Source organism: Oncorhynchus keta, chromosome 29, assembly GCF_023373465.1.
Source record: "Oncorhynchus keta strain PuntledgeMale-10-30-2019 chromosome 29, Oket_V2, whole genome shotgun sequence".
Classification (NCBI taxonomy): Eukaryota; Metazoa; Chordata; class Actinopteri; order Salmoniformes; family Salmonidae; genus Oncorhynchus; species Oncorhynchus keta.
Window position 1 is genome coordinate 50,156,099 of NC_068449.1, and position 144,179 is coordinate 50,300,277.

A 144,179-nucleotide genomic window follows, 5' to 3' on the forward strand; every position below is an offset into this window, starting at 1 on the left:
TTACAGAAACGCTGCCTTCCTGTCTGTCTCATCCCGACACGTTCATCACTATGGGAAGGCTGGAGATCGAATTTAAGTATTGAAACAATGTTGCAAATGTCGGAGAGAAAGACAGCAAGGTTTATAAAAAGCTCTGCTGTCGAAAACTAAATGTTAGTCTAGAAGAAATGTGCGATAATGTCTAGATGCTTTTTGTAGTGGAGATCAAGTTTATAACTTCCCTGCCTGGGCCGATGAGACAGTGGATTGTGCAGTCAGATGGAACAGAGTAAATAGGCATTTTAACGTCATAGATTTAGCCGGTGGTAACATGTGGAATAGACACCGGCTGGAATGCGGTTGTAACCAATCAGCATTCAGGATAAGACCCACCCGTTGTATAAATTACAACAAAATTTCTGCCCTTCCGGTTTTGTTGTTCCAGAACTACCAGTTCAAATGGTATTAGCATCTGTAACCACTTGACACTTTAAGGGCCAATCAGGGGTGAGAAACACAGTCTCAAGTAGAGAGGCAACGCCGAAATGAATGTGATGGTGTTATACTTCAGTTCTCTACTGAATTAATCTAAACCTACATCATACAGTACCACGTTCCACCAGCGAGATCTAGCTTACTCACCCGGCGTCTTCGTATCATCAAAGAGCTGCTATTTGATTTGTTTGTATGGCTGTAAGAGGGGAGATCACGGGTCAAATACTAACATATTGATAAACATTTTCGACAGGGAATAATGCAACTTGTTTTCCTGTTTACAAACACAATCATTTACTTCCTCTAAAGTATTGCACATAATATGTTAATTTGTATGAAGGAAATAAGTTTGATTAGTAAACCTTCTTGTATGTTAATAACCACATTGTGAAATCTTAATAGAAAATGTACATTGTGAAACCATTGTCTGTCTGTCTGTCTGTCTGTCTGTCTGTCTGTCTGTCTGTCTGTCTGTCTGTCTGTCTGTCTGTCTGTCTGTCTGTCTGTCTGTAAACTGCTCTCATACCTCTTCTTTCTTCATTAACCTGGAAGTTTTAATTATAGAGACTGCATGGCTGGTCTGCATGGCTGGTCTGCCTGGTCAAAGAGGCCACCAATGAAGAAGCAGCTATTTAAAGCCCTAATGGTCAGACCTGACAGGGATGTTAGTTAATAATCACCCCCATGATTAAACCTATTTGACCCCAGACGCACGCTCTGCCGCCATGCCTGCACACACACACACACACACACGCACGCACGCACGCACGCACGCACGCACACACACACACACACACACACACACACACACACACACACACACACACACACACACACACACACACACACACACACACACACACACACTTATCTTCTACTCAAGAGTGTGTGCGTCTCAATGATTTGTATTTCCAATTAATAATGGTAACATCCTGTTTCAGGCTTCTCTAGACTTGGAGACTCCAGCTTTGTTTCACTACAGGCTGGCGGAGTCCCTAGGTTGTTACTCAGGCAGCGTCCCAAATGGCACCCTATTCCCTACACAGTGCACTACTTTTGACCAGAGCCCTGGGGAATCGGGTGCCATTTGGGACAGAGCCCAGTGGCCAGGGCAGATGATAAGGTACTATTCCTACCTCCATACATCGTTAATGGATTGTCTAATGGATCCTACATTACTGCCTCTCCTTACTCCATTGGCCAATGCATTTGTTTTATTTATGATAGGTGGTGGTAACAATAGTTGGTTGTTGTTCCATTAAAATTGGACACAATTATACTAATGTAGTTGTGGACCAGGTATAAATTGTTTGTGTGTACCGCCTATTTCTAGACTACATTTGCTGTGCCACTTTGCTTCTGCTTCTCCTATAGCCATGCGTTCCCTGAGCAGCCAAGCCGGCCGAGCCAGTCGCTAGGTGTTAATGTTAACACTGAGCTTAATTTAACAGCGAGGGTGCTAACAATTACACTGTGTGTTTGTTCTGTAGTTAGCAGGAGTAAGTGGCGTATTTACTACTGCGTGATGTCAGAAGGTGCCAAAGCAGATACCTTGTTAGAGCACACTGGAGCTCCCCTCTTCTCAATTGAATTCAATTCAAGGGCTTTATTGGCATGGGAAACATGTGTTAACATTGCCAAAGCAAGTGAGGTAGACAACATACAAAGTGAATATATAAAGTGAAAAACAACAAAAATGAACAGTAAACATTACACATACAGAAGTTTCAAAACAGTAAAGACATTACAAATGTCATATTATATATATATATATATATATATACAATGTACAAATAGTTAAAGGACACAAGATAAAATAAATAAGCATAAATATGGGTGTATTTACAATGGTGTTTGTTCTTCACTGGTTGCCCTTTTCTCGTGGCAACGGGTCACAAATCTTGCTGCTGTGATGGCACACTGTGGAATTTCACCCAGTAGATATGGGAGTTTTTCAAAATTGGATTTGTTTTCGAATTCTTTGTGGATCTGTGTGATCTGGGGAAATATGTATCTCTAATATGGTCATACATTGGGCAGGAGGTTAGGAAGTGCAGCTCAGTTTCCACCTCATTTTGTGGGCAGTGAGCACATAGCCTGTCTTCTCTTGAGAGCCATGTCTGCCTACGGCGGCCTTTCTCAATAGCAAGGCTATGCTCACTGAGTCTGTACATAGTCAAAGCTTTCCTTAATTTTGGGTCAGTCACAGTGGTCAGGTATTCTGCCGCTGTGTACTCTCTGTGTAGGGCCAAATAGCATTCTAGTTTGCTCTGTTTTTTTGTTAATTCTTTCCAATGTGTTAAGTAATTATCTTTTTGTTTTCTCATGATTTGGTTGTGTCTAATTGTGCTGTTGTCCTGGGGCTCTGTAGGGTGTGTTTGTGTTTGTGAACAGAGCCCCAGGACCAGCTTGCTTAGGGGACTCTTCTCCAGGTTCATCTCTCTGTAGGTGATGGCTTTGTTATGGAAGGTTTGTGAATCGCTTCCTTTTAGGTGGTTGTAGAATATAATGGCTCTTTTCTGGATTTTGATCATTAGTGGGTATCGGCCTAATTCTGCTCTGCATGCATTATTTGGTGTTTTACGTTGTACACAGAGGATATTTTTGCAGAATTCTGCGTGCAGAGTCTCAATTTGGTGTTTGTCCCATTTTTTCTCTCTCCACTTATCCTGCCTGTCATCTCTGCTCTCTCTCTCTCTCTCTCTCTGTCTCTGTCTCTCTGTCTCTGTCTCTCTCCTCCTGTTCTGACTCTGTGTCCCCCCCATGCGACCTCCTCCTCTCTCTCCCCATCCCTCTCGCTCTCCTTCCATCTCTCCCTACCCTTCTCTCCCATCTTCTCCCTCCCTCCCTGTCCTGTCCCCCTGTCTCCCCCAGCCCAGGCGGTCTTTGACGGGGCCGTGGTGTGTTTACGGGTTGACCCAGGCATGCTCCGTAACCAGCAAGGGGACTCCCAACAGGCAAACCAGGGAGGATGGAACCGTGGTGAGGCCCTGATGCACAACCCTGAAGGAGATAGTGTTGTTTGTTGTTGTGGGTGGAGATCTAGAATTGTTTTGTGTGGAGACTATAATAGAGATGAGAGATCTGGTTCAACTTTGCTATAAACTTGAAGTGGTCCTACTGGATGTGACGTTAAAGGGAAGTACACAGTGTTCTAGCACAGGATTAGAATGGGTTTAACGAATCTGGATGTGCATGTGGGGAATCCATGATTTCCTAAAACCACCCCAAGAAAACAATTATTAACAGCCCTCCAATTTCCATACGCTACAGCCCTCCAATTCATTGAATCTACATGATTGGGGAAAATCTCACTGAGCAAGCACAGTTTAGTTTACCTCACTGAAACATTTCACTGTGTTGGTCTGTGTGAACGCAGTGGAGAGGAGAAGGATAGTTAAGTCTCCACAAGCTAAACCATCAAGACCAAAGCAGGGTATGAAACATGAGACCAAAAGTAAGAAAATGTGTCTTAAACCAGCAGAGAGAGGAATATAAAACACAAGTATCATAGTTTTCTTCTGCGACCTTGCCATCTGTAACATGATGTGAATCCCTTTCATGTTTTAGCCTCCCATCCCTCCCCGCCGTCCCCCACATGGGGCATAGGGTCTCCTCTCCAAGGCCAGAGAGGGGTGGTGGGATGGGGAGTCTCTGAAGAGGGGCTCTGTCGTTAGGATAGGTCACCCCCACAAAACCCCTCTCTCCCTCTTTTTCCCTCTCCCCCCTTCTCTCTCCTTGGATGGGCTGTGTCGTTAGGATAAGTCACCCTGCTTCCCCCCACCACCACTACCACCCAGGCCCCCGAGGCCTCCAGGCTGCCACTCTCTAAAACCAGATAGATAACCAGCCACAGACAGCCACAGACATATCAAGGCTAATTATCAGTTTGTCTTCCTGGGCAGCGGGGCATGAAGGAGCCAGCTCCATCCACACTGTCACCCAGGAGAGATGGCTGGCTGCCAGCAGAGAGAAGACACGGTCTGTGCCCCCTCAAACACTGTACAACACACTAGGGAAGACAGCAGATATACTGGCATAATGTATACTGGCAGACATTTTGAGTGTACCCATGAGTTTACCTTTCAAAATGACAGTGTTAGAGCTTCCAAGCCTGTTCTGTTCATTCTATTTCTGTAACGATCGTTGTTTGAAGGATGGACGGACCAAGATGCAGCGTGGGGTAGGTTAATCATTTTTATTTATGATAACCGGCAAAAAAAAAAAAAAAAGAGGAACAAAGGAAAGGCTGCCTAAATATGATCCCCAATCAGAGACAACGATAGACAGCTGCCTCTGATTGGGAACCATACCAGGCCAACATAGAAATACAAAAACTAGAGTACCCACCCTGGTCACACCCTGACCTAACCAAAATAGAGAATAAAAAGGATCTCTAAGGTCAGGGTGTGACAGTTTCTATGGTGCAAACTGCCAAGCTAAAGTAGGCAAGATGAACACAGTACTGGAGTGTAGACCAAATAGGATGGTTTTCCGGGAGACATTAAGACAAGTCCTGGACTAAACAGTATGCTCGATGGAGATTCTCAGTTTTATAATCGAGGAATAGGCTTGATCTGTGTTTGGGAAACCTCCCCGAAGTGTCCTATATGCTACAGTGCTTTCTAAATGTTTTTATGTAGTAAAATAAACAGCATGGGAAAATCTTCTCCATCATTTCTCCCAAGCAGGGGCCCGGCCAGAGAAAAATTCCTATTTAACCTTATATACATTTGAAGTCGGAAGATTACATACACTTAGGTTGGAGTCATTAAAACTTGTTTTTCAACCACTCCACACATTTCTTGTTAACAACTATAGTTTTGGCAAGTCGGTTAGGACATCTACTTTGTGCGTGACACCAGTAATTTTTCCAAAAATTGTTAATAGACAGATTATTTCACTTATATCATAATTCACTGTATCACAATTCCAGTGGGTCATAAGTTTACATAAACTAAGTTGACTGTGCCTTTAAACAGCTTGGAAATTCCAGAAAAGTATGTCATGTCTTTAGAAGGTTCTGATAGGCTAATTTACATAATTTGAGTCAATTGGAGGTGCACCTGTGGATGTATTTCAAGGTCTACCTTCAAACTCAGTGCCTCTTTGCTTAACATCATGGGAAAATCAAAAGAAATCAGCCAAGACCTCAGAAAACAATTGTGGACCTCCAAAAGTCTGGTTCATCATTGGGAGCAATTTTCAAATGCCTGAAGGTACCACGTTCATCTGTACAAACAATAGTACGCAAGTATAAACACCATGGGACCATACAGCCATCATACTGCTCAGGAAGGAGACGCGTTCTGTCTCCTAGAGATGAACGTACTTGGTTGCGAAAAGTGCAAAACAATCCCAGAACAACAGCAAAGGACCTTGTGAAGATGCTGGAGGAAACAGGTACACAAGTATCTATATGCACAGTAAAATGAGTCCTATATTGACATAACCTGAAAGGCCAGTCAGCAAGGAAGAAGCCACTGCTCCAAAACCGCCATAAAAAAAGCCAGACTACGGTTTGCAACTGCACATGGGGACAAAGATCTTACTTTTTGGAGAAATGTCCTCTGGTCTGATGAAACAAAATAGAACGGTTTAGCCATAATGACCATTGCTATGTTTGGAGGAAAAAGTGGGAGGCTTGCAAGCCGAAGAACATCATCCCAACCGTGAAGTATTGAGGTGGCAGCATCATGTTGTGGAGGTGCTTTGCTGCAGGAGGGACTGGTGCACTTCACAAAATAGATGACATCATGAGGATGGAAAATTATGTGGGTATATGGAAGCAACATCTCAAGACATCAGTCAGGAAGTTAAAGCTTGGTCGCAAATGGGTCTTTCAAATGGACAATGACCCCAAGCATACTTCCAAAGTTGTGGCAAAATGGCTTAAGGACAACAAAGTCAAGGTATTGAAGTGGCCATCACAAGCCCTGACCTCAATCCCATAGAAAATGTGTGGGCAGAACTGAAAAAGCATGTGCGAGCAAGGAGGCCTACAAACCTGACTCAGTTACACCAGCTCTGTCAGGAGGAATGGGACAAAATTCACCCACTGGGAAGATGATGAAAGAAATAAAAGCTGAAATAAATCATTCTCTCTACAGTTATTCTGACATTTCACATTCTTAAAATAAAGTGGTGATCCTAACTGACCTAAGACAGGGAATTTTTATTCTGATTAAATGTCAAGGAATTGTGAAAAACTGAGTTTAAATGTAGTTGGCTAAGGTGTATGTAAACTTCCGACTTCAACTGTATGTATGTTGTTTTCTAGGATCCACGAGGACATTTCGCTGTAAAGTTGATGTCCTGGAGGGGGTGTCTTTTTATTTGTTCTATTGAACATTATGTTGGAGGCCTCTGGGTAGAGAACATTTGTCATGCAGTCTCTCTGCCATTAAAAGCCATGTGTGCTGAGCTAATTCATTTCCTCTCTCTCTCTGTCTCTGCATCTCTCTCTCTCTCTCTCTTCCTCTGTCTCTCTCTCTCTTTGTCCCTCGCTCTGCATGTCTCTCTGTCTCTGCATCTCTCTCTCTCTCTCTCTGTCCTTTCTCTTTCTGCCTCTTCCTCTCTCTCTGCCTCTCTCTCTGCCTCTCTCTGCCTCTCTCTCTGCCTCTCTCTCTGCCTCTCTCTGCCTCTCTCTGCCTCGCTCTCTCTGTCTTTTCTCTTTCTGTCTCTTTCTCTCTCTCTCTGCCTTTCTCTCTCTCGCTCTTGAACTCTCCTCAATACCCCAGACTAAATAAGTCATCAGAAAAATCTTCACCGGTCCACAAGATGAACACTTATCGCGGCCTTTAATTATCTGTTCCCTAAGTTCAGCAGTGTGTACTAAAATATCATGAGTTTGGAAACCAAGAGGGGGTTTGCTGAGGGGCTGTGGCACAACAACATATGTCGAAAACCTAGGCTGCATCTGAAATGGCACCCTATTCCCTTTTGACCATCAAAAGTAGTGCACTATATAATACAGTGCCATTTTGGACGCCCCCGTTGTCAAAACAGGGCATGGGAAATAGGGAAATTAAGAACACAGTGCTTCCATATTAGAATTGACTCTCCAGCTTGGACTATTCCCATGCATGTGCAGTCCGTCTGCATCTTAATCTATTCCCTCTCTTCCTATCTCTATTAAATATTTCCCTCAATTTAGGAATCTTAGGTTGACCTCTCGATGACGGTTTGCGGTTTTAATGAACCAAGTCAGGCTGTGGTTTGAGTTTGGGTATCAATTTGGAACACTGTCACATTCTGTCTTTCTTCTTTCCAGGCTACAGATAAAACGTGTTCGGTATGTTCAGTGACTGAACGTTGCATTTCCTGGCAGCTGATTAAAGGGGTAGTCAGGAGGGGAAACAACTCATCTGTGAACGACAGGTCTGGTCTGGTCCTTTTTCTATTGGCCATGACCGAGGAGAGAGTTGTCGAGCGTAGAGACGGGGACGGGACATGGACACTGGGTCAAATGGAGCAGATGACGCTACGACGTCCGACACTCATCCATAACAGTTGAGATATTTCAATAAGCATATGTACATGTCCATAGACTTGTAATTGTTGACATGGGTTGTTATAACCCAACATGGCTGTGCGCTTGTATTGCCCTTTACAATATCCTCCTGAAATCCAGATGTTTGATTTTTAAATGTTTGATTTTGTATAACATACAGTAAGTGTTTAAAGTGGGGAAAAATCACAAATATATGGTTATTTTCTAAGTGCAAAATTGTCCTCTTCAGTGGTCATTAGGACGTAATATGGAGGGGAAAAAAAGGCATTACAGTCAATGGGTTCAGGGTGAAAAACAAGGCTGCGGCATCCTGGTTTCCACTGGAGGCGACATTTCTTCATAAGCTCTTGTTTCGCTCTCAATTAATGTGAAAAAATATATATTACACAGTCCTGACAACTCACTTAACTATTCCTGAGATATTCATTTCATAGAAACGATTTGAATATCAACCTCATAAAAAGGATCATTAATAATTACACACACTTCTTTTGAAATGTCCATAAAATTAGCTATTTTTTGACGGAAGACATTTTTTGAAGAGCCAGAAAGATAAAGGCGTTAAGGTCACCCCCATGTCATTGAAAAGCCCAGAATATCCTCTCAAAGGGACAACAGGACATAATACAGTGGCTTGTATGGCCTCAGTGATACGGACCAAGAACTGATGTCCACTAGAGAGGACAAAAATGAATTTCTGAGTCTCAGGAGGACATGACTGAAAAGGAAAACGACTTTCAGGAGCAACAGTAACAATTATCTCTGCATTATATCTTACGTTCCGTAATTTTCCAAAGAAATTCCTTATCTCACAAGTCGTACGCACGACACAATCATCTATCTTTGACTAGGCAGATTAAGGAAGAGGCTGAAGCACACTCTTCTCAGACCCGGGCCAGCGTTCTATCCTGCTTCCGCCGTCCCTTTAAAAATGATGTCCCTCCCGGTTTCAGAGGGAAGAGGAGAAAAGTTCACGACGAGACGAAGGAGAAGACGTCCCCCCTGTTCTGAGACGGACTGGCCTGTTTATCGTAAGAGGTTGACTAAAGGGCCATGCCAGAGTTCCGCACATTTGTTTATCTGTGGCACTTCTTTTCAAAATGGCTTCCTGGTCTTGAGATATGGCTGTAAACAGAGAGTGCCGGTAATTGGAAGAAGACATTTCTCTGTGTGCCTCGCAGTGATAAGAGAGCTGGGGTTGAAAAGAGAAAGAAGGAGAGAGAGAGAGAGCAAGAGAGAGAGCAAGAGCAAGAGAGAAAAAGCACGAGAGAGATTCCCAAGACAAAAAAAAAGAAAGAAAATGAAAGAAAATAAAAATCTCTGTCAAATAAATTAGCCTGGCTAACAATGGCAAACCCATGTTTGTTGTCTGAATTGTTTTCAAGGCAACGCTCAATAGGCGTATGAATAATCTATTGATTAATGACTCTGATTTAGCATACATCAGAAAGAAAATACATTGTAAATAGAAATGGAAAAGGTTTTATGTTCATCCCCTCTAACTGCTACAATTTTGTAATATTTTATTTTACATTCTATGTTTCTCCTATTACTCTGGGTGTCTAGCTACATTAATTAAATGAAGTCAACTTAAAGTATCGGATTTATTTAAATGTTATATAGCTTCAGCATGTCATGAGAGGCTTAGCCTCTTTACATGTAGCAACTTGTAAAGCTGTTGATTCTTTGTCAACATATTGTGGTGCCCTAATGTCTAAGTATTTGTTGTAACACTCGATTAAAAAAGAAAGGGTTAGCATTTGTAAAAACATTGGTATGGTCAACTTGAAAGTGGAGAGGTCCTTAATAAGACATGCTAAAACTTTAGTACATTGTTCCGAGGGCCAGTCACGTTCCCCTGAACTTCGAAAGAGAGTCTTAAATTCCAGCCGAAAAGAAAGAAGCGAATAAAAACAAAATTGTATTTGAGCACAACCACCTGAATATTTTCCAGCCACACGTGTCATCAATAAAAGCCTTGATGTGTGTGTGTGTGTGTGTGTGTGTGTGTGTGTGTGTGTGTGTGTGTGTGTGTGTGTGTGTGTGTGTGTGTGTGTGTGTGTGTGTGTGTGTGTGTGTGTGTGTGTGTGTGTGTGTGTGTGTGTGTGTGTGTGTGTGTGTCGGCTTTACTAAGAAGGCTAAATAAAGCATGTGTACGCTCATTGACTCACAGTGCACATGCCTGGATTTGTTCAGTACTGCAAAATAGTGGCCCTCTCTACCTACAACAACATGCTAGGAAAAGTAAATAGTGGACCTCTCTACCAACAACAAGATGGTAGGAAAAGTAAACAGTAGACCTCTCTACCAACAACAACATGGTAGGAAAAGTAAACAGTAGACCTCTCTACCAACAACAACATGCTAGAAAAAGTAAATAGTGGCCCTCTCTACCAACAACAACATGGTAGGAAAAGTAAACAGTAGACCTCTCTACCAACAACAACATGGTAGGAAAAGTAAACAGTAGACCTCTCTACCAACAACAACATGCTAGGAAAAGTAAACAGTAGACCTCTCTACCAACAACAACATGCTAGGAAAAGTAAACAGTCGACCTCTCTACCAACAACAACGTGCCAATTTGTAAGTCGCTCTGGATAAGAGCGTCTGCTAAATGACTTAAATGTAAATGTGCTTGGAAAAGTAAATAGTGGGAGTGAACATTTAATGGATGACAGACAAGAAACAAACACGGGGAACAAACTGAGGAGCAGACAGATATAGAGGGGCAATCAACAAAGTAATGGATTCCAGGTGAGTGCAATATTGCACATATGCGAGAAGACTTTGGGTCGAGCGATGTAAGAAGACGTGTTTTTTGCACGCCGCTGTTAGTTTTCATGTGGATGTATTAGTTGGCTATATTATTCTAATCAATTTCCATGGTACCATGAGCAAGATCAACCCAAAGAGAACTGCTACGACTAACACATCGTCGACGGCTGGACCAACTACGCAAACACCGAAAATGGCTGCTGCGGCCAGCCCTCCTGCAGAGTTAGAGGCCTTGTCTATGATCACGCTTGTAGCTGAGCTCGCTAAACAAAGAAGTAGCCTTTAAGAGGATACAGCTTCTCTCATCAGCACTTCACTGGCACCTCTCCAAACTTCCATTGACGCCTTTCAAGACACGGTCAACATGTTTGGGCGACGCCTCACGACACTAGAAGGTTTCTCCACTGACAACACCGAGAGGATTTCCGAGCTAGAGGCTGCTGTCTCTCATATGAAAACGGCCAAAACAGCTGTGTTGGAGAATTATACCAGAAGGGAAAACATCCGGATCGTTGGCGTCATGGAGGGAATTGAGACTGGAGTCAACCCTTTCAAATTTGTCTCCGACATGCTGGTGGAAGGGATGGGCAACAGGGCTGGAACTCGACCGAGAGCACAGATCCCTCACCCCCAAACCCAACTCAGGGGAGAGGCCTAGGGCGATCATAGCACAATTTCATCATTACCATGGCAAGGAACTTGCAATGCGCTGGGCGAGGGAGCATCAACCGGAACTCCGTGGCCAACATATACGATTCTACCTGGACCTGAGTGCCAATCTCGTGAAGACATCCAAACCTGAAGGGGAAGGGGATGAAGTTTCACCTCCTACACCCTGCCCATCTTCGTGTCTTTTATGAGGGAGAGACCCACATTTTTGACACATTGGCTGAGGCTAATGCATTCCATGACCGCCCCATAGAGTAAACTTGATAGAGGAAGCGGCCCGGCTGGCTGGCCATGGCAGGAAGAATATGTGACTGGCTACTTTGCCAGACAGGACTGATTTCATGACACCCACTTGGATATTCATTTTCACATAAAAGCAATGTTTTTTTGTTTTTTAAATTCTCATTCCGGAAGCACACAATGACATCTTTATTTTATTTAGTTGAATTGGACTGAGATGAGTGGCAACGTTAACTAATACATCACAATCAAATTGTCTGACTAGCTCACGCCGATGTATTTTTACATGACAACAAGAGGAATGAGATATCTGTATTACATCTATCCTTGGCTGAGAAGATTTCAGACAACAGGAACACTGGGCTGGCTTGCTAGCATAGCTATCTATGCAGAACAAAAACCGGAGTGCTCAAGCACTGACTGGGCTATTTGAATGTGGCGGTGGGATTTTTCTAGGCACTTCTCCAACAGTGTTACATATTCTACTAACTTTTCGGGTACATGCTTTTTCTTTTGTGGCAACATATGATCGGTGGTCTCATACAGGGTTTTCATGTCTATTCCAGTTTTAATTTAGTAATCTCAATGTATAATGACTGACAATTCAGATATTGGGGTGGGGGTTGGGGGGTCAGCTATTAGGTTTACAAGCTGGAATGTAAAGGAAATGAACGGCCTGGTTAAACAGGCTAGAGTATTTGCTCATCTTAAGAATTAAAAACTGATATAGCATTTTTACATGAAACACAGCACATCATGGTAGACTGCGTAAAGCTTGCGAAGGACAAATATTCCATTTGAAATTAAACTCTAAGGCGAACAGCAGTACTTATTCAAAAGAAAGTACAATTTACAGCTGCTGACATCATCTCGGGATCCACAGGGGCGTTTTGTTATGGTATCTGGTTCTCTCTTTCACACTCATTTTGCTTGTAAATGTTTATGCTCCCAATTGGGATGATGTTGATTTTATTAACAAACGTATTTCTTGGCTGCCCAATCTCAACTCACAATATTACATTTTTGGAGGGGACTTGTGTGATCAACCCCGTCATGGACCGCTCAAACCCTAGATCATTATCTCCTTCAAAAATGTCCAGTGCATTGTCTCATGAGCCAGGAAGGATGTGTAGATCCATGGAGATTCCTTTTTCTCAGTAACAAAGAATTATATTTCTTTTCACGTGTACACCACTCCTACTCTAGAATAGACTACCTTTTCGTAGATAAAGCCCTTCTCGCCTCTGTTAAGGAAGTAGAATACTCTGCCATTGTTATTAGTGACCATGCTCCTCTGTCACTCGACCTCTCATTCTCATTGAACTATACAGATCGCCCACCATGGAGACTTAACTCATCTTTACTTTCAAACAATTAGTTCTGCACCATTCTATCGAATGCAATTTATGTCTTTATTGAGACAAATAAAACAGAATCGATCTCCCCATTTACACTTTGGGAAACACTTAAAGTTGTTCTTAAAGGCAAAATCATTTCCTATTCCTCTCTACTCAATAAACAATGGAAAATCAAACAACAGCTGATTGACGCAATGTCACGACTTCCGCCGAAGTCGGTCCCTCTCCTTGTTCGGGTGGTGTTCGCCGGTCCCTCTCCTTGTTCGGGTGGTGTTCGCCGGTCCCTCTCCTTGTTCGGGTGGTGTTCGCCGGTCCCTCTCCTTGTTCGGGTGGTGTTCGCCGGTCCCTCTCCTTGTTCGGGTGGTGTTCGCCGGTCCCTCTCCTTGTTCGGGTGGTGTTCGCCGGTCCCTCTCCTTGTTCGGGTGGTGTTCGCCGGTCCCTCTCCTTGTTCGGGTGGTGTTCGCCGGTCCCTCTCCTTGTTCGGGTGGTGTTCGCCGGTCCCTCTCCTTGTTCGGGTGGTGTTCGCCGGTCGACGTCACCGACCTTCTAGCCATCATTGATCTATTTTTCATTTTCCATTGGTTTTGTCTTGTCTTCCTACACACCTGGTTCCAATCCCATTCATTACATGTTGTGTATTTGACCCTCTGTTGTCCCTCATGTCCTTGTCAGAGATTGTTTGTTGTATGTAGGTGTGTTATTTGTTCTGGTGTGTGACGGGTTTTGCATCCTATTATGTTATTTTTGTATACTTTGGTTTTCGGAGGTTTTTTGAACATTTATTAAACAGCTCCGTTTTTACCAAGTTCATTCTTCCCTGCCACCAGCACGCACCGCATTACACGCAATTCTGGAAATAGACCAAAAATACTTCGCCTCTCCATCACCAGAACTTTAAAAAGAAAGGCTGAGTCTTCAAACTCAGTACAATTTACTATCCATAGATAAGGCTGAGCAGCAGCTACTCCACACACGCGGTTTTGTTTATGAACACGGAGAAAAGGCTGGTCGACTTCTAGCTCATCAACTCAAGTGCAAATCTGCCTCACAGATGATCCCTCAAATTCACAACACCTCGGGTGACTTAACAGTTAGTCCGACTGAAATCAATAATACCTGCAAAAAATTATATTAAGATCTTTCCATGTCAGAATCACCTGAAGACAATTCAATTATGAATGGTTTTCTTGACAATTTGGAAGCTCCTACCATTAGTACAGAGAAGAGAGAGATTATGATAAGAGATTATTCATTAAATTACAGCAATGCAAAGTGGGAAATCCCCTGGCCCAGATGGTTACCCAATCAAATTCTACAATACGTTTTCTGACAAATTGGCTCCCCTCATGCTTGAAAATGCCCAGGACCAGGGTGTTTAACACCAAACCCTGACACAGGCGACGATCACACTTTTGCTAAAACCCGGCAAAGATGCATCTGAGTGTGGCTCATACAGACCGATCTCACTTTTAAATGCAGATGTAAAAATATTAGCAAAATTGCTTGCTTCTCGAATAGAATCCGCTATAACAGACATCATATCGACGGACCAGACAGGGTTTATTAAGGGCCGCCAATCCTTTTGTAACATTTGACGTCTGCTTAATGTCATACACTCTCCTGCGTCTTCGGATGTTCCTGAAGTGGTTCTCTCTTTAGATGTGGTGAAGGCATTTGACAGGGCAGAATGGGAATATTTATTCTCTGTACTAGGAAAATTTGGCTTTGGTGCAAACTTAATTTCCTGGGTCCGACTGTTGTACTCATCACCCAAGGCATCAGTACTTACAAACAAACTTTGTTCACTGTATTTCCCATTATCAAGGGCCACACGCAAGGGATGTCCAATGTCACCTCTGTTATTTGACCCGGTGATAGAACCCTTTTCTATTAAGCTAAAGGCCACACCCTCACTACATGGTATCTACAGATGGGGACTGGAACACAAAGTTTCCTTGTATGCAGATGACTTGCTTTTCTATATCCCAGACCGCGAAGCGTGTATCCCTGAGGTAGTGGATGTACTGCGTAGGTTTGGTGTGTTTTTGAGCTATAAATCGAATTTCTCAAAAAGTGAATGCTTTCCTATTAATTAATTAGCATTACAGATTCCACGGGATACTGTTCCATTTCGTATGTCCAAGACTGGCTTGAAATATTTAGGGATTAATGTCACCCGTACGTTGTCCTCCCTCCATGATGATAACTTTTCTCCCCTGACTAACAAACTTAAACTGGACTTTCAGAGATGGAGTATTCTCCATTTTACTGAAATTGTCTCAAGATTAATGTATTGCCCCGATTTCTGTACTTGTTCCAATGTCTCCCTCTTGTCTTTTTTTACTTCAGTGGATAAACGTATATCTTTTTTTCTATGGGCAGGTGGGAATTCAAGAATACGTAAAGCATTCCTCCAGAGAGATAGAACACACAGAGGACTATCCCTTCCTAACTTTCTTTATTATTACTGGGCAGCAAATATACAAAATATTGTTTACTGGCTTCACACACCAAAAACGGACTGGTGTCAAACAGAAGCCAACTCCTGTTTCTCCTCCTCTTTGTCAGCTTTAGCCACCTCCAATCTCCCTCTTTCTGCTTTGCGCTACATATCCAATCCAATTGTTGTCAATACTTATAAAATGTGGACTCAATTCCGTCAACATTTTAAATTCTGAGATGTCTCTATTCCAGGTCCTATATGTAATACTCACCTCTTCCTTCCATCCAAACTGGATTCAGCTTTCAGGTTGTGGCAGAGGAATGGCCTTACTAAATTCAATGACCTTTATATAGATGGCACCTCGCAATCAAACTTTATCTACCCCATTCAAGTTTATTTAGGTATTTCCAAATCCACCAGTTTATCCTCACTCGAAGCCCAACCTTTCCAATTCTATCACCCGGATCGGGTCTGGATGCCCTTTTGAAAACTCCTTGTCAACTAAAGGGACTCATATCCCGTAGATTTGAGATAATCATGTCCCTTGATAACCCGTCACTCAATAAAATCCAATCTGAGTGGGAAAGGGAACGTGTTGGAGAGATCACTGATGAAGTCTCGAATGGGGCCTTTACTTAGGGTAAATGGAACCTCCTCTTGTGCCCGGCTCAGCCGTATACAGTTTAAGGTACTTCACCGTATCCATTTCAGCAAGGCCAGATTATCCAAATTCTACCCAAATATTGATGGTACATGTGACAGGTGTAAAGGCCCCTTGACAGGTGTAAAGGCCCCTTGGCAGGTGTAAAGGCCCCTGACCCACATGTTCTGGTTCTGTCCCTATCTGGCAGATTATTGGTCCACTATATTTAAAACTCTTTCTGAAGCATTTGATATAACGTTACAGCCTAGTGCAGAAATTGCTGTTGCTCGGGCACCAGAAAGGGGGATCGGGGGCAGGCGTGACACTTATAGGCTTTTCCAATGGAAGAAAGATCCAGTTTACATTAGGGACCCCTGTACTTTGATTAGGCAGGGCTCTGGTTCTTGTAGTACTATATCCTGTTCATTGTTTTCTTATAGTACTATTATTAGTATTGTTATTAGTACTGTTATTTGAGTGAATTCAGAAAAAGTGGGACACTTTGCATTTCTGTCTCCTGTAATCTCTTAAGACATCTATCCAAGATATTAGGCACACAAAATGTAATTTAATTGTCATTGGGTACAATTAAGACACTAATAATGATGTCCCAGTTTATTTAATCTGCTATCCCAGTCTACCAAACGCAAACTGAAAATATGGTTTTGACTTAGAGTACACAAATGGTTGTCATGCCTCCTGTCAAAATAATATATATATATGTTTTTTTTGGGGTGATTAGGAAACATCTTGAGGATTTCAAAAAAATGTATTATGTGTTGGACTAACATGTTGGAGAGACGTCGAAAGAGGTTACAGAAGACGGAAATGCAAAAAGTGTCCCACTTATTCCCTATACTGGAAGGAAGAGTTACGCTCAACGATGGTGACATATTTTGGCATTTTGCCCCTTAGCTATATAGCTATCAATAATGTGTTCAAGATGACACAGCGTCAGGTATGCAAAAACAAGCTTGATGGGTTTTGTATGGTGCAACATACTTACAGATGTAGGATCTTAATTTGGTCATCCTGTTGCAGGAGAACTTTCCTGCAATGCATGCCATTTTAAACAGAACGTTTAAAAACCCTTCTAAAGTTTGTAATTTCAACTTTTAGATTACACATTTAATTTTCCCTTATGAAAAATGTATCAACCCCTACAATAACATCCAGTAATTATAATCCATATAATATTTCACATTTCCTGTTGCTGCAGGATTCCTTTCCTGCTGTAGCAAACTGTCTCAAATTAAGGTCCTACATCTGTAATGACCGTAGCTAGCCCACAATAGTCCTTCTCCATACATAGTAGTAGGACCTCTTATGGTAATAACATTGTGACATCACTCTATTGATTGTGTGTTTCTGGGTGTGGGAGAAAACGTGGCTAAATATTGCAAAATAATTGCAGTTGGAAGAACGTAAGCGCTTTTGAAATTACAAAGAAAAGGGGGCACTTTATCATTCCAATGTGTAATGATAAATAATGTGATTGTTTAACGAGAGGTTTAAGCTGACGTATCCCTTATAAATTCTTTGATTAGGTCGTTGTGGTTAACCACCATCAGGTTTGGAATATTGCAGGTCAGACCGTTTTGAGTGGTTTGACTGCCACTAGCTCAGCTTAAAATAACTCAGTCTGCTTTTGTTTAATGGAACAATAAAAAATAAAACGTTTTTGTTTGAATCAACAAATAATTCTAACCCATAAAGCAGCTTTTTAAGGTGCGTTGCGTCAACGTCCTTCTTCTGGGATGACAAACTCCAAAATAACTGTCCGTTTGTTATCTGTCGAGTTCCAACATCCTGAGAAATGTTAATACTTTTCAGATGAGTTTCAAAACAAAATATATCTTCACTTTCCCCTCACAAATGATGAAGGCAATGCTTTGGATCTATTGTGCTATTCTATTGGAATAACTCGTGGAAAAGGGAATGAAGACATTTAGACATAAACACCGCAAGTGTTGGGAATTTTGGACGCTTCTGAAGACGAGTGGGATGATAAAATAAACATCAAACGCTTGTAGTTTTTGTAAACTGTGTCATAATATTAAATAGCTTCTCATAAATCATTAAGGAATGATGGATGTCTGTTTCTTTGTCGATCCCTTGGCTTTTGTGGGCCCTCAAATGCTATAGCAGCTTTTAAACAGCTCTGATGTCTGATATCTGATGACTGCGTTGTCTTTGTAAGTAAAGGTATTGGTTGGACACTTTCAATGCAGGACTTGAGTATTTGGATCGATGGGTTGACTACAATAGCCTACGCTGCAGTTTGCTGTAGTTTATGGTGGGTGTTTCCACTATCTAAGCATAGTTTTATGTTGCACAGTTAAAATGGGACTGTCTGCATCCAATCCATACAGATGTATCTGTTTACATACCTTTCCTACATTCCTATCCGCATATGGAACCCACACACAGGCCAATGTATATTCTTAAAGATCAGCGGTCTAAGGCATTGCATGGCAGTGCTAGAGGCGTCACTACAGATCCGGGTTCGATCCCAGGCCATGTCGCAGCTGGCCGCAACAGGGAGACCCATGAGGTGTCGTCCGGTTTATAGGGGAGGGTTTGGCCGCCTGGGATGTCATTGTCTCATCGCGCTCTAGCGACTCCTTGTGGCGGGCCGGGCGCATGCCCACTGACTTTGGTCGCCAGCTGTACGGTGTTTCCTCCGACACATTGGTGTGGCTGGCTCCTGGGTTGGGCGAGCAGTGTGTCAAGACGCAGTGCAGCTTGGCGGGACGTGTTTCGTAGGACTCATGGATCTCGACCTTGTCTCTCCCGAGTCCATACGGGAGTTGCAGTGACGAGACAAGACTGTAACTACCAATTGGGGAGAATATACACTGTAATAAATAAAAGGTATTACAATGGTTCATATTTTACCACCAATCCTTGCACAGAGCTGTTTAGCGATGAGGATATTGGTGGACCTCTTGAATCGCTGGTGTCCTGGCAAGAGGAGGAGTTTAGAGGAGTGGATATGAAATTCTAAAATAGCACACACACACACACATGGACGTGCAAATGGGTGTGCATTCATTTCCCCAAACACACACACACACACACTCACACACTACATAAAATGTTGGAGTGGACAAGTCAGATTTGAAATAAAACACTTCTGATACTCCTCTGCCAGCACGTTACTAACACCTGAATCAAGTCAATGATGGTAGTTCCCACAGTAAGGTTCAACGGTTATCTACTGTATGCACAAGACATCTTATCCGTCTTCTCCTCTGACACGTTAGTTAGTTCTCGCATCACACACACGCGTGACCTCTCATAGTTCTTTCTGACAGCTTGAAAAGTGCTGCTTTTAGGCAAGACTCCAGGACTTTGCGGGTTCAAAGGCCTGAGGAAAGAATGTTTAGCATTCGCCCAAATAATGTACTAATGGGGCGTTGTGTTGCTCCACACTCTCAGATTCATCTGTTCAAGTTACTACTCCTTCAACTGGCTTCTTTGTGAGACTTGTTTCAATTCCAACATTCATCCTTCCAATTCTGCGTCCCCCATTAATAATTCTGAGGGAATGACGATATGATAAACCGGAATGGATTACTTTTTAATTCCCTCTGTTCTTTCTCAGATGTCAACATGAATACTCACACTTCCTCACTGCCACTTCCTCAGTGATGTTGTCGAGATGATGACTTGGACTGTACGTCGCCATTGTCCAGGGAGAGAGAGGGAGAGAACCGCTCTGTCGAATGCCCTGTGGAAACTTTTCATCTTTAATACCATCCATCCATTGTTGGCGAGGGAGGAATGCTTAGGGAAGCACTCTTATGAGCTATGTGTTATTGATGCTGTGCCAAAGTGTATCCTGAGTACATTTACAATATATTTTTCCCGACCCCATCCCCTTGCCAAATTGCCTCTAAACCTAGAATCATTCATTAGGGGGTATGGAGAAGGTGAGGGGGAGCTTAGGGTGTCGGAGGAGCAATGCCTTTTTGAGTGTGATTTCTGTGGCGCAGTCCGCAGTGTGCGCGAAGGAACATTGTTTCATCCCTCATGGGGGTGTCACTCTCAACCTCTCATATAGAACCTTAGAGCAACACAGACACACTGTGTCCACACACCTACACACCTACACATACACAGTGTCTTGGGAAGACCTGGAGCTTTGCCATGACTCACATTACCGTGAGGCGCTAGCCTAACTCCCTCCCCGGCAACACTCATCGTGTTTCTGACAGATTCGGACTATTAAAGCATAGAAATAAAGTCCGGTGTGTAATTTGTTTCTTCCCAACATCACATGAAATGCCAATGGAAGTATACGGCAAATTTATAGTGAGAACACTAAAACTGCCACAGGGTGCTTATACAAATGAAGGCCCAATCCATCATCTGAGGTGCACTAAAGGACTTCGTCCCAAATGGCACCCTATTCCCTATTTAGTGCACTACTTTTGACCAGGGCCCATGGGAGTCTGTTCAAAAGCAGTGCAATTTATATAGGGAATAGGGTGCCATTTTGGACACATACATAGAGAAGATTGCTGGGCATCAGACTGCTGCCTAATATAGAAAAGCTGTGTGTTATTCCCTTCAGGCTGACTTCCAATGGAAAGGGGACATCTCAGTTCAGTTCACATTAAATATTGCCGCTGAGAAATGATCTGGCGGCGGGCCAGCTTCTAAGAAGTGTTAACGTTGGCACTTCCACTGTGTACATTTCCAGTAAATTGTTTTAGTGTTTATTTGACGGGATATGTGCCGGAGGATTGATGGATGGGATATTCAGACATCTTCATCTTCCTCACTCTTTACCCCCCCGGCCCCTTCTTACCTTTTTCAGTCATATTATTGACTCAGGGGAAAGAGGGACCTGTGTGTGTGTGTATGTGTGTGTGTGTCTGCTTGGGTGTTTCTGCCTGGGTGTGTGTGGGTACGTGCCTGCCTGCGCATGTGTGTGCGAGTGTGTGTGAGTTAATGCCGCAGCACTTGAGGGGATGTGTGAGGCTTGGTTGTTCCCTGAATAGACCCCGTGTCATTAGGAACCAGACAGTGTGCCAAGAGCAGAGTGCCAAGAGCAGCAGAGGTGAGGGCAGCACTCTACCACTTTACTGACACACTCTCTCTCTCCATCTCTCTCTGTCTGTCTGTCTGTCTGTCTGTCTGTCTGTCTGTCTGTCTGTCTGTCTGTCTGTCTGTCTGTCTGTCTGTCTGTCTGTCTGTCTGTCTGTCTGTCTGTCTGTCTGTCTGTCTGTCTGTCTGTCTGTCTGTCTGTCTGTCTGTCTCTCTCTCTCTCTCTGTCTCTCTCTCTCTGTCTCTCCGTCTCTGTGTCTTTCTTTCTCTCTGTCTCGCTCTGTCTCTCTGTCTCTCTCTCTGTCCCTCTCTCTACACAGTGGCAGCTACTAGACCTGTGCACTAATCCTTGTATGATACCAGACCTCAGACTACTGGCTTTTTCCCTATATGATTAATGATTCATGCAGATTTATGGTGCTTTGGTAAAACTTGCTGGATTGTTTTCTCTTTTCCAAGATGGTAAACAAGCTACTGGCATGGCTTACGGTTTGCAGAAAGCATATACAATGAGCAGAGAGAGTAGTAGTCTCGTAGCCAGGTTGTCCTGAGGGATTGACCTTAAAAACAGGCACCATTGTTTCCAGGTGCACAAGGCTTTTCTCAAACCTGAGGTTCTCTCTCCTCTCTCCTCACACCCTGTCTTTTCATCACCAAGATTATGAGTCAAATGGGTTGACTAAACTGTGGTGACAAATCATGAGAGAACTAGGCTATACGGCATTTGTATAATCAGCTGGCATGTATGGCAGGGATTAGAACCTGGTACCAACGTGGTACCAGGTTGACTTTCCAAGACATTAGTTGGCCTACGCTGACTATGACCTGCGATGGCTTGGCTGATTCTGCTACAACCCTCTCTTTCCTCTCTTTCCTCTTTCTGTTGTCCACCTATTTACTGATGTTAACAGATGGAAAATACCGCTCTTTAAAACAGCCAATTACCAGGGAAATGCTTCACTGTCAGCCACGCACATAGAAGGCCATGGTACACTGAGTTTTCCCCTTTCAAAACATGAAGTAACAAATGGGCCATTGAAGTACAACAGCCGCAACACCACCTTTGTCTCAGGTTGGACGTTACCCGTATCTATTTTTGTTGTAAAGTTTTAAGTTTAATAAAGTTTTTCAATTAAATTACAATGTTTTACGCCGTGACACCTTGCCACCCCTTTATCATTGATAGTAACATTATACAGTATTTATTGTCAACATCCCAGCCGTTGAGATTCCTTCCTCAAACAACAAAATCATTGGTGTCACAGCGAAGGCTCCACTATTTATGACGAATTATACTGCTGTTTATCCATTTAGCACTTAAGGGAAGAACTTTACAACCTTTCAGCTCATCTTCCCTTTGACTTGTGCAGACAAACACAACCCGGAGTAGCTAGTGTGTAGGATTTTTTTTTTACACTAGTGTCTGTGATCTCTGCAGACATCCCAACTTGTCTAGAAGCTAGTTGTAGGACGGTCTGTTTGTCCCTCAACTTCACTGACACCAAAGGGAGGTGGGTCTCTTCTTCCGTTCTCTCCCCCCGTGCAGCCCTGAGGTTCTCACCGCTGAGGAAGTCGTTTTTATGTACTGTTATCCTTTCGCTCAATCTCTCTAACACCATGACATAACTTGGGCCGAGGTAATGTACACAATAATGGGGGAGACGGGTGTAAATCCATCAGGTGGTCGTAAATTCACGCCTGGCACTTTTGTGTGCACGGATTACACTGCTCTGGGCTGGGCGATAATGGCTGGATGGCTGGCCCGTGCACATATGCACACAGAACCACACACACACGTACATAAACACACACACACACATACACACACACATTTAAACAGTTTATTCCATGGCCCGCATACACACCAGCCATGTCAGCCATTGAGCATGTTTGGGATGCTCTGGATCGACGTGTACGACGGCGCGTTCCAGTTCCCGCCAATATCCAGCAACATCGCACAGCCACTGAGGGGTGGGACCACATTCCACAGGCCACAATCAACAGCCTGATCAACTCTATACGAAGAAGATGTCGCGCTGCATGAGGCAAATGGTGGTAACACCAGATACTGACTGGTTTTCTGATCCACGCCCCTACCTTTTTTTTAAGGTATCTGTGACAAACAGATGAATATCTGTATTCCCAGTCGTGTAAAATTCATAGATTAGGGCCTAATGAATTTATTTAAATTGACTGTAACTCAGTAAAATCTTTAAAATTGTTGTGTGTTGGATTTATGTTTTTGTTCAGTGTATATACATACACACACGCGCACTCACATGATATGCAGTGTTTTATCACTTTTAAAAAACTTCCTTGACCACAAATGTTTACACAATACACACATAATGGCCAAATAACAGTGTAGAAATGTCTGTGGGATACCTGTGGTTTGACTAGTGTCAAAGGTTTATCTCAGAGTAATTCCACTGCCTTGCTCTCAGCCCTCTGAGTAAAAGGCTGTGGTTGTGTGAACTCTGACTCACAGTGTTATTGGTCAAGGGGTACAGTCTTAGAAGAAAGGGTTCCAAAAGGGTTATTCGGCTATCCCCATAGGAGAACCCGCTTTTTGATTCCAGGTAGAGAAAGAGAGAGAGAGCGAGAAAGCAAGAAATTGATACTAGATTACTTTATCGCTGACCTCAACCCAGAGTCTCTCAGAGCGTTCACAGTTAGCCCACTAACACCCCTATCAGATCACAGCCAAATCACAGTCGACCTGAACAGAGCAATACTCAATCATGAGGCATCAAAGCCAAAGGAACTATAGTAAGAAATGCTATAGATGGAAGGAAAGTAGTGTAGAAACCAACTAAAAAACAATTAGGCAACAACCAATTCAATGCCTTTTAGACAATGTCCTGGACAATGCATTTCACTGTAATGGTGAAGGTGTGAACTTGGCAGTAGAAATCCTAAACAGTAAGAATGACCTTTCAGCTTTCCTATCAAATCAAATAAATTCAAGCAGACAACATAAGAAAATGAACAATGACAAATGGTTTGATGAAGAACGCAAAAACCTAAGAAAGAAATTGAAAAACCTATCCAACCAACAACATAGAGACCCAGAAAAGCTGAGTCTATGCCTTCACTATGGGGAATCACTAAAACAATACAGAAATACACTACGGAAAAAGAACGAACAGCATATCAGAAATCAGCTCAATGTAATTGAAGAATTCATAGAATCTAACCACTTCTGGAAAAATTGGAAAACACTAAACAAACAAGAACACGAAGAGTTATCAATCCAAACTGAGATCTTTTTGGTTCTATAACAAAGAACATACAGCAAAAACATATTCATGATCAATTACAAATCTGAGAATCAGCTATTAAAGTCTACCAGAACCCACTGGATTCTCAAATTACATTGAATGAACTAGAGGACAATGGTGTTGATGATATCCTAACTTCAATTATAAATATACAGACCACAAATTCCAATTGGCTATACTTAAACTCTTTAACATCATCCTCAGCTCTGGTATCTTCCCCAATATTTGGAACCAAGAACAAACCACAAAAGTGGAGACAAATTTGACCCCAATAACTACTGCGTGATATGCGTCAACAGCAACCTTGGGAAAATCCTCTGCATTATCATTAACACCAGACTCGTACATTTCCTCAGTGAAAACAATGTACTGAGCAAATGTCAAATTGGCTTTTTACCAAATTACCATATGACAAACCACATATTGCACACCCAAATTGACAAACAAACAAACCAAAACAAAGGCAAAGTCTTCTCATGCTTTGTTGACTTCAAAAAGGCTTTGGACTCAATTTGGCACGAGGGTCTGCTATACAAATTGATGGAAAGTGGTGTTGGGGGAAAAACATACAACATGATAAAATCCATGTACAAAAACAACATTTGTGTGGTTAAAATTGGCAAAAAACACACATTTCTTTACAAGGGCCGTGGGGTGAGACAGGGATGTAGCTTAAACCCCACCCTCTTCAACATATATATCAACAAATTGGCGAGAGCACTAGAACAGTCTGTAGCACCCGGCCTCACCCTAGTCAAAAGTCAAATGTCTATTGTTTGCTGATATTCTGGTGCTTCTGTCCCCAATCAAGGAGGGCCTACAGCAGCACCTAGATCTTCCGCACAGATTCTGCCAGACCAGGGTCTAAATCTCAGTAAGACAAAAAATAATGGTGTTCCAAAAAAGGTCCAGCTGCCAGGACAACAAATACAAATTCCATCTAGACACCGTTGCCCCTAGAGCACACAAAAAACTATAAATACTTCGGCCTAAACATCAGCCCTCTAAGAGACAAGGCAAGAAGGGCCATCTATGCCATCAACCCAATGGCCTTTATGGTTGTGAGGTCTGGGGTCCGCTCACCAACCAAGAATTCACAAAATGGGACAAACCTCAAATTGAGGCTCCGTATGCAGAATTATGCAAAAAGATCCTCTGTATACAATGGAAAACACCAAATAATACATGCAGAGCAGAATGAGGCCAATACCCACTAATTATCCAAATCCAGAAAAGAGCAGTTAAATTCTACAACCACCAAAAAGGAAGTGATTCCCAAACCTTCCATAACAAAGCCATCACCTACAAAGACATGAACCTGGAGAAGAGTCCCCTCAGCAAGCTGGTCCTGGGGCTCTGTTCACAAACATAAACAGACCCCACAGAGCCCCAGGACAGCAACACAATTAGACACAACCAAATCATGAGGAAACAAAAAGATACATTGGAAAGAATTAACAACAAAAAACACAGAGCAAACTAGAATGTGCACAGTGGCAGAATACTTGACCACTGTGACTGACTAACCCAAAATTAAGGAAGTCTTTGACTATGTACAGACCCAGTGAGCATAGCCTTGCTATTGAGAAAGGTCGCCATAGGTAGACCTGGCTCTCAAGAGAAGACAGGCTATGTGCACACTGCCCACAAAATGAGGTGGAAACTGAGCTGCATTGAATTGAAAGAGAGAGAGAGAGAGAGAGAGAGAGAGAGAGAGAGAGAGAGAGAGAGAGAGAGAGATGGCAAACTACCACAATTCACACAGACAGTAGTGTGTACTATGTAGGGATGATCAATGAGGTGATGGGGGAGAACAGGTGCTGAGTGACAGGGGCTAAGGAAGTGATGATTACTACAGATAACTATTATGGATGAGAGAGAAGGGAGGACAGAGGAGAGGAGAAGGGAGTTGTTGAAGGAAAATAGAGAGTTCCCAAAACAGGAGTTATTTAATTGTATATCTTCGCAGGAGAGCGGGAGGGAGGGAAAGAGGGAGGGAGAACCGTTTTGGTTCCAGGTAGAACCCTTTTGGGTTCCATGTAGAACCCTTTGTGGAAAGCAACCAAAATCGTTCTCCTATAGGGCTAGCCAAAGAACCCTTTTATGTTCTAGATAGCACCTTTTTTTCTAAGAGAGTAAGCTAGAAGAGGCCAGGGGAAGTAATATGTCTTATGGGAGACCTGAGAGAAGCAGTCTGAGAGTGACTGCCTGGAGAGAGAGAGAGAAAGAGAGAGAGAGAGAGAGAGAGAGAGAGAGAGAGAGAGAGAGAGAGAGAGAGAGAGAGAGAGAGAGAGAGAGACAGATGTTTAATTGTATATCTTAGCAGCAGAGAAGGGAGGAAGAGAAGAGAGGAGGAGGGTGTCTGCCTAGTCAGGTTAATGTGATGAAGCACACGCTGAGCATCTACCCTCCCTAAGATCTCTAGAGTCTAATGGGCCTTGGCTACACTCTGGAGCCAGGAAAACACCGGCCCAGTTCCATCCATCCATTCCTCCCTCCCTCCATCCTCCCTCCATCGGTGCGATCACGTTTAATATGAGGTGAAGGCTGCAGTAATTATGCATCAGATGCATTAAAAACACATCAATGAGCTGTGAAAGCTCATAATAACACACGAATGCCTGTTTGTTTTCATTCAGGGAAGAGAGAGAGAGGAGAGGAGGGGTTTGGAAAGATTAATTCCACACACACACAATGGTGGACTTTTCCGAACTCAAACCAGGACGACAAGCAGGCCCCAAGGATGAAAATCCCAACCAGACAGATGCTTCACACACACCAGAAGGGAAACAACCACTATTAGTGAGTGACCCTCAATCGTATCACACACACGCACACACACACACACACACACACACTAGTACCTACACAATGTGAATTCTCTGTGTAATATGTTCCATACATAGTGAAACAGGTTGGTATTTTAGTTGGAATAACATAAACAGTGCCAGATGAGGGTGCAGTGTAGTGAAACTGAAGGTAGTGGAAATCCTAAAAATCCCACTGTGCCGGGTCACACTCGTACCGGATGAGAGGAGAAGACAGTGGACAAGAACCAACAGGGATGGAGAGAGAGAGAGAGAGAGCGAGAGGGGAGAGAGGGAGAGGAGGGAGGGGAGAGAGGTAGAGGGGGAGAGGAGAGAGGGGAGAGAGGGAGGGGAAATTGAGTGTGTGTGTGTGTGGTGTGTGGTGTGTGCATGAGTGGGTGTGTGATTAACAGGGTCTCAGCCAGTGACTTCACACCATTCCAACATGCCAATTGAGTCTTACTGGTGGTTCTGTCTGTCAGCCTTACAGGTGTATACCAGTCAGTGCATAAAAAACTCAAAACTGAATGGAAAACACAGAGGTCCTTTAATGAGAGATGAATTGCAAACGAGGTCACCCTCCTAGTTGGTGCTTCCCATCAAGCATCTAGTGAAGCAGTGGCTGTTGAGTGTAGCTACACACTCTAATCCTGTAGCATTTCAATGAAAGTCAAATCTTGAGTGAAATATGGAAATCGGTTAAATGATCTCAATGAATCTCTATGAACTCAATGATTGACACAACGTTTTGACTTCCTTTAAATGTCATCATAAGTGCACGCTGGTATTCATGTATGTAGGTACTGTCCAGCATAAATTCATAAGTTCAATGTTTGTAAGGCAAAATAAGAAAAAGTCATTGTTTTAGGGAAAAAACTTGCAGTCTATGACATGGTCAGCTAAACTAGCCTGGTCCCAGACCTCTTTGTATTGTCTTGCTAACTCCTATGGTCATTTTTGATACAACATTGAACATGGGAGTTGGCTACACAACACAAACAGGTCTGGGACCAGACTAAAGCAAAACAACCTTTCTTGTGTGTGAAATAGCATGGTACGTGAGAGAGAGAGAGAGAGAGAGAGAGAGAGAGAGAGAGAGAGAGAGAGAGAGAGAGAGAGAGAGAGAGAGAGAGAGAGAGAGAGAGAGAGAGAGAGAGAGAGAGAGAGAGAGAGAGAGAGAGAGAGAGAGAGAGAGAGAGAGAGAGAGAGAGAGAGAGAGAGAGAGAGAGAGAGAGAGAGAGAGAGAGAGAGAGAGAGCTCACCCCGCTTCCCTGCATCATTAGTTATGGTGAAGAAGATTGATAAGAGAGGAGATGGGGGGGAACCACAACGTCAGATAGGAGCAGATTTAGGTCATTGTTGGCTGTACAACATGTACATGGTGCTGATGAGTACAACTTAGCACAACCTTTTTCCTCACATGAGTCAATTTTTCCCAAGCATAGACACACACACGGACGTGTGCACGCAAACATGCACGCGCACACACAATCACACACGCACACAGGAAGTGACTACTACAGCAAAGGAAACAGGGTTGTATTAATATAACCAAGGCTCAACAACAAATAAAATCTACAAATAAATAGCATTTTATTCACAGTTGAACACATCCACACCTTATGTATCGATTCAAAGAGAAACTAAAAGATATTGACGAAAAGTTTGAAGAGAAAGCCACCGTAAGGAAAACAGTGGTGCTGAAAGTAACTGGCCAGACCCCCCCCCCACTCCCTACCAGTACAGTTAGAGTAGATGTATAAGAGGCTTCATGTTGTTATGAGTCCAGACCAGTAATGGTGCACTACTACAACACTACAAACATACTGTATGGTTCTGATTAGGACAGAACAGATTGGATTTGGAATGTCTTGCATAAACTGGTTAGTAGTATTGTGTTAGCTGGGAATCCTGAGTTATGAATCTCATTTGTCTCTCAAATGACCCCTGTGCTCGTTCAAAATGGCTGCTGTTACAGCCAGCTACCAGAAACTACAGAAGGTGAGCCCGAAGTGTGTGTGTGTGTGCATGTGTGTGCGTGTGTGTGTGTGTGTGTGTGTGTGTGTGTGTGTGTGTGTGTGTGTGTGTGTGTGTGTGTGTGTGTGTGTGTGTGTGTGTGTGTGTGTGTGTGTGTGTGTGTGTGTGTGTGTGTGTGTGTGTGTGTGTCAGAGGGAGACAGTCAGAGGGAGACAGGAGGGGGTGAAATTGCTTTATTGAGCAGTAATAGCACATGAACACAATAAGACAAACAGTGATGAGAAACCAGACTCACAGACAGTCTTAGTAAATTAGTCTTCCACAACAGTATAATGATTTTTTCCCTCATTTCATTTTGCAGGAGATTGATTATGGATTTTGGTTAAACAAAAACGAGAAACAAGGGGGGTTCTGGGTAATGGCTGTTAACGTTTGAACGTGAGTCGATAGCTTATAACTCGATCAGTTTGTGGGGATTACCATGTATGGGCTTGTTTGTCCGAACTTTGAAAGCAAAGAAGGATAATATCACTCATGTTGGATTTCCCCAATTCCCACACGTTGAAGCTGTACTCTCATTTTACCCTCTGTAGGGATTCTGTAAGGTTTCTATCTCCGGTGCTTAGCGGTGGACAATGAGAAAATGCCTGGCCGCAAAGCACAGTAAGCACAGTGGATTAACTATGTGTTTGGTGTCACCATGTCTCCCACACCTCAGGATTACACAATGAGATAGACACCCAGAGGACGATAGGAGGGACAATGGGAGAGAGGAGGAGAGGGAGAGGGGGTAGATGGTGGAGGTTGGTGTGGGAGAGGTGAGGAGTATGGCTTTGAACCTGGCCCTTGGAGGGGGGGGGGGGTGAGAGAAGAAAGGGGGTGAGTGATCAGAAGTGAGTGGTTATGGAAAGAAGAAGAGGAGGAAGAGGAGGAGGGGAGAGAGAGGAAACAAGTAGTGGGAAAGTCTATCCAAACACTGGACAGGGAGTGTAGATAAGGGTTGATTGGAGTGAAAGAGGTGGAGAGGTACCGTAACACAACTGACTGAGGATCAGACAGTCCTGCCCTCTCCTCTCTCCTCCATGGTTCTCCAGCAAGATCTGGCCTGAGAGAGAGAGTAAATGCAACCCATATTTATGTTTATTTCACTTAGTTTATTATCTAATTGACTTGCTTTGGCAATGTTAACATACATTTCCCATGCCAATAAAGCCCATAAATTGATATTAAAATTGAATTGAGAGAGAGAGAAAGAAAGAGACAGATAATCAGAGAGAGAGAGAATCAGAGAGAGAGAGAATCAGAGAGAGAGAGAATCAGAGAGAAAGAGAGAATCAGAGAGAGATCATCAGAGACAGAGAAGATCAGAGAGAGACAGAGGGATACACAGAGACATACACACACACAGAGAGAGAGAGAGAGAGAGAGAGAGAGAGAGAGAGAGAGAGAGAGAGAGAGAGAGAGAGAGAGAGAGAGAGAGAGAGAGAGAGAGAGAGAGAGAGAGAGAGAGAGAGAGAGAGAGAGAATCAGAGAGGGAGACATATGAGAAAGATATATGGCGAACTTCAGCAATTCACACAGGCAGTAGTGTGCAGTATGTAGGGATGATCAATGGGGTGATGGGGGAGAACAGGTGCTGAGTGACGGGGGCTAAGGAAGTGATGATTACTACAGATAACTATTATGGATGAGAGAGAAGGGAGGACAGAGGAGAGGAGAAGGGAGTTGTTGAAGGAAAAGAGAAAGTTCCCAAAACAAGTCTGACCCAATACAGGTAGTTTGACAGATATGTTTGACTTCAGTCATTGTTTATGATATTTAATATTTTAAGGAAAAATGATGTATCATATTATGTGTAAAAATGTGTGAACGGGATAGATGGATTTTGCTAAGTGTTTCATGGTAGGATCCTTTTGCTTATGAATTGTGATCGAGTTGGGTTTTGAGTTTATTGATCCTTACTCACAGATAAAACTGAGGAAATGCAGAATGAACATCGTAAGAAAATAGCTAAACACTAACTTAAGTGGTTTCCAGTCACGCAATGCTACCCCTAGCCATGTTCACCTCCTTGTGCTACCCGGCCAGCACTGGCCTCACTACTGACTGACTATAGCAGAGATAATGTGTTGGAGTGTGGGAGAATAGCTGCCCCTGCAGCTCTGTCTCACTATATGGATTCTACACATTCACAATATGAGGAGAGAACTTATCGCATCCTATATACAATTTGCCATTATACATTACAAGGTGATTTTATAGATTTGTTTGAGTGTTTACAATCTTTAATCAATGTCTTTTGCAAATAAAATGTGGAACAAAAAAGAGGGATTCTATGAATCACTATGTTTGCCGTTTTGAAAGGGGGGTAATTTAATTAACTGTTAGTTGAGTGGTTTGAATAAATAAAAACGTTTTGATTTTTAGTCTTCTCAATATTATCATTGGTTCTCTGTTGAATGACGTGCTCGTTTTCCTTTGTTTTAAAATATGAATACATTAAAAGTGTATTCCTGCATTACATTTCATGTTGTCAAACGTTTGCCACGATGTGTGTGCTATTCAACATCTTTCTAACGTTAATATTTCGACAACCACTTAACTATTACTCATGTTCTTATGTATAATTTATAATTAATTGTTAATTGCACAGTGAACACGAGCCAGGCCCTGGGCTTTATGGGGAAAGGTAAACAATAGTTATATCACTTTGGCCTAATCAGAGATGTAAAAAAAGAAAAGACAAAACACGTATTTTAAATGGCCTACTTAAAATATAATGCATAGTTAATTAATTCATGTGCATTATGTATAAGAGGGCCTATATTAGGACCTATAGTAAAAATGCAATTCAATTTCATTTAGGCGGCTAGCTAGCCTGCATGCGCACAATGCCAGGGATCTCTGCATGGTCCCTCTGATGTTTCGCATCAAGCCTTTTGTTCCCAATAAATGAACTTTCTCACTTCGTCCTCCTGTATATTAGACATGACAAGCATTCGCAATAACAAGCGCCAAGCATTTCAAAGCGTATTTATGGGATTTAAAAGGTGGTTCTAAATGGCTGTAATTCATACGAGCAGGTGAGTTGTATTAAAATCTCGTAAAAGTCCCTTAAATCCAGCTTTTAGCCTGTTCTCTATCAGTCGACATATCGGATGAGCTTAATGCTGAAATAAATTAAGTTAAGGCGGTTGTTACGCTTAGCTTCTTAGGCCTGCCTGCATTAGGCTATAGCTCAGACCCTTGCTGCTGTTATGGGTCATGACGAAGAGAGAGAGGTGATGTGAGCTTGGTCAGCCCTGCTGTAAATCCAACCAACGGGACATGGCTGGATTGGGCAAATTTTTGGAAATAGCCAAATGGTTCGGTAATGAGACCTCATGAGAGCTTGTATGGAGGGGAAATGGAGAAGTGCCCGCTTTTCAGCCTATTTCACGTATTTTTGGGGCCTATAGTCCTATATGTAGCCTAGTGGTTAGAGTGTTGGACTAGTAACCGAAAGGTTGTAAGTTCAAATCCCCGAGCTGACAAAGTACAAATCTGTCGTTCTGCCCCTGAACAGGCAGTTAACCCACTGTTCCTTCCGTCATGGAAAATAAGAATTTGTTCTTAACTGACTTGCCTAGTTAAATGAAGGTAAAAAAAAAAATGTTGTAGGCCTATATGGAATTTTATACTAGTTGTAGGTATTGTGGCCATCCAGGGATGCATTTTAGTCTGTTTGTATTTTGAGGTTATTTTGGATGTCAAGAAATTCTCACAAACAAATAATATTTATTTTTCAAGGTTTATAGCCCACCCTACAAAAATAACTGACATACTGTATGAGTACAGGATATCCGAATAACGTCTCAATATTGTCCTATAAAGGTTATGGGTTATTACCAAAAACCTGTCAGATCTCTACATTTGTTTTGTTTGTTTTTACAGATTATTTTAGATGATCTTTGTAATGAAAATGGCTATATAAAATAAATATAGTATTATTACCATGACTAGGCAATACAGAACTATTATTCCTTTACGTCGTATTATTACCATGACGAGGCAATACAGAACTATTATTCCTTTACGTCGTATTATTACCATGACGAGGCAATACAGAACTATTATTCTTTTACGTCGTTTTATTTGGAGATGTCTACATTTATAGGCTATTCCGCTTAATTGCATGGAACAAAGTTCGAGTTTTTGTTCATTGGATTCAATTGTCACGAAAATAGCACTCGCAATGACAATGAGTTCCGCCGAATGTATATCAACTTAATCAAGCACTTCTCTCACGCTCAAATATTTGGCTCTGCATAACTTGTATTTATTTATACGAAATTCAGTTTCAGTTTCAAAGGTAATCGGAGAGGAGAGGAGGGGTTTGCAACAGGAGTCTGAACAAGTGACCTATAGGCTAATTATGTGTCATTAACTGGAGACTGGACGTATCTAAATGACTTAAAGAACTTCCATTCAGCCAGATGAATTACACTCCACCACCCCCACATACAACACTTAAACAAATATAAATCATGGCCCTTCTGCCTTCCTTTTTGAGTTTGGGATTTTTTTTTCTTTTACACATTCTCTCTCTTTTTCTCTAGTCTGACGCACATATCTAGGCTACACACACACACACACACACACACACACACACACACACACACACACACACACACACACACACACACACACACACACACACACACACACACACACACACACACTCAGACACACACGTTCAACATGCGGTGTGTGGGCTGAATAAGATATGCTGAGGAATGTCCAAATGAAACAGCTCTTGTATGACAACTCGTTTATTCTGACCCCCATATGATCTGCAGTATTGTTCTACAGAATAACATGGGTTTTTACCTCATAGCAAATGTAATGGTTTCTCTGTGCAATTTAGTCAGTTTAATTTACTAAGGCATCGTTAACGATGGAACACCCTTCTCCGAGTATCGGACTGTATCAAAATACGCATTGTTCATTTTTAGGCCAATAGCCTCGACTACGTGTCAATTTCTTATGAGTTACCATGCAATGATACACATGGTTTTATGCCAATTGAGATTTCCATAAATACATATGGGCGTGACCATCAACAACCTCGAGTCTAAATAAAGGTTCAAATGAGCCCTGAAACAAAATTAGTTGAGTATTTAAATTAATTGTTTACCTTATCAGCAATCTGTGCGAAACAGGCCTACTTTGCTTTAAATTGCGTCATCGGCTGGATTCTCCCTGGTCATTCAAGCCTATCGGTTTATGTGTTGGCCTATTCCAGTACTGGAGGAAGGTCCTACGAAGAGTAGAACCTAAGGTTAATCTCTCTATTATATTCACATTTGCCCCAAAATAATGCTACAATGAAATGGGCATTATTTATTTGCAATGTAATGAAGAATTACAATTTAATTTCATATAGATATATAGTGTTAAACGCAGCTAACATTCTAAAGCCAGTCAGTTGTTTCGACGGGTGAAATATATTATACAACAAAAACAAAATAAGTGTCAAAGCTGTGCATATCATATGTTGTATTAAAAAAATATATATATATATATATATATGTGATACATTGTGAGAATGGGCCAAAATGATTCGATTACGTGTTGCCTCTCATTTTACTCTCAAAATGACTTTACGCATAGTTTGCTATCGAATTGATGGACGTTTAGCCAAGTGTGTAATGATCGCAAATCGAGCAATAATGCATGTCAGTTAATGCCAATACATGTCGAAGAAGTGTATTATTTATTTCTACATAGATTAAATATGAAATGATTATGTTGTTTGCTATTCGCATCATTTTGTTGTTTATGTGACACAATGTAGGATCATGCAATGAAGTTAATGGAGTTGTTCTGCACGAGTAATATGGACTGTGACCAATAGGCCAATAAGGCGCTTGGTTTATTGATCAGGGACTTGGCCTACTTGAAACAGATAAAATATAGGCTTTTAATATGAATATGACAAAGTGTCAGACGTGGAAATCATAGGCTACTGTGAATAATATCCCTGTTTAACGATATCGAATCGCCTTTCCATGCCCGTACAATAAATGCCTTGCTGCATTGATGACCGAAATAATCGACCCTAGTGACATATCCCACAAAATTATGTAGGCCTATTTCCTTGAAAGCTAACTTTTACATCAACACAAGACGAGTTTCATGAATAAACTAATCAATCAAGTTTGACGTTTAGGCCTTCGTATGTTTTGTTGTCGTTGAGTACAATCAAACGTGAAAACCACAAATAGTAATAGCCTACCACTAATCATAGGCCTATCATTCTTAAAATTAGTCTACAACAGCCCCTAACGCTGACATTTAAAGGCAAAAAACGTCCATACCTCACATTTTGTTGATGATTTTATCATTTCAATAGTCTAATTAGGCGGTGTATGGATTTTTCACAATCTTAATGTCATTAATAAAATATGTCGAGGCTGCCAATGCTTAAGAGGGGCCATTGAAATTTAGGAGCGTAAACACCCAGCAATGTAGGTTATGTCCCTCCTCCTCTAAGACGTGATTGGCTCAGAGTGGTCTTGACGACATATATTAACCCAAGTCGTTCTAAAGATGAAGCTGTGACATGGAGATCAAACGGATGAATTCTGGTTGTGTGCTCAACTGAAAGGCTGTGTATTGCGTGCAGTGCATACTATAGCAGCTGGGATCTAGAACTTTTTTGTTATCTGACGCCCTATTCAATGAATTTGGTCTGGAATCCATAAAGAGTTTGGAGGGGAAAAGCTCGACCCGAAGTGCTTGAGGACGCAGTTCATCAGGAGAAACATGCACTGTCTGTCTCCTCAATGGAAAAGAAGGAACTTTCTCACGTTGGGAATGGACAAATAGAGAAATACGTGTAAGTAGCTGACAACATTCTTCTATATTCCACACCATAGACCAGCAAAACAGAAAAAATAACGTCTAAAAACTCATGCATTGCTGAAGTTTCGTTTAGGTGTCTATATTGGACAAATATAAATAGCAGTGCTTTTCAAATGACCAACTGAACCAAGTTACTTTTTATGAGAATAGCCTATTTCCCTAAAATATTTTGGAGAACCTGACATTAATCGGAGAGCGCGAACGCGTATTCGTTTCGTGGTTCATTAGTAGCACAGTTTTTGGTCTACTGCTGTGTCGCCATGAGTTTAGTTGGTGGATTCCCTCACCATCCGGTGATGCATCATGACGGCTACTCCTTTGCGGCAGCAGCAGCTGCAAGCCGCTGCCACGAAGAGAACCCCTACTTCCACGGTTGGCTGATAAGCCATCCGGAGATGTCTCCCCCAGACTACAGTATGGCACCCTCGTACAGCCCTGACTACTCCACCGGGGGCCCGGCGTTAGACCACGCACACTACGGAGGTGGTATCCCCGGGACTGGCGTCGCTGGGATCGGGATGGGACCTCGGCCGGTGAAACGGAGACCTACCGCAAACCGAAAGGAGAGGCGCAGGACTCAGAGCATCAACAGCGCCTTCTCGGAGCTCAGGGATTGCATTCCTAATGTTCCTGCGGATACTAAACTGTCCAAAATAAAGACCCTCCGGTTGGCTACCAGTTATATCGCCTACCTCATGGACATTCTGGACAAGGACGAGCAGAACGGCGACGCAGAGGCCTTCAAAGCGGACTTCAAAAAGACAGAAGCAAAGGAGGAGAGGAGAAAGAAAGAAGTGGTAAGACAAATTCATCATTTCAGTTATCCATACAAACATGGAGTAGCCTCCTGCAAGGCTTGACATTTTAGATCAGACATTTGCTTATTATCTAGGTTTGTAGTAGCCTATGCTATGAAAATCAATAGGCTACAACCTTAAGGCATATAATATCTTGACATAAGCGACCAAAATACTGGTTTTATGGAGACAAGGTTGCTAAATGATACCTGTTCTAAACCGGCGTTATAAAATACTGTAAATATATTATAATTTTCATAATAATATAGTAATACCAACTTCAGGCTCCCACACCACAGTAGGCCAAATAACAGCCTTGAATGCCGGAAAGAAGTGGTGATAAGTGGCAAGAAAGTAGTATTTCTCGACAACAATAACATACATCTGATTTTTCCTTGTTTCCAACAGAATGACGTTTTGAAAAACACAGCGAGCAGCAATGACAAGAAAACCAAAGGAAGGACTGGTTGGCCGCAGCATGTCTGGGCTTTGGAACTCAAACAGTGAATATCCTTCTCCTCTCAAAAAAAGACTTGAAATGATGAAAAAGTCTTCTTCTAGACTTGTATTTGTACTCTCACGTTATTTAATGGAATATTTATGTGCAATTGCCGCTACGGAGAGTGGATATTTGAAGAAAAAAAAAAACATTCCATTTTTAAGAGGAGGAGATACAACACCCTTTGGTAAGGGACTTTGTCATTGTCTGATGTTGTTGGTTGGATGTTTGTTGTTGTCCCAAGAGTAAACCAAACAGAAATATTGGACACTATGGTGTATGTGAAGTCATTCTCAATCTATCCCTATCTCTCTTTCTATCTCCATCTCTCTTTGGATATAAATACCAATGGTTTTTGGCTGATGTCGTGAATGCAGTTCAAGCAAATGTTTTATTTGAAAAAAAAAAAGTGTTATGTTGTCATTTTTGTGGTCGTATTCAGTATTTGATAGTGTTTTAAACAACTGTTTAGTCCACTCAATTGCACTTCCGTCCATTTAGATAATATTTGAGATGTAAACAATGTAATTAATTCAATAAACCACTGTTTTTTTTAAAACCAAGTCAACCACCTTGTTGCATAATTAAAGTGAAAATACGAGGCAGACTTTAAAGAGTTTATTCTATACCAAACTCATTCAATGTAAAATATCGCTTGCAAGGTATTACATATTCTTCAAAAAAGCATTTGCCTTAGTAGACAAGTAGCTTTTTCCCTCGAATAGAAAGAAAAGTATTATATAGCTATAGTAAAAATTAAATTATGCATGTTCTGTTTGATTAGAGGAAGCCTAGGCCTCGATAATATTTCAAACTAAGGCCTATAGGCTTGGGCTCTCCCTTCCCGAGTCCTGTCAAACAGCACTCACGCGATACATCCGCAACAGCTCCTCAAGTAGACACAGAAACATTCCCACGCGCAGGAGAAACTGTCTGTGTCGTGTTTGTAGCCTATTAGAACATGCGGGTTCTGACATAGGTGATCGTGTAGGAGATAAATATAGTCTTAAGAAACAACTGACAATGAAACTAAATATCTATTTGGGTGGACAGAAGATTCATGTGTAGTGCGCCAGACGAATAATTACTTTGTGGTCTTTTCGGTCAGCAATAAGCTGCCATGAGGGTAAATCATAGTATTGTTTACGTCAAACGTATGTTCATGGAGGCTATGACCTATTCAACAGAATCACCAGGAAATGTATCCATGCTTCAACAACATGCAACACAGCTCATTGTTGTCATGTTCCTCCTTGATAATAGGCATCTTATTATTATCACGAGTATTATGACGTATTGTATTATTAGTAGGCTGTTGTTACCGACTGTTATTATTAGCCCTGTCATTTAGATGATTGCTATTACATGCACATTTTTCAGTAACAGCCCTGCTAGTAGTGTAATATTGGCACCTATAGGCTAGTATCGTTGTTGTTGTTGTTATTCAATATTACCAGGATTAAATAAACAAATAGACTAGGCGCACACTACAAGGCTGCACTATCTTGACTATAAGAATTGTAGGCCTACTAATAGGATAGTATAGTGGAATAATTACTCAACATTGAGACCACCGAGTTGACCACAATTGTTATATACTCAACATTAACAATGTGTATTATTTATTGCTGCTAGTGACTCCATGTTCATGAATCATAAAGTGATTCTCTATTTTAAATATGTTTCTAGTAACTGCATAATAGCTATAGGCCACTCTAATTTGATGGTCTAAGTAAAAAAAAAAGTCTTTCTTTAGGCTCCATGACCAACCCTTCTAAAGATGTAAACATAGTGGCAGAAATAGCATATATAGGCTTGAAATTCCATTGGTTAATTATGGCATTCCACTCTTCTCGCCCAAAACACAAGAGGACGAGACAGAGCGGAGCCGGGAAAAATGTGGATTTTGACGTTAAAAGCTGGTTGGTCCGAGGATGGTAGATTGTCGAGGCTCGAGAGAGGGCCCAGCTATCGGATGTTCGTGTGATTGATAGCGTGCCTATCAAAATGCGGCGCTGAAGTGCCTTTTTAGGGATGGGGGTTGAGGGCGGACGATGAAACCTGTAGCCTTTGCATAAAATAATGTTGGATATGACTAATATCCTACTTCTGATAGAAAATAATAGCCTATTGTTCTATACATAGGTTAGATCATTTTCTTTTGAAATGAACGTCACTAATCAAACATTACAACTAAACCAAAAAAAAAACATTACGTCTACAGCCTACTTTTCACTTATCAATGTGTGTCAGCTGCGCAATTATAGACTAGGCCTGCAACATAAACAGTCTGTAACATAACATTTTGTATTTCACATGTCTATTTCACACTTTTGCCCACTGCATCACAGCTTGGTAAATATTTATTAGAGAGTGGACTAGATTTAAACTGCCCTAAGAATAATCGTTACTTGTCCTTTGAATGCATGGTTGGTGAGTAAACAGACCTCAGATAGGCTACAACAGACCAAAGGATTCTTCACGAGAAGCTATGCAATTAAAGTGACATCTACAGCAACGTAAATCAGAAGAGGATTGGACACGCCGAAGATTTACAGTCCATCAGATTGCATTAGATAATTGTAACATGAAATTGGCTTGTTTCACGACTCCGAAGTATGATAATTATGAATAATTTGTTGTCTGTCCGTGTCAAGATGGCGTCCGAAATAGTATCAACTGGCTGTCGTGATAAAGAGATTAAACTGACCTGCTGTTGTATTATTTATAGAAGGGTACAACTCATAGGCCAACTCATAGGCTGCCATTTTCAGCCGATTGAGCTCACCATCCTCTGTTTTCAGCCGATTGAGCTCACCATCCTCTGTTTTCAGCCGATTGAGCTCACCATCCTCAAATCAGTGTAAATACAGTAGGAAGCAATAACCTGGTCCAATGTGCCAATCAAATGTGCTACGTTTGGATTAATCCTCTGTGCTAAACCAAAATAATATAGTTTGCAGGATGGCTGGTATGCCTCGGCCTACAATATCAAAGCGTTTAATTTCCTTAATTGCACACCGCATACGATCAAAATGAGTGTGTATGGGTCAATACTGTTCTTTGTTCTCTTGTTTAATTCCCTCTAATAACGGCTGTGGACTGGACTTACAACATGATAGACTTCTCTAAGTGTGGAATAAGATTTTTCCCTGGTATTACAAACATCTGCGAACGATTACTTCATAAAAACCCTCCTACCCAGTTTTTTTCTCCCTGCAGTCTCAACGAGGGCGGGTAGACATGTTGACGTCGGATCAGATGGTTCGAAGCTATTCTGCTGCAACACTGAACGTAATGACGCGGTGCGTTCCACTCGCAATCTGGAAACAGGATCATTCTTAATGCATTTTTTCTATCAACCCCATATAGGAAAACTATGGCATCAATTAATTGACAAAGAAGTATGTCAGTATGCAGGGTTATGCATGTATTTGTATTTTAAGGAGAGACAGGCCTAGACTATTTCAATACTGAAATATATTTTGCAAAACTATAAAAGTGCGAAACGTGCACTCAAAACAGACAGCCAATGTACTATATAGTTGTATTTTATTTAACCTTTATTTAACTAGGCAAGTTTATTTACAATTACGGCCTACTATATGTAACCCACGTGAGTCAAAATCTTCCTATGATGAAGTTCTAGATCGCTTTCCTCTGTTCAGACGTTGCATGCATAAATCAGTGGTTGCGTGCCACATCACCGACTGACAGATTGCAGTAACATATGATGTGGTTAGCTGATAGCTAAAATACCTATCCAGGCTTTGTAAGATCAGGCAGGCATCAGCAGCGCCTGGGCAAAGGAACGAGCCCACTATCTACTGAGCTAGGCCTATGATTTGTCATGGCCCAGCACTAAAACAAAAGCCTATGAAACGTTGCATCATTGTAAAATATTTTTATTCCAACAGTGCAATTTTTAATAAAAAATAAGATATTGCGCTGCATAAGGGATATATTTAAATATAGCTGTGACTAATATGTGATTACTAAGAGGATAGGGCACAGTCAACGAATTGATCTACAGGGCACTGACCGAGTGGCATATTCATGCGTACATTTTTGTTTTATACATAATGAGAGTTATTACGCATACAGCTAGAATTTGGCCACAACTAAAAAAAAACATATGGCCACATCTTTATTGAGCATTTAAAAGACACATTAAGACCAACAGAATATACTGAACAAATAAGTTGAAGAATATGCCAGCACAACACATAAGAGCATTTTCCGACAGTTACAACCCACTGGGCACAGACATCAGTTCAACGTCTAGCTTTGATTTACATCTGTTTGAGTTGTTAATTAACGTGAATTCAACGTGAAATCAACAGAAAAATGTCACCAGGTCATTTAGGTTAAAAGTTGGGTGAAAAAAATACGAAAATCCCTGATGTTGATTACTTTTTTCATTTCCAATCAGTTTTCCACCGGATTCAACTTCATCAATGTTTTTTTTTTTTTGGTTGAAATGACAAATAACGTGGAATCAAACAGTTTTTGCCCAGTGTTAGATGTTAGATGAAATCATGTTCATGTTTCAAATTCAATTCCATAAGACTGAGTGGCATGGGTTGTCAGTGTTTTCAAAAGCATCAACTGGCACTACAAATTGACTTTCAACAATGCATCGCTGTTACATAAATATATCAAATTTAGGCAAGATGAAGGATGCATGCCGAGACTGCAAGTGGAAATATTACTAGGTCAAGAGAATTACTTTATTCACCATGATAATTCAATGGATGGGTAAAATCATGGCCGATATGCAACAACTAATGAACAAACAAACAAATATTTGCATCGTTCAGTGTGAAACAACATTGCAGAATGGTTGTTTTTGCTTCACGTTTGCCGCGCAAAAAGATGATGGTAACTTTTTTGAGATCGTGAAACAAGTTCGAGTCCAGAAGCATCTCTGGACTTGTGTGACCAGAATATTCCGCGACGCTTATCTATATGCCATCTCCAACCATTGCAAATAATACGTAAAATATATCCCCAAAAACAGATAACGGATCTGACAACAATCGACCTGAAATGCAAAACCTCTTATATGCCTACTTTTACGCGCAATGTTGTGCGGAAGATCAGGCCTGTGCCCTTGTGTTGCTGTCAGTTGTGACAGTTCCCAGATGGGGCCTGCTACTGTATGTGAGATTGAGTTTCTCACAAAAAAAACTCCCTCTCCATCCAAACCGTCCTCAAAAACCTTCTCCAGGCACAGGTCGGTGTGCCGGCTCCCAGGACAGAGGCTATGTTGTCTTGTCGAAAAGCCATGAGTGCTCGGCATGAAAGGAAACCGCTCGGGGTCTCTGTATAGCCGAGGACATTATCAGGGGATGAGGAATCGACACGGGCTGTTGGAACCCTGATGGTATTTCTTCCTATTAGAGGTCGTGGATATAACGAACCTTATCTGATCCATGGTAAGTAGCCTAAGCCTAAAAGTAGCCTAAACTACGCGAATTTGTTTTGAATACATTTCAAGGGACACTTGAATTAATTGTGATATTTACCTTTTATTTTTGTTATAGAGGCTATTTCCTGTCTTGCTTACATGTGATGCACAGTTTTCAGTAACGGTGTTGATGGAAGTCAGTCAAAGTTGACTACGAGGATGTAACTCCATAGTTATTGCATTGGCTACCATGTGGAGCGTTGTGCGCTTGTTTGCTCGTTGTAAAAGCCGCTCTGTTTCCTTGTTATTATAATGCTAAGTAGGCTAATCTGAAGTACCACTTTGACGCGTTATAACACTGTAATACTAATAGCCTAATAATAATCACCATCATAATAATAACCCGAATAATCAGAATAATCAGAATAACAATGCATTGTCATTATCATTATATGCGTGATGATTATAATACATATTCAAAAGACATGTCAGAATATGTATGGTTACTGAAATTCATGCAGTAACACAGGCCCATGTGTGTGTGCTGGCTATAGACTATATGTTGATGGTGCAGATTTTTCGATTTACACAAAATGAACAACGTTGGCATTCAATAGACTACTATAGCCATTTTTTAACGTATTCTTGAGGCGGGGTTGAAGTGGACATAGAACGTGTTATTGTTTTGACAGTTGAAAAAGTCTATAGGCAATGAAATAGAAAATATAATTGAAGAGGGGTGATCTAAATTATGTGCAACGTAGGGTAGAAATATTACAAATTTGTGTTTTCATGTGGGTTCTCTTATATACACGATATGCTACACCCATTGCTGTATACACAACGTGTATTAGGCTAATTACTATTCCACAATATTGTTCTGAACACCCTGACTCATACTGCATCCTCTATTCGCCTGTGGCGCACGGCACTATGAGATCAAGTGAGGCAAGAGGAGGAGAGGCAGACCTCCCAAGTGGCTGGGGGCATGCGTGTCATTGTAGGGGACTCGGCTAACACTCCATTTATCCCGGCGAGCAGGAGGCGACTGTTCTGTTCTGTTTTGTCGGTGATAAACATTTAAAACCGTTAATAGAGACCATAAATCCATTTGGGAATGCTGCACGCAAAAACATTAACCGGAAAATGACTGCGTTTACACACACACTGCAGACTATACTGCCATCTACGCCTCGCGTCAACATCGTTATTCTGGCCTTGTGGATTTAACAAAATACACCTTCAAACAATACGTAACCCTACCCGCAACCTTTTAAAAATGTAGGTAGCACTTATTATGTGTTTCACAATAGGATACAGTGCAATATATTAGCCTACATTTAAACAAATATATAGGCTAGGCATACTACTACGAATAAGATTCAGTGAGGAAACATATATATTTGCATGGATTGAGAGAGTTTGGAATTTAAATCTACCCAACCTCTCTGCTTGTAAAACTACTTATTCACGATTGACTGTTCACAGTGCTTTGAGTAATGCAGGACTATCATATCAAGTGTGTGTGTGTGTGTGTGTGTGTGTGTGTGTGTGTGTGTGTGTGTGTGTGTGTGTGTGTGTGTGTGTGTGTGTGTGTGTGTGTGTGTGTGTGTGTGTGTGTGTGTGTGTGTGTGTGTGTACTTGCGCTCAATTATACATGTTAGAAAGGTTGCTTTGCGTAAAGTTTATTAAGCTATGCTAAAGCTGATGTCATTTATGGGTAAAGTTGATGTAATTTTAAACAATGTGCTCGTGTTTGTCTTTCTTATAGGCTATGGCGATATGCGTTGCATTAGTGCTTCAAAATCATCTGGAGCACTGTGTCTTCGTTTTAAAATGACGACATTTCAGACTTAGGTCTAATTCAATGTTCCCAGTTGGGTTTGTAAATAATTGGTGTCCAAATAATTAAGACTGGATACCTTCTAATAGCCATAATAGTTATGTTTTGTTAGCTAAACGCTGTGGATTGACACTGACTGACCTTGGCCAGATTCGAGACATTTTATGCCATTTATTTAAGTGGAAGGCGCGTCACCGCGGCATGATGAACCGCCGCGGTAGTAGTGTAATAGTATTTCACTGGGAAATAAACAGACCAGGGACTTCACAGACACGAGTTACGCAGAGTATTAACATTTTAAACTAACCAATTAAAGGAATGTATAGACAGTACCCGAATGCTGTTCGATAGGCCTAACCAAGGCAGCCCTTACTGCGGTGAATGTCTGGTCAACTTGGCTGGAATATAAATTCAGGGCCATATGGAATGGGAGGCGTATACAGCCTTCATCAAATCGACATCATAGTTGCTAATTTGCAAAAAATTACCCTAACTATAGGCTAACGGTTAAATAATATTCGTTCAGGTTAATGCGTTAATGTAGGACAAAATGATTTAACAAATCGCTATATTCCAGGCTTTGTAGACTACTCTGCAAATCACTGGCTTTATTTGCTTTATCGCACCATTGAATGCATCATGCATTATGATCCAACATGTGCTGTTGAAGGATACTTTGGAAGTACTTTGAAATCACAAGAAAATATATATTGTCATTTCGATATGACAACACACATCAACAATTGAATACCTAAAATGCTCATAGACCGAAATGCTCATAGGCCCAAGTTATTGAACTCTATAGTTGACCATCCATAACAACCCTACAAATCAATGTCCATGCATTTCACACCACTGTACGTCAAGAAACAGATACAAATCCAGCCTACATTAGAATGATATACACCATTCACAATGTTAAACATCTTTTCAACACAAACCAATTAATAGCATAACGTCGTAATGACGGTGCTTTTGGGCACATCATTGATAAGAGAGACAGAAAGAGTTCAGGTTTTCGTTCGTAAGACTATAACCTACTAACTGTTAAGATTATTGCCACTTGATCCCCATATGAGTCTTTCAAGGAATTAAAATAAAACCACAAACATGTCAAAGATGTTCTTCGGTTAATGTTTTTACAGATATCTTTCTAAAATTAGGACTAAAATGGAAAATGGAAGCTAGATTTAAAATATAAACATTTTTGACGCGTTTCATGCTTATTTGCATGACATTTTAAAGCAGGCAGCATTTTATAAAATGTACCACTAGTATGACCCAGTTTTTAAATGAAGCAGACCAAATGTATACGTCTAAACCTATCTGTAGCCAAAGGACTATGGTCGCATTTGCAAAATCCTGTTAAATTACATTCAACATGCCTTGAGATAATACATCATATTGCAAATGCTTTTCAGGTCTATTGCTCTTCATTTTGGGTCCAGGGACTGAAGGGGATTTTCTCTTCCTTGCTGTATGAGTGATGGCGAAGCAGCGGTCAAAAGACACCTAGATTATTAGGCTACCCCAAGAGGATATGATGTCATCCCTATTCGGACGAGGTTCATTGACTTCTTAAAGATGGTTCGATTACTCTCAGCAGTCATATCTCCCGACGCAGCTGCAGCAACGCAGATGTCGCTGCAGGGTTTCGCCAACAACAGAGAACAAATCATTCAAGTCCGTATTTGGCTGACAACTAATGCGCCTGGGGGTTAAAAATGAAAATGTACAAAAACCGGAACTCTTTCTGAGTAGCCTCGACAATTGATGGCAATCAATACAACTTATCATTTTGTAAATATGAATCTTGCAGCAATCACTATCGAATGCAGACAAAGGCCTCATCGGTTTGACCAGTTGAAAATGTGATAGAGCATATTATCGTACATCATACACTGTCCCTCTGTGTCCAGTTCCCATGCATGGTGTGTCACTGCGTTTCTGACCGGGAGCGGGTTCAGCTATTTCCTTATCTGTCCGGTGGAAGTGGCCGGGATAACTAGGTCGAGATGACGGCATCACGCTGTGTGGGTCACAGAGTGTTTCCAGTCTGTGGCGTAATACAATAAATATTTACACCCTGTGCCACCTTCCTCTGAAGATTAGGAAATGGAATTTAGCAAAAAACGAAAGATGTCCTCTATCTTTCTCTATAAGTGTTATGATCAGGGGCATAAAGTCTAAACATTGAATTCAAAATGCAGAACAGTTTCCTGACTGATAATATTGATTTTCAGGACCAGAATTCTGCATATCAATGTAGGTTATATTTTTAGGGGCCCACATGACATTTTGCCATGCCAGACATTAAAATGTAAGGTCAATAAACTGATTTTGTTCACAAAGATCTTAAAGCTTATATCAACAGAGGCCATGCTGAGTCCTCTCAAAGACATGGAAAATGAGATCTCTGTAATCTAACACCATTGTTCTGTGCCATATCTGACCTGAATGGCTACACTTTGGTGTTGTTACGCACACCAGATTGTCTCCCAAAACATCAGCAATATTACATTGTTTTCATAAGACACAGTGCGGGACCATAGGCTGTGCCTCCCACAAATTCACGTGAGAAATCGGGTGCACACACACACACACACACACACACACACACACACACACACACACACACACACACACACACACACACACACACACACACACACACACACACACACACACACACACACACACACACACACACACACACACACACACACACACACACACGCACACACACATTTTCTCTCTTTCTCTCTCTTTCTCTCTCTCCTGGATCATTAATGAGCATCAGGTCAGAGTGGAGGGGTGTTGTGATGGTATAACCCCTGGATGGGTCCCTCCAGCCCCCCGTCAGTCAGTCAGTTAGTCAGTTAGGGCCCTGTGAGGAGAAAAGAGGACGGTGCATCCGGGGCCATGTTCCCCTGTCATCCATCATGGGCAGTAATGGAGAGTTTCTGGAGAAGTCTGTGTCTAGCCTGCGTTAAACCACAGCGATGACAACCATCCACATTCTACCCCCTCTCACGCCATCTCTCACTCTCTCTCTCACCCTCTCACCCTCCCTCCCTGTCCCCACATGTGTTACTAAGCTTTCCGAAAGGGTTCACCGCATTCCCCCTAACTGGTGCAGAGCCGGTGGACCCATATGCAATCTGCCATATTGAACGGGCACTAAGTTGGATCTATGAGTACCCTGTATTTTCTGTACACGTCAGTCCAGATTCAGTGAGACACCAAACAACTGCTTTCGAGGTGAGGGTATACAAACGCACACATCCGACACCCACTATGTGTCAACAGGCTCCGGCCCGGGTTGATTAATGAGCATGCGGCCCAATGAATGTTTCCTTGTTTTAATTGGGCTGATGACGATGTCACCGTGTTATTTTGACTCTCCCAAAGTCCCAGAGCACTCCCATCAGCCATCACAAGCACATAGGGGGGACCTGTCATACATCAGACAGGAAGATAATGGCCCTTTTTCCCACTGATTCATCCATCCACCGCTCCTGAACCTTGAACTCTGATATCCACATATACAGTGCCATCAGAAAGTATTCATACCCCTTGACTTATTCCACATTTTGTTGTGTTACATCCTGAATTCAAAATTGATTACATGTATGTTTTGTCTCACCCATCTACACACAATACCCCATAATGACAAAGTCAAAACATGTTTACATATTTTTTTGGCAAATTTATTGAAAATGAAATGCAGAAATATCTCATTTACATAAGTATTCACACCTCTGAGTCAATACATGTTAGAATCACCTTTGGCAGCGATTACAGCTGTGAGTCTCTAAGAGCTTTACACACCTGGATTGTACAATATTTGCCCACTATTATTTTCAAAATTCTTCAAGCTCTGTCAAATTGGTTGTTGATCATTGCTAGACAACCATTTTTAAGTCTTAAGTTTAAGTCAATACTGTAACTCGGCCACTCAGGAACATTCACAGTCTTCTTGGTAAGCAACTCCAGTGTAGATTTGGCCTTGTGTTTTAGGTTATTGTCCTGCTGAAATGTGCATTCATCTCCCAGTGTCTGGTGGAAAGCAGAATGATCCAGGTTTTCCTCTAGGATTTTACCTGCGCTTAGCTCCATTCTGTTTATTTTTTATCCTGAAAAACTCCCCAGTCCTGAACGATTACAAGCATACTCATAGCATGATGCAGCCACCACTATACTTGAAAATATGGGGAGTGGTACTCAATAATGTGTTGTGTTGGATTTGCCCCAAACAAACACTTTTTATTCCTTCTTTTCACTCTGTAATTTAGCTTAGTACTGTGGAGTAACTACAATGTTGTTGATCCATCCTCAGTTTTCTCCTATCACAGCCATTAAACTCTGTAACAGTTTTAAAGTTACCGTTGGCATTGTGGTGAAATCCCTGAACGGTTTCATTCCTCTCCGGCAACTGAGTTAGGAACCATGCTCAGAGGGATATTTAATGTCTGCTTTTTTCTACCCATCTACCAATAAGTGCCCTTCTTTGCAAAGCATTAGAAAACCTCCCTGGTCTTTGTGGTTGAATTTGTGTTTGAAATTCACTGCTTGACTGAGGGACCTTACAATTACAGTGCCTTCAGAAAGTATTCACACCCCTTGACTTTTTCAGCTTGAATTTAAAAGGTATCAAATTTGTGTCACTGGCCTACACACAATACCCCATAACGTCAATTTGGAATTATGTTTAAATAATTTTGACTAATTCACTAAAAATTCAAATACGAAATGTCTTGAGTCAATAACTATTCAACCCCTTTGTTATGGCAAGCCTAAATATGTTTATTGGACTAAAAAAGTCACATACTAAGTTGCATGGACTCACTCGGTGTACAATAACAATGTTTAACATGATTTTTGAATGACTACCTCATCTCTGTACCCCACACATACAATTTCTTGTAAGGTCCCTCGAGCAGTCGAGCAGTGAATTTCAAACACAGATTCATTTACAACGTTATAGGTCCTCCATAATACTAACCTAATTGACAGAGTGAAAAGAAGGAAGCCTGTATAGAACAAAAAATATTCCAAAACATGCAAAGCAATTCACTTATTGTCCCGAATAAAAAGTGTTATATCTGAGGCAAATCCAATACAACACTTTACTGAGTACCACTCTCCATATTGTCAAGCATAGTGTGGTGGCTTCATCGTGTCATGGGTATGCTTGTAATCATTAAGGACTGGGAAGTTTTACAGGATAAAAAAGAAACGGACTGGAGCTAAGCACAGGCAAAATCCAAGAGGAAAACCTGGTTCAGTCTGCTTTCAAGCAAACACCGGGAGACAAATTCACCTTTCAGCAGGACAATAACCTAAAACATAAGGCCAAATATACACTGGAGTTGCATACCAAGATGAGATTGAATGTTCCTGATTGGCCTAGTTACTTAAATCGGCTTGAAAATCTATGGTAAGACTTGAAAATAGCTGTCTTGAAATGATCAACAACCAACTTGACCGAGCTTGAAGAATTAAAGAATAATAATGTGCAAATATTGTACAATCCAGATGTGCAAAGCTCTTAGAGGCTTACCCAGAAAGACTCAGCTGTAATCACTGCCAAAGGTGATTCTAACATGTATTGACGCAGAAGTGTAAATTCCTACATGAGATATTTCTGTGTTCCATTTTCAATAAATTTGCAAAATATTTCTAAAAACATGTTTTCACTTTGTCATTGTGGGGTGAGAGAATTAAAAAAAAAAAACATTTTCAATTCAGGCTGTAAGACAACAAAATGATGAATAAATCAAGGGGTATGAATACTTTCTCAAGGCACTATATCTGTATGTGTGGGGTACAGAGATGATTTTTGCACACAGTGTGATTCCATGTGCCTTATTATGTGACTTGTTAAGCAAATGTTTATTCCTGAACTTATTTAGGCTTGCCAAATACATTTCAGATGTTACATTTGACAAAACATCATTACACTTTGACATTATGGGATATCGTTTGTAGGTCACTGACAAAAAAAATCTAAATCTAAGCGATTTTAAATTCAGGCTCTAACACAATAACAAAAAAGTGGAAAACGTCAAGTGCTGTGAATACTTTCTGAAGGCCCTGTATAACCTATAACCCCGACCGTAATCCCCCAGCTACCAGGCATTTGTGACGCTAGTGCAGTACTGAAGTCCAAACCACACAGGTTAAGCCTGTATAATGCCTCGCATTAGATATTGTTCTCTTTTTTACTCAGATCAAAAGAGGGCTGTGAAAGTTCTCTATGGCTCGGCCAATCACTGGTCTCGTGAGTGTCAGGTTTCCCTTTCATCAAACCACAGAGCTGGAAAATCCACTTGGGTCTCTCGGGCTGGCCAATGACACAGAGACTGCTGCCAAGCTGGCCAATGGGACAGAGGCATTTTTTGTGTGAGTATGTTCTATGAGCCAGCTGCCTCAACACCAGACTACACTTACTTTCCCTTATGATACATGAGATAATCATCTGGTGTAGTACTGCACTTCAGCTTTGCTTGGCCACATTGCTGTTCAAACATGTGCGGAAACCCAGCAGAGTAGGTGTCCATTTGAACCTGTCTAGTTAATTAATGATCTCAAAGTTTGAAGAGATGGAGAACTTGAGGAATTGTTCCAAAATGATGGGCTGCAACAAGATCTCACAGTTGAACCAAATTTGACTTCAGATTCTGACGTTAATCCACATTTATCCAAACGTCAAATATTGAAGTGGCTCCGAACATCAAATTTTGAAGTTAAGTGTTAAGGTTTGGGATAGGGTTAAAACAAAAGTATGTGTCTTCCACTGGGATTGAACACGCTACCTTCGGATCCGGAGTCATGGGATTACCTCTACTACTTGATGGTAATAGCACTCACAGTTGCCCCTAGTGGCTGGGTTTGAAGGTGTTTCCCAACATTCTCAAGACATGGACAGATGTCCAATTTCGAAGTCAATCTTGAGCGATCGAGCTGTCCAATGACGTGGCCCTGGTCCTTTCTAAGTAGTCTTTCTGTCCATGTTGTCATTTGATTTATAAGTGCTACTGATTAATTTAATTTCCACATTTCCTCTCATTTGAAACAAGTTAAGATGTCATGGTCTGTGCATGCCGTGATTGTTCATCCATAGGTTTCCTGGCAATTGGCTTCCTTGAAATTAGGCCTATGCTATAGTACCCTATTGTGCTGCTTGACACAAAAAAAGTGTTTATTTCTAAATTGAATAAAGTAAAAGTTGAACTGCTAATAATATGGATAATGCCGTGTAATTATACAATTTAATACAATATTTATAAATTTGAAAGGAGATACTGTATTATGCGTTGACATTATTAATACAGGAATTTGTATTACATGCCCAGATTGCCACAGTGGGCCTACAATTTTAACAAATAGAAAATGCAAATGTTTTTCTCCACATGAATAATAGATGAATAAATACATAATTGAATGAATAAACGAGCTTAGCTACATGTTTGGTGCACCCTCACTTAAATTTAGCAGATCTTTGTTCGAAATAATCAAACTTGAGTGTGTTTCAAGGCATAATTTATTAGCCTGAATTCTCTCATTTCGATGAGGCTATAGTTCATGTAGGACTAAATCTATAGGCTAATCAACTATATGGAAAGTATGGTCTTAAAAAACATTCCATTTTGGAATCATTGTGGGTATCGTTAGCGCACTTTTTAAAATAGGAAATAAGCCGTATGGTTATGCCTATATATTATTTCTAATTACATCTAATATCCTCCATAAAATATCCTCCATAGGTCTATTATGAATTAGGTTGACAATGGTTATGGTTTAATGTTTTTATTTGGGGACAGGCATGTAGACTAATCATTTTTGGAGACAAAGTTACAACTTTTAAATCAAACATCTTCGTTTGAAAAGACGATTTCATAAAAAAAAAATATATATATAATTGAGTTTAAGATATGGGCTATAGTCTACTATAATATGACGGACAACAGCAATTCGCAACATGTATAATTTCGATAGCTAACTCCTACATGCAACTCACCACTTCTTTCCTAAATGTTTCCTTTTAAGCGCACATAGACTTCGTAGCGTATTGATTTAATGAGCGGGTGGCAGATTGATCTGCAACGAAGTGGCCCCTTGTTTATTGGTCGACTTGTCCGTAGGGCTGAGAACCTGAAGTCTCTCCCGGGTGGCCCAAATTCCAGGTGCCCTTACACTTCCACAACACCCCGCTGCTTTCATTACTTGCTGCAGAATGGTTTTGATCATGTTTGCAGCTAACATAAACCCTGACCACACACTTTTGGCGCCCTTTGGGTAAAAGTAAGGGGCATTTTTACGCTGCCCGGAGAGGGAGAGGGGGGAAAGAACACCAAGAAGTTGACCGGTGGTCGCTATCGCCTCAGATTGTCAGACATGAACATAACAGATTTGATTGTGTCTGCCTGCCACGTCGTATTTCATAATTCGATGACCAATTCGATGACCAAATGTCATACCAAAAATACACAATTAGTATCCCCTTGTGTAACAAGTTCTTAGGCTATTTCGTCTCCAGAGTTCATGAAGTCGTGAAGCTCTCCACAATTAGTTGCAATTTTACACTTATGTGTAGTTGATGCATTATGCACTATGCACTATGCACAAGTCACAGATAGGCTAACATTGCACAGAAAGTAAAGGAACGGGGCACTTAGTCAGTTGTACAAATGAATGCATTCAACTGAAATGTGTCTGCCGCGTTTAACCCAACCCCTCTGAAAGTACAGAACGGTTCATCAGGTTACTACTCCATGCAGGACATTGCTAAAATAACTACCAAAATAATGGAAACACCAACATAAAGTATCATAATAGCCAGAACAGCTTCAATGCACCTTGTTATCGATTCTACACGTTTCTGGGACTTTATTGGAGGGACGTGAAATCATTCGGGTCAATTCCATATGTGTGTGTTTTGTTGATGGTGGTGGGAAACACTTTCTCGGGAACTACTGCATAATCTCCCATAAATGTTCAATTGTGTTGAGATCTGGGTACAGAGATGACCATGGGATATGGTTTACATCGTTTTTATGCTCACCAAACCATTCAGTGACCATTCGTTTCTTGTGGATTGTCATCCTATGGGGGCATAACCATGGTAGCCAAAATAAAGGCGCCTTGTTTTGGTGCATAGACATACAGACTAGACCCCCCCCACTCACACTCACACCAGGTCTACTACTACTCCACCCCATAGACCAGCCAGTGCTCAACCCCCACACAGACACATCTAACCCTATCCCACCCCCATCCTCTCCCAGACAGCTGATAACCAGGGTTTTAAGATTCCTGACAATTTATCAGCAGCACTGGCCTGGTTACTGGCCAGCTCTCTCTCTCTCTCTCTCTCTCTCTCTCTCTCTCTCTCTCTCTCAGTTCTGAGTACATTTAAAAGGAAGAGTTAGAAGGGAGTCTGCATGTGAAAACACTAATGTTGGGGAGACTTGTTTGAAAAGATAAAACAATTCTTCTATTGAGGGTAACCCTGCTCTACTTCATTTTTGATTGCATGTGTCTGCTCTTCTAGAACCCCCTCTCTCCTGACATCTGCCTTCTAGGTTCTCTCTCTCTCTCTCTCTCTCTCTCTCTCTCTCTCTCTCAGCTACAGTATATATGCCATTTAGCTGACGCTTTTATCCAAAGCGACTTACAGTCATGTGTGCATACATTCTACGTATGGGTGGTCCCGGGAATCGAACCCACTACCCTGGCGTTACAAGCGCCATGCTCTACCAACTGAGCCACAGTAGCCTTTGCTCTCACATCCCAATACACTCACAGCCTCATAATGAGAGGAAGTACACAGCTAAGCCCTGCTTGTAAAGGTAATCTCCTCTCTTCTGACTGTTGCAGCCATGAAGCCTCTTGCCAGACCACCAGCAACCGGTTCTTGGGTTACACCACTAGATTACACTATCGCTGGAGCTAGGGGCTCCATGTCAGCTCTGCTCAAATGGGACGCGACCATACCTGGGTTCACATATATGAAAAATCATTCAATACCTTGAGCGTTTGCTTAAGCTTACCTGGAGAGCCGATAAGTTTGCGAGACTCTCCCTCCCTTCAGCAGTCCTATTATAGCAGCTGTAATAAACACTGGATAGTTTTAATGACATTGACTCCAACGTGCTGCTGATAGCAAAGGTGCTCCCGGGAAGACAACTTTAGATCGCAATGTCGAATAGCAGCTCCTCTATTTCAACTAACTGTACTCCTACTGTCTGTTGTGTTCGTTTCAACGTGTTTCTGAGTGGTAAATTGACCAATGAGAGAGAGCGGACTGCTCATATATTGGTCTCATATTGCAATATGGCTCAGTCATAATGTAGTACTTTGGGTGTTGATATCCACATAAATCAACCAACACACGATCCAAACCCAGCCGAGTGTCATATAGCGTCAACAATGATTTGCTAGGACTTTCAAGTACACCCAAATCCTACAGCTGTGTTTGGCTACAGTTGTAAATGAAATTACTGCTCTGTGAAATTTAAGAGCAATGAGCCCACTCCTGTGTTTGCTGTCACTATGGAAACCAGAATGCCCCGTCGTAATTCAGAACAATACATTGCCGTAGATTGCTGATGTATAAACTAGTTGACACATGCAATGCAACATGTAGGAAATCATAATCAATTGCATCGGCCGTCAATTATGTTTTGTGTAAATTAAAATGTATTGATTCTGTATTTATTTATACAATGATTTTACCCAGAAATGTAGAAGTATAATTCAAAAATCTGGTCTATAGAAAAAATAAACCACACTATGTTGAGCTTTTTCTATATAATTTACACGGTTTTCCTGGCGTTGGCTGCTCAAAACTCAATAAAAATGTTGAAACAAAACTTAACATAAGTCGGGAAAGAGATGACATTTTCCAAGAAAACCACAACGATACAACTGTCAAAGTCCATCGAATTTGGGATTACAGTGGAACACAAATCAAATTCACTACAGCCTCTGGGAAGACTCTTTCTTTCTCTGTTACTGTTCAATACCTCTATTTCCACTGCTTATTGGAAGTGGAAGGAAATGTGAATGGTCTCATTTCAAGGGCAGGCTCACTTGACGGAACATGTAATATAAGTCAATGTGATATGCGACTGCTTAGCCCCTGAATAACATAAAGCATATTTAGAAACCGAGGGTGAAATCTTGGAGACGTGCATATACAGGCTGTGACCCTGGATAACAGACAAGCCTGCAGTAAAAGTTACATTGACGCCTATATGAAATGTAATATAAGTTGCAGCCATATTGTCTGACTCCACAGGGAACACTTGTGGATAGGGGAAATTATTCTTATTGGAATAACATGTATTTAACCACAGACGTGGGGTGTAATTTCCTTCTCCACAAAGTGCTGTGGAGTTTTTTAGATTTTTTTAATGCCGGATGAGGTGTACGCAAATGTAACTAAATACTGACCTCTTGTGGTTAAGAAATAGCTTCAATACACACAAGCCTTCTGACAAAGACGGATCTATTGGAGATTCTGGCACTGGCCGTACAATTAATATCGTGCCATTCTTGATGGATTACATTGTATAGCACTTTTCCCTAGGTCTGAATGTTTTTTCAAAACCTATCAATAACTCACATTTCCCATAGACAAAACAATGATCTTGCATTTCTTATTTTCTCCTCTCGCCCTCTACACTACAGCCAACCAATCAACCAGTCAGAAGTGAAACAGTCCAACTGAAGACTATGGGACCATGGAGATGGCGGCAAGACCACCATTCTGTCCATAATAATCAACTCGAATATGTAGGCTACATATTGTTTGAGAAATTCATTTCTGAGTTAAAGGGACAGTCTTCAGTTGAAACAATTACAAAGTGGACACCCCGCCTCTGTATTGGTACAAAAAAAAACGGAGGGAAGGGCCTGGAGAAATGTAACCACTCTAAAATGCATAGATAACGCAATGGATGCAAGGACTGACCACCCAATATATCAAAGTATGTTTTGTAGCTAAATATGTGTATACCAATACAATTGGTTTTGGTTTGTTTGTTTGTTTACATTTGCAATGTTTACAAACATTGGAGTAAAACAAGCTTATATTTTGGTTCTGATGGGGTACGACAGTTGAACTTAGCTTAGCTTATGTTATATTCTTCAAGAATCAATGGGCAACAGGTATTCATACTCCTTGACTTTTTAAACATTTTGTTGTGTCTTCAGAAAGTCTTCATACTCCTTGACTTTTTAAACATTTTGTTGTGCCTTCAGAAAGTCTTCATACTCCTTGACTTTTTACACATTTTGTTGTACCTTCAGAAAGTCTTCATACTCCTTGACTTTTTATACATTTTGTTGTGCCTTCAGAAAGTCTTCATACTCCTTGACTTTTTAAACATTTTGTTGTGCCTTCAGAAAGTCTTCATACTCCTTGACTTTTTAAAAATTTTGTTGTGTCTTCAGAAAGTCTTCATACTCCTTGACTTTTTAAACATTTTGTTGTGCCTTCAGAAAGTATTCATACTCCTTGACTTTTTAAACATTTTGTTGTGCCTTCAGAAAGTCTTCATACTCCTTGACTTTTTAAACATTTTGTTGTGCCTTCAGAAAGTCTTCATACCCCTTGACTTTTTAAACATTTTGTTGTGCCTTCAGAAAGTCTTCATACTCCTTGACTTTTTAAAAATGTTGTTGTGTCTTCAGAAAGTCTTCATACTCCTTGACTTTTTAAACATTTTGTTGTGCCTTCAGAAAGTATTCATACTCCTTGACTTTTTAAACATTTTGTTGTGCCTTCAGAAAGTCTTCATACTCCTTGACTTTTTAAACATTTTGTTGTGTCTTCAGAAAGTCTTCATAATCCTTGACTTTTTAAACATTTTGTTGTGCCTTCAGAAAGTCTTCATACCCCTTGACTTTTTAAACATTTTGTTGTGCCTTCAGAAAGTCTTCATACTCCTTGACTTTTTACACATTTTGTTGTGTCTTCAGAAAGTCTTCATACTCCTTGACTTTTTAAACATTTTGTTGTGCCTTCAGAAAGTCTTCATACTCCTTGACTTTTTACACATTTTGTTGTGCCTTCAGAAAGTCTTCATACTCCTTGACTTTTTATACATTTTGTTGTGCCTTCAGAAAGTCTTCATACTCCTTGACTTTTTATACATTTTGTTGTGTCTTCAGAAAGTCTTCATACTCCTTGACTTTTTAAACATTTTGTTGTGTCTTCAGAAAGTCTTCATACTCCTTGACTTTTTACACATTTTGTTGTGCCTTCAGAAAGTCTTCATACTCCTTGACTTTTTACACATTTTGTTGTGCCTTCAGAAAGTCTTCATACTCCTTGACTTTTTACACATTTTGTTGTGGTGCCTTCAGAAAGTCTTCATATTCCTTGACTTTTTAAACATTTTGTTGTGCCTTCAGAAAGTCTTCATACTCCTTGACTTTTTAAACATTTTGTTGTGTCTTCAGAAAGTCTTCATACTCCTTGACTTTTTACACATTTTGTTGTGTTACAAAGTGGGATTCAAATTCAAAAAATGTATGGAAAATAAAACATTAATTTATCTTGATTAGCTAAGTATTCAACCCCCTGAGTCAATACATGTTAGCATCACCTTTGACAGCTGTGTGCAATAATAATAACATGATGCAGCCACCACCGAGCGGTACTCAGTGATGTGTTGTGTTGGATTTGCCCCAAACATACAGTAATGTTTTGTATTCAGGACATAAAGGAACATTTCTTTGCCACATTTTTTTCACAATATTACTTTAGTGCCTTATTGCAACAGGATGCATGATTTGGACTATTTTTATAATGTACATGCTTCCTTCTTTCACTGTCCTTTAGCAATTTAGGTTAGTATTGTGGAGTAACCACAATGTTGTTGGTCAATTTCTCCTATCACAACCATTAAACTCTAACTGTTTTAAAGACGCCATTGGCCTCATGGTGAAATCCTTGAGCGTTTTCTTTCCTCTCCGGCAACTGAGTTGATGCCTGAATCTTTGTTGTGACTGGGTCTATTGATACACCATCTAAAGTATCATTTTTTGTAAAAATCCATCTACCAATAAGTGCCCTTCTTCGCAAACAATTGGAAAACCTCCCTAGTCTTTGTGGTTGAATCTGTGCTTAACATTCACTGCTCGACTAAGGGGCCTTACAGATAATTGTATGTGTGGGGGTACAGAGATGAGGTAGTCATTTAAAAGTCATGTTAAACACTTTTATTGCACACAGAGTGAGTCCATGCAACTTATTGTGTGACTTGTTAAGCAGGTTTAACTCCTGAACTAATTTACGCTTGCCATAATAAAAGGGTTGAATGCTTTATTGACTCAAGACATTTCAGCTTTTAATTTTTAATGAATTTGTAAACATTTCTAAAAACATAATTCCACTTTACGATTATGGTGTATTGTGCGTACATCAGTGACAAAAAAAATCTACATTTAATCCATTTTAAATTCAGGCTGTAACACAACAAAATGTTGAAAAAGTCAAGGGGTGGGAATACTTTCTTAAGGCACTGTATCATTCATTTATAAATACACAAATGGATGTAGGATCTCAATTTGAGCCAGTTTGATACAGCATGAGAATAATACTGCAGCAACAGGAAATGTGGATTATAATTAACAGACATTTTTGTTGGGGTTGATAGATTTTTCTTAGGGCAAATCAAGTCTGATATTTCTAAGTGGAAATGACTAACTTTAGAAGCTGTTTTAAAACTGAAGTTTAAAGTATCCTGCTGTGCATGAATATGCTCACAAAAAAATGATCAAATTAAGATCCTACATCTGTAGCAACTGCAGATTACCCGTAAATGTATAATGCATGATCATGCATAATGAATAATTATAGAAGGTAACAACATAATAAAGGCATTCAACTTTTCCCTAACCAATAAGACAAACTCTGTGAAGTCGCCAGTGTGAAAATGTACCACAAGATGGTGCTATATCACTAACAATCACTTGAAGAGTACTGGTAGCCTCAATCAATACCATTTACACTGAACAAAAATATAAATGCAACATGTAAAGTCCTGGTCCCATGTTTTATGAGCTGAAATTAAAACATCTCTGACATTTTCCATATGCACAATAAGCTTATTTCTCTCAAATATTCTGCACAAATCGGTTTACATCAAAGTTAGTGAGCATTTCTCCTTTGCCAATATCATCCATCCACCTAACAGGTGTGGCATATCAAGAAGCTGATTAAACAGCATGATCATTACACAGGTGCACCTTGTGCTGGGGACAATAAAAGGCCACTTTAAAATGTGCAGTTGTGTCACACAAACACAATGCCACAGTTTCCACTTTAAACAAATCAAGCTGTATTTACTTTGTGTTGTACAGATTCCAAAAATTGAGAAATGGCCTTTCAGGGCTCTGAAAGTATATCATACTAAATAAAAGATGGCATTTTGCAGTTGACGCGTAATGATGTAATTGACACTGTAGTGGGTGTTTCGTGCTCTTCTATAGATGGGCCTTGTTTCATTGGATCAGACGAGTTAATTTTAAAACAAGTTTATTAAGACAAATGTTATATTTTGATTGGCCTATTGTAGCTCAATAAGTATGGGAGACTAGGGATGGTTGTAACACAGGATAGTTGTAACACTCAATATCTCCAATCAGGAACAAGCTAGAATAATGTGACTCACTGTGCACATGCTCAGTTTAGTCCTCAACCCTCGAAGCAAGAGGTAAGAAAGTACTTTTTTTAACCAAATGTGTTTTTGTGATGGCATCACCTTGCTTTGTAGTTAGAGTCACCAAACTTATATGAGCTTTATAACCAGTGTGTGTAGATATGTTTGGTGTATAGTGAGCGAAAATATAAAATGCAACATGTAAAGTGTTGGTCCCATGTTTCATGAGCTGAAATAAAAGATCCCAGAAGTATTCCTCCAAAGCTCAGTTGTCCTGAGTCTGCACAACTCTGCCAGGACCTAGGATCAAGAGAGACACTTAAGTGTTTTAGTACTATATCTCTTGACACAATGATGAAAATAATCATGCTCTAAACCTTCAAGCTACATACTGGACCCTATTCCAACTGAACTACTGAAAGAGCTGCTTCCTGTGCTTCGCCCTCCTATGTTGAACATAATAAACGGCTCTCTATCCACCGGATGTGTACCAAACTCACTAAAAGTGGCAGTAATAAAGCCTCTCTTGAAAAAGCCAAACCTTGACCCAGAAAATATAAAAAACTATTGGCCTATATCGAATCTTCCATTCCTCTCAAAAACTTCAGAAAAAGCTGTTTGCGAAGCAACTCACTGCCTTCCTGAAGACAAACAATGTATACGAAATGCTTCAGTCTGGTTTTAGACCCCATCATAGCACTGAGACTGCACTTGTGAAGGTGGTAAATGACCTTTTAATGGCGTCAGACCGAGGTTCTGCATCTGTCCTCGTGCTCCTTGACCTTAGTGCTGCTTTTGATACCGTCGATCAGCACATTCTTTTGGAGAGATTGGAAACCCAAATTGTTCTACACGGACAAGTTCTGACTTGGTTTAGATCTTATCTGTTGGAAAGATATCAGTTTGTCTCCGTGAATGGTTTGTCCTCAGACAAATCAACTGTAAATTTTGCTGTTCCTCAAGGTTCCATTTTAGGACCACTATTGTTTTCACTATATATTTTACCTCTTGGGGATGTCATTCGAAAACATAATGTTAACTTTCACTGCTATGCAGATGACACACAGCTGTACATTTCAATGAAACACGGTGAAGCCCCAAAATTGCCCTCGCTAGAAGCCTGTGTTTCAGACATAAGGAAGTGGATGGCTGCAAACTTTCTACTTTTAAACTCGGACAAAACAGAGATGCTTGTTCTAGGTCCCAAGAAACAAAGAGATCTTCTGTTGAATCTGACAATTAATCTTGATGGTTGTACAGTCGTCTCAAATAAAACTGTGAAGGACCTCGGTGTTACTCTGGACCCTGATCTCTCTTTTGACGAACATATCAAGACTGTTTCAAGGACAGCTGTTTTCCATCTACGTAACATTGCAAAAATCAGAAACTTTCTGTCCAAAAATGATCCAAAAAATGAATCCATGCTTTTGTTACTTCTAGGCAAGACTACTGCAATGCTCTACTTTCTGGCTACCCGGATAAAGCACTAAATAAACTTCAGTTAGTGCTAAATACGGCTGCTAGAATCCTGACTAGAACCCAAAAAATGTATCATATTACTACAGTGCTAGCCTCCCTACACTGGCTTCCTGTTAAGGCAAGGGCTGATTTCAAGGTTTTACTGCTAACCTACAAAGCATTACATGGGCTTGCTCCTACCTATCTTTCCGATTTGGTCCTGCCATACATACCTACACGTACGCTACGGTCATAAGACGCAGGCCTCCTAAATGTCCCTAGAATTTCTAAGCAAACAGCTGGAGGCAGGGCTTTCTCCTATAGAGCTCAATTTTTATGGAATGGTCTGCCTACCCATGTGAGAGACGCAGACTCGGTCTCAACCTTTAAGTCTTTACTGAAGACTCGTCTCTTCAGTAGGTCATATGTTTGAGTGTAGTCGGGCCCAGGAGTGGGAAGGTGACCGGAAAGGCTCTGGAGCAACGAACCGCCCTTGCTGTCTCTGCCTGGCCGGTTCCCCTCTCTCCACTGGGATTCTCTGCCTCTAACCCTATTACAGGGGCTGAGTCACTGGCTTACTGGTGGTCTTCCATGCCGTCCCTAGGAGGAGTGCGTCACTTGAGTGGGTTGAGTCACTGACGTGATCTTCCTGTTTGGGTTGGCACCCCCCTTGGGCTGTGCCGTGGCGGAGATCTTTGTGGGCTATACTCGGCCTTGTCTCAGGATGGTAAGTTGGTGGTTGAAGTTATCCCTCTGTGGGGGCTGTGCTTTGGCAAAGTGGGTGGGGTTATATCCTGCCTGTTTGGCCCTGTCCGGGGGTTTCATCGGATGGGGCACACAGTGTCTCCTGACCCCTCCTGTCTCAGCCTCCAGTATTTATGCTGCAGTAGTTTATGTGTAGGGGGGGCTAGGGTCAGTCTGTTATATCTGGAGTACTTCTCCTGTCTTATCCGGTGTCCTGTGTGAATTTAAGTATGCTCTCTCTAATTCTCTCTTCCTTGCTCTCTCTCAGAGGACCTGAGCCCTAGGACCATGCCTCAGGACTACCTGGCATGATGACTCCTTGATGTCCCCAGTCCACCTGGCCGTGCTGTTGCTCCAGTTTCAACTGTTCTGCCTGCGGCTATGGAACCCTGACCTGTTCACCAGATGTGCTACCTGTCCCAGACCTGCTGTTTTCAACTCTCTAGAGACAGCAGGAGTGGTAGAGATACTCTTAATGATCGGCTATGAAAAGCCAACTGACATTTACTCCTGAGGTATTGACTTGCTGCACCATCGACAACTACTGTGGTGATTACTATTTGACCATGCTGGTCATCTATGAACATTTGAACATCTTGGCCATGTTCTGTTATAATCTCCACCCGGCACAGCCAGAAGAGGACTAGGTTTCTTCCTAGGTTTTTGCCTTTCTAGGGTTGTTTTTCCTAGCCACCGTGCTTCTACACCTACATTGCTTGCTGTTTGGGGTTTTAGGCTGGGTTTCTGTACAGCACTTTGAGATATCAGCTGATGTAAGAAGGGCTATATAAATCAATTTGATTTGATTTGAATAAGCATCAACCGCAAAATGCCATCATTTATTGAGTATGTATGCTTTCAGAGCCCGAAAGGCCATTTCTCAGTTTTCGGTAGCTGTATAACACAACGTAAATACCGCTTGATTTGTTTAAAGTGGAAACTGCAATGGATAAAACTGTGCTGCCGTCCAATAAGAAGCCATTGATTTAACACACGAAGTAGATGATTCAATTTGGCTGTGACGGATACTTTCACAGCCAACAGCTCTATCAGCAGTCAGTGGAGCTCCTCTGCGTGTCAACAAGGAAAGGAGCCAAGTCAAGGCAAAGGTTACAGCTATAGAGAAACTTGCATTTCCCTTCCAACTGGTTCATTTACTGCATGCATCACTTGCATTTCATTACACCCAGACAGACACTCCATTTAAACAGTACGAGAATCCACCACGTCTGATTGCAACACTCACAGCAATTTCAGATGCTTTAGAGAGTTTCAGTGAAAGGCAACATTCAGTATCAGGCATTCATTCATTCGCTCTTGGATGGTTGTCTATTGAAATGCAAAATGGCTGATATACAACCAATTAAAATAAAATAAAAACACATTGAAAACACCTTTACTAAAAATATAGCCTACTACTTCAAGCCTCCTAAATTGGTTTTATACATTATTCTGGATGTGAACAAACGCTGCTTGTCCGCCAGACTGTAAAACCATGATTCAGACCCCGTTCATGTACTTTTCCACAGCATATATGAACTAAATCTGTCTGAGACTGAGAGGTTTGGTCTGGATCACTCCCCAATGCTGGCCTCCTCTCTTAGCCCTGTACCGTCCTGGCATGTAAACATGGCATTATTGTCGTGCTTGTGCAGAGTGCAGACTTAATCAATGCCCTTGGTTATTTCTCTGGTTTACAGGCTGAGAGGAGAGAGGGGAGAGATGGTCATACTCTTAGCATGGGGTAGAGTAGGGATAAAGACTCCTCTGTTTTCTGTTTTATACTTACTAAATGTACCCAATGAAAACGGGTCAGAAGCTACTGCCGTTCCTGAGGAGAGCACTAAATAAGGTAGGGGCTAATTTAATCAGCTGATAATGTTATGTAATTGGAAATATAATAATGATGGGGAGCATTAATTATAAATCGATTATTAATAAAGAATCAATAGTTTTCGATTTTGCATTCGATTATTTGGGTTGAATGCTGTAACACAGAATACAACAATTAATAAAAGTACCATGATGGTAGTGACTGCCCATTACCATCACTTATTAACCATCATATATTTACATTACTTTAATAACATATTTCAGTTATTGTGTATATTTCATTTGTTTTATTTTATGATTGTATTATTTAATTCCAAGTCATCATCTCATCTCTTTAGAGCTACTGGATATGCTGTCTGACAAAATCACTCATTTGTATCTCTTCAGAGTAAATAAGGCATACTTTTATGACTGAACACGAACTATAAATCACTTAGATCAATGTTTTTCAGGTAGCGATACCCTGTCAAGCATCAGCTGCTCTCTAAATCCCCTCACAATCGCGCATTCTTCTGCGGTTTATATTTTTAGCAGGCACAAAAGAAAGACAGAACAAGTAGTTGCACAGTGGATTGTGGTCATTGGAGTTAATTAATACGATTTACGCTCTGAAATATGTAGGATATTGGCATGTTGTAAACAACAACTCCCTATTACATCACACAGTTCAGGCTGGATCTGATTTATCTATCGAGAAACTGCAATTTGTACATTGACCTCACAGAAAAAACGAATGAAATGGAATTCAAATAATTTTGCTCAGCACTAGTTATAACTGCAATGTACAGTATTGAAGTTTATAAGACTGCAATCATTGTACCGAGGAAATCTGCACAATAAATGGGTTATGGTAATATCATTTAAATGCAAATAATATTGAATCTATTTAAAGCACAAGGTTGAATTATTTAGTGGCACTAGCGACATAGCAAATAGGCTGTATATATCCACCAATCTTTGAAATAACAGAAGAATGTAATATTTATGTCCAGTATCACTATTGTTGCAAATTGAAAAATGTTATAGAGGCTGTCCAACTTATGCTAGGATCAAATTCTACAATCAACAACATCATAACACTATGTGAATCAGAGTCCTACTTAAAGTGCCTTCAGAAAGTTTTCACATCCCTTGACTTTTTCCACATTTATTTGAGTTACAGCCTGACTTTAACATTTATACCATTTGGATTTTGTGTTGTTGTCAGTAGCCTTCACACAATTCTCTATAATGTCAAAGTGGACTTATATATTTTTTATTTTACAAATTAATACAATATTTAAAGTTGAACTGACTTGAGTCAAAAACTATTCAACCTTTTTGTTATGGCAAGCCTAAATAAGTTCAGGAGTAAAAATGTGCTTAACAAGTCACCTAATAAATTGCATGGACTCACTCTGTGTACAATAATAGTGTTTAGCATGATTTTTGAATGATTACCTCATCTATGTAACCCACACATACAATTATCTGTAAGCTCCCTCAGTTGAGCAGTGAATTTGAAACACAGATTCACCCACAAAGACCAGGGAGGTTTTCCAATGCCTCGCAAAGAAGGGAACCTATTGGTGGATAAAATTAAAAATTAAAAAATAGATATTGAATATCCATTTGAGCATGGTGAAGTTATTAATTGCACTTTCAATTGTGTATCAATACACCCAGTCACTAAAAATATACAGGTGTCCTTCCTAACTTAGGAAACCACTCAGGGACTTCAGTTACAGGGTTTAATGGCTGTATAGGAGAAAACTGAGGATGGATCAACTAACCTAATTGACAGTGTGGCACTAATTGACACTAATTGACAGTGTGACACTGACACTAATTGACAGTGGGAAAATAAGAAAGCTTGTACAGAAGAAAATATTCCAAAACATGCATCCTGTTTGCAACAACACACTAAAGTAATACTGCAAAGAAATTTGGTAAAGCAATTCATTTTTGTCCTGAATACAAAGTGTTATGTTTGGGGAAAATCCAATACAACACGTTACTGTGTATCACTCTCCATATTTTCAAGCATAGTGGTGGCTGATAAGTTACAAACAACGCAAATAAACTAACAAATGTGCACCCAGATGGGGAAAAAAACTCTGGACCACCTTTGCTCCACACAGAGATGCATACAAAGCTCTTCCACCCTCCATTTGGCAAATCTGACCATAATTATATCCTCCTGATTCCTGGTTACAATCAAAAATTAAATCAGGAAGCACCAGGGAGGAGATCAATAAAAAAGTAGTCAGATAAAGCAGATGCTAAGCTACAGGACTGTTTTGCTAGCACAGACTGGAATATGTTCCGCGATTCCTCCGATGGCATTGAGGAATACATCACATCAGTCTTTGGCTTCATCAATAAGGGCATTGATGACGTCGTCCCCACAGTGCCTGTACGTACATACCCCAACCAGAAGCCATGGATTACAGGCAACATCCGCACTGAGCTAAAGACTAGAGCTACCGCATTCAAGGAGCGTGACTCTAACCCGGAAGCTTATAAGAAATCCTGCTCTGCCTTCGAACGAACCATCAAACAGGCAAGGTGTCAATACAATCGTACAACACTGGCTCTGATACTCGCCAGATGTGGCAGGGCTTGCAAACCATTACTGACTGCAAAGGGAAGCACAGCCCAAAGCTGCCTAGTGACACGAGCCTACCAGACAAGCTAAACTACTTCTATGCTCGCTTACATAACACTGAAACATGCATGAGAACACCAGCTATTCCGGAAGACTGTGTGATCACGCTCTCCACAGACAATGTGAGTAAGACCTTTAAACAGGTCAACATTCACAAGGCCACAGGGCCAAACGAATTACCAGGACATGTACTGCGAGCATGTGCTCACCAACTGGCAAGTGTCTTTACTGACATTTTCAACCACTCCCTGTCCGAGTCTGTAATACCAACATGTTTTAAGCAGACCACCACAGTGCGTGTGCCCAAGAACACTAAGGTAACCTGCCTAAATGACTACCGACCCGTAGCACTCACGTCTGTAGCCATGAAGTGCTTTAAAATGCTGGTCATGGCTCACATCAACACTATTATCGTAGAAACCCTAGACCCACTCTAATTTGCATACCACCCCAACAGATCCACAGATGATGCAATCACTGTCCTTTCCCACCTGGACAAAAGGAACACCCATGTGAGAATGCAATTAATTGACTACAGCTCAGTATTCAACACCATAATGTCCTCAAAGTTCATCAATAAGCTAAGGACCCTGGGACTAAACACCTCCCTCTGCAACTGGACCCTTGAAGGGTAGGTAACAACACATCCGCCACTTTGATCCTCAATACAGGGGCCCCTCAGGGGTGCGTGCTCAGTCTTCTCCTGTACTCTCTGTTCACTCATGACTCATGACGGCCAGGCACGACTCCAACACCATCATTAAGTTTCCCGATGACAGAACAGTGGTAGGCCTAATCACAGACAACGATGAGACAGCCTATAGGGAGGAGGTCAGAGACCTGGCCATGTGGTGCCAGGACAACAACCTCTCCCTCAACATGGTCAAGACAAAGGAGATGATTGTGGACTACAGGAAAAACAGGACTGAGCACGCCCCCATTCTCATCGACAGGGCTGCAGTGGAGCAGTTTGAGAGCTTCAAGTTCCTTGGTCTCCACATAACCAACAAACTAACATGGTCCAAGCACACCAAGACAGTCGTGAAGAGGGCACGACAAGACCTATTCCCCCTCAGAAGACTGAAAAGTTTTGGCATGGGTCCTCAGATCCTCAAAAGATTGTACAGCTGCATCACCGAGAGCATCCTAACTAGAGGTTGACCGATTATGATTTTTCAACGCCAATACCGATACCGATTATTGGAGGACCAAATAAAGCCGATACCGATTAATCGGCCGATTGTTATGTATATATATTTGTAATAATGACATTTACAACAATAATGAATGAACAATGAACACTTATTTTTAGACTTAATATAATAAATCAATAAAATCAATTGAGTCTCAAATAAATAATGAAACATGTTTAATTTGATATAAATAATGCAAAAACAAAGTGTTGGAGAAGAAAGTAAAACTGCAATATGTGCCATATAAAAAAGCTAACGTTTAAGTTCCTTGCTCAGAACATGAGAACATATGAAAGCTGGTGGTTCCTTTTAACATGAGTCTTCAATATTCCCAGGTAAGAAGTTTTAGGTTGAAGTTATTATCGGACTATTTCTCTCTATACCATTTGTATTTCAGATACCTATATTGGATGTTCTAATAGGTACTTTAGTATTGCCAGGCTAATCTCGGTAGTTGATAGGCTTGAAGTCATAAACAGCGCAATGCTTGAAGCATTGAGAAAAGCTATTGGAAAACGCAGTAAAGTGCTGTTTGAATGAATGCTTACGAGTCTGCTGCTGCCTACCACTGCTCAGTCAGACTGCTCTATCAAATCATAGACTTAATTATAATATAAATACGAGCCTTAGGTCATTAATATGGTCAAATCTGGAAACTATCATTTCGAAAACAAAACATTTCTTCTTTCAGTGAAGTACGGAACCGTTCCGTATTTTATCTAACGGGTGGCATCCATAAGTCTAAATATTGCTGTTACATTGCACAACATTCAATGTTATGTCATAATTTCGTGAAATTCTGGCAAATTAGTTTGCAAAGAGCCAGGCAGCCCAAACTGGTGTATATACCCTGACTCTGCGAACTCAAGAGAAGTGACACAAATTCCCTAGTTTAATATTGCCTGCATTAATTTCTTTAACTAACTATGCAGGTTTAAAAAATACATACTTCTGTGTATTAATTTTAAGAAAGGCATTGATGTTTATGGTTAGGTACATTTGTGCAACGATTGTGCTTTTTTCGCATATACGCTTTTGTTAAATCATCCCCCGTTTGGCAAAGTTGGCTGTCTTTGTTAGGAAGAAATGGTCTTCACACAGTTCGCAACGAGCCAGGCGGCTCAAACTGCTGCATATACCCTGACTCTGTTGCACAGAACGTAAGAGAAGTGACACAATTTCCCTAGTTAAAATAAATTAATGTTAGCAGGCAATATTAACTAAATATGCAGATAAAAAAATATATACTTGTGTAATGATTTTAAGATAGGCGTTGATGTTTATGGTTAGGTACACATGGGTGCAAAAACAGTGCTTTTTCGCAAATGCGCTTGTTAAATCACCCGTTTGGCGAAGTAGACTGTGATTCAATGATAAATTAACAGGCACCTCATCGATTATATGCAATGCAGGACAAGCTAGATAAACTAGTAATATCATCAACCATGTGTAGTTAACTAGTGATGATGTTAAGATCCATTGTTTTTAATAAGATACGTTTAAGTACCTTACCGTGGCTCCTTGCTGCACTCGCATAACAGGTAGTCAGCCTGCCACGCAGTCTCCTCGTGGAGTGCAATGTAATCGTGTCACGCCCTGACCTTAGTGTTCTTTGTTTTCTTTATTATTTTGGTTAGGACAGGGTATGACATGGGTGATGTATGCGTTTTTGACTTCTCTAGGGGTTTTGTATGTTTATGGGTGTGTTTCCTATCTAGGTGTTTTTTTAAGTCTATGGTTGCCTAGATTGGTTCTCAATTAGAGGCTGCTGTCTATCGTTGTCTCTGATTGGGAACCATATTTAGGCAGCCATATTCTTTGGGTATTTTGTGGGTGATTGTTTCCTGTGTCAGTGTTTGTGCCACATGGGACTGTTTCATTTCCATTTCACGTTGTTATTTTGTATTTGTATCATGTTCAGTCTTTTCTATTAAAACATGGACACTTTCCACGCTGCGTATTGGTCCGATCCTTGCTACACCTCTTCAGACGAAGAGGAGGAAATCCGTTACAAATCGTCCCTGATCGGTGTCCAAAAATGCAGATTACCGATTGTTATGAAAACTTGAAATCGGCTCTAATTAATCGGCCATTCCGATTAATTGGTCGACCTCTAATCCTAACTGGTTGCATCACTATGGCAACTGCTTGGCCTCTGACCGCAAGGCACTACAGAGGGTAGTGCGAACGGCCCAGTACATCACTGGGGCCAAGCCTCCTGCCATCCAGAAACTCTATACCAGGTGGTGTCAGAGGAAGGCCCTGGAAATTGTCAAAGACTCCAGCCACCCTAGTCATAGACTGTTCTCACTGCTACTGCACGGCAAGTGGTACCAGAGCACCAAGTCTAGGTCTGAGAGGCGTCTAAACAGCTTCTACCCCCAAGCCATAAGACTCCTGAACTTCTAATTAAATGGCTTCCCAGACTATTTGCATTGCACCTGTTATCATCTATGCATAGTCATTTTAATAACTCTAACTACATGTACAGTTGAAGTTGGAAGTTTACATACACCTTAGCCAAATACATTTAAACTACATTTTTCACAATTCCTGACATTTAATCGTAGTAAAAATTCCCTGTCTTAGATCAGTTAGGATCACCACTTTATTTTAAGAATGTGAAATGTCAGAATAATAGTAGAGAGAATGATTTATTTCAGCTTTTATTTCTTTCATCACATTCCCAGTGGGTCATAAATTTACATACACTCAATTAGTATTTGGTAGCATTGCCTTTAAATTGTTTAACTTGTGGGTCAAATGTTTTAGGTATTTCTTATTCTTATCTGTATTATTTTTAACTGCATTGTTGGTTAGAGACCCGTAAGTCAGCATTTGGTGCATGTGACTAATAAAATGTTATTTGATTTGATTCGACATGTTATGGGTATGTTTGTAATAGTTAAGAACTGGGGGGCATGGGGGGTTCAGGATAAAAAGAAACGGAATGGAGCTTAGCACAGGCAAAATACTAGTGGAAAACCTGGTTCTGTCTGCTCAATTAGTCAATTAGTCAGTTAACATTTTGAAGATTGGTAAATTAGTCAAATTAGTCTAGGCAGCTATATGAACTTTTAGTAGTCATGGCTGAATTACGTGCCCAAGGACCCTGACCTCCAGGGGGCCCCAATTTATTTTATTATTCACACTCACTCAGATATCATATCTCTTACATGTAACTAAATGTCATCTAAAATGTAATCTACGTAATCCCAAAAACGAATGATTTATCATGAGAGGGCCATAAGTAATGATGCCTCCTCCAAGAAAGGTTGAAAGCTCACCATTCTGATAAAAAATAGTTATAAATTGCTGAGGTGTAGTCACTTTTGAGGACACAAGCTCAAGTACACAAGTAAAAATATGATTCTTATTTTGTATGTATTTCCTATTCAACAAAACTGTATGAATAATGCTTGAAATATAGTATAATGAAATTATACAAATAATAACTATAACATTTCACCTTCCTTATAACTGTAAAAATACATATTTGTGTGTCTAGTATTAGATGAAATATGCAGGTCTCTCTTGATCATAAAGTCTGCCCCCACCGCTGTGAACGTCACACAAGAGAGCTCGAGCTTGGCTTCCTGAACTCGCCTTCCATCTTACTATTGTCTGTCTAGGACAAACAAAAAGTGTGTTTTTGTTTAAAATCTATTAATCTTTTTAGATTACTGTGATAAAGTTGGTTATAAACCGATCTCTGAATGTGCTCGAGCGACGAAACAACTCTATCCTGTTGCGCTACGACGTCAGGATTTTAAGGCATGTGCTTTGTCAGCCGCTGTGATGTATGGTTTTAGACAGGAGTTGATGGACAGTCGGAAGAGCGAATGAAATGGTAGAAGGGACATCCCAGCTTCAAGTGGTGTCAGATTTCACATTTTAAACAAAGATTATGGATATACTGATAAGACACATGTCTCGCTGTCCTAACAATGGAAGTCGTTGTCCACAAAGCGGCATAGTGTGCCGTCTAGATCCCGCCTATTCTTTCTTTGGATTGGTGGATACACCTAATTATTGTTATCTCTTTTGAAAATTCGATGAGGGTTGTTGACGTCAACTGCCTGTATTCAATGGAGACAGACGCTACACTATTGGCCTCATTCAATGAATATGCATAGCCATCTCGAGACAACAACCATATAAAGTGTTTTTTTCTCAAAATTGCCGGGATGTCACGTGCCCTACCTATCAGTACACTCGTAACAATTTAAGCATTAGGAAACTACCGTAGCAAATAAGCCATACATTTTTTGGTTGACCAAATTCAACACTTTCTCAATGACTTTCATACAAAAACTCTGCTTGGTGGGCGAAACAACGAAAAAACGCCACCTACTGAAAGGAGACATCTTTCCGCCGAGTTTGGCATCTCTATTCCTCTTCAATTCTATTCAAGGGGCTTTATTGGCATGGGAAATGTGTTAACATTGCCAAAGCAAGTGAGGTAGATAATATACAAAAGTTAAATAAATAAAAATTAACAGTAAACAATACACATTCAGAAGTTTCAAAACAATAAAGACATTACAAATGTCATATTACGTATATATACAGTGTTGTAACAATGTACAAATGGTTAAAGTACACAAGGGAAAATAAACAAGCATAAATATGGGTTGTATTTACAATGGTGTTTGTTCTTCACTGGTTGCCCTTTTCTTGTGGCAACAGGTCGTGAATCTTGCTGCTGTGATGGGCATACTGTGGTATTTCACCCAGAAGATATGGGAGTTTATCAAAATTGGGTTTGTTTTCGAGGTCTTTGTGGATCTGTGTAATCAGAGGGAAATATGTCTCTCTAATATGGTCATACACTGGTCAGGAGGTTAGGAAGTGCAGCTCAGTTTCCACCTCATTTTGTGGGCAGTGAGCACATAGCCTGTCTTCTCTTGAGAGCCATGTCTGCCTACGGCAGCCTTTCTCAATCGCAAGGCTATGTTCACTGAGTCTGTACATAGTCAAAGCTTTCCTTAAGTTTGGGTCAGTCACAGTGGTCAGGTATTCTGCCACTGTGTACTCTCTGTTTAGGGCCAAATAGCATTCTAGTTTGCTCTGTTTTTGTGTTAATTCTTTCCAATGTGTTTCCAATGTCTTCCTCTCTGTCCTAAATCACACAGGTGGAAGAGATACACTAATGAGTTGCTATGAACCCGCGTTACCGCTCGATGCAAGCCTTTTCGATCTATGGTGTCCACAGATCAATTTTATAAACAAAAGTGTCAGTCGCAACCGGTACCAGAACCACGCAGGTCCTCTATGTGTGGGAATGTACATCTTTAACATGGCATAAGTCATGGCAAAGTGTGTACAATTGCAGGAAATTAGCTTTTAAAATGCAAAAATTTCTCCACAGCTCAAAGCAAAATGTGTAGAATTGCAGGACATTGCAATAAAAAGTTATGCAAAGCAAACATATTTGTTTGTGTTTTGTTAATAAATAAATAAATATTCTAACAGATACCTCTGTACATATTGAAGGTTTTCATCTCGGTGCTGAGTTAATGTGTAGTGGCAAATTGTAGAACTAACAGGCTACATGTTGGCTGGGTACATATTTGTCTGTATTTGCTATTCTCCAAATAGCATTTTAGATTTGCTTTATTTGATAGAAATGCAATAAATGAACTTCAACTTTCAAAAAATGTCCCTCCACCCCCTCTGAACTTCACTAGAACTCAGACCATGCCTATGGCTCTAATGGGAATATATTTTTTTGTGGGTTGGATTTGTAGTTAATGTTAAAACGTATTTATATATTAATGACTGGGGTGACCTTGGAGACATTCTAACCAATCATACACATTATGTCATCCTATTTACAGCTTGATCAAAATGAAGGCACTACTCATTGCTGCTATTCTCTTGGTTGGACTGTTGGCAATGGGCAGCGAGGCCATTCCATCAAACCGCTGGTCCTGCTACAAGAAAGTTTTGAAGGGGAGGGACTGTCGCAATGTTGGCATCTCCAACGGAGTTGCGACCATGCGACCCATCGATTCCCTGCAGAACCATTTCTGGGAGGGGAACAAATGCGACATGGTGTGCTACTGTAACTTCAGTGAGCTCCTCTGCTGCCCAAGGTACAGAAATTCCATTCTCCTCCAGTAGGCGGCGCCCATGTTCAGCACACATATACAGTCTATGTTAATACAGTTCTGGAACAGTGGACGGCTCTGTGGTGCTGTTATGTGTACTGGAGGCCGAATAGAGGCCGGCGGGCAGTTAGGCGCCAATTATAGTTGGAAACGAATTGGATCCAGTCACAGGCTGCCCAGTGAACACTGCCTACATTGTGATTATCATAAGCAATCTATTAATACAGTCAGGCACGTGTGCCTGCTGCCGTGCAGTGAGCTGTGATGTGGAGTTGACTTTTGTTTCACTGGTCAGTTAAAAGGTAATTCGTGCTGTTTTTACGTCATGGCCTTTGCTCATGTAATGCAAATACACTACTGCTAGGCCTATGCATTTTGGCTCTGTTTTTAGTCAGCTGTTGACTACAGACAATAGTTTTTCCTTTAAAGACGCACTATATGACTGGAAATCAAACAGATACAGGGAGCTTATCAGTTTGCAATCACAGTTTATCAGTTTATCAATTGAAATTAATGCCATTCTTGACTAGATGCTTCCTTCATTAACTAGGCCATTATCTCCTGAACCACATGGTCCATCCACTAGAAAGTCATGGACAGTTTACCATAGTCTTGGATTCCAGGCTAATAGGGCAAAATACTAAACACATGTTTATTTTGTATTGTTATGTTGTTCCAGGGATGTCTTCTTTGGACCCAAAATCTCCTTTATAATTCCATGCAAAACCATCTGAGCCATCAGTCGTTTGAATGGACAGTGAACACGGACGGACGGTGCAATCTTCTGAATTGAAACAAGAGTAAAGAGTAAATGGGGCCAAGGGGGATGGGCCCATCCATTCCGGACTACAGAATTACATGCATTTCATTCTTCACTTGGAGACAGCTACAACAACGACAAGTTCAGAAGGCTGGAGCTAAAACAAAAGCACAAGCTTTGAAGCCGGGGAAAAAAGAGGCCCATCTTTCACAATACTTGGGCCTACAAATAAAATGCATTATTTTCAGTCTCAAATACAGCACCCAGTATATTTATTATCTGTGAAGACAATTCAATAAATGCAGCCCGTGTCCCTCCTTTGCCAAGGCTACAGTTCAACACTTGTATATCTGACTTGGCAGACCCTTCATTTGGCATTTGCAATGATGTGACACTCCCCATTATCTACACCCAAACGTAAACAGATCTCACTATTTGGCAATAGTCGTAGTACAGTAATACCACGAAGTGTGCACATCAAAAAAATATAATTCAATAGTTAATAGTATGCCATTCTTGAGAGACATGGCATTTTATATTCAAGGCTATTAAATGACGTAAATGTCAGCAGGATCATAAAATGTGATGTTGTGATGAGCCTATGAAGCATGATTTTACATGGATGAACCAAGTAGGCTGTACAACTGTATTGTAAATGTCTTTGCAAAAGGATTATAGTATTGTGTGTGACACTAGGCCTAACTAACTGTAAGGCGCTCTGGATCAGAGCGTCTGCTAAATGACTAAAATGTGAATAACATAGCACTTACAGATCCCCTAGACCGGTGAAGCTGTTTAAACAAGTTGTTCTACTGCTCCATGACATCTCCCTGTACTTATCCAATGATTTTATGTCAATTACAACACTGTATGTGAGAATATTAATAAACAGATCGGTTTGAGTGTTATTTTGCCTGCAGGCCTTACTTGTTGTATCATGAAACCACCTTAGGTTTCCTCATGTTTCCTTTGTGAGCTTGTTATGTTTCAGTTTGTTGTTGATAAACTTGCTTTTGTCAGTCAGTTGCAAAACATCGCTGATTCATATTGTCGTAATTAGAAGAGACTGCTCTACTGCTCTATGTAAACAAACTGAATTAAGGCTCTTGAGTGGGTAGGATGTATTCACGGATTCACTGTTATTCTCCTATTCTGTACAGTCGCTGATAATAGATTCCAGTAACTGTAGTAGAATAGGCCCACAGTGAAGGATGTCAAATCGCACAAATGCATTTCATCATTATATATATGTATATATATATATATTTTTTAAACCTTTATTTAACTGGGCAAGTCAGTTAACAAATTCTTATTTACAATGACGGTCTACACTGGCCAAACCCGGACGACGCTGGTCCTATTATGCGCCCCCCGATGGAACTCCCAATCACAGCCAGTTGTGATACAGCCTGGAATCGAACCAGGGTGTCTGTAATGACGCCTCAAGCACTGAGATGCAGTGCCTTAGACCGCTGCGCCACTCGGGAGCCCACTTCAGCCCTCAGTTCAAAGTGAACACACATAAACCACCCATAAACTGCTCGCCTGTTTATGTCTAAAATCATACACAAGTTGAGACAAATCAATCCAATGTTTGCAATGTAACTCGTGCGAAAAACTCAGCACTGAGGATGGTAATTGGAGAAGAATCGAGCCTGCACTCTCCTGCCACCTTTAATACCTATGTTTGACACCCTGTGGATAAAGTCATCTGCTTCCCACAATGAGGATCCAGTATGAATAGGATCTCGGGTCCAGTGAGTATGTGAAAGGGTGTTTTGTCAGTTGGGCCCATTTGGTAAACAACTGGGGGGCTTACAGTTTTATGCTAATGGTGATGGTCTTGTCAGCTCCTTTTGCTTGTGAGGCTATGTGCTTTCACTATGGGGCTGGGTGAGAACGGCTGTGTTGGTGAGGCTAGAAAGGAAACCTTGAGCATCTACTTGACATCTTTTGTCTTGTGGCCTTATCTTTCATTTGATATCTAACCATTTGTTATTAAACTATTTGTCCACATTTACTATAAGTTAGCCACAAATTCACCTCTGCCCAATTTTTTTTTTTACAGTGCTTAATTGTGACTTTTCAATTTGCCCAGCTACTGATGTAGGCCTCTGGGTTGGCAGGTAGCCTATCGGTTAAAAGTGTTGGGCCAGTAACCGAAAGGTCACTGGTTTGAATCCCTGTGCCGACCAGATTAAAAATCTGTATGTGCCGTTGAGCAAGGCACTTCACCCTAATTGCTCCAAGGTTGCCGTCAATAATGGCTTATCCTTGGCTGTGACCCCACGCTCCAAGTTTGACTCGGGGGGGAGTGGGATATGCACAAAAAAAAGCACATTTCCAATGTTTCCAATATAATACACACTTGTACATGTGTGAAATAGGACAAATGTAAGGACCAACCTTATTATAATTCATGTTAGTCACTTGTTGGCAAGCGTAAACAAGGGCCTACATGTCATAACATAAGCATACTACTATGTTGGTGCTATGGAATGAGAATAAAAAACTTTACTGTACTGGGAGATCCTTGGACCTTCTAGGAATCTTCCTCTCCAAGTGCAGCTGCTATGGCGGCATTCAACATAGTGGCACCATGGACGCTCAGCCTCATTGACACTTGAGCAGCTGAGGCCTGCAGGAGAAAAGACACTCACAATAAATCTTGACATACAACACTGTATACTTTTTTCTCCTCCTGACACACTTAAACCGGTTTGAGCTCAACTGTTCCAGTTCCGCTGAGGCCCTGGCTGTGAGAATGCAAAACAGAACAGGAGGAATGAAGCAGGGTTGTGTTTTGATGGAGTACAGCTACGACCGGAAGTTACTTTTCAAAAGCATAACCGTTTAGCAGAGCATTATAGCTAACTCTAAACTTTTTTCTAACCTTTCCTAAATCCCCTAACCTGCTAACTTAATTATCCTGACCTGCTGCATAAATTCTCCTAACCTGCTACAAAAAAAGTAACTTCAGGTTGTAACTGTATAGGCTACCACCTAGTTTCTACCATGAAGCAGCCTGACTGAGAGAACAACAGTGAAGATGGCTGAAAATGGGTAATGCTAGCAACAAAGTAGGCCCTTTTCATTTTCCAAGAGAAGTGCCATAGGTTTCTTTTAGGCTTACATTCTTACAAAAATATTTCCAACTGGGTTCTTCGGCTGTCCCCATAGGAGAAGCCTTTCTGGTTCCAGGTAGAACCCCTTTTGGTTCCAGGTATAACTATTTTGGGTTCTATGTAGAACCCTCTGTGTAAAGGGTTCTACATGGAACTCAAAAGGGATCTAACTGCAACCAAAAAAGGGTTCTTCAAAGGGTTCTCCTATGGGGACAGCTGAAGAACCCCTTTAGGTTCTAGATAGCACCTTTTTTTCTAAGAGTGTAGAGCAAGGAGAAGTTTTCCATAAATGATTTAGACATTGGACTACTACTTTAACATAGTAAATCTAGAAAGCTGACCACAACAATAGACTACCAAGCTCGAGCTCACCACACACCTGGACTAATTAGTTATAAAATGGATACATTTATTGCTGATGCATCAAAATAGCTCAGGTATGTTGCCTAGTAGGTCTATCTGGAATTACAGCTAAGGATATTGGGATAGTAGCTAGCAAACACACATTGATGCTGCGATAATGTACATCAATTTGTGAGAATATACAGACTTGTCTGTAGTAATGATTGCTGCACTGATCGATTAGGGGAAATGTATCATGCTGGCTGCGACCTGGTCTCAGAGCATTATGTATTATTCTGTACCCTCTATATGTTTATTTTCGTATGGTATGTATTAATTTGTGGATGTCCATCACCCATTTTGTATGATATGTTGAGCGTTACAATTCATATTATCCTGCATCCTCTGCTCTCATCCTTCTAGACCTATCGGCTGCCTTCGATACTGTGAACCATCAGATCCTCCTCTCCACCCTCTCCGAGTTGGGCATCTCCGGCGCGGCCCACGCTTGGATTGCGTCCTACCTGACAGGTCGCTCCTACCAGGTGGCGTGGCGAGAATCTGTCTCCTCACCACGCGCTCTCACCACTGGTGTCCCCCAGGGCTCTGTTCTAGGCCCTCTCCTATTCTCGCTATACACCAAGTCACTTGGCTCTGTCATAACCTCACATGGTCTCTCCTATCATTGCTATGCAGACGACACACAATTAATCTTCTCCTTTCCCCCTTTTGATGACCAGGTGGCGAATCGCATCTCTGCATGTCTGGCAGACATACCAGTGTGGATGACGGATCACCACCTCAAGCTGAACCTCGGCAAGACGGAGCTGCTCTTCCTCCCGGGGAAGGACTGCCCGTTCCATGATCTCGCCATCACGGTTGACAACTCCATTGTGTCCTCCTCCCAGAGCGCTAAGAACCTTGGTGTGATCCTGGACAACACCCTGTCGTTCTCAACTAACATCAAGGCGGTGGCCCGTTCCTGTAGGTTCATGCTCTACAACATCCGCAGAGTACGACCCTGCCTCACACAGGAAGCGGCGCAGGTCCTAATCCAGGCACTTGTCATCTCCCGTCTGGATTACTGCAACTCGCTGTTGGCTGGGCTCCTGCCTGTGCCATTAAACCCTACAACTCATCCAGAACGCCGCAGCCCGTCTGGTGTTCAACCTTCCCAAGTTCTCTCACGTCACCCCGCTCCTCCGCTCTCTCCACTGGCTTCCAGTTGAAGCTTGCATCCGCTACAAGACCATGGTGCTTGCCTACGGAGCTGTGAGGGGAACGGCACCTCAGTACCTCCAGGCTCTGATCAGGCCCTACACCCAAACAAGGGCACTGCGTTCATCCACCTCTGGCCTGCTCGCCTCCCTACCACTGAGGAAGTACAGTTCCCGCTCAGCCCAGTCAAAACTGTTCGCTGCTCTGGCTCCCCAATGGTGGAACACACTCCCTCACGACGCCAGGACAGCGGAGTCAATCACCACCTTCCGGAGACACCTGAAACCCCACCTCTTTAAGGAATACCTAGGATAGGATAAAGTAATCCTTCTCACCCCCCTTAAAAGATTTAGATGCACTATTGTAAAGTGGCTGTTCCACTGGATGTCATAAGGTGAATGCACCAATTTGTAAGTCGCTCTGGATAAGAGCGTCTGCTAAATGACTTAAATGTAAATGTAAATATTATATTTAACAAATGCAAACATACAATATGTTCTGAATTTGTGAAATGAATATGCAAAACATATGTTATGCTATGAATTCTAGCTAGGTGGCAAGGTGGCTAATGTTAGCTAGTTGGCTGACGTTAGCTAGGCTAGGGGTTAGGGTTACGTTTAGGAGTTAGATTAAAGGGATAAAGTTAGGGTTAGTTAAAAGGGTTAAGGTTAGGTTTAGGGGAAGGGTTAGCTAACATGCTAAGTAGTTTCAAAGTAGCTAAAAAGTAGTACGTAGTTGAAAAGTTGCTAATTAGCTAAAATGCTGAAATTATTCATGATGAGATTCAAACTCACAACCTTTGGGTTGCTAGACTTTCGCATTATACCCTACCCGTTTTTGCCTTAAGCAAAAATGTGTCTTATGTAAGCATACCAAAAGTAACATATCACACTAATTTGAGTGACCGGATTTACATATACTATGTTACGTCTAGTCTATGAGACCAGGCTGTAACACTAGGCTAGGCTATAGGCGTAACTAGGCTATATAAAGCTACTACTAGGCCAATATATGATATCATTATTTAAGACTGTTTGAAAAAAAAAGATTCAGTCGCGTGAGCGTGGCTTTATTTTGCAGAGACATTGCTACAATGTCTGCGGCTCGGTAGTACAACACAAAGCGTGGGAGCACACTGGGGTCGCATCTGCACGCAGCTGACAGCTGTTCGTTCCCCTGCTGGCCTTTGTGCTCTTGTTCTACGGTTATGGTGGAGCTTGCTGTTACATTTCTCACTGGCTAGATGGACACTTGCACATGGAAACATTTTAGCATGTATAAGAGCCCAGGCAAAACGTATCAATGGCTTTGTGGGGTCTTTCTGTAGTAACGTTGTAACACTGTCTGAAATATTGAAAAAGTTGTACACCTTTACATGAATACATACATGTTATTTGCATTGCATTTGAAATCTAGCTCAAATGTCTGCGCATGTTGTTGCTCAAATCTGATTGGCTTAATATTTATTTATTTTTGGTAAATTATAGTTTAATTTCATGATCATTCACCTTTATTACTGACATCTGTTAACTCGCAGCTCAAACATTTTATTGTGTGTTTTTTTCTCATCAATAACTGTTCATTTCTATTGTTTCCTTAATTATCTGACGGGCTAGCAGTGGCAACGGATCCTGTTAATATGATCCTTGAGACGTCACTATCACCCACCCCCATTGCGGTTAACATTTTAAATGGTTACGGTAAGTTAATCGTTAAGGTTAGTGTAGGGACGTCCCAATGATCTTGGATAGCACTGATCCAGTGGGAACGGGCGTCCAACACACAACCCCCTTCAAAGCGTTTAGGCTTTTGGCGCCGTCTATTTTAAATCCCCACTCCGGCCAATCACAAGAGTTTTTCATTAAGCCACCACAGACAACCGTGATAGTCTCAAAATATAGACCTTCAGCCAATCCAAACACCGTCCATGCCCTGCGTCCCAGATTCAAATTGAAATGTGTAATTTCAGCCAATCGTATATGACAAGCGGGAGGAGCTCTAAAAACATTTAATCAAGTTTGTGCGAACTGTCTCCCACTCACAGAACAGTGCGAAGGACTTTACATTGGCACTCATTGTACTTGTGTGGCTGGATAATAGGTGAGTAAGGGAACTTCTACGCCTATCAAATATTTCGTGATGTTCTACATGTTACGTTTGTTTTTAGAATGCTTTTGAACTTAAGGCAAAACCTCTCAAATGCTTACTGAAGAATATATGTGGTTAACTATTTTACTCAACTCAGCCAGCGAAGTTGGGAATGGCGCGCTGTGATGCAGTTGCTATTTAGCTAGCTAACTTGATGCCCTAACACATTTTTACAGAATGTATTGTTCTGCTCGTAGCCAAGAATGTTCAGTATGACAAGGAACATTTTAAAAATGTTTTCCGTCCAGAAAATACTTTTTGGGTACTTCTTTCAGACATAACATGCTAACATCGTGCTAGGTAGTTGGCGATGTTGCACGATGCATTCCATACTTGCTGCCATTGAGCTAGCCCAGCTAGCGTCGTTACTAGACTAACTTTGATCAGCCTTGCAGAAATGGTTTAGGTAGCCTTTCGGTCTTTATTTCCGACTAACAGGTATCATTCTGATGACCCAATTTATCAATGTTTAAATGGTTTGATCCTACTTATTGCATTTGTTGGGAGACTTTGTTTAGGCGGGAAACAAAATGGAGGGACGCTTATTGTCCTAGCCGTACAGCCACAATGAAGCAGGAACTCAATCGGATTAACGCGGTTTCGCGTCCTTGGGCTGTCCGTGGAGTGGTCTGTGGCTCGTTTACTCGGTGGTACCATCCGAAAACATACATTTAAACGTTATTTATATGATGAGACTAATCAAGTTTTGCTTTATATATTTTTTTCCCCTTTTTCAGAATATAGCAGCCATGCCGGGTAAAGATCCTAATAAGCCGAAGGGAAAGACTTCTTCCTATGCGTTCTTTGTTGCGACGTGCAGGGAAGAACACAAGAAAAAACACCCAGGAACTTCAGTGAACTTTTCCGAGTTCTCAAAGAAATGCTCAGAGAGGTGGAGGGTAAGTTCTGACTAAGCGGCCGCCATGTAAAAGTTGTTTTTTTTTTCGGGGGGGGCGGGGCAAAGCGTGCCTACGAAACAGTTAGCAAATCAATGTATCAAATGGTGGGGGATTTAGCGCAACATGGATGCTGCAATGAGTGGTGTGACTAATGCAGTTATTCTCTTTTCCAGACAATGTCTGCAAAAGAAAAGGTGAAGTTTGAGGACATGGCCAAAGGTGACAAAGTCCGTTATGACAAGGACATGAAGGGTTATGTGCCCCCGAAGGGATCTAAGGCAGCAGGAAAGAGAAAGAAGGACCCCAATGCCCCCAAAAGGCCACCGTAAGTACTCCACCTATACAACTATTGATATCTGTAGCGTTCTGTTCAGATTTTGGAATTAAACATGTTCTCAACATTCTATCCCCAATAGTTCTGCATTTTTTGTGTTCTGTGCTGAACACCGTGGAAGAATCAAGGCTGATAACCCAGGCATGGGCATTGGTGATATCGCCAAGCAGCTGGGTCTGCTGTGGGGCAAGCAGACTCCCAAAGACAAGCAGCCACATGAAGCAAAGGCCGCCAAGCTGAAGGAAAAGTATGAGAAGGTAAGGTCCACTTCAACTATCATGACTGACTAGAACCGTTGTAGGAGACTCATGAAAACCAAGTCATTTTTGTTGTAGGATGTTGCTGCCTACAAGGCTAAGGGAGGCGCAGGTGCAACTGCTAAGAGTGGCCCTGGCAGGCCAGCTGTTGGCAAGAAGGCAGCGCCCATGGATGATGATGACGATGATGATGATGATGATGAAGAGGAGGATGATGAGGAAGAGGAGGATGACGAGGATGACGACTAAACTGCCTGGAAACTTGAGCTGGAGTATTTGCAAAACAATGTGAACCTTACAATGTAACATTTATAGCATTTTGGATTTTTCAGAACATGTACAGTGATGTGCAATGGCTGCAATAATGCATACAGGGGTCATATTGTGCTGTCTTGTAAATGAACAGCTCTTATTCTCAAAGCACTGCTTGTTTTGTCTTTGGATGGTGGCATGTTCTTTTCCGCCCTATATTGATAGTTTCCACTGCCGTTTTTAAGAAATACAAGAAAATGTGTAGATGTTTGCGACCCATTTTTAACGTGGAGTTTCAGTGTAGAATGATTTCTTTTTGTAATAAAATTTTGTTTTGTATATTATGATTAACTTCCTTGCCTTGTTGATGACAAGTTAGATTAGGGATGTGATTAGACAACTAGTCCAATTCAGATTATTTTTTATTTTTTTTTCACACCACTAACTGGTCTTTCAGAGCTGATCATTTAAAAGCCCGCTTGGCAGAAAAAAATATCTGAATTGGCTGTGTAAAAGCCAAATGTACTCCATGTTGGTTAGCTAATAGTTTCAAGGTAGTGACCTATTAAATTGCACTAAAACTTCAATGATATAGCTTAATACTCAGGCAATTCATGAAGTATACTGAACAAAATAAATGCAACATGTTGGGTTTCATGAGCTGAAATAAAAGCTCATTTTCTGTGTATTTCTATTTACCCATTTAGGGAGCATATTAAACAATACATTAAAGGCCGGTCAAATGTGCAGTTTGTCAACACAATGCCACATCTCAAGTTAGCAGGAATGCCCAACTGCACTCTTGTCAGTCTAGCAACCTCAATGTTCACTTCTCTACCCCAAGTCCAGCTCTCCCACGCTGTATAAAGGGGTTTGCTGGTATGGGCAACTAAATGCAGTGTTAAGAGCAAGGCCTGTCGGTTCAACATGATGCACGGTCCCATGTAACAAGGATCTACACTGCCAGTAAACTGAAAATGTCCTAGTTCTTCCATGGCCTGCATACTTGCCAACATTCTGATCATCTCTGCAATGGAGATGTCACACCAGATACTGACTGACTGGTTTTCTGATCAACCGATGCATATCTGTATTCCCAGTCAGGCCCTTATCTATGGATTACACAATGCATTTATTTCAATTGACTGATCTTATGAACTGTAAAAGCTTAATTGATGCGTTTAGACATTCAGTATAAACTCATGTTTTACCTTTAACTAGGCAGGTCAGTTAAGATTATTTTCAATGATGGCCTGTTCTGCCTTGTTCAGGGGCAGAACGACAGTTTACCATGTCAGCTCAGGAATTTGCTCTTGCAACCTTTCGGTTACAAGGCCAACGCTCTTAACTAGGTTACCTGCTGCCCGATCAGACTAGCTCACTGTAAGGTTCACTTTCACCTTTGGTTGTAGACCTTGTGGTTAACAGCTAACAAGTCAATAGGGCACAGATGGTCTGAGGGAAATGCATGTCTCAAATCCACTGCAGTTGGAGTGGTTGACATACGGTGCCTTGCGAAAGTATTCGGCCCCCTTGAACTTTGCGACCTTTTGCCACATTTCAGGCTTCAAACAAAGATAAAACTATTTTTTTTGTGAAGAATCAACAAGTGGGACATAATCATGAAGTGTAATGACATTTATTGGATATTTCAAACTTTTTTAACCAATCAAAAACTGAAAAATTGGGCGTGCAAAATTATTCAGCCCCCTTAAGTTAATACTTTGTAGCGCCACCTTTTGCCGCGATTACAGCCGTAAGTCGCTTGGGGTATGTCGCTTATCAGTTTTGCACATTGAGAGACTGACATTTTTTCCCCATTCCTCATTGCAAAACAGTTCGAGCTCAGTGAGGTTGGATGGAGAGCATTTGTGAACAGCAGTTTTCAGTTCTTTCCACAGATTCTCGATTGGATTCAGGTCTGGACTTTGACTTGGCCATTCTAACACCTGGATATGTTTATTTTTGAACCATTCCATTGTAAATTGTGCTTTATGTTTTGGATCATTGTCTTGTTGGAAGACAAATCTCTGTCCCAGTCTCAGGTCTTTTGCAGACTCCATCAGGTTTTCTTCCAGAATGGTCCTGTATTTGGCTCCATCCATCTTCCCATCAATTTTAACCATCTTCCCTGTCCCTGCTGAAGAAAAGCAGGCCCAAACCATGATGCTGCCACCACCATGTTTGACAGTGGGGATGGTGTGTTCAGGGTGATGAGCTGTTGCTTTTACGCCAAACATAACATTTTGCATTGTTGCCAGAAAGTTCAATTTTGGTTTCATCTGACCAGAGCACCTTTTTCCACATGTTTGGTGTGTCTCCCAGGTGGCTTGTGGCAAACTTTAAACAACACTTTTTATGGATATCTTTAAGAAATGGCTTTCTTCTTGCCACTCTTCCATAAAGGCCAGATTTGTGCAATATACGACTGATTGTTGTCCTATGGACAGAGTTTCCCACCTCAGCTGTAGATCTCTGCAGTTCATCCAGAGTGATCATGGGCCTCTTGGCTGCATCTCTGATCAGTCTTCTCCTTGTTTGAGCTGAAAGTTTAGAGGGACGGCCAGGTCTTGGTAGATCTGCAGTGGTCTGATACTCCTTCCATTTCAATATTAATGCTTGCACAGTGCTCCTTGGGATGTTTAAAGCTTGGGAAATCTTTTTGTATCCAAATCCAGCTTTAAACTTATTCACAACAGTATCTCGGACCTGCCTGGTGTGTTCCTTGTTCTTCATGATGCTCTCTGCACTTTTAACGGACCTCTGAGACTATCACAGTGCAGGTGCATTTATACGGAGACTTGATTACACACAGGTGGATTGTATTTATCATCATTAGTCATTTAGGTCAACATTGGATCATTCAGAGATCCTCACTGAACTTCTGGAGAGTTTGCTGCACTGAAAGTAAAGGGGCTGAATAATTTTGCACGCCCAATTTTTCAGTTTTTGATTTGTTAAAAAAGTTTGAAATATCCAATAAATGTCGTTCCACTTCATGATTGTGTCCCACTTGTTGATTCTTCACAAAAAAATACAGTTTTATATCTTTATGTTTGAAGCCTGAAATGTGGCAAAAGGTCGCAAAGTTCAAGGGGGCCGAATACTTTCGCAAGGCACTGTATGGCCAGACAGGGTTGAGGCATTTTCTTTTGGATAGATAACATACAAATGAGACCATGTTTATCTGGGGGAGGGGTGAGGACCCCAAAATCTGGGGTATTTAGTGTAATCAGACCAGAACACAAGGTTTAAGGTTCAAAAGATGCATGAATACAATAGGCCTATCGCAACATAGCTGCAATTGAACATAAAAGACCCTTAAACCCCTAAAAATTGTAATTTCAAGGGGGAAAAGTAATTGGTAAAAAGGTTAAATTTATTGCCATGAGTACAGTTCGAGCCAATGTTTTTATAAGTTAGATATGTACACCTTCATCCAAGGCTCACTGCATAGCTCTTTTAGAAACAAACCTATTTACATTATAAAAAATGCATACATATCACATCATACCCCAAAGAAAACACAATTTCTTAATTTTGCTTTGAACAAATTGGTGTCTGATTCTGGTTGCTTTGTAGTCATCATTCAACAACAACATTTACATACCAAGCTGGAAATATATAAAAACAATAAAAACACAGACCCTTTCTTTATATAGCCATTTGAAATTCACCAGTTAGAGCCAACATGTTAAATTCAAGCTTTTGGAATTTCACTGTGCCTAAGACCAACATCATTGAAGTAAGTAAGTCCTTTCAAAACATCCAGTGTTCATTCTTAACCATGATTCATGAGTGGACTTATCCATCTAGCCTGGTCCCAGAACTGTTTGTGCTTTCTTGCCAATTAAACACCTATGGGTCATTGTACAAACAGATCTGAGACCAGGTTATAATCCATTGCAGTTTTCAAAAACATAGTATTCTTAAAATCCTAGCTAGTGGGCAGTTTATTACACGACTACTAGAAGTGGTTTCGAATTGTTGAATGTTCAATTCTGCACATTAATTAATGAATCCTCCACCAATGTTTTTTTAAAGTTAGAAAAATTCTCAGACCCCTGAGTAATAGCCCAAAGACCCCAATAAGATGTAAAGATCGAGAGAAGAGAGCAAGAACGTGTAAACAACTACAACTGAAAAAAGGTCCATTATCCAAGTGTGTGTACGGACGAGTACCTTCCTTGGGACATGGTTGAGAGAGCACAGTATCCCCTATATAGTGCATTGCTTTTGACCAGGGCCCTTAGGTATTGGTGTCATTTCAGCTAAACCTACACAATTTCAACTCTAAAAAGCTATTTGGAGACAGTGAAAACAAACAAAATTGACTCCAGCCATTATCACCTTAACCTTAATTGTAGCTTCATTCCCCAGTCAATAAGGAACTTCACTTTCTACAAACATGTCATACAGCAATTAGCTGCTAAGCACTAGCTCAGCACCGAGATTAAAAAGTTCCATGTAAAGTCAAAAGTGCAGTGTCATAGCCATCTACAGCAATCTTCTACCTCCGCACTGTTTTAAGACAAAAGCTGCCTCAGATCAATGTGCTCCAGCCAGACAGTCTTTCCACCCGCTCGGAGGCCTGCCAGCTATTGCCGCTTAAACTGCATTTGCCATTTAATGGGGATTGGAATGACTTTAGTAGCCCATTTTAAAATGGTTGGTGTATGTTGACTGCCATACACAATTGACACCCCTGCCCATAGGGCTCTGGAAGTAGTGCACTATATAGGGAAATAGTGTGCCATTTTGGACGTACACAACCTCTCAATGCAGCAGACAGTTGAAGTGCAGTGTTCGATGCCCTATCCTGTCGAGTGAGTTCCAGTAGGAGTAATGTACCCTCTGTGGGGCCGTAGCTTTAAACCGCTACAATATTGTTCATCTCCCACTTTTGTGTGCTTTTGCTGGTGTCACAGTCTGCGATGAAGACCTTGTGGAGGATGTCCGACCGGTCCAGGCACCTCCCCGTGGGGACGTGGGTGAACCTGTGGAGGTCCTGGGAGGGAAACGAAACAGTGAGTTCACTTACACGACATATACCCTCACACATACATGCTAATACGCCATGTTCAGCAGTACCATCAAGCTGTAGCGCGATAGGAAAAACTCATAATACTGTATTGGTAACAAGGATGGATTCTCTTTCCAACTGTTTACCACATCTTATGAAGCAATCATATATTGAAACAATGGCACCAATCTAAGGAGGTTCTTATCTGAGGATTACACACACTTTGTATATGAAGTTAGATGCAGCTGCATACCTTGAAGTATCTCCACTCTGTGTTCTCGTTCATGTTACAGTGTGTAACGATCACCGCCGACCCGTCTGGTCCTTTCGTCAAACACTGGTCATACTGCATGAGCTGGTTGGCTTCATTTATCCTGAAAAGCTACAAGAGTGTTTTATCAGTAAATGAGGAATAATGTTTAGGAATAAATAAAGTCTCTAATCCCAAATTACACAAAGGGTTTTCGGACCTGGTTCCCACCCATTCTGTGACAGGGTCCAATCTCCACGTTGCCTCCGTTGGTGTGGCCCATACTGTCAATGCAGTAGCTGGTCTCATATCCACGGACCTGGAACAAAGCAATAATGCTCACTATACATTCCAAATGCACATACACTACATATACACAAAAGTATGTGGACACCCCTTCAAATGAGTGGATTTGACTTTCAGCCACACCCGATGCTGACAGGTGTATAAAATCGAGCACCCTGCCATGCAATCTCCATAGCCTTATATTGGCAGTAGAATGGCCTTCCTGAAGAGCTCAGTGACTTTCAACATGGCACCGTCATAGGATGCCACCTTTCCAACAAGTCAGTTAGTCAAATTTCTGCCCTGCTAGAACTTCTCCAGTCAATTGTAAGTACTTTTATTTATATTGATTTTTTTGTTGTACTTTTAACCCCTTTTTCTCCCCAATTTCGTGATATCCAATTGGTAGTTTTGTCCCATTGCTACAACTGCCCTACGGGCTCGGTAGAGGCGAAGGTCGAGAGCCATGCATCCTCCGAAACAATACCCAGTCAAGCTACAATGCTTCTTGACAAACCGCTGAACCCGGAAGCCAGCCGCACCAATGTGTTGGAGGAAACACTGTCCAGCTGGCGATCGACGTCAGCTTGCAGGCACACGGCCCGCCACAAGGATTCGTTAGAGCACGATGGGACAAGGAAATCCTGCCGCCCAAACCCCCCCCTCCTTAACCCGGACGATGCTGGGCCAATTGTGCGCTGCCTCATGGGTCTCCCGGTCACGGCCGGCTGTGACACAGCTTGGGATCGAATCCTGTAGTGACTGCAATGCAGTGCCTTAGGCCACTGCGCCACTCGGGAGGCCAACTAAGTGCTGTTATTGTGAAGTGGAAACGTCTAGGAGCAACAATGCATCAGCAGTGAAGTGGTAGGCCAAACAAGCTCACAGAACGAGACAGGCAAGTTGCAATGCTATCGAGTTCTAAACTGCCTCGAAGTAACGTCAGCACAATAACTGTTCGTCGGGAGCTTCATGAAATGGGTTTCCATGGCCGAGCAGCAACACACAAGCCTAAGATCACCATGCGCAATGCAAAGCGTCGGCTTGAGTGGTGTAAAGCTCGCCGCCATTGGACTCTGGAGCAGAGGAAACACGTTTTCTGGAGCCATGAATCAGGCTTCACCATCTGGCAGTCCAACGGACAAATGTAGGTTTGGCAGATGCCAGGAGAACACTACCTGCCTAAATGCATAGTACCAACTGTCAAGTTTGGTGAAGGAGATATAATGGTCTGGGGAAATCTTAACGCTACAGCATACAACATTCTGGGTGATTCTGTGCTTCCAACTTTGTGGCAACAGTTTTGGGAAGGCCCTTTCCTGTTTCAGCATGCCAATGCCCCCGTGCACAAAGCGAGGTCCATACAGACATGTTTTGTCGAGATCTATGTGGAAGAACTTCACTGGCCTGCACAGAGCCCTAACCTCAACCCCATCGAACATCTTTGGGATGAATTGGAACGCCAACTGCAAGCCAGGCCTAATCACCCAACCTCACTAATGGTCGTGGCTGAATGGAAGCAAGTCCCCACAGCAACGTTCCAAAATCTAGTGAAAAACCTTCCCAGAAGAGTGGACGCTGTTAAAGCAGGGGACAAACTCCACTAAATGGCCATGATGTTGGAATGAGATGTTCAACGAGCAGGAGTCCACATACCTTTGGTCATGTAACAGACAGTAACACACTACTCTTCAACAGATGCATATGTTGATATTTTAAGTAAGACTACAATTCAGCTTTTAGCTACTATTGTGTAGTATGAATAAACTAAAAACGAAATATGGACAATACTTTAGCCTACCTCTCCCCACTCCACGTTTTTGGGGGGCAGTGGATAGTTCATGGGGATGTCATAGGCAATTTCTTCCATGAACCACTTGAAGCTCTTGCAGCGGTGCTCCTCTCTGAACTTCTTGAGCTGGCTGATGTCCCCGTAGGCCAGGGTGAGGGTCTCCGGCCGGCTTGCGTAGAAGTAGTCCTTGTAGTCGTCCCACCAAACCTCCACCACACGCACATAGTTCTGGAGCAGGGAGGATCCGAATAAATCACCAATTATTAGTTTCCATGAAGGACAACACCTCTTGAAGGACATCAGTCAGTCCATATGCTACTTCTCATATGGTGTTTTTCCATAAGATTGCTGATGTTTTATGATACAATACAGATGACCGATACATATGATGATATCTATATAATTAATTCACTACTGACCATTTGATAAGCGGCTGTAGGCCTACATGAACTGTGCTTAGCACAATATATAATTCAATCGAGTCACCCGTGTAGACATTTGAAACTGGATGAATCCAAGTAAATAAGCAGATGGTGCCAGGTCAGCTCAAAGGAGCCAAAAAAAGCTGCCAGGGATTTGCCAGAATGAGCTAGCCTGGTCCTAGATCTGTTTGTGTTGTCCTGCCAACTCTTACAGTCATTGTGACAATCACCATAGGAGTTGGAAAGACATTGAACGCAGATCTGGGAGCAGGCTAAGAGGGGCAGCCTGGGTGCTTAGTTTGACAGACTTGGCACACTGACCTTAAGTGTGGGCGAGGAGCCAACGTGGGCAGGGGGTGGGTTGCCCTGCCATCCCTGTAGGCGGTAGATATGGCCCACACGGGAGCACGGCACAAAGAGCAGCTGGCCACCACACTGCCAGATCTGGGATCAGATCAGGACGATAGAACAAACATGCTGGAGTTACACAGATGGTACATAGAAAGCTGAAAATACGATAGTATACCAGTCAATAGAGAGATAAGTTGAAATTCACAGCAAATAAATAAACAGCTACTAATCAATATGCATGTATCAATACAGGACTAAACAATAGCCCAAGTATTTTATTATGATGTGAAATATTTCGTAGATGGAGAGCTTTAAGTGATCTTAGCGTTTACCTTATAGGATATCTCAAAGTTCTCCCCTCCCCAGATCTGCAGTCCTGGGTCATAGAGGCCCAGCTCAAAGAAGAAGTCCCTTTCAATGGCAAACAGACCCCCAGCCATGGCAGGAGACCTGAGAAAGGCCCAAAACTACATTACCCACAATCCACAGGAGTCTCATCCAGAGAGAGGGACAAGAGCTAAAATGTAGTAGGGAAGAAGGTGGATACATGATGAAATAGAGAGAAACATAAGCATTATGACAAAAAGAGTGAACAAGAACATTGACCCAAAGAGTGCTCCCAAACAATCCTTACTGTCAAATGACCAAATATCATGCTAGCCATTAAAGGTGAAACATTACTGACTTATCTTCTCAAACAATAGAATAACGTGGTAGGATACATGATAGGATACCGAGTTGTGGAGAAGACAGAAGAGATTATTGGTGAGGAAATCACACCAAGAAAAACTGAGAATGAGAATGCAGGACATTAGCGAGAGATTTCAAAGAGTTTAATTTCAAAAGACTTAAGCGTTGATTTCTAAAGGCACAAGCAGTGGCATCTGTCAAAATTCCTTCCAGGTATCAGAGACGGCTAGCATTCAGGGTTCAGACAAATTGATACTTTTAAATTGGTCCAGGCCATAGGCGTTTCCTCAAGAGCATGAAATTTGGCACTAGAGCAAGTTAGAGAAATTAATAAACCACATTGAGGGCTACAGTTGGTAATTCATAGGTATTACATAGCTTTCTGATTATTGTCACATCTACAGACCACTATATGAGGTAGCACTTGTGTTTCATAGTCAGCATACACTATAGAGAAGTGCCAAGCAGTAGTATGAGCAAGCCAAGGCCAAGCAAATAGTACTGTACATGCGGACAGCATATTGTATTCTCTAGTGCATCATTTGTGCCTCAGTTAGGGGTTGTTGCAAGCAGGGTAGATTTTTAGTGCCGATAAATTACCGATAGGGCTCAGTTTTAGTTAATCTCTTCTCCTTCTCCCTGCTACTGAGGGGCACACGCTTCCAGAGCATGCTCCAGTCCCATGCGCCGCGGGCAAAGCCATCCTCGTCCCCTCCCCCTTGTGGGTCAATTCGGAATGTCTGGCCTTCTATGGAGTCTATGAGAGGGACCGTGCACACCGTTCTGGGTAGGGACCGCCGGTGGGGAGATGGAGGGTTTCATGCATCACACACACACACACACACACAGGGGGGAAACAAACAATACATCTGGGTTTTAGATGGGCATGCAAGGCATGGATGGTAGCAGGATGTTTACCGATAAGGCTCGGTCTTATGCTTTCGCTTAGCCTTCTCCCTGCTGGAGAGAGGCACTCTCTTCCACAGCAGGCTCCAGTCCCAGGCTCCCCGGGCCAGCCCGTCCTCATCACCACCTTGCTGGGGCTCTATGGTATAATCACTGCCGTCTATATAATCTATCAGAGGTACAGTGCATACCGTTCTGGAAACAGGCAATGAGAACACACACACAAGATGTTACAGTGGGGCAGGCCACTGCACTAAATGGATATTAATTACAGATCAATATTTAGCATAGATAAACAGTTTTGCATATTCAGCATGGATGGATACACCCATCTATACATTTTCAATACAATCATCTGCACATGAATTAGGTTGTATATAAACGTCAATGTATATCACTAGTTATGCTGTGACATAATACAGAGATGTTTCTGGTGGAGAGGATTCATGACCTGCACCGTTCATCGATGGGTCAGAATATTTTTCATTATCACAGTAGAACAAGTCATATATGAAGTAGAAATATTCAAAATCACAGCCGCAGACCACTCATACCTGTCCTTGGATATGGGGGCCACCAGAGGGGCGTACCAGTTGGCAGCGACTTCACAGTGAGCGTCTAAATAGATAAGAACCTATAGACGACAGGACACACACCGTGGCCAAACACGTCAGACACCGGAGAGAACAGTTGCTTGACAGAGAAGTTGTTACCATTCCATATCTTTCCATCTATATTAGTGACTCCAGATCAATCCATTCATTCATTCCTCTTTGTCTCATCTGTCACACAGTAAGTGTAGAGGTGATGGAGTAGCTGTAACCTACCTGTCCCAGGTTGGCTACATGGGCTCCTATACTCCTAGCCTGGATGAGGCCCTCTCGCTTCTCATTGCGGTGCAGTTTGACCAGACCGTTCCACTGCTTAATGTATTCTTCTAGTCTCTCCTTCAGGTGCACTGGAGACCGACAGGGACAGTGAGATTAAACCTACTTTTATTTGTCACGTACACAGTTTATCGGGAGGTACAAAAGGTGCAGTGAAACGCTTGTGTGCTAGGCCCCAGAACAATGCAGTACAAGACATCAGTAAGACTCAAATCAATAACAAGTAATAGAAGAGGTAGCATTCCTAGTCTGATATGTACACAATAGGATGTCCTACAGTGTTAGATCATCATTGTGCTATGAAAAGTATGACTGTGTTTACAAATATAAAGTGGGTAGTGTCTTGGTCGCGCAGATTATATACACTACAATCGTCACTAGAAGTTTATAGCCCAGACACACCGGTAGGATTATCAAACGGTTGCCGGCCGACAGTACTTAGCACCACTGAACAGAGTGTCGGCCGTCAATCTCCTTTTCACACAGCAAAGACCTTGAAGTCGTCAGCCTTGTTAAAATACTCTAAACCAGAAGGTGGCAGAAGCGTTGTTTGACACTGCATGTCAGTGTGTTGCTAAGTTTATGGCCTAGATTCCAATGTTAGCTAGCTAGCTGTGCTAATGTTGCAATTTTGCAGAAGGCCCTTGTTGATACTAGCCAGAGCTAGATTACTACCTAGCAAGATGACGAAGAAACAATGAAATTTATTCTCCATAATCCCATACAGCTAGCAACAGCCCATGGCCAAAAGTTTAACTAGCTAGCTAACGTTAGCATATTCGCTAGATGATGCAACATAGCTAGCTAGCTCTGTTTCGTTAGCTAGCTAACGTCAGCATATTTGCAAGCTAGTGCAACATACACCTGTTGCTGAAGAGCTCAGTGAATGGTCAACTGTAGGTGCTGTTATTGTGAAGTGGAGCAACAGCAGCTCAGCCGCGAATTGGTAGGCCACACAAGCTCACAGAACGGGACCGCAGAGTGCTGAAGCGAGTAAAAATGGTCCGTCTTCGGTTGCAACACTCACTACTGAGTTCCAAACAGAAATGGTTTGTCGAGATCGTGGTGAAAGAACTTGAATGGCCTGCACAGAGCCCTGACCTCAATCAACCCCATCAAACACCTTTGGGATTAATTGGAATGCCGACTGCAAGCCAGGCCTATTTACCCAACATCAGTGCCCGACCAAACTAATGCTTGTGGCTGAATGGAAGCAAGTCCCCGCAGCAATGTTCCAAGTGGAAAGCCTTCCCAGAAGAGTGGAGGCTGATTTAGCAACAATGTGGGGGGACCAACTCCATATTAATGCCCATGTTTTTGGAATGAGACGTTCAACGAGCAGGTGTCCATATACTTTTGGTAATTTTGTGTAGCTAGCTAAGGACACTGCTGCTAACACAGGCAGCGGTTTCATGGAAACTAATCCATTGTGATTTCCTTGTCAATATTTGCTCCAGTGGTTGGCGAGCTTGCAGGAAATCTTTAGTGTTGTGTGCATCGAGTCTGTGCACTTAGCTAGCTAACATTGCATATGAAGTGTGACTGGCGCATGACATTCAACTGTGGCTGTACGGAGAAAACGCCCTCTTCCCAGTCACTCCTGTCAGCTCTCCCACGTTGGGGTTTGTGCTCTCTGATTGGCTCAAAGTCAAGTTGTTGTCCACTGACGAGAATTGGAATTCTACAAGTAAAAACGGCAGGTTAGTCACTACCGGGTCGGCACACAGCAGGTACCGCTTTTGTTGTAGTAAGAAAAGGCACGGCCTACCACTGTGATAAGTACCTATCAGCAGCAAGACGGTTTCATGGTTTAACTATACAGAGATATTTCTGTATCAACCCTAAAATACTATTTTATAAACCCTAACCTTGAGTTTAATTCCACATCAGAAGTGCAACGACAATGAGCCCCTGGCATCGCTATATATTGCTTGCGGTCTGTGAGTCACAACCTTTATAATTACTTGTGTAATGTTTGGCTGTGGCTGCCTGCTGTAGAACAAAATGTGAAACAACTGATGTGAAACCTGAGCAATAACGTGGCATCTTTCTCCTTCAAAACCTTGTTTCCAATGGTCAGACTAACTTTACTGGCAATGAAGTGCTTGTGATAACATGCAGATGGTTTGGAACACTAACAGGCGTTGGTAATAGCAATCCGTGGCAGGCTGCATGCTTAATGAGATGAATTATCTGAGCTCTTGATGTTCTCATGAAGTCAGTGTCCATGACGTATCTTTTGGTGATGTGGTGCCCCCGCTTCAGGGGAATTACTCAGCCAGCTTTTCACAATGATGGACTAGGCTCTCACAGTTCTACTGAATGGTGGACTAGGCTCTCACAGTACAACTGAATGGTGGACTAGGCTCTCACAGTACAACTGAATGGTGGACTAGGCTCTCACAGTTCTACATCTGAATGGTGGACTAGGCTCTCACAGTTCTACTGAATGGTGGACTAGGCTCTCACAGTACAACTGAATGGTGGACTAGGCTCTCACAGTACAACTGAATGGTGGACTAGGCTCTCACAGTTCTACATCTGAATGGTGGACTAGGCTCTCACAGTTCTACATCTGAATGGTGGACTAGGCTCTCACAGTTCTACATCTGAATGGTGGACTAGGCTCTCACAGTTCTACATCTGAATGGTGGACTAGGCTCTCACAGTACAACTGAATGGTGGACTAGGCTCTCACAGTACAACTGAATGGTGGACTAGGCTCTCACAGTTCTACTGAATGGTGGACGAGGCTCTCACAGTACAACTGAATGGTGGACTAGGCTCTCACAGTACAACTGAATGGTGGACTAGGCTCTCACAGTTCTACTGAATGGTGGACTAGGCTCTCACAGTTCTACTGAATGGTGGACTAGGCTCTCACAGTTCTACTGAATGGTGGACGAGGCTCTCACAGTACAACTGAATGGTGGACGAGGCTCTCACAGTTCTACTGAATGGTGGACTAGGCTCTCACAGTACAACTGAATGGTGGACTAGGCTCTCACAGTTCTACATCTGAATGGTGGACTAGGCTCTCAGTTCTACTGAATGGTGGACTAGGCTCTCACAGTACAACTGAATGGTGGACTAGGCTCTCACAGTTCTACTGAATGGTGGACGAGGCTTTCACAGTACAACTGAATGGTGGATTAGGCTCTCACAGTTCTACTGCATGGTGGACTAGGCTCTCACAGTTCTACTGAATGGTGGACTAGGCTCTCACAGTTCTACTGAATGGTGGACGAGGCTCTCACAGTACTACTGAATGGTGGACGAGGCTCTCACAGTACAACTGAATGGTGGACTAGGCTCTCACAGTTCTACTGAATGGTGGACTAGGCTCTCACAGTTCTACATCTGAATGGTGGACTAGGCTCTCACAGTTCTACTGCATGGTGTTCCATTGCTTGGGCAGGGCCTCACAATGCAAGACTAAGGGAGACACCGGGGGAGAAAGGCTGTTCCACTCCAATGCTTTTCATAGCCAGTGATAATTTAGCATGACAATGGCAAAGTGTTGTTGCAGAGCGCTGATTCAATTGCTGGGCGTTTTACTTGGTAATTGGAGTGGGGGTCCCCAGCTTACAGCCAACGGTAGTCATCTACTAGCCTAGCTGAAACAAGGCAGGGTGCTTTTAACCTTAAACCAAGAATAGACATGTTATGTACTAATAAGGCTTGTATCTGAGGAAATGTACAAGTACAGCAGTGAAGCGCTGATACACTTCAGCAGAGTGATGTCATGAAGCCTTCTAGTCTAACTTGATTGGCTAATTCAAAATGGAACAAACATTTCCATGCAAGTCATTTCGCAGACACTCTTATCCAGAGCGACTAGATGCATTGATCTTGATATTAAGGTAGCTAGGTGGGACAACCACATATCACAGTAAGTACATCAATAAAGTAGCTGTCAGCAAAGTCAGAGCTTGTAAGGGGGTGAGCGTTAGTTCAAAAGACAATATTGGTACAAAGACAAAACCCTATCAGCCCTGTGTTGTAATTACTTGTACTCAAACCAATGCTACCTTTGTTGCTGAAGTCGTCGATCATGACGATCTCGGCCAGGTATCGTCTGGGCGTTCTCTTGATGACGCTGTGGACTGTCCTCATCAGGGTGGACCAGCCCTCGTTATGAAACACGATGATGACACTGGACGTCAACAGGTTGTCGTCATAGTGCCAGTACTTACACCTACAGTAGGAGGAGAGGAAGAATTCAAATGGCTGTAGGCATACATACTGTACATGTAGTGGATAACAGGGAATATTTATATAGATTAGGCTATGTTTATGTTCAGAAGCTGGAAAGAAACATCTTTTGACTAAGTTTCTATAGCATTTCATACATTTAGAAAATACTGCTTTGGAGTGATATAGGACTGCATACACACACAAAAAGAGGCCAAAGGCACAACAGATTCCACTACGCAATCTGAAGACATCAGAATAGACACAGCCCTGACTAGCTTAGCTTCACCAGCAATTGCTGCGAGCTAGATCCATTCCAACACATGATAGCCCTAAGCTCAGCTGCCTAGCTCTTTCTCCTTTGTGTCTACCCAGAGCTCTGCTAGGCCTCTGTCACAACCCCCAATCCCCTCCCCCCTCCTCCTCCACAGGCAGACCATCTGTGAGGCAGGAAGGCAGCCCTGCTTTGTGTGGTTTCCTCTGGCAGAGTGCGCTGTGTGTGTGTCCTGGACTCCACTTCCTCATTCTCAGCGTACTCACTCACTAAAGATCTCTGCTGCTCTTCTACTGCAAAACAACAGTACTCACAACCTCCCATTGCCACATGCCATGCCTACGTATAGGCTTCAAGCCTGCCAATTGCCCTGTTAATACAGCGGAGTGTGTGTGAGAGAGCGAGAGGCCGGGCCAGACACTGGTGTGGCATACTGAGGGTCTATTTTTAGCCTTGGCAAAGCAATCTGCCTCGGGGACGACCTGAAAGGAAAAGACTGAGCACCGAGGCGTCCAAGGTCACTTGACCCAAGAATTGTGAGCGTTATCAGTGATATGCAGAATTCAGGACGGAGTGAGCAGTAAGAGGTTGGTCAGGTCTGGGCTGAACTGAAAACGGTTTGCAGCACAGCAGATCTAGAGTATCTGGGAAGGGTTAAGGCTTAGAGACTGAACTGAGAACAGTTTATAGAGCATCTCTGGGAGGTTTCATTTATGGTGAATCACACAGGTCTGCCTACCCGTCCTTCCTGTTTAGGATGATTATATAGAAAATGTTCTCTTTCTAAGAAACGCCTGGCAGGTTTGTGTGCATTGTGACGTGTGTATGTTTTTAATGTGTTTTGCAATGCAAATGTTAATCCTTGTGTTAGTGTGTGTGTTGCTCCCATCGCATCTCCCCTGCAGTAACATGCGGAACGGCTCCTGTTCTGACCTGTCCTCCTGGTTCTCACCCACCAACACAGATAAACACCTCAGATTAGTCCCGTTTGACCAAACCTTTAATATAACCTGAGAGCTCACAGCTAAGGGAAAGTGTCTTATAGCCTCCCCAGGCCTGAAAACAGATAAAGATCCTCAGGCACCTCCTTAAGTTACTCACTTTTACAGGGAGGTTTTGGACTGCCACTTTATTATGACCTGCACAAAAAAGCTTCAACAGTAAATAAAAGGACAGGAAAGGCCAAAAGAGGGAGGCACTAAAGACAGACGGGTAGCGTCTCAAATGGCACCCTATTCACTATATAGTACACTACTTTTAAAACAGGACCCCACAGGGCTCTGGTCAAAAAATGTGTGCACTATATAGGGAATAGGGTGCCACTTAAGAAGTCTCCCTGGAGAGACTTATAGAAAGTTGTGAAGGAAAAGATTAGAGGGGGATCTTCTACTGAACTGGGATCCAGTGCTCTTACCATCCCCAACCCATCTCCGTGTTTAACAGCGTAACTAATGGCTTATCCTTCAGCGACAGTATGCTGGCTTGTGTTTTGAGGTGAGGCGTCGATGAGTTCGAAGGGCAGGGGGGGGAAAGCATTAGTCATATCAGCTTCTTGTAAACACTGTGCAATAGTCTACACATGGGGTAAGCTCTACGGCTGTATTCAAATCTACTGCATTTGAGGACAATTTTGAAGTTGCTGCACTTCATTTCATGAATATTCACCAGGACTATGGTTAATTTGCTCTGACAGTGTGGAGTGTTTTCTGCAGAAAAAAAAAAAGTCCAACAGGGATCCATTGCAGAACAGCGGTTAGCCTAGATGAGTTTCCACGAAAGCCTTGCTCATTCCCATCTGAAACGACACAAATAGAAACATATCCAGTGATGGTCTTTGACCTGATGTTAATTAACTCAAGGGAGCGGACACAGTTGAATGGCTTGGGTTGCTGCTGTTGTGTGAGAGGGAAGGTCTGTTCCAGAGACTTTAGTTCTCTGCATGACAACACACTGAACGACCTACTCTTGGTAAAAGGTAATGAATTTCTCCACATGGCATTACAATCGCAAAACTTCCATACGGATTTTGCAAGCATTTCGCCAACTCATCTCATGGACAGACGAGGTAAACATAAATGACGCAAAATTTAGCTAAGATTATTAGCCAACATATCAGTCAGGATGCAGACTGGAGGCTTGAAGAGTGATCGTTGTGTGTGGAAACATTCATCACGCGTCTATAAAGACAACAGTTCTCTCTGTGCCGAGCTCTATGGAGGGGAAGACGAGAGCAACACTAATGAGTAACACCGGTGCCTTAACTCAGTCTGTGGAGGTTACTTGTCGCTCTATTTATATGAGTTTCAGTACGTGTGTGTGCGCGCCTGACAAATAGCATAGGAAGGAGAGAGCTAAAACAAGTGTATGCTCGTGTGTGTAGAGGGAAAGAGGGTCCTGTGCTGAGCAAAGGTCAGCCATCTTCCTGCCTATAAAACACCACCGCAGCCTTGTAGTGAAGCACCTCGCAGAAATCTTAAATGGAGACTGTTTCACCACATTTCTGCTGACAGGATCCCTCCAGGCTAGGCAGCTATAACGCAGTCACCCTCCCAGAGAAACACTAATGTATGACAGATCGCTACTAACCTACCTCTCAACCACACACACACACACGAAGACTGGAACACGTAGGCCACAGCCAAGTCACATGTAAAGTACCACACGCATCCTAAATAAACAGGCCTATGATCTGTCAACAGAAAAGTAAATGATATCACAGCACTAAAAACAATTAAGTGATTAAAGTCGTTATTTAAGGAGGAGGTTAAGGGTGTAAAACGTCAATGTTTTCACAAGGCTTACACAAATTCTAGAAGTGAATAACTTTTAACAGTGTTGTAATAGTGTCATGTGTGGATACATTCAGATTTCGCAGAAACACGATATGAACTGTTCAGCGCGGAAAAGACTGAGCGCTTAACCGGTTTACTATTTATACCAGGCTGACAAACTCGTCCCATCTGTAGACCTACGGCCGTGTCTCGGGACTAGTCTAATTGATACAGGCTCGTGCTTCATCAGAGAGTTGTTTTTGTTTACTCACACAGCACCTGGAGGAGAGCAGCTGAGCCAGAGCTGTGGTGAAAATACTGAACATCCGTGGCTTCTTCCCAACGTGTTATGGAACTGGGGCCAAGCATGCACATATAGGCAACAACTCAGCCCCTCTGCAGAGAGGTGAGAATGTCTAATGTTATCTGCCATGAAACTCAAAAGAGAGTTACTTCCACTGTATTGCAGTCTTACCCAATGTCCTGAACGGGGCTAAAATTAAGTGTATTGGACAAGGCAGCTCAACAGTGACTGCAGTGGGCCATCTTGTGGCCAAAACCGGAACTACATATCCTGTGTTGAGACGATTCACATCCTGATTGCACAACTAAAGTACAACCAATCCACCTCAGCCACATGTGTTTTCTGTAATCAAACCCAGATTAAGCTAAATAAATATTGACAAATGATTGTGAACATCTATTAAAAAGGGTAATAATGTTCAAATTGACAAAACAGCTTTCTATTCCAGATAAATATTTCCCAATGTTTGGTAATCAGTTTGAAATAAATCTATCTATCTATATCTTTATGGCAAAGCCTCTCTACACTATTAACATTTTTATGTAACCTTTACTTATCTAGGCAAGTCAGTTAAGAAAAAAAAAATCTTATTTACAATGACGACCTACACCGGCCAAACCTGGACGACGCTGGGCCAATTGTGTGCCGCCCTATGGGACTCCCAATCACGACCGGTTGTGATACAGCATGGATTCGACCCAGAGCGTCTGTAGTGACGCCGCTAGCACAGAGATGCAGTGCCTTAGACCGCTGCGCCACTCGGGAGCCCCCCTAATGGAGTGAGTGACACCTTTGCCTACATAATATATAATAATAATATATGCCATTTAGCTGACGCTTTTATCCAAAGCGACTTACAGTCATGTGTGCATACATTCTACGTATGGGTGGTCCCGGGAATCGAACCCACTACCCTGGCGTTACAAGCGCCATGCTCTACCAACTGAGCCACAGAAGGACCACATCTGCTGTGCACTGAACCACAGAAAGGCGTGAATATCAGTGTGCCAATCAGGACCGTCTTTGTATAGAGCAGCTCAAGTCACTACCAGTGATGCACTTTGTCAGTAACTGGTTAGTCCACACGAGTTCCAGTTTCCTAACACGGTGCAGTTCACATGGCTGTCAACAACCTCAAACTGATGGAATAATGTACAGCTGCCCATATATCATGGGATGGTTTACATATGTAGACCAACTAGGCAATGCAGTCTAGACATGCAGTCTAATATCAACAGTTAGGTCTGGGGCAGTGATGTTGTGGTTAAAGTGCGTGAATGCCATTTCACAAATAGAGAGTTGCTAAAGAGACGTTCACCCTCCACTCCACCCCTGGTCTGGGTGCAGCAACAATCTCACACCTACTACAGTTAATGTAATCAGTCGACAGTATGGTTGTCCTACATTCCTAGGAAGCAACAAACCAAAAAGGGGGCCCAGCCCAGCCACAATCACTCATTATGTTCTTTAGTCTAGCATCCATTATCTCCCATACCGACTAGGCTATAGTAAAGTCCACGTGGATGTCAGCAGCCCAGCCACATAACCTAAAGCCTGTACTGTAGCGTCCAACCAGGGATGCCCGTCCGATCTCATGCTGACTGTTCAAAGGTGCCCTTTGTGTTCCCACTGGGCCCCGTGGCCAGATGAAAGGCTGGAGAAATACACCTTTGCCTGTTTTTTCTCCACACAGTATTAGTCCATTGTGAGTTAAATCAGTGACAGTGTGTGTGGCCCAATGTGTGCACACACACAAAACGATGAGGTGACACCATTCATTCCTATGTGAAGACTCAATAGCACATTGACGCCTCAATAGCGCATCGAAGCCAAATGAAATCTGTTAAAACGGCGTCTCACGGAGACATAACCTGAAACATTTGAGCTACTACAGGAAGTGACGCTGCTCCCTCTCATCGAGTAACTCAAGTTGAAGACCGACCGGGGTACTGCAGAATGCAATTAGCAACTAAATTATCCTTCAACTTCTGTGTACGATAAAAAAAAAATAGGTTCAAGGACATACATTTGGTGTATTAGAAGCAATTACTGGAACCATGATTGTCTTCCAAAAATATTTTTACACAAAAATGGCAATTTTTCCACATTCATTATATTGGGGTATCAGGTTCTGCTAACAATGCCTGCCGTATCACTGTTGGCCTTGAACTTCCATGGCTTCAATGAGAGGGGGGCAGTCGTTCTCCCCTGGTTTGGCCAATTGGAAAATTAAAGAAGACTAAAGATCATATTTAGTTAAGAGTGATCAAATAACATTTGATTTATTTGTCACATACACATAGTTAGCAGATGTTAATGCAAGTGTAGCGAAATGCTTGTGGGTGTAACGAAATGCTTGTGAAACACAATGTTGAGCATATTTCTGTAACACACATTTCCAGTGTTCTAGTTGTGACACTCAACTGTGGAATCGGTGTCCACAGGTCATCAATACAACCGTGAATAATCAGTGTGTCCTTGTACCTCCAGTCTGGCGTATTTACAACTTGATTAGAGTCCACCTTTGGCAAATTCAATTGATTGGAAAGGCACACACACGTTTATACAAGGTCGAAGGAATTGTCCGTAGAGCTCTCCTTTGAACAGCTACAGCTGCTTACCCCCTCTAGCACCAAGGTCAGCGCACTCTCAAATGTTTTTTTGCCATCATTGTAAGCCTGCCCCACACACACACTATACGATTAATTTATTAAACATAAGAATGAGTGTGAGTTTGTAACAACCCAGCTCATGGGAAGTGACGAAGAGCTCTTATAGGACCAGGGAACAAAAATAATTTAGCTCTTTATTTAACCAGCTTACATACAAAACCTTATTTGTTCATAAAATTGTGAATAACTCACCACAGGTTTATGAGAAGGGTGTGCTTGAAAGGATGCACATAACTCTGCAATGTTGTGTTGCCTTGGAGAGTCTGTCTTAAAATCATTTTCAACACACAGTCTGTGCCTGTATTTAGTTGTTTTCATGCTAGTGAGGGCTGAGAATCCACTCTCACGTAGGTACGTGGTTGCAAAGGGCATCAGTGTCTTAACAGCCCGATATGCCAAGGCAGGATACTCTGAGCGCAGCCCAATCCAGAAATCTGCCAGTGGCTTCTAATTAAATTGAATTTTCACAGAACCGCTTGTTGCAATTTCAATGAGGCACTCTTGTTCAGATATTGGTAAGTGAACTGGAGGCAGGGCATGAATGGGATAACGATTCTAGTTGTTTGTGTGGTCCGTTTCGGGAAAGTACCTGTGTAATTGCGCAGCCAGCTCACTCAGGTGCTTCGCTATATCACATTTGACATTGTCCGTAAGCTTGAGTTCATTTGCACACAAAAGAAAGTCATACAATGATGGAAAGACCTGTGTGTTGTTAATGCAGACAGAAGAGCTCCAACTTCTTAATAGTAGCCTCAATTTTGTCCCGCACATTGAATATAGTTGGGGAGAGTCCCTGTAATCCTAGATTCGGATCATTCAGGTGAGAAAAAACATCACCCAGTTAGGCCAGTCGTGTGAGAAACTTGTCATCACGTAAACAGTCAGACAAGTGAAAATGATGGTCAGTAAAATAAACTTTAAGCTTCTCTCAATCAAAAAACTAAACGTGTCAATACTTTAACCCTTGATAACCAGCGCACTTCTGTACGTTGTAAAAGAGTTACATGATCGCTGCGCATATCATTGCATAATGCAGAAAATACACGAGTCAAGGGGCCTTGCTTTAACAAAGATGTCAGGCATTTCCCTTGGCAGCAAGAGCATCTCGGTGGATGCTGCAGTGTACCCAAGTGGCGTCAGAAGCAACTGCTTGCATGCAACCACTCCACTATGTGTATCTCTGTCATGGCGTGTGCACCATCAGTACAGATACCAACACATCTTGACCACCAAAGTCCATTTGATGTAGTAGCAGTACTGCCAGTAGAGCTGGTATGTGTCTCTATGGATGCGAGCTGTACTTTATTTTAACCATTTATCCATTTTTGAGCAAACGGAATGAGCAGCAGCTACATTTGGCTACATACGGACTGTATGTACCCCTGAGGCCCCTCTGACAAAAGGGGGAAAAGGGACTTGGTCAGGGAGGTGACTGACAGAGCTCCAGAATTCCTCTGTGGAGACGGGAGAAGCTTCCAGAAGGACAACCATCTCTGCAGCACTCCAACAATCAGGCCTTTATGGTAGAGTGGCCAGACAGAAACCACTCCCCAGTAAAATGCACATGACAGCCCGCTTGGAGTTTGCCAAAAAGCACCTAAAGACTCTCAGACCATGAGAAACAAGATTCTCTGGTCTGATGAAACCAAGATTCAACTCTTTGGTCTGAATGCAAAGCGTCACATCTGGAGGAAACCTGGCACCATCCCTACAGTGAAGCATGGTGGTGGCAGCATTATGCTGTGGGGATGTTTTTCAAGGACTGGGAGACTAGTCGAGGGAAAGATGAAGAGCAAAGTATAGAAAGATCCTTGATTTAAAAAAATGTGCTCGAAAGTGCTCAGGACCTCAGACTGGAGTTTGCCAAAAGGCACATAAAGGACTTCCAGACCATGAGAAACAAGATTCTCTGGTCTAATGAAACCAAGACTAAACTCTTTGACCTGAATTCCAAGTGTGTTAAATGACAATGTTCATACTTTTCTCAGTGGAACGTGGCACTGTTAACATTACCAGTAGCCTATATGCGATCTGACTGGGTAAATAATTTGTTTTGAGTTCATGTGGACCCAGTGACCCAACTTGAGCACTGGGCCCCGGACCTGAGCACAAGGGACTTGGGACTCGAGGGAATCGACTACATCTCTGGGCAATACAGTCATTAGCTCCCGTTCTACTTTTAGACCTCAATGTGGCTGCGGCGTCTGTGGAACATTGATAACAATGACGTGACTGTGATGGAGATGTGTAACCCAAGCTACTTTGCCAATAGTCTGCTTTGCAGCACCATCTTGTGATTGTGCTTTGCGCTCTCAATCCAAAGGGCTTTATTGGCATTGCCAAAGCAAGTGAACTGGATAACAGTTAATAATACACTTACAAAAGTTTCAAGAATATAAACGTTTCAAATGTTATATTATGGCCATGTACAGTGTTACAATGTACAAAAGGGAAAATACACAAATATGGGTTGTATTTACAATGGTGTTTGTTCTTCACTGGTTGCCCTTTTGTTGTGGCAACAGGTCAAAAATCTTGCTGCTGCGAATGTACATGAGTATTTCACACAATACATATGGGAGGTATCAAAATTGGTTTGTTTTCTACTTCTTTGGGTCTGTGTAATATGAGGGGAAATATGTCTATGGTCATACATTTGGCAGGAGGGTAGGAAGTGCAGCACAGTTTCCATCGCCATTTTGTGGGCAGTGTGCACATAGCCTGTCTTCTTGAGAGCCAGGTCTGCCTACGGCGGCGCCTCCCAATAGCAAGGCTCTCGCTCTCTGCACTTGTCTGTTTTAATATAGAATGTGCAACATATATGAATTGGGAATTTACATGGGCAGATAATAATATTATATATGAATTCTTACTGTATGTTTGTTATTTCTGCTGTTGGGAAGAGAATAAGAATCTATGCAGAAAAATGTTGGTAGGACAAAGCTATAGGTTTGTGTACATGAAAGTCAGTGATTTGTTTGCTATAAGTTAGCTCATTGTGCAAATTTATTTGATTTCAATAAACATTGGAGACTAAATAGTTAGCAATTTAAGCCAACCCGGGCCGTTTTGCCCTATTGCCCTAGTTACTGTTCTTTTTATTATTATTTTTTAAAACTCTGCATCGTTGGGAATGGTTCGTAAGCTAGTATTTTACGGTTATGTCTACACCAGTTTTATTCAGTGCATGTGGTAAATAAAATTTGATACATTGAATTACAAATGACAATGTTCATACTTTTCTCAGTGGAACGTGGCCCTGTTAACATTACCAGTAGCCTATATGAGAACATTTTGGTGGCACAGAAAGAAAAAGAGATAGCAAACAATTTGACTACTTGCCGCTATGCTATATCTGACTGGGTAAATCATTTGTTTTGAGTTCATGTGGACCCAGTGACCCAACTTGAGCACTGGGCCCCGGACCTGAGCACAAGGGACTTGGGGAAAAAATCCAACCGGGAAGTGGGAAATCTGAAGTTTGTGGTTTTTCAAGTCATTGCCTATCGAATATACAATATCTATGGGGTCATATTGCACTTCCTAAGGCTTCCACTAGATGTCAACAGTCTTTAGAACCTTGTTTCAGGCTTCTACTGTGAAGGGAGAGAGAAAGAGAGTGTTCAAGAGAGTGTTCAATCAGGTGTCTGCCATGAGCTGATCACGCGCGCTCCCGTGAGAGCTACCTGCGTTCCATTGCATTTCTAAAGACAAAGGAATTCTCCGTTTGGAACATTATTGAAGATTAGGATGTTAACCAAAGATTGATTCTATACATCGTTTGACATGTTTCTATGGACTGTAACAACTTTTTAACTTTGTCTGGACCTAGTGAACGCGCCTCATGAATTTGGATTTGTGAATTAAATGCACAAACAAGGAGGCATTTGGACATAAAATATGGACTTTATCGAACAAAACAAACATTTATTGTTGAACTGGGATTCCTGGGAGTGCATTCTGATGAAGATCACCAAAGGTAAGTGAATATTTGACTTCTGTTGACTCCACAACATGGCAGGTATCTGTATCGCTTGTTTTTGTTTCTGAGCGCTGTACTCAGATTATTGCATGGTATGCTTTCTCCGTAGTGTTTTTGAAATCTGACACAGCGGTTGCATTAAGGAGAAGTGGATCTATAATTCCATGTCTAACACTTGAATCAATGTTTATTATGAGTATTTCTGTAAACTGATATGGCTCTCTGCAAAATCACTGGATGTTTTGGAAGCAAAACATTACTGAACATAACACGCCAATGTAAACAGATTTTTGGATACAATATGAACTTTATCGAACAAAACATACATGTATTGTGTAACATGAAGTACTATGAGGTTAGTGATTAATTTGATCTCTTTCTGCTTTTTGTGACTCCTCTCTTTGGCTGGAAAAATGGCTGTGTTTTTCTGTGACTAGGCACTCACGTAAAGCTTTCGTCGTAAAGCCTTTTTGAAATCGGACACTGGTGGGATTAACAAGTTTCTTTAAAATGGTGTAAAATACTTGTATGTTTGAGGAATTTTAATTATTAGATTTCGGTTGTTTGAATTTGGCGTTCTGCACTTTCACTGGCTGTTGTCATACCGATCCCGGTAGCGGGATTTCAGCCGTAAGAAGTTATAAACCTGTTTCGGGATAGGTGGCAGCATTTTCACTTTGGATGAATTGCGTGCCCATAGTGAACTGCATCCTACTCTGTCCTAGATTGCTAATATATGCATATTATTATTATTGGATAGAAAACTCTGAAGTTTCTAAAACGTTTGAATTATGTCTGTGAGTGTAACAGAACTCACAGGGCAGGCAATCTTCCAAACAGGAAGTGGAAATTCTGAAGGCGGGTCTAATTTTAAGTCATTGCCTATTCACTTCCAAACAAGATATGGATCTGTTAGCACTTCCTACACCTTCCACTAGATGTCAGCATTCAGTAGAACGTGGAATGAAAATCCTAGTGTGAATTTTGACTGGAGGGGAATGAGTCACTGTCCTGGCAGAATGCCATTCCTGGTTGCGCAATTGTCTGTTGATATCACCTGTGTTCCATTTGACTGCAGACGAAAACGAATGCTCCGGTTGGAACGTTATTGGATATAAATGAAAATAACATCCTGAAGATTGATTCTCTACTTAGTTTGACCAGTTTATTCGACCTGGAATATATATTTTTGAAGTTTGTCCGAGTTCGCCTGGACCAGCATCAGCTTTTGGGCACGTGAGCTGAAAGTGGTAGCAAATGCAGCTAATTGGACACTAGTAATGGACGTCATGGAACAAAACAACAATTTATTGTGGAACTAGGACTCCATTCTGATTAAAGATCAAAGTTAAGGGAATATTTATGTAATTTCGTATTTCTGTTGACTCCAACATGGCAGAGAAACACAGTGGGGCAAAATAGTATTTAGTCAGCCACCAATTGTGCAAGTTCTCCCACTTAAAAAGATGAGGCCTGTAATTTCCATCATAGGTACACTTCAACTATGACAGACAAAATGAGTTTTTAAAAATCCAGAAAATCACATTGTAGGATTTTTAATGAATTTATTTGCAAATTATGATGGAAAATAAGTATTTGGTCAGTAACAAAAGTTTCTCAATACTTTGTTACATACCCTTTGTTGGCAATGACAGAGGTCAAATGTTTTCTGTAAGTCTTCACAAGGTTTTCACACCGTTTCTGGTATTTTGGCCCATTCCATGCAGATCTCCTCTAGAGCAGGGATGTTTTAGGGCTGTTGCTGGGCAACACGGACTTTCAACTCCCTCCAAAGATTTCTATGGGGTTGAGATCTGGAGAATGGCTAGGCCACGCCAGGACCTTGAAATGCTTCTTACGAAGCCACTCCTTCGTTGCCCGGGCAGTGTGTTTGGGATCATTGTCATGCTGAAAGACCCAGCCACGTTTCATCTTCAATGCCCTTGCTGATGGAAGGAGGTTCACTCAAAATCTCACGATGCATGGCCCCATTCATTCTTTCCTTTACACGGATCAGTCGTCCTGGTCCCTTTGCAGAAAAACAGCCCCAAAGCATGATGTTTCCACCTCCATGCTTCACAGTAGGTATGGTGTTCTTTGGATGCAACTCAGCATTCTTTGTCCTCCAAACACGACGAATTTAGTTTTTACCAGAAAGTTCTATTTTGGTTTCATCTGACCATATTACATTCTCCCAATCTTCTTCTGGATCATCCAAACGCTCTCTAGCAAACTTCAGACGGGCCTGGACATGTACTGGCTTAAGTAGGGGGACACGTCTGGCACTGCAGGATGAGTCCCTGGCGGCGTAGTGTGTTACTGATGGTAGGCTTTGTTACTTTGGTCCCAGCTCTCTGCAGATCATTCACATTTTTGCTCACTGTTCTTGTGATCATTTTGACCCCACGGGGTGAGATCTTGCGAGGAGCCCCAGATCAGTGGTCTTGTATGTCTTCCATTTCCTAATAATTGCTCCCACAGTTGATTTCTTCAAACCAAGCTGCTTACCTATTGCAGATTCAGTCTTCCCAGCCTGGTGCAGGTCTACAATTTGGTTTCTGGTGTCCTTTGACAGCTCTTTGGTCTTCGCCATAGTGGAGTTTGGAGTGTGACGGTTTGAGGTTGTGGACAGGTGTCTTTTATACTGATAACAAGTTCAAACAGGTGCCATTAATACAGGTAACAAGTAGAGGACAGAGGAGCCTCTTAAACAAGAAGTTACAGGTCTGTGAGCCAGAAATCTTGCTTGTTTGCAGGTGACCAAATACTTATTTTCCACCATAATTTGCAAATAAATTCATTAAAAATCCTACAAATGTGATTCTGGATTTTTTTTTCTAATTTCGTCTGTCATAGTTGAAGTGTACCTATGATGAAAATTACAGGCCTCTCATCTTTTTAAGTGGGAGGACTTGCACAATTGGTGGCTGACAATACTTTTTTGCCCCACTTTATATTTACATCTTAGCGCCGTTTTAGATTATTGCATGGTATGCTTTTTTCGTAACGTTTACAAAAAATCTGACACAGCGGTTGCATTAAGAACCAGTGTATCTTTAATTATATGTAAAACATGTATCTTTCGTCAAAGTTTATGATGAGTATTTCTGTTACCTGATGTCGCTCTCTGTAATTACTCCTGATATTTTGGAGGCATTTCTGAAAATGCCGTCAATGTAAACCGATATTTGTGGATATAAATATGCATATTATTATGTCATATGAGTGTCATCTGATGGAGATTATAAAAGGTTAGTGATTCATTTTATCTTTGGCTGGGGAAAATGGCTGTGTGTTTTTGTTGGATTTGGTGGTGAACTAACATAAATATATGTTGTGTTTTCGCTGTAAAACATTTTTTTAATTTTTTTTTTTTGCTGTATTGGACTTGTGTGAAAGTTAAATATTTCTAAAAAATATTTTTGAATTTCCCACGCGCCACCTTTTCAGCTGAATGGGGAGGGGGGGTCCGTTAGCAATATGGACGCCAAGGAACTTGAAGATCTCAACCCACTTCACAACAGCACCGTTGAAGTGGATGGGGGCGTGCTTTCCTGGCACCACACTGCTAAGTCTGACTTCCTCCCTGTAGGCTGACTCCTCTCCGTCAGTGATCAGGCCGACCACCGTTGTGTCTTTAGCAAACTTGATAGTGTGGGAGTAGTGCAAGACCACGCAGTCGTTGGTGAACAGGAAGTACAGGAGGGGACCAAGCCCAAACCCTTGAGGAGCCCCGTGCAAGGGTCAGCCTGGCGGAGGTGTTGTTGCCTACTCTCACCACCTGGGGCCGACACCTGAGGCAGTAGGAAGCTCTCTCATCCATTTATATGCAGATGATACGGTCTTATACGCAGCTGGCCCCTCCCTGGATTTTGTGTTAAATGCTCTAAAACAAAGCTTTCTCTACCCTTAACCGCATTCTGAACACCTCCAAAACAAAGATCATGTGGTTTGGTAAATAAGAATTTGTTCTTAACCGACTTGCCTAGTTAAATAAAAAGGTTAAAAATAAAAATCTTACCATTATTAGAAGAATGATGCTACATTTCCACATTCTCAATGGGTAGAATGTGGCCGATACAGACTTTACTTGATAAACACATCTTAAATTGAACACCTAGGCCTATAGCCAAATATGTGTGTAAATGTAAGCTTGTGTAACTCTTCTCAAAATACATGTCAATATGTCGCAAACCCTATGAACAGAATAGAGAAGCCACACCTCGGATCTCAAGGTGTGAGTTCGTGACACAATATATACAGTTTTGATAATGGACCAACTGAATAGTTTGACTACCAAAGAACTGCTTTTCTATTGGTCTGGTGGTAGGCCTTTGTTCTGTTAACATTGCAAAACCAACCTTTGAAAGCCTGACCCACACCCTTGTCATACCAGCCCTTCAGGTATAGAATTGTGCTTGCGACACCAGAATAGTGGGTTAGATCCCAATGTATGCACGCATGACAAAGTCTCTTTGGATAAAAGTATCTGATAAATGACACGCACCGGGATTGACATAAAGAGTTACCCCATTGACTAGGGCAAGTGAACTCTGAACAGTGACACAAGGTGAGCCTCCTCTTAGGTTGCCATATTGAGCAGGTGAAACCAAGACTGTAAAAATAATTCCAATTGCCTAACTGATCTTTCTGGTCCCCCATTGTTTAAGTGAAAGACAGACAATTTATGCCAGTCTGGCAAGTTGAGCCTGCTCTGATAATATTTTTTTGCTGACAACTAAAATTCTTTATATTCATTCCTCCCCTGTGTCAGTAAAGGGCAGCTAGTATGGCAAATAGTTAATTCACATTTTCAGGGAAGTGATCATAATCATCAGGCAAAAAAAAAAAAGTCCTGAAATCCCTGATGGGCAAGTGCCTTTCAGACCTAATGTCAAGCCATGGATACATTATGATCTTTAAAAAAATACATTTGTAACATTTGTGAAAAGGGATGATGACGTAACATTCAATTGGAACACCCAGTGATACATATTTAGAAGAGAAAAAACATTAAGTTGATGACAGTTCCTTAACACACGTACCATTCCGATAGGCCTAGCTACATCCTTAATAGGGACGACAACTAGTTTACACAACACAGTACCACCAATCCATACAGTAGCCATCTACCTGGGCTCTAAGACCTGCTACTGTAACTACTCTTTATGGTGAATGTCACAGATTTCTTCTTCATTCCAATTCAAATGCAAAAACACACAAACCATTCCAATAGACCTAGATCTAAAAAAAAATGTATACTATGACCCAGCACCTTGTCTATCTGCCTGGAATGGGCTCAGGCCTTATACTACTTACTCTTCATGACGAATGTCGCTGATGGTCCTGTCTAGGGAGATCATGTCGCTGGCCACCATGTTGAAGCCAAATTCCTTAATGCTGGCCTGGGCGGCCTCGTGGTACTCCGCTCCCAGAACGAACGGCTTCGCCCCCTCCCCAGGCCCATCCTGCACCCCGTGGGGCTCCGGCTCCTTGAGCTCAAAGTTCCCCAGGGTCCCCTTCCTTAGGACGGGTGCCGAGTAGACATTGGTGTGGGGCTTGAAGGTGACATACTGTTTCTGGATGACATTCTGCTGGTTCTGAGCACCGCCGGCTGGTTTGCCAGGAACCAGCTTGTCGTCTCCTCTGTTCTTCTGTCGGATGGAGTCCAGGTCCACCTCGACCCCTTCCACGTGGGGCCAGGGGACCACGGGTTTGAACTGGTCAGCAATGTCATTCTTAGGCAAGAGGTTAGAGGCATCTCCCTCCTACATAGAATCAAAAACAAGTTAGTTAGGCTTATTGCTTTTCCAAGACCTAAAATGGAGGGTGTGATAGACTTAGATTATTAAGCCAGTTTAGCTGACAGCGGTAGCTGCTAGCTTTTACAAGGCGTAAAAGGGTTAAAAAATACGATCATGCTCTTCATCTAGGTTTGCAGGATCAGCAAAGGTCTTAATCTGCCATACTTGACAGCTCAATTGGCTAACTAGTCCCCCAGCAATTAGCTTAAAGTCAAATTCCTTCACTGGCCACATTACGGTATGCACATGCGTTTATGATCACGAGGTTCACAGTAAACATAGCTAGGAACATTGCATAGCTAACCAATAAATTACACGGCATTGTTTGTTTTAACACAGTATCACTTATTCGACAAAGGCAATTACAGCTTCGGTGCGAGTCTTGACAGGTGTGAGTTTAGTTTCAGGGATGCATTAACGTAGATGGCTAGCTTTCCAGGCATTCGTTTTGCCAGCTGGCTACGTGTCATTTCAACACAACGTTTTTACACGCTTGGTTGTGTCAATGATTACTATTTTCGAATTCGTGGTCAACAGGAGACAATTTGAACGAGAGACAGCTACCAGACTAAAGCCTTTCGGATATGTTTGATATTCTCGTCAAATCATTTAAATATGACCTAACGCAAGCTGACATTCAGGAATGAGTGGGGTTCAATGCAGGCACGCTAGCTAGCTAACGTTAGTCGGCTGATTAACTAGTTAACGTGAGCTACTAAAATGTATAAGCAAATGGTAATTAGTAAGACTGTCATCACGTCCCAATGACATTGTTGCACTCTAACGTTACAGTAGCTAGCTAAAATAGACTCAATCGCTAACAATCTCCATGACAACGACTCAGACTTGCTTGCTAGCTGACATTAGCGACTTTAGCAACATGGTTAGGTAACGTTAGCCAGAATTACATGCCAGAAATGTTATAGAATGCATAGCTACAACAAAACACATGAAACATATACAATTAACGTTTGACAAATAGAAAGCTGGTTGTAATGGAAAACTTACCCGTTTAGCAAAGGGATTTTCGTCGTGCTCTTTCGGCGAAAGGGAAGACCAAAGCACCACAAGCCCTAAAAATGTGGCAATAACTATTACACTGCGAAGAATAAATCCAACTCTTAACCTCATTTTGACAAAAAAATAAGACCATCTACGAGGTGCTAGCTAACCTCGTTACTTCGTGGCACCCCTGTCTGCCAAAGCCAGTTCGAATCCCTCTCGTCGGCATGTAACATATCTCTCTCTCTCTCTCTCTCTCTCTCTCTCTCTCTCTCTCTCTCTCTCTCTCTCTCTCTCTCTCATCCCTACTACCAGCAAAAGTTATAATATAAGCAGATTCAGGGCTGAGGGGCTCTTTTGAGCTTCACATTTTTGTTGTTGTTGGGGAGGACTTTCCTGTTTTGCATGTTATTTGGCAATGTGTCACATATCAGTTTGCAAACAAAGTAAAAAAATACAATAAAAATGTATATATCATTAAGTTAATAAAGCCGCATACAAACATGGTCTCTTTTTTTGTTTTCTTGAGTAAGGCAGATCCAAAATGCAGGCGTTTCAGCCTAGCTCAGTGCTTTCTATGGTGGTGGGGCAAGCCAACAAAAAATACGGAGCGTTGCGCCGTGATTGGCTCAGTGTTCCGTCACTCATGGCGACACTAAGTCACCGCCAAGTCTAAGGGTAGAGCTAGAAAATTTAAGCTCCTTGGGTGCTGCCACAGAGTTACATTAGAAGTGTCCATCCAAGAAGGCTGAAGGTCACTGGCCACAGATAAAATTACGTCAAATCACATTATATCTACAGTATCTTTGATTGGGCATCATACTTTCAAAATCTTAGCTAGAAGTCATCATCATGAATCAAGTCGACAATCTTCTAGCAAATCCTTTTTAATACTTGTCATAAGAAGATAAATAATCACGAGAAATTATAGGTACAATAGGTGCTCATCGGCCATTGGACATGAACATTACACAACAAGTTTGAAATTGCAAATTCAACAATGAGTGGTTTTGAAGGAATCAGTCGCTAACTGCAAGCATTGCAAAGTAATCATTAGCCTGCTATTCAGTGGAGTGGTTGTGTAGTCCCAAGTCTAAGATTAAGTTTCTATTTTCCTAGTTTGAAATGATAAACATTCAACATTGGCCATGCTGTCAATGAAGCTTGATTTGTGCCGCGCATAAAACAACTGGGAACTCGGAACTGCAAAATCTGACTTTAGTGAGTTCAAGACAACTGCGAACTCGGGGAAAAACGAGCTACAACTGGGAAAATACGTTTAGAACTTTCATCCAACTCGGAATTGTACATTCGGAACTCGGGCCTCTTCCTAGAGCTATGACTTGAAGATCACTGATGTCATCATGATTCTACCTTTTTTTCCCCCAGAGTTCACAGTTGTCTTGAAAGCACCATAAATCCAGAGAATGCCAGACTTTAATGACAAAGTTTGATGCCAAAATTTGCCCACGACAGACCGACGCGCCACCTTCCTGTTCAAGTGAGCACAGCACAACAGGGTGAGTCCAAAAATGTATTATATGATGCTGAATAAACTATATAATATGCCAGGGAGATATGTATACTGTAGCTAAGAAAGTAATGCTAAGTATTGTAAGCTGTTAGTAGCCCATGTGCCTCACCTTAATAATTTGATCTATTTTCGCCTCTTAATTTCGCCTACTGATCTGACTTGGTGGTGAACATGTAGCCTATTACCTGTTTTTGAGAAATGTAATCATTGAATATTGTAAGAGCTTTCATTGTCTGCTTATATGCCCCCTTTATTTATCCTACGGTTCTGACTAACGGCCCATGATCTGAATTCTGTTGCTGTACATTTCAAAAGTGCTAAACAAATAGCTATATTGACTATGTCTGCCCTAGCTCGCTCATTAATGTCTTAATCGAAATTATGGATGGCCTCTTATCAGCTTGTCGTCCCCTTATGCCATAGTTTGTACATCTCAATTGTCAGTAGAAACCACATTAGTTTAAGCAAGTCAACCATATCAGCTATGTTTTTTAAAAGGCAGTAAATGAGGCTGAATGAACTGTTTCGCTGCCAGACAAGGCTCCACTGATAGACAGGTATAACAGTAGTAAGGTGTTGGGACTGCTGTTGGGACTCTGCTGTTGGGATAGCTTTATGTAGGCCCTAACAGTTTGTCACTGTTGTAATGCAATTAATGTATTGTTTTGTAGTGGCTTTGCTGGCATGCATCCCACATTTACATTTGTTTTGCCCCACCAAGATTCACATGCTAAAATCACCACTGAATGTAAGGCATGCCTATGATTTCTAGAATGATGCAATCTTGTAGAAATTGGAACGCAGGTTGAAAAGGTAGACAGACACACGGACGTGGAGCAATAAAAACCAGGAAGCCGCAGGCTTGTTTGATTAGCGGATCGTATTTGCATAACTATAAAACATTGCCACATTTTGTTAGGCTATAACCACAGGTACAAGTCTTTGCTATTACAGATAGGTCCTTGATATCCAGGATCCTGGGACGTCCCAACGCTTACGTCACCTCATTGAATATTACATTTCAATCTTTACGTTCAGGGTTGGGGTTGTTTGGCAAGGGTTGTGGTTATGGTTTAAGGTAGCATGTCCCAGGATTGCACTAACCATTACAGATTGTTCCATCCTGCATGGAACCAACCAGGGGCAACATAACTGAACATGTTGTGAATGCCAACCTCACTGATATGTCACCTAGCTTAATGTCACCATGTTTTGAACAGTGCTGCCTTTTAACATTTCTTTTTGGTAGCTCTGGGGCTTAATGCTTGTTTCAAATATTGACATGAATTTTGTATTTCAGTCATATACTGCAAGTGATTTTCCATTTTACGCACAAAATAACATGCATTAATTTGAGATGTGAAACCTTTCAAAAGAATACTGTAGGCCTGCTTAAATATCCTCGAGGTGTCAAACTTTGTTGACTCAAGTGTGTTCCAGAGATAGAGATAGGTGGAAGTTGCTGAGGGGAGGATGGCTCATAATAATTGTTGTAACAGAGCAAATGGAATGGCATCAATGGGCTCTTGAGTGGCACAACAGTCTAAGGCACTGTATCTCAGTGCTAGAGGTGTCCCTACAGACCCTGGTTCGATCCTGGGTTTGATTGGGAGTCCCATAGGGTGGTGCACAATTGACCCTGTGTCATCCGGGTTAGGGTTTGGCAGGGGTAGGCCGTCATTGTGAATAAGAATTTGTTCTTACCTGACTTGCCTAATTAAATACTTACATGTAAGAAATTCAAAACACATGGAAACCATTGACTTATTTGATACCATTCCACTAATTCTTCTCCAGCCATTACCACAAGCCCGTCCTCCCAAATTAAGGTGCCACCAACCTCCTTTTATAGAGATATACACACACACACACAACTGACTGGTTCTGACCCATGCCCCAACTTAATTTTTTTTTTTTTAAGGTATCTGACCAACAGATGCATATCTGTATTCTCAGTCATGTGAATAGATTAGGTCCTAACAAATGTACTTGAATTGAATGATTTCCTTATATGAACTGTAACTCAGTTTATATAACTGTAAATCATTGAACACTGAGTTCATATTTTTGTTCAGTATACAATACTCTTACATACTGTCACATCTGCTCCTGCAACGCCCTCTACTGCTCATCCTGTGTCTCCTTGACCAGCCGCCACTCCCCCAGTACTCTCTCCCCCTCCCTCTCTCTCTCTCTATGTGTGTGTGTGATTGTGTGGGCGGAGAAAGGTGTGCTGGAGTCAGAGCAGATCCCCACCAGCTGCAACCCATTCCATAATCAAGACGTCTACAAATACTCAGCCCTGCCACTTCCACAGATTGTAATCTCTGCTCAGTCAGTCTACGCTTCTAGCCGGTTGTTGCTATTAGAGCATGTTATCCATGCCTGATGCTGTTTTCCTCTCCGCTACAGTTCTGCTTGCTCGGACTCTGGTCCTTGTCTCCAGTTCCATGTTTCGTCATCCAGCTACTCTGTCCTGGATTCCCCCCCAGACCTGCTTACCCTGTCCCAACCCCTCTCGCTCCAGCCTCAGCACCTGGTTTCCTGCAACCCACCCAAGCTTCCCCTGGCCTGCACTCCATCTTCCCCCTGTGTTTCAATAAATACCTTGGTTACTTCATCCCAATCTCCTCATCTGAGTCTGCTCTTGGGTTCCACTCTGCGTAACATGAGAGGATGCTAAATGTTAATATCTGTTTTATTCTACTGCCATGTACCCCTGTTCATATTCTTATCGTTTATTGTTCTTATCGTTGCTACATTGTCGAGGAAGGACCCTGCAATTAAGCATTTCGTTGGACGACGTATACCATGAGTATCCCGTACGTACAACTTAAAACTAGAGGGGATTGAAATGATCAGAGATATCAGAGATGGGCAACTGATTGGGGTGGGGACCACAAAAAATGGAACTCATGGGGCGCAGTGGCTCGTGGGTCTGCGGCCTCCCTCATGACAGCAAAGTAAGTTTAAAGTTCATTTTCTGCAATTCTGCACATGTTGATATGGAGCATAGAGAAAATATTTGGTGTTTTAAAGCAAGTTTGTAATTCTACACAATTTGCCATAGGCAGAGAAATTAGCATTTTTACAGCTAATTTCCTGCATTTCTACACATTTTGCCATAGGGTGGAGGAAAATGTTTGTGGTTTTTAATATTATAACTTGATCAACGGGGGCCAACTAATGATCAACGGGGGCCAACTACGGTCGGTAATTCGACCGTACTTACTACAAGGTTAGATAGCTGGCCGCTAGACTAACATACCAATCTAAAAACATTTAGCTGACAATTGAGTGACGATTGAGGCACAACCAAATTTTGAAATGACACCTTGTGTATTCTATTATTCTAACTCTCAACATGCCCATCCCTGCTCTATATTAACATAATGTGTGTTACAGACAGCATTGAGGTGACTTCTTGACATTCTACATCAGTCTCCTACAAAGAAGCAAAACTTGTTTTCATTAAATAAAGTGGGATAGTGACGTGAGGCATGATTTGAGAGACCGTGGAATAACTGGTCATTCACAGAGTATCTTATCGCTTTCTTACTTTTGTCAAGGTCTCCGTATCAAGAGCAATCTATGTAATATCTAAATTATAGCCTGTTTTTATATCAGTTTTGGAGCAAAAATAGTAGAATGAAGCTGCAGTGGTGAATACATGGACACAGCTGACCTCTCATGTCCATTTATGGTAACTACAGAACAAATTATTAAAGCTGACTGATTGAATTCAAAACAATTATGAATACCTTCAATAGATTAGATTAATAAAAAAGGAATTAAGACCCAAGTTAAAGGTGAGTAAATGGAACTTAATTCCATATTATGCATTCTCCTCTTTACTCGTATTCTGACCTTGAACTAATGCTGCATTCGTAACCAAGTCGGAATTGGGAATTTACCACATGCGATTGGGAGAAATACACTTGAATGCCAACTGGTAATTAATTACTAGTGGGAAACCCATCTCTCATTCTGCGTTCCCACTTCTCCCACATGCTGACCTCTGACGTCACCTACTAAGTCTGACAGCACAACTGATTGGCAAACGTACTGCAAATTGAGAAATCATAGACTAAACTGATTAACAATAATAAGAAACTATACTATGACACAAAGATAAATGATATAAAGAATGATAGTAAAATGCTTTGGAGCACATTAAATGAAATTTTGGGCAAAAAGGCAAACTCAGCTCCATCATTCATTGAACCAGGTGGCTCATTCATCACAAAACCCACTGATATTGCCAACTACTTTAATGATTTTGTCATTTGCAAGATTAGAAAACATAGGCATGACATGCCTGCAACAAATGCCGACACTACACATCCAAGTATAATTGACCAAATTATGAAAGACAAGGATTGTAATTTGTTTTTCACCTTTATGGAAAAGGTGAAAATAGTATTGTTGTCTATCAACAATGACAAGCCACCGAGGTCTGACAACTTGGATGGAAAATTACTGGGGATAAAAGCGGACAATATTGCCATTCCTATTTGCCATATCTTAAATTGAAGCCTGCTAGAAAATGTGTGTCCCCAGGCTTGGAGGGAAGCTAGTCATTCCGCTACCTCAGAATAGTAAAGCCCCCTTTACTGGCTCAAATAGCCAACCAATCAGCCTGTTACCAACCCTTAGTAAACTTTTTGAAAAAATTGTGTTTGACCAGATACAATGCTATTTTACAGTAAACAAATTGATAAACTTTCAGCGTGCTTATAGGGAAGGACATTAAACAAGCACAGCACTTACACACATGACTGATAACTGAGAGAAATTGATGATAAAAAGACCGTGGGGGCTGTTTTGTTAGATGTCAGTGGGGCTTTTGACATTACCAATCACAGTCTGCTGCTGGAAAAACGTATGTGTTATGGCTTTACACCCCCTGCGATATAGTGGATAAAGAGTTACCTGTCTAACAGACCACAGAGGGTATTCTTTAATGGAAGCCTCTCCACCATAATCCAGGTAGAAACCAGAATTCCCCAGGGCAATATTTACTAACGACATGCCACTGGCTTTGAGTAAATCCAGTGTGTCTATGTATGTGAATGACTCAACACTATGCGATTAAGCTACAGATAGTTAGTTTCAGAAAGTGTGGCACGGAATAAGTTAGTCCTAAATATTTCAAAAAGTAAAATCATTGTATTGGGGACAAATCATTCACTAAACCTTAAACCTCAACTAAATATTGTAATGAAAAATGTGGAAATTGAGCAAGTTGAGGTGACTAAACTGTGTGGAGTAACCCTGGATTGTAAAATGGCATGGTCAAAACATGCTGATATAACAGTAGCTAAGCTGGGAGGGGGAGTCTGTCCATAATAAAGCGCTGCTCTGCAACACTATCAACAAGGCAGGTCCTACAGGCCCTAGTTTTGTCTCATCTGGACTACTGTTCAGTTGTGTGGTCGGGTGTAACAAAGAGGGACTTAGGAATATTACAATTGCTTCAGAACAGGGCAGCACGGCTGGCCCTTAAATGTCTACTGAGAGAGATCTCTCATGGCTCAAATTGGAGGAGAGTTTGATTTTTTCACTACTTGTTTTTGTAAGAAGTGTTAACAAGCTGAATGCCCCGAGCTGTCTGTTTAAACAACTAGCACACAGCTCAGACACCCATGCATACCCCACAAGACATGCCACCAGAGGTCTCTTCACAATCCCCAAGTCCAGAACAGACTATGGGAGGCACACAGTACTAAATAGAGCCATAACTACATGGAACTCTATTCCACATCAGGTAACTGATGCAGATTTAAAAACACCATTCCCCATGCACTGTAATTTATAAATTGATAGGAGCTATTGATAATAGCTAGGTAAATTAGTAATCTGCATGGAGAAGGGGATTGTAAATAATAATAGCAATTGTTTTATAAGATTTTTCCTTCTGATCACTGGAGATGAATGTGATACCAGTCATGGAAGCAAACTATAAAGCATATAAAAATTGTATAATTAGATGAACTCATTAGTCATATCCAGTAGTGACCCGTCATTTAGGGCTGGGGGGGCTAGGCCCCACCTGTTTTGAGCCACAAACTTTTGTAAACCCCCAAAAATGTAAATTAACCCATGCTGGGAGATTTGGAGAGACCTGTTCAGTCAGTCACTCGATAATATATTAATACTCTCACAATCCGTTGATTCTATTAGATGAGATCGATTAAAATTGTATGTTAAACATCACAGCATAGTTGAAAGATATATGGCGTGTAGAAATCCGAAGAGGGTGGCCAGCAGAGATAGGTGAGATGTGCTGAGGGAAATCAAGGGTTGGAATATAGAACTGGAGATGAGTGGGAGTAAAGTTACTGATTGAGGGGTGGGGACTTATTATATATATATATTTTTTAAAGCATATCAGCATGACAGTCCTTTCCACCCCTTTCCTACAGTGAAGTATATAAAATGCTGTGACCTTATGCATAATTGTAATTGTATGGCCTTTTAACTTCTTATGGCTGGGGGCAGTATTGAGTAGCTTGGATGAATAAGGTCATGTTGCACTTCCTAAGGCTTCCACTGGATGTCAACCATCTTTAGAAATTTGTTTGAGGCTTCTACTGTAAAGGAGGGGCTCATAAGGGCTCTTTGAGTCAGTGGTCTGGCAGAGTGCCACAGGCTCATGACGGTCGTGGTCGTTCACGTGAGAGGTAGCTCTCGTTCCATTGCTTTTCTACAGACAAAGGAATTCTCAGGTTGGAACATTATTGAAGATTTATGTTAAAAACATCCTAAAGATTGATTCTATACATCGTTTGAAATGTTTCTATGGACTGTAACGGAACTTTTTCACATTTCGTCTGCTCCTAGTGAATGCGCTTCGTGACTTTGGATTTGTTTACAAAACGCGCTAACAAAAGTAGCTATTTGGACATAAATGATGGACATTATCGAACAAAACAAACATTTATTGTGGAACTGGGATTCCTGGGAGTGCATTCTGATGAAGATCATCAAAGGTAAGTGAATAAGTGAGACCGTGTCTGTGCCTCGACCTAGGTTGGGCAAAACTAAACATGGTGGTGTTTGCCTTAGCAATCTCACTACGATAAAGATCTCCTCCATTCCTGTCATTATTGAAAGAGATCATGATACCTCACATCTCAAAATAGGGCTACTTAATGTTAGATCCCTTACTTCAAAGGCAATTATAGTCAATGAACTAATCACTGATCATAATCTTGATGTGATTGGCCTGACTGAAACATGGCTTAAGCCTGATGAATTAACTGTGTTAAATGAGGCCTCACCTCCTGGCTACACTAGTGACCATATCCCCCGTGCATCCCGCAAAGGCGGAGGTGTTGCTAACATTTACAATAGCAAATTTAAATTTACACAAAAAAATGACGTTTTCGTCTTTTAAGCTTCTAGTCATGAAATCTATGCAGCCTACTCAATCACTTTTTATAGCTACTGTTTACAGGCCTCCTGGGCCATATACAGCGTTCCTCATTGAGTTCCCTGAATTCCTATCGGACCTTGCAGTCATAGCAGATAATATTCTAATCTTTGGTGACTTTAATATTCACATGGAAAAGTCCACAGACCCACTCCAAAAGGCTTTCGGAGCCATCATCGACTCAGTGGGTTTTGTCCAACATGTCTCTGGACCCACTCACTGTCACAGTCATACTCTGGACCTTGGGAGCCAGGTCCACCCATTGGGGAGCCAGGCCCAGCCAATCAGAATGAGTTTTTACCCACAAAAGGGCTTTATTACAGACAGAAATACCCCCCACCCCCAGAAGATCCAGCAGGGCAAGAAGACAGATGTGGAAGGTCTTGGGCTGGCGTGGTTACAAGTGGTCTGCGGTTGTGGGGCCGGTTAGATGTACTGCCAAATTCTCTAAAGCAGCCTCCCGGGTGGCGCAGTGGTCTAAGGCACTGCATCGCATTGCTAGCTGTGCCACCAGAGACTCTGGGTTCGAGCCCTGGCTCTGTCGCAGCCGGCCGTGACCGGAAGGTCCATGGGGCGATGCATAATGGGCCTAGCGTAGTCCGGTTTAGGGAGGGTTTGGCTGGTAGGGATATCCTTGTCTCATCGCACACTAGCGACTCCTGTGGCGGCCCGGGCGCAGTGCACGCTGACCAGGTCGCTAGGTGCACGGTGTTTCCTCTGACACATTGGTGCGGCTGGCTTCCAGGTTGGATGCGCGCTGTGTTAAGAAGCAGTGTGGCTTGGTTGGGTTATGTTTCGGAGGACGCATGACTTTCGTCATTTCGTCTGGGTTCGGGAGGGCTTGGCCGGTAGGGATGTCCTTGTCTCATCACGCACCAGCGACTCCTGTGGCGGGCCGGGCGCAATGCGCACTAACCAAGGTTGCCAGGTGCACGGTGTTTCCTCCGACACATTGGTGCGGCTGGCTTCCGGGTTGGATGCACGCTGTGTTAAGAAGCAGTGCGGCTTGGTTGGGTTGTGTATCGGAGGACGCATGACTTTCAACCTTCGTCTCTCCCGAGCCCGTATGGGAGTTGTAGCGATGAGACAAGATAGTAGCTACTACAACAATTGGATACCACGAAATTGAGGAGAAAAAAAGGGGTAAAAAAATATATATATACAGTGCCTTGCGAAAGTATTCGGCCCCCTTGAACTTTGTGACCTTTTGCCACATTTCAGGCTTAAAACATAAAGATATAAAACTGTATTTTTTGTGAAGAATCAACAATAAGTGGGACACAATCATGAAGTGGAACAACATTTATTGGATATTTCAAACCTTTTTAACAAATCAAAAACTGAAAAATTGGGCGTGCAAAATTATTCAGCCCCTTTACTTTCAGTGCAGCAAACTCTCTCCAGAAGTTCAGTGAGGATCTCTGAATGATCCAATGTTGACCTAAACGACTAATGATGATAAATACAATGCACCTGTGTGTAATCAAGTCTCCGTATAAATGCACCTGCACTGTGATAGTCTCAGAGGTCCGTTAAAAGCGCAGAGAGCATCATGAAGAACAAGGAACACACCAGGCAGGTCCGAGATACTGTTGTGAAGAAGTTTAAAGCCGGATTTGGATACAAAAAGATTTCCCAAGCTTTAAACATCCCAAGGAGCACTGTGCAAGCGATAATATTGAAATGGAAGGAGTATCAGACCACTGCAAATCTACCAAGACCTGGCAGTCCCTCTAAACTTTCAGCTCATACAAGGAGAAGACTGATCAGAGATGCAGCCAAGAGTCCCATGATCACTCTGGATGAACTGCATAGATCTACAGCTGAGGTGGGAGACTCTGTCCATAGGACAACAATCAGTCGTGTATTGCACAAATCTGGCCTTTATGGAAGAGTGGCAAGAAGAAAGCCATTTCTTAAAGATATCCATAAAAAGTGTAGTTTAAAGCTTGCCACAAGCCACCTGGGAGACACACCAAACATGTGGAAGAAGGTGCTCTGGTCAGATGAAACCAAAATTGAACTTTTTGCCAACAATACAAAACGTTATGTTTGGTGTAAAAGCAACACAGCTCATCACCTTGAACACACCATCCCTACTGTCAAACATGGTGGTGGCAGCATCATAGTTTGGGCCTGCTTTTCTTCAGCAGGGAAGATGGTTAAAATTGATGGGAAGATGGATGGAGCCAAATACAGGACCATTCTGGAAGAAAACCTGATGGAGTCTGCAAAAGACCTGAGACTGGGACAGAGATTTGTCTTCCAACAAGACAATGATCCAAAACATAAAGCAAAATCTACAATGGAATGGTTCAAAAATAAACATATCCAGGTGTTTGAATGGCCAAGTCAAAGTCCAGACCTGAATCCAATCGAGAATCTGTGGAAAGAACTGAAAACTGCTGTTCACAAATGCTCTCCATCCAACCTCACTGAGCTCGAGCTGTTTTGCAAGGAGGAATGGGAAAAAATTTCAGTCTCTCGATGTGCAAAACTGATAGAGACATACCCCAAGCGACTTACAGCTGTAATCGCAGCAAAAGGTGGCGCTACAAAGTATTAACTTAAGGGGGCTGAATAATTTTGCACGGCCAATTTTTCCGTTTTTGATTTGTTAAAAAAGTTTGAAATATCCAATAAATGTCGTTCCACTTCATGATCGTGTCCCACTTGTTGTTGATTCTTCAGAAAAAAATACAGTTTTATATCTTTATGTTTTAAGCCTGAAATGTGGCAAAAGGTCGCAAAGTTCAAGGGGGGCGAATACTTTCGCAAGGCACTGTATATATTTTTTTAATTAAAAAAATAAACAATGCCATGCTGGTGGGTGGTAACATTCAACGAAACGTAGGCTGAAAATAATCTGTCTGTCATATCATAAGAAAAGACTGCATTCACATGGATTTGCACAAAGTGGGCAGGTTGGATGTGTCACTTCAAGCCCAAATATATCATACTTTGACTAAAACGATGACTTACCAGGGGTAAGCTCTGGCCATCATCATCTTTCAGCTCGAAAAAGTGGATTTCTACTGGTGTGGGCGAATAAAGGGATTGATTAAGATGAACAAACAGAACAACTCCCTGATCAAATTGGTAGGCCCCCCAGTGGGCGTGTTTTCTGGAATTTTATACATTGTATACATTGTGCACAAGGGAGCCACACCCGCAAACCTTGTTATGCACGTGCATAGGGTAAGTCTGAATAGCACATACTAAGAAGTGCTTAAATCAAAACGTGTAAAAAAAAGGCATACATTTCCTAAGGCTGAATCGTCCTATTAGTGCACATGTAGATGTGTTATGAAAACTCTTCAAAAGAGGGCACACAATCATCACTTTTGAATGAGCACCCACATGCATAATCATAAGTCCATGGGCACCTTCTTGGCTGCTATCTACATGTAACATTATTGTGAGATGTGTCATCATATAAATGCTCACACACGCCAGCCATACAATTGCAATAGTTCATGTATTGTTTTCACATTTTATTCATGTTTACTACATCATTTTCATTGGCTGAACTTCACAACTTCAAATCGTACAATCACGGTGACCAGAAATCTGAAAAACCCATTTAAGTATACACTTAATAAATTATTGTTCTTAAAAAAAAAGACAAAATAAATTAACACAAAATAAATACTAATAAAATAATAATGGAAAATAAATAGCCTTACAAAATTGAGCAAACAATTTCACGAGCCTCCGATATAGTACAAAACCACCATGCAATCTTGAGAGAGTGACAGTTGGAACATTCCTTTTTCAACCTGATACAAACAAATCCAGTCTACTAGACCTGCCGTGTTTGACCTTTGACCCATAGAGGACCTAGAGGATAGTGTTCTGGAAGTTTCTGTGTCCTCGACCAGCAAGGTGCCTCTGTGTGGCGGCTTAGCTTGGGTCTAGTCTAGTCTGGTTGGTTTTCTGAGGATCGGCGACCTTGAACGTCCCATCAGCCCATTGGGCAGAACCAGGCAGAATCCCAGAATCTCTTTCAGCCAGGAAGGAGTCTTTATCCTCCATTTTGGATCTGATCCCATCGGGCAGAGGATCCGTCAGACAGAACAGAAACGTAGCCCCAGCCCCCCCACCCCCTTCTCTTCCACTTGGTAGCCCCCACGTTGATGAGCTGGGGGGTCTGGGAGACGGGACCGCTAGCTAACTGGCTGGCCGCTTGCTGCTACAATGCACACGTTGGGTTTTTTTTTTGTCGTGGGGTTTGGCGCGTGGTTCCTAGGAGCTGGCAGCCACAGCGCTGTTGAATTTGTCCAGGACGGTGGCGTTGACTCTCTGGAACAGCCACTGCTGTGTCTCCGACCCAGGGTCACATTTATTCATGAAAATCCTCTTATCACCGGGACTGCAGTCCATGCAACCGCTGCTCACCAGGTGGTACAGCAATTTATCCTGTATGTGTTGGCCCAAAGAGAGAGAGAGAGCGTTCGAGAGAGACACAGAGAGCGAAAGAAAAATGCATGAGGTAGAAAGAGAGAGAGAGAGCAGGAGGCAGAGAAAGAGAAGAAAGGAAGGAAAAGAAGGATTGAGATAAATTATTTAAATAAAGTAGAGACAGGTAAGCCTGTCTCCGGCAGGCAGGCTGCTGTTTAATCCTGCTCTCTCATCTCCCACTCCCTTCAAACAGATTACAGACGGGGAGCAAAGCAACTGACTGCAACACGTTTTTTCCTCCCTCCATTCTAATCTGAGTTTACTTCATTTCACGGGGAGAGGGGTCTGAATTTGGGAGTTAAACTAGGCTGAGAAATATGAGTTCAACACACAAGAGTTTTTAAACCCCGAGTTCCAACGGACCGTTACATTACTTTTCTGAATGTCTATTCTTTGGGCTCATCCTCCCTCACATGACAGAAAGGGAAAAGGAACAAATTCAGCTGCAAAAGAAAGAGGAATTGAATGAAGTACGAATCGTTGAAAACTGACAACACAAAATACAAATACGTCCCTGGCTTCCAATAAACGATTATCTATGGTGATCGCAAACTCTTAAATATAGCCAGTGATTGATTCAAACTGAAAAAGGATTCTCTGGGGAGGGATAAAGTTGTGGAGGAAGATGAGGAGGTGGAGAACGCCTCAGAGGTACTTGGCAGTCATTTTGTTCTGGTATCATGTGTCCGCCTTCCTGATTTTACCGTGTTCACACAGCCTCAAGCCCACCTCAGCCCTTTAATAAGCGGCTATTGCATCTGTGTAGCCTGAGTTCAAGACCTGACTGTGTTGTCTTGCCACAGTAACGGATGTGGCAAACAGATCTGGGACTCACGCTAGCATCTGTGCAACTCTGAACCTCATCGAGTCATTCTAGGCAGAACCTTAAGAGAGGTGGGACTGTAATGACACTCTGATTTTGCGCTGAGTAAACGATCTCCTCTCCTCCATAAACGATGTGGAGGAAATAGGAGTGGTGCGACGATAAAATAAGTCCCCTATTACTTTCCTCGACCTGGAACGCAGGAGTAAAACGCGGTTACATCTTTTATATCTGATGACTTTGATATTGTGTACCGTCCTGTGGCTGTGGTGGTCATTTGAATGATGAGGTGTTTGATGTGGTGTTATAACAGTAATCATACGGTATGTAAGTTACCAGGCTTTCTGTTGATGATTTGATTATTTATTGATAATTTACGTTCCACATGGAATATAAAGCCAAAACGAAAGCAAAGTAAGTACCATACAGATACAATATAATTTAATTCTATTTAATTCTGTATAAAGTTACCTTCCTATAGCTCCAGTGCTGGTTGCCCTTCATGCCGTGGCAGTCGTACAGTGTGACAGGGGAACTCTGGGAGATGGAGTCAAAGCAGAACTTCCTGGTGTGGAGAGGATCCCCTGGCCTGATGTCCTCTCTCCAGCCAAATGTAAATATCTGAGTACAAACAAGTACACAGGCACAACATGGTATCCAAGTTCCGTTATGAGGTTCACAGTATGACTACCCTAAATGTCATTTTAGAGGCGGATGAACATGAGGACAAGAATGCGGTGATGATCTGTTCAGATTTAACAGTAAACAGCAGGAACATTAGTTGCATATGAAGCAATCGCCGGCTACAGTACCCTAAACTTGTTTTGTATTAAAGGAAAATGCCACCCAAACATGATCTTTTGGTATTTATTTCATTAGTCTGTTGTTGATATACTACTAATATGTTTTTCATGTCAGCAATCAAGTGTTCAGCAAATATTCCTTTTAAAATACAGAAATAATGCCAGTATGATGCAAAATGATAATAAATGCATCGTACCAGCTGTATTGCTGTATTTTGAAAGTTGTATATCTTGATTGCTGAAAGGCAAAACCATTTTGGGACTATATCAACAATGGACTAATGAAACAAATACCAAAATATAATTTTTGGGTGGAATTTTCCTTTTAGTGTAGTTCTGTGTATTTCATATGTTATGGTTATTTTGTGAGACTAAGTGTTGTGATGGCTGTTTTGCAGACAGCACATGTTGTAACTAATCTTTAATCAAACGATTGAAATTATAATCTTTAATCAAAGGATTTGCAGGGTTCCTTCCCAAAAAGGTATTTCTTGCAAGGGGCAATATGACTGACTGATTAACAGGCCGGACTCATGGAGGGGTAATTCCTGACTGACTAACAGGCCGGACTCATGGAGGGGCCATACCTGACTAATACTGACTGACTGAATGAATTATTTTTTATTTTTTTATTTTACTTTTATTTTACTAGGCAAGTCAGTTAAGAACAAATTCTTATTTTCAATGACGGCCTAAGAACAGTGGGTTAAACTGCCTGTTCAGGGGCAGAACGACAGATTTGTACTTTGTCAGCTCGGGGATTTGAACTTGCAACCTTCCGGTTACAAGTCCAACGCTCTAACCACTAGGCTACCCTGCCGCCCCGAGCCGGTGATGTGCTAATAGTATAGACCATACCCCGTTATACAGTATAATATAGTATAGACGACACTGTACCATACAGTATAGTATAGACTAAACACTACTATACAGTATAATATAGTATAGACTACACCATACGATACAGTATAATATAGTACAGACTACACCATACAGTATAGACTACACCTTACTATACATTATTATATGGTATAGTCTACTCCTTACTATACAGTATAATATAGTATAGACTACACCCTACTTTACACTATAATATAGTATAGACTACACTGTACCACACAGTTTAATATAGTATAGACTACACCCTACTATACAGTATAATATAGTATATACTACACCACGCTATACAGTATAATATGGTATAGACTAAACCTATACCCTACTATACAGTATAATATAGTATAGACTACACCACGCTATACAGTATAATATGGTATAGACTAAACCTATACCCTACTATACAGTATAATATAGTATAGACTACACCCTACTAGTATAATATAATATAGTCTACACCCTACTATACAGTATAATATAGTATAGAATACGCCCTACTATACAGTACATGGCTCCGGTTGTACCTACCTGTTCGTGTGCCCAGGTGCGTTCAGCACCCTCCTTCAGACAGGCGTCCAGTCGCAGCTCTGTCCCTGTGGGGCCGTGCTTGGAGTCTATACACAGACCTGATGCAGCGTTACGAATCTAAGAGGACACAAAGAGAGAGAGGGCTCAGTTAAAACCAAACACACACACAATTTGAAGCCTCCCAAAAACAGCGAAAGGGAGGCCTCGGTGAAGACACACACACACACACACACACACACACACACACACACACACACACACACACACACACACACACACACACACACACACACACACACACACACACACACACACACACACACACACACACACACACACACACACACACACACACACACACACACACACACATCGTGCAATATACATCTATAAATATAGAGACCACAGGGTGAGATACTCCGGCTTCTCTCTAATGCTCAACGCTCTGATCACAGGACTCCAGTGTATAGTGAGTGGAATCCATGGCAACCTTCCAAACACACTGAACACAGTAACTTAGTACAAGCAGCCAACTATCTATACACAGTATGTTGTTTTAAGTAACAGCGTATGATCTGACATGGTATCAAAGCTCTCACAGTTTGCTGACAAGATCTACTCTCACCAGTGACTGTAAGAGATAAGCTAATTCATTCCTGGAGCATCTTCCTCCCTCTAAACCAGAGTTAATAGGCGCCCCCCTACTGTGAAAACTTTAAAAGTTTCAGAGTTACTCGGCTCTCAAACACTGTGTCATTTGCCTAATTCTCTCTATAGCATTCAGGTGAGCTTGGCTCGTGTCACAGTATGGCTCAATAATGCATGAATCCAGATGCACTGCATCTAAAGTAGCCTGGTCTCTGTCTGTCTCTGTGGCCCTCACTAACACATTCAGAAGAGAGACAAAGGCGAGGGCAGAGGAGAGGAGAGGAGAGAGGCCAAAGGAGGAGAGGGGGAGAGTGAGTTGAGTGAGTAGACTGAGTAGACAGAGTGAGTAGAGAGAGTAGAGAGAGTAGAGAGAGAGAGAGAGAGAGAGAGAGAGAGAGAGAGAGAGAGAGAGAGAGAGAGAGAGAGAGAGGTGGGTGAGTCACAGTATTTGACAGGAAGGAGACCAGGGATGGAATACTCAGAGGTGTTTTGCACAGGGTTGACTCTCTTATAAAAGTTGTTACCCCTGCTCACCACTAGATGGGGCCAAAGACATTAGCTAGGGCTGTAGCAAATAATGGTGATTGTTTGACTGTTAGTGTGGAGAATGTCTGACAACAACACTATGGTTGGCTCTGAAAATGTTGATTATAAAAATGTAACTCAATGTCAGCTCTCCTCAATGTTGTGCATGTTTTTCTAATAACAGAGTACAGATTACGTATTTTATTTGGGTCAGGATAACCTGTGTTTCTTTTGTGGAGTTGAGATAAAAACTCTTGAGCTGTGAAAAATGGAGCAACAAAAACTAAACTGACGGAATGACAGATAAATTCTCTACAATATGGCGACACATTTTGTCATGACGTTGGCCTGGGGGGTAGGTTTATGACAGTCATAAATACCTCTTCCCCCCTTTTTCCTCTCTCTACCCTACTGATGTGACTATTGAAAATCCCTTGGTTAACATAGTGATTCTGGGAACATCAGAAGGTGGGGGGAAATTAACCATATTTTGGTAACCCAACCAGTTGAACATATGCGTTGGTACTTAATGAATATGATGTCAGTTCGGTTGTCATCCGAGACATTCTCATCAATGATAGGATGAGTAACTATACAGTGGAAAGTCTACACATTATAGTTATCAGATTCACATGGAATCGTTGTGCAATTTAAATGTTTGAATATGAAATTATTTGTGATGGGATGAAATGTGATTTTAGCTTCTAAAATGTGAGAATTGGGTTTTCATGAGTGAATTAGGCCCGACTCAGTGGCCCGCCCACGTGAAGAGACATTGGTTATAACCAATGAAACACGCCTTCCTCTTCCTTCCTATATAAAGCCGTGACGACAATATAACCTCCTGTTGTGGGTACATTAGGATGACGATCTGATGTCAGAAGGGTTCAGATAATAACTACAGAACGAAGCCAACCTCAGTGTGAGCTTTGGTTGCGAATGGACGGAACTTTGAACTCTTATTCACTACAGAAGTGATACCTCCTAGCCGTTGAGTTAGCAACAGCAGCTGCAAAGGTGGGCTAGGAAAGAACAGACAGAGTATCCCGTCTACGACACAACGACGTTACTGCGACGTATCCAATTTACCACCAGAGACATTCTTCAAAGGACAAAGGACTGTTGGGCAACACGGCCATCCAACCTACCGAAGTGCAGCTCAGAGTAAATATTTATTGTATTTTCCTTTTCCAAATGGGCGGTAATTTAAAATGCATAAGATTCTGTATTTACAATAGAGTAGCTTCCTAAGGCCCGATAGAGACATCACTTCTCCCTTAGTTCTCCAGTGTTCCTGCTCTTTCACTCAAACCCAGCCCCCTTTTCTTTGGGTAACCAGCTGTCATATCTGTTCTGTAATTAAACCCAATTTTGTATTGCTGATTCAACTTGTTAGCCAGGGTTCGTGGAGATAAGCAAGAATTTACAACTTTCAGATGAGACTGAAATAAGGTGACGATTAATATTGACTGCTATTGATGTAAAATATTACTAGGTCTTTAAGAGTTTATTCAGAGGACAGCAGCTCTATAAATATTATTTTGTGGTGCCCCGACTTTCTAGTTAATTACATTTACATGATTAGCTCAATCAGGTAATATTAATTACAGAGAAAGGACTTTATAGAATAGCATGTCATATCACTTAATCGGCATAGCCAAAGACACGACAATTTCTGGCCTCAGTGCTTTCTGCCTCTTTGGTTGCTCCTGCATCTAAACTAGAGAGGCTCTCCCCTTTTCCCATCATGAAGGAGTGAAATATTCAAGACAAGTGAACAACAACAGAAACATCCATTAGCTACAGGTCAGATGTGACCAATTTTCTACAGGCAGCCCCATCTCTGGAAGGTCACATCGTCACCCACACATAGTTCTACTCTGAGATAAGATGACTTATAGGATGCAGCCAATGAGAAAAGACAGGGAAACACTGTTTCCCTTAGATAGACCTAATTCAATCGGACACTATTCCAAAAGGATGATACATACCAATAATACAAATCATTGCTGCAAAGTTCTACAGTATTTTACATGTCAAACAATATTAAGAGTTTAGTCCTTTAAATGCTGCCAACAAACTTGGCACTTTTGTGCCTATCAGGCACCCGCGGAGCAGCATTATCGTGTAATAACACCAGAAGTTTTGCCAGAAGTGCAGTTGGAAATGCAAAATAATACCAACCTGCATTGCAATTCAGAAACCTCAAATAATCAAACTCCCTGCCACCCGCATCGACAAAGTGCATTTAACCACAGGGTCATTAGGAGTAAACTGCTGATCGCTCTGAAAGACCAATAATGGTGTGCGAATTGTACTGCATAATGGGCCTTCACTCTCCACTTTTCCCAAGCCTCATCTGTCTGAAATGGGCCCAGGAGCAAAACACAGTGCTTATCCCTGATGCCATGCCTATCAACATGCCAGCGCTGATCTGGAGACACAGTTAGAGCCGAATCAAAATGCCTGATGATTGCATCACTTGAAGTGATTTAGACCTATTGAAGGAGCCGTGGTGTGGAGTTGTGGGGGGCAGATTGGATGGTAGGGAGGGTGTCAGATCGACAGCCCCCTATTTACCCAGTCTGCACAGCTCCAAGGCCGAGGTGTCGAGAAGGCTGGCCCCTGATCGTCATCTTCCAGAGATGTAGAGGAAGTTTAATCTGAGCTCTCTCTCCTCTATGTCTGTCTCACAATCTCACTCTCTCTTTGTCCCTCTGATCTTATCCCTTTCTCTCTCTCTCCCTCTCCTGCCTTGCAATCTGGACTTGAATACCCACTGAGAGCTCTTTATAGATCCATAGATCAGGTGGGGTGACAGCGGGGGGACAGGCGGGGGGACAGGCAGGGTGAGAGCCAGGGAAGAGATGGCACATGAAGCTGTCAGCCTGACGATAAAATTACTACCATCCTCACCCGGGGGAGGAAAGAGGAGATATTTACCTACTGTGCAAACATTTTCTCATCAAGAGATACACCGCTTCACTTATTATTTACTATCCATTTTCACCTCTGGCTAATACGGAAGGGGTGGTTAATCAGCGGGGACGGGAATAAGCTGGGACTTGTGTTGTGTGTGTGTGTGTGTGTGCTTGTACAATTTGTGCTAATGGACTTGTAGACGTGAACAGTGAAGAGTGGGAAAGGTGGGTCACCGCTGAGACGGCCTTCCATTCTACCTATTATCATTAGTACCCTGACCTCTGACCCAGGGGCCAGGACGTCAGAAAAACAGAGAAAGTAAGATTTTCTAAAAGAAGGCAGAGCAAGGAATCCAATTATATGTAATGCAAAACTAATTTCATTTTTCATATTAACGTACAACATGTTCGCCGTGAGGTTTCTGAAATGTTTCAGTGGCTTGAGAGGAGGATGTGGTTTCCTTCCGGCACATAGGATGAATTAATTAGTGAATGATGTATTCCATCATAGTGAATGATGTATATCAGTGATGATTAAAACCAATCCTGTACCAAACCTCGCTATGGAAAAAAACAATCTCCATGAATACCTGATTCTTAGCCTGGAATCCCCACTATTTACAGTTGAAGTAGGAAGTTTATATACACTTAGGTTGGAGTCATTAAATCTTGTTTTTTTAACCACTCCACAAATTTCTTCTTAACAAACTATAGCTTTGTCAAGTCGGTTAGGACATCTACTTTGTGCATGACACAAGTAATTTTTCCAACAATTGTTTACAGACAGATTATTTCACTTATATTTCACTGTACCACAATTCCAGTGGGTCAGACGTTTACATACACTAAGTTGACTGTGCCTTTAAACAGCTTGGAAAATTCCAGAAAATTATGTCATGGCTTTAGAAGCTTCTGATAGGCTAATTGACATAATTTGAGTCAATTGGAGGTGTACCTGTGGATGTATTTCACAGCCTACTTTCAAACTCAGTGCCTCTTTGCAACAGCAAAGGACCCTGTGAAGATGCTGGAGGAAACAGGTACAAAAGTATCTATATCCACAATAAAACAAGTCATATATCGACCTGAAAGGCCGCACAGCAAGGATTAAGCCACTGCTCCAAAACCGCCATAAATACGCCAGACTACAGTTTGCAACTGCACATGGGGACAAAGATAGTACTTTTTGGAGAAATGTCCTCTGGTCTGATGAAACAAAAATAGAACTGTTTGGCCATTATGACCATCGTTATGTTTGGAGGATAAAGGGGGAGGCTTGCAAGGCAAAAAACACCATCCCAACCGTGAAGCACGGGGGTGGCAGCATCATGTTGTGGGGGTGCTTTGCTGCAGGAGGGACTGGTGCACTTCACAAAATAGATGGCATCATGAGGAAAGAAAATTATGTGGATATATTGAAGCAACATCTCAAGACATCAGTCTGGAAGTTGAAGCTTGGTCGCAAATGGGTCTTCCAAATGGACAATGACCCCAAGCATACTTCTTGTGGCAAAATGGCTTAAGGACAACAAAGTCAAGGTATTGGAGTGGCCATCACAAAGCCCTGACCTCAATCCCATAGAAAAATTGTGGGCAGAACTAAAAAAGCATGCGAGAGCAAGGAGGCCTACAAACCTGACTCAGTTACACCAGCTCTGTCAGGAGAAATCAGCCAAAATTCACCCAATTTATTGTGGGACGCTTGTGGAAGGCTACCCAAAACGTTTGACCTAAGTTAAACAATTTTAAGGCAACTCTACCAAATACTAATTGAGTGTATGTAAACTTCTGACCCACTGGGAATGTGATGAAAGGAATAAACGCTGAAATAAATCATCATCTCTACTATAATTCTGACATTTCACATTCTTAAAATAAAGTGGTAATCCTAAATGACCTAAGACAGGGACTTTTTACTGAGATTAAATGTCAGGAATTGTGAAAAAACGCATATAAATGTATTTGGCTAAGGTGTATGTAAACTTCCGACTTCAACTGTAAATGGTGAACGGCGCATAAGAGTGTGGATTCCAGGCAACCGGATTCCAGCTCCTGCATTTATGGGTATGATTGCCTGAGGCTAGATCCCATCCTCACAGAGCACAGATAAAGTGAGATTGTGTGTGTGTGCCAAAGAACAGATAGAGTGAGATAGTAATAAAATGCCAAGGCCATCTCCAGCCCCGTCCCTTCACAGGTAACACAGAGAGGCATTATATATATCTCAGAATACGATGCAGCAAACTGCATGTCATGTTTATGAACAATGTAAAGTAAAATCTGCTACTTATGGTTTCTGGGGATCGAGAAACAGACAGTCCAGCTGTGTCCGTTTTGTGACACTGTCTACTCTAAAACATTTCATTAGCAGGCTGCTGGCTGCCTGTCCCATATGAGAAACGCATTACGTTTCAGCGAGCACCAGACATTCATAAATCAATGAACATGGAAGAGTCCCAAATGGCACCCTATTCCCTATATAGTGCACTATTTTGGGCCATGGTCAAAAGCAATGCACTATAAAGGGAATAGGGTGCCATTTGGGATAGAGCTCTGGTGGAATAATAGCCTTCCGTGACACACCTGTGGAGGCATTCAGGGACTGTCTCTTAGCTGATGTATTGGTGTCTGGAAATAGATTCATTCATCACAATACCAGCTAAAAATACGCAAGAAACCAAATCAGCCTGTGGATACTGCTCAGACTTAGCTGTTATTGGTGACATGTAAGACAGTGGGTTTATGTAGGCCTAAGTAATGTGAGAAGTCCTATTATTTGTATCAATGCCTCAGTAAGTGACCTCGAAAACATGACCTGACGTTTAATTTAGGATTCTAAGGTAATCACATATGCTTTTATATGCTGTATGCTTTTCTGTTCGTGTGTGTGTGTGTACCGGCTCTTGCGGGTGTGTTCATTCGTTCTGTAGGTGTGTTAGCTCTGTCTGTGTGCGTACGTGCTCTTGTATGTGTGGTGGTGGTTCTGTGTGTATTCCTAACTTCCTACCTCTCCCCAGGCGGCAGGCAGCGGCTCCACAGCGGGGTAGTACTTGGCCAGGTCCCAGGCCACAGCGTTCATATACCACTTGAAGTCTTTACACTTGAGGTGTCTTCTCAGCTCCTTCTGGGCCGTCAGGTCCCCAGTGGACAGGTGGCGGTACTCTGGACGACGCTGGTAGATGTACTCTGTGTACTCATCCATCCATGTCTCAGCCACCCTCTTCAGGTTCTGAGATAAGGGAGAGAGACAGGGAGGGAGAGATGGGGTAAGGCGATGGACTGTCTGTGAGTTTAGCTTATCACAGCACAGGTCACAATGTGCAGAGTTAGTCAGACCTCATTTTAAATCAGATAGATGGCTGGACCTACATCCTCAGTTTGACTATCAGCCATGTGCCAATTAATTAATAGACAACCAGTCAAAATGGCCGCATGTTAGCCATAACCAGTTGATGGAAGCAGTGTATTGGTCTGGTCAGTCTAACTTACTCTGGCTAGGCTTGTTCCAGATGGCACTTTGTAGGGGACGTATTTCCTGTAGATATGTCCAACTCGGGAGCATGGTACGTCGTACATACTGCCCCCACACATCCATACCTGAATGGAGATGGAACACAAACAATACCTCAGTACATTACTTCAAAAGCTTCCTGTCAGCCCGCTAGCTATGTGTTCTAAGCAAGGCCACAGAACCGTTGTAACTCAACCAACCGTCTGTTGTAAGTAGGGTTGCAAAATTTCGGGAACATTTAATACATGATCTGGTTTTCCAGAATACCTGGTTGGATGATTCTGGATTTCCTGCTTATTCCCTCCTGATTCTGGGATTTCGGGAGAAATCTGAGAATTTATTGAAAGTTCACGGAATTTTGCAACCCTAGTTGTCAGCACTGAAGTAAAGAAAGAAAGGGAAGAGAACACTTTGCTTTTCCTTTTGTTCCAGAAAGGAATCACAGGTATCTTTCAATTTCAAAACCCTGAGTTATTGTTGATTGAGTTCAGAGTGAGGATATTGTTGTTGAAATGGTTGTGTAGATGGGTTTGTGTTCTGTTTGTTGCAAGACCCTAATACAGACAACCTATTGTCCTTCTGTCCACACTTGAAGTGGATTCCCACTTTGTCTGCTTGACAGGGCCACATTATAAGCCTCTTTGAGCGGAGGGACTGAAAGGAATCCTATTTCCCGAGCACTTCGCCCTCTTTTCCTGCATCAAAGGAAGAGCTAGAAAGAAGAGGAAGGAAGAGGTCAGGTAGTGCTACTGTGAACCCCTTCAGTCTGCTATCCTCTCCCTTGCTCTCTCTTCCTCCCTATGCCTCTCTTTATCTCTTCATGTCCATTCTTTCTCATTCCTCTCCCCTCTTTCCCTCCCTCTCTCACCCCTCCTTCTTTCAGACTTGGCAGCTTGATTAGAATTAAAGTGGTCATGCTGACTGTTTGGAAAGGATGGTGGGACATTTCAGCTCTCCTCCGCTTCTCCACCTCTCTCCCGCTGTGTGTGTGAGCGCTCCACCTCTCTCCCGCTGTGTGTGTGAGTGCTCCACCTCTCTCCCGCTGTGTGTGTGAGCGCTCCACCTCTCTCCCGCTGTGTGTGTGAGCGCTCCACCTCTCTCCCGCTGTGTGTGTGAGCGCTCCACCTCTCTCCCGCTGTGTGTGTGAGCGCTCCACCTCTCTCCCGCTGTGTGTGTGAGCGCTCCACCTCTCTCCCGCTCCACCTCTCTCCCGCTGTGTGTGAGCGCTCCACCTCTCTCCCGCTGTGTGTGTGAGCGCTCCACCTCTCTCCGCTTCTCCACCTCTCTCCCGCTGTGTGTGTGAGCGCTCCACCTCTCTCCCGCTGTGTGTGTGAGCGCTCCACCTCTCTCCCGCTGTGTGTGTGAGTGCTCCACCTCTCTCCCGCTCCACCTCTCCCGCTGTGTGTGTGAGCGCTCCACCTCTCCTCCGCTGTGTGTGTGAGCGCTCCACCTCTCTCCCGCTGTGTGTGTGAGCGCTCCACCTCTCTCCCGCGGTGTGTGTGAGCGCTCCACCTCTCTCCCGCGGTGTGTGTGAGCGCTCCACCTCTCTCCCGCGGTGTGTGTGAGCGCTCCACCTCTCTCCCGCGGTGTGTGTGAGCGCTCCACCTCTCTCCCTGCTCTGCCATATCACAACGAGGCAGGGTGCTTTCCTGAGATGCCTCAGGTTAATGGTCAAGCTGACTTTACAGGCTTCATTGACATGTGGAGAGATTCCTCCAGTCTTCAGAAAATGGCCTCCTCAGAGGACCAGTGTAGATGTTCATTGACCTCTCATATCAGCAGAAATACGAGGGGTTTATGAATGACTCCCATGCGTTCATGAGTAACAATTTGTTTTAGCGTACAACTCACAGGACGAGGTACAATTCCTCGAGATGCCTTGATGATATCTTTTCAATGTGAGATACAACCAGAGTCAATAGACTGTCAGTCTAACAGCTATCATATGTAGGCTAACTGTCAGACATCCATACTCCGTGACAGTAGAGGAGAGCAGAGTAAGTTGAGCCAAAGGGGTCAGTTGAGCCACCCTTGTTTCTAGGAAACCCTACACAAAATGTATAATTTGACCAAATATTTAGGAAGAGGTCATTTCATGGTGTCTATGAAGGAAGAAACCACATGGAAAAAGTGGTAAGCAAGTTAGGTCTAAAAAAGTCTAAATAATTTATTGTGTTAGAGGTTTCATGATGCTTCTAAACCAAAGTAGATAATCTTAAGAGTGTTCTATATATCAGTTGGGGTCTCTATAAGCTTCAATGTGAGGCCCTAAACCTAGCATGAAAGTGCATCCTTGTAGCTGTGTGGGGTAATACAGTCAAAATGTTTGTCTTGGGGTAAGTTGAGGCTTGGGGAAGTTGAGCAAATTGAAGTGTTTTCTTCCCAAGTGTAATGCAAGGCATTATTGGTGGGATATGAGGTTACAACAGGGCCTGGCTTCTGTTCATTTTAAAAGGTACAAAGTGTTTGTTTGGTGTTAAGCCTGTGTTAAAATATGCTTCAAAATATTAAAAGACAAAAAAGCGATTGTGATTATGATTAACTGTTTTTGGGAAATGAAGATGGTTTCAAAAATGTAGTGCTAATATTTCAATCAATACATAGATTTGTAGGCGGCATAGCTATGTTTTCCAAACTGTAATGTTTACATGAATTCTGATTATTTCCAGGGATACACAACATCCTGAAATATATGTTGATATATTTGCTAGAAATAATACTATATTTCATTAACAGAGTGATGCTGAATGTAAAAAATGTCTCTCCTAATACCCTGACCACACTGCTCGCGTCAACGAGCATCTGTGTTGCCAAGGGCTAGAAGTCATTCCTATTTCTGAAGCAGATCGCGCTGCAAGTCCTGCCTCTCCCATCTCCTCATTGGTTTATAGAAGCAGGTACCCACGTGCCATCTCCTCATTGGTTATACCCACGTGGGTGATTGAAAGACGAACTGTTGCCGGTTGTCGTGGCAATACTATGAGAATTTAGATGCCAATCACCATATACATTCAACAATGAAAAAGCCTGGAAGGTGGAGAGATGACTAGAAACTATTTGGTTGACTGTTTTATGTGTGGATTAATTGTCGGAGTAGAGGACCTTGTACATTTCAGGTAAAATAACAACCTAATGTGTATATCCCAGGACAAATTAGCTAGCAGCAGCAAGCTAGCTAAATAGGACAAATTAGCTAGCAGCAGCAAGCTAGCTAAATAGGACAAATTAGCTAGCAGCAGCAAGCTAGCTAAATAGGACAAATTAGCTAGCAGCAGCAAGCTAGCTAAATAGGACAAATTAGCTAGCAGCAGCAAGCTAGCTAAATAGGACAAATTAGCTAGCAAGTGCAAGCTAACAAGCTAAATTGCCGGTTTGGGTTCTGTGTTACCCCACTCTCCCCTAAGTAACTGGACCAGACAACTCTGAATCAGAGCTTTTAACATTGAGACAGATGGGGGCGCCACTGTGTAATATTTACACGTTTGCTTCATTTGTGTGCTTATTGTACACTTGCGAATTCTCAACACAAAATAACACCAACGACTCAAAAAACACACAGATTAACACAAATGTCTGAATCCCCCCTCCCACCTCTGTAAGAAGACTTGCAATTTCGCAAGGGAACTATTTTTATCATTGCCATGGTTTCCAGTCAAGGAAGAAAGGGCTGCATTCCAATTACAAAGTGCACTCACTGACAGAACGAGAGCGAGAGAGCGAAAGCGAGAGAGAGAGTGTATACTGAGACCCGGTTGGATGGCAGGTATGTCAGGCACAATAAACACAATATTCCCTCACATCCATATACTGTGTTCTCCTCCGTAAATCAAAATGGAATAACCTCTGAGCCGCAAACAAGCCAAAAATCACTGGCTGTAATTAGTTTGGGAAGGAGGCTAAAGCCAGAACTACTCCTTGTAAACCACTAACACACACACACGTGCACACACGGTTGCAGACACACGGGCACACACACACACAAACATTATTTTGGAATGCTGGGTTCTGAGGAGTGCATTGTACTGGAGAAGGTAGGAGAAACAAAGAACAGAGAAGAGAACAGAGCGAGAGAAATTCATCTGGGTGAAAGTTGTTCCAGTTTAATAAAGTTGTCTGGGAGCAGACTGACCTGTCTGGAGATTGAGGCAGGTGTATGGTGGGACAGGATGGAAAAGAATGGACCAAAGAAACACATTGTTATGGGACCATGATTGTCTAGCCTCTAATATAATTGCAAGGTTGGTAGACTTTAGTGTGTTTTAAACCATCTGTAATTTTGTTGTGCCCAGATGAACGACACAACTTTAGATGTATTTTAGCATAGACCAGGGGTCTGTCACGCCCTGGCCATAGAGAGGCTTTTATTCTCTATTTTGGTTAGGCCAGGGTGTGACTAGGTTGGGCATTCTAGTTTCTTTATTTCTATGTTTTCTATTTCTTTGTTTTTGGCCGAGTGTGGTTCCCAATCACAGGCAGCTGTCTATCGTTGTCTTTGATTGGGAATCATACTTAGGTAAACTTTTTCCCACCTGTGTTTTGTGGTTAGTTGTTTTCTGTATAGTTGATTTACCTTACAGAACTGTTTGTTATTTCGTTACAGTGTTTTGATCAATAAAAATCATGAACACTTACAACGCTGCGCTTTGGTCCATGCCTTCTGACGTAACAGGGTCGGCAAAAGGCAACAGGTGGCCATGGGCCAAAACCAGCCCGCAAGCGTTTTTTTTTTTTTGTTTGTTTTTTTTGTGCAAAAAAACTAAACTAATATATATATATATATATTACTATATA

The 144,179-nt window shown here is 41.9% G+C and overlaps 5 protein-coding genes across 9 annotated transcripts in view; 3 read left to right on the forward strand and 2 right to left on the reverse strand.

The window, feature by feature from the left end:
- The first annotated feature begins 35,841 nt into the window (after nucleotides 1–35,841).
- LOC118374335 (scrapie-responsive protein 1-like) lies at nucleotides 35,842–76,026 on the forward strand. Of its 3 annotated transcripts, XM_035760714.2 has the most exons (4): nucleotides 42,628–42,878; nucleotides 62,841–64,424; nucleotides 74,086–74,343; nucleotides 75,038–76,026. In XM_035760714.2, exons 3-4 carry the CDS (start codon nucleotides 74,096–74,098, stop codon nucleotides 75,090–75,092), a joined length of 303 nt encoding a protein of 100 aa, XP_035616607.1. In that variant the 5' UTR covers nucleotides 42,628–42,878; nucleotides 62,841–64,424; nucleotides 74,086–74,095; the 3' UTR covers nucleotides 75,093–76,026. The 3 variants fall into 3 exon arrangements, with proteins under 3 accessions (XP_052342662.1, XP_052342661.1, XP_035616607.1); XM_052486702.1 differs by lacking the exons at nucleotides 42,628–42,878; nucleotides 62,841–64,424; nucleotides 74,086–74,343; nucleotides 75,038–76,026 and adding exons at nucleotides 35,842–36,118; nucleotides 56,391–60,424; XM_052486701.1 differs by lacking the exons at nucleotides 62,841–64,424; nucleotides 74,086–74,343; nucleotides 75,038–76,026 and adding an exon at nucleotides 56,391–60,424 and having other exon boundaries at nucleotides 42,351–42,878.
- On the forward strand, nucleotides 36,113–38,003 carry LOC118374332 (heart- and neural crest derivatives-expressed protein 2). The gene is made up of 2 exons (XM_035760709.2): nucleotides 36,113–36,941; nucleotides 37,350–38,003. The coding sequence occupies exons 1-2, from the start codon at nucleotides 36,405–36,407 to the stop codon at nucleotides 37,446–37,448; spliced, it is 636 nt and encodes a 211-aa protein (XP_035616602.1). The 5' UTR covers nucleotides 36,113–36,404; the 3' UTR covers nucleotides 37,449–38,003.
- Nucleotides 76,027–81,750: 5,724 nt separating the features above from the next.
- Nucleotides 81,751–84,037, forward strand: LOC118374331 (high mobility group protein B2-like). The gene is made up of 5 exons (XM_035760708.2): nucleotides 81,751–81,903; nucleotides 82,689–82,850; nucleotides 83,024–83,175; nucleotides 83,267–83,441; nucleotides 83,520–84,037. Exons 2-5 carry the CDS (start codon nucleotides 82,701–82,703, stop codon nucleotides 83,688–83,690), a joined length of 648 nt encoding a protein of 215 aa, XP_035616601.1. The 5' UTR covers nucleotides 81,751–81,903; nucleotides 82,689–82,700; the 3' UTR covers nucleotides 83,691–84,037.
- Nucleotides 84,038–87,051: 3,014 nt separating this feature from the next.
- LOC118374334 (N-acetylgalactosaminyltransferase 7-like) lies at nucleotides 87,052–115,582 on the reverse strand. 2 transcript variants are annotated; one of them, XM_035760713.2, is made up of 12 exons: nucleotides 115,309–115,582; nucleotides 113,816–114,264; nucleotides 98,331–98,497; nucleotides 94,240–94,370; nucleotides 93,967–94,046; nucleotides 93,425–93,607; nucleotides 92,149–92,266; nucleotides 91,787–91,909; nucleotides 91,053–91,271; nucleotides 89,187–89,285; nucleotides 88,970–89,098; nucleotides 87,052–88,701 (listed from the first exon to the last, which is right to left on the reverse strand). In XM_035760713.2, exons 1-12 carry the CDS (start codon nucleotides 115,429–115,431, stop codon nucleotides 88,564–88,566), a joined length of 1,959 nt encoding a protein of 652 aa, XP_035616606.2. In that variant the 5' UTR covers nucleotides 115,432–115,582; the 3' UTR covers nucleotides 87,052–88,563. The 2 variants fall into 2 exon arrangements, with proteins under 2 accessions (XP_035616606.2, XP_035616605.2); XM_035760712.2 differs by lacking the exon at nucleotides 93,425–93,607 and adding an exon at nucleotides 93,107–93,289 and having other exon boundaries at nucleotides 115,309–115,581.
- A 12,168-nt stretch (nucleotides 115,583–127,750) lies between these two features.
- Nucleotides 127,751–144,179, reverse strand: part of LOC118374336 (polypeptide N-acetylgalactosaminyltransferase-like 6) — a 269,874-nt gene continuing 253,445 nt past the window's right edge. For both annotated transcript variants that reach the window (XM_052486707.1, XM_052486706.1), the window contains exons 9-13: nucleotides 139,367–139,474; nucleotides 138,885–139,106; nucleotides 131,784–131,900; nucleotides 130,027–130,176; nucleotides 127,751–128,690 (exon numbers count right to left, since the gene is read on the reverse strand). In XM_052486707.1, the coding sequence (XP_052342667.1) occupies nucleotides 128,517–128,690; nucleotides 130,027–130,176; nucleotides 131,784–131,900; nucleotides 138,885–139,106; nucleotides 139,367–139,474 (771 nt within the window). In that variant the 3' untranslated portion in view covers nucleotides 127,751–128,516. The remainder of the gene's footprint in view (nucleotides 128,691–130,026; nucleotides 130,177–131,783; nucleotides 131,901–138,884; nucleotides 139,107–139,366; nucleotides 139,475–144,179) is intronic.

Coding starts and splice junctions, on each gene's coding strand:
- LOC118374335 (XM_052486702.1), top strand. CDS start 56,838: ATGTTATATTCTTCAAGAATCAATGGGCAACAGGTATTCATACTCCTT.
- LOC118374332 (XM_035760709.2), top strand. CDS start 36,405: ATGAGTTTAGTTGGTGGATTCCCTCACCATCCGGTGATGCATCATGAC. Junction 36,942..37,349: donor AGAGGAGAAAGAAAGAAGTG/GTAAGACAAATT, acceptor TGTTTCCAACAG/AATGACGTTTTGAAAAACAC.
- LOC118374334 (XM_035760713.2), bottom strand. CDS start 115,431: ATGAGGTTAAGAGTTGGATTTATTCTTCGCAGTGTAATAGTTATTGCC. Junction 94,371..98,330: donor CGACGACTTCAGCAACAAAG/GTAGCATTGGTT, acceptor GTCGGTCTCCAG/TGCACCTGAAGGAGAGACTA. Junction 94,047..94,239: donor ATGTAGCCAACCTGGGACAG/GTAGGTTACAGC, acceptor TGTCGTCTATAG/GTTCTTATCTATTTAGACGC.
- LOC118374331 (XM_035760708.2), top strand. CDS start 82,701: ATGCCGGGTAAAGATCCTAATAAGCCGAAGGGAAAGACTTCTTCCTAT. Junction 82,851..83,023: donor AATGCTCAGAGAGGTGGAGG/GTAAGTTCTGAC, acceptor TCTCTTTTCCAG/ACAATGTCTGCAAAAGAAAA. Junction 83,176..83,266: donor AATGCCCCCAAAAGGCCACC/GTAAGTACTCCA, acceptor TATCCCCAATAG/TTCTGCATTTTTTGTGTTCT.